This window comes from Lonchura striata, chromosome 3, assembly GCF_046129695.1.
Source record: "Lonchura striata isolate bLonStr1 chromosome 3, bLonStr1.mat, whole genome shotgun sequence".
Taxonomy (NCBI): Eukaryota; Metazoa; Chordata; class Aves; order Passeriformes; family Estrildidae; genus Lonchura; species Lonchura striata.
In genome coordinates this window covers 72,084,203-72,228,381 of record NC_134605.1, presented here as the reverse complement: position 1 = coordinate 72,228,381, position 144,179 = coordinate 72,084,203, and the positions used below count along the sequence as shown (strand labels likewise).

Below are 144,179 nucleotides of genomic sequence, written 5' to 3'. Positions count from 1 at the left end.
CAGGAGTTCATGCTTTGAATGTCAGCTTTTGTTCAGACCTCCTTTAATAGAAATGAATTGCAGTTTTCAGAGGGCTGTTGATTCTGAGGTAATATAGGTGCCTAATATCTTTGGGATATTGTTTTTTCTCTCCATTCACCATAGTAATAACATGAGGAGTAGCTAAGACTATTTCCTTAGCTTCTTTAGGAAACCTGACTCTAGCTGATATGAATCCTATATCTAATATCAGAAATTCATATTTACAATATCTGAGTGAATGCAGGTATACAATTTACTTAACCAATATCATACAGTAATCTAGTCATTACCCAGTGATCAAAATGTTTTTTCATAAGAAGAAATTCTCCATCATTCCTCTGTTGTGCCTAAATATGAAATTGCTTAAATATGTGTAGTTACAAAAGTATTAAAGCTCATGGCTTCTTTGGTTTGTGCCTATTCTGAGCACCTATAATTAACAGTGACAAGTGATCTCAACTATTGTTACATAAATCACATCTCAATTGAGTACAATGAAATATGCTACAATATACTGAGAGCAAATTGAACAACTAAAGAATCAGCAAGTAATAGCTTCACATTGTAAGATAAAAGACTGCATGCAGAAAGAAAAACGAGAAGAGTGAATTCAGCAGTGAACTGTTCACTTGAATTTTCTGCTTATTGCTCCCCACAAATCATTTCTCGACATTTTTTGGAAGCAAACTCAATCTTAAGCTTTCTGTTCATTTGCGTGTCCTCTCCTCTGTCCTCTTCAGTTCCCAAGCAGGTCTTTAATACCTTAGGGGAAATTCCATAAACAGATTCTCCATTGCCTGTATACAGCATCAGCAGCTGAATGGGCTTCCCATAACTGCATTAAATGAAACAGACTGATCAGTAATCAATGATGCTTCTCCTCTCATCTGCCTTTAGCCATGTGAAGTAAAGAGATACAACATAGCATTTGCTGAGAGCCCAGGTGCCCTACTATGCCTGTATCAAAAGCAGGAAAGACTTATAGTATGAGCCTGAAAGAAACAAGTAAGCAGTGCTATGTCTGGGATGACCCAAAATAGGTCATTTGTAAAAGAGAATACAAACACATGATGAAAGTAGTCCTGTGTTTTGTGAAAATAAAAAAAAGTAGGGGGGAAAAAGAAAAGGGCACGTGCATGGAATTCTCAAGAAAATGCTGAGGAGAAATTATTTCTACACTACAAATACAGCACTACTACCAGTCCTTCATTTACATTGGATGTGCAGCTAGAGAGTAGACATGACAAGGATGCAAATGCAAATTATTACAAATTGTCAAGACTTTTTGTTATAAGCTCAGAAAAGGAGGATACTAGAGGAATTAAAAGAAAAAGTATGAGGATGAGATGGAATACAAAAATGATCAGTCAGTGATTACATGAAAGACATAGAGAATCCATAATAATAAAGTAAGAAATGCAAAAAAGTAACAAGATACAAAATGTCTGAGGACCCTAATTATTTTTCCTCCATTCCTTAGTAGGAAGTGACCTAAAGTAACTGCTGGGAGGATCTAAGTCTGGATCACAGAAACATAATGATGTAAATGAAAATGTACACTCTATGTAAACCCTATTGATGTAAACTCTCCTGATGTATTGAAATATTTTACTAGAGAACAGCAAGATAAAACAATAATTATGATAAAAAGAAGATAAATAAACAAACTTTTTAATCTCTTCACTAAACATCGCAAGTAATTTTAGTATATTTTTTAGATGATCTGTCTTTTAGTGCCTAAGTTTTTCGCACATGCTGTCATATACACTGGTAAAGATGTCAAGAGATGAGCTCAAAGGTCAAGCTTGGTAAGGCTCACAAGAGTCTTCCCTTCCCCTCATAAATGACATAAATTATCCTTAAGGATGAAGGCTGAACATTCAAGGCAAACCCTCATTAGCTATGGGAAACTTAAGAATGCTGACTAGTGAAACTGGATTAATTTTGCCACCGTAGGACAGCAAAATTGAATTCCCTTTGCTCTAATCTGAAGTCTGTGTTACTATCCTACCGCACACAGGTTTTGGTCTTCTTATGCCTGAAGAGAATTGCAATAATTTCTAATTTCACCTCTGAAAAATAAGAACTGAACAGCCATGTATCAAAACAACCCCAGATCTTATTGTAAAATTATCTGATTTGGGCATTTTACCTCTTCCACTGTGAAAACAACTAGAACACTACATTAAAAAACCTCTCTCAGACTCTTGTACATAACAAAGTCATTTTCATGTATTAATGTAATAGTCAGTTTGTCTCGGAAGCCAGAAAGCCTGACTAAAGACCTTCTTTTTTTTTCATACTACAAAGAAAAAAAAAAAGTGTGAATCTTTATACTCATGATAGAAGAGAAAAAAGTCACTCTTGGTTTACTCATGAAGTCCTTCACTGGTGTCTTCTCTTCCATGTAAGAAAATTAATTTGACTCATGTTTCATAATATAAGGTGACTAGTTAAAGAAATGTGGTTTTTTTGAGGCATTGGAAATTCTGTGGCACGTATCGCATTAATAAAGATATGCTTTTGATAGAAATAAGTCTGTAAAACAATAACTTTAATAACAGAAATAAGTTTTCAAATGTAAGAATTTGGAAAAGAAGTATCTAAAATTATTATTTAAACGTTGAAATTGAACGCAAGAGGTCAATAATATGCTGTTGCTTTTTTTTAATACAATGATAATACAAACAAAATAATGAATTAAAAATTCACAAAACAAAGTGGAACTGGAAGGGTAAAATGTAATATAGGGAAATAAATACTTAAACTAAGATTGTACCTCCAGATGGCCTAATTTTAGTCAATTATTCCTAGCAAATAAGGATAGGAATTGTAGGATCTCTACTAACATATAGGTCATATCAATGGAACAGTAGTAATTTTGCTCAAGTAATGTGACCATCTTACTTTTTTCTTAATTTTTATTATAGCTAATCATATGATTAACTAAATACTTAATTTTTGACAGAAATTATTATTTAACTGTTTATTATCTCATTAGCTTCCTATTTTCTAAAATCTTGCTTCCCAATGTCTATCATTCCATTTTTGTTCTTATTTATCTGAGTTTAGAGAGGAAGTTTCTGGAAGATATTTAAGGCACAGAAACCTACTTTATAGTAGAAAGACACTAAAAAAATCAAAACAAAATCAAACAACTAAACAACAAAAAAATACATCCACCACCAAAATTTAAACAATAAAAGTAATCTTTAAAAGCTCTATGCCTTCACAAAAAGTAAAATACTTTAAAGATTGTATTAGTACCTTTTATATAAATGTAGCTTAATTACAGTTTTAATAAAAAGTAAGCCATAAGTCTGTCCTGCTTTATAAATCAAAAGTAGAAAATATCACTGGCAAGAAGTGGTCTCTGGAATCACAGAATATTACTGTATGTTTTGTGGGCTTGTGAAGAATATTAGACAACATTTTTAATATCTTTCTTCTATTACTTACAATTCACTATGATCACAAATACTGTCTTTCATGTTCTACTGGAAGATTTTCAGCAGGAGGCTGGAAATCCGTCTGTCATGAGCTAAAAACATTTCTCATAATACTAAACACTGGCCTTCCTTCTGTACCTTGCTATTGTCTTGCACCTCTTTTTTAAATGGAGCTTAAATGCATATTTTCTAGAATTTGTATTTGTCTACCAGCCAAAACAGATCTATTAGCTCTGGTCTCATCCTTAAAAATTTCCGTTCATTGCTGGCTTTGCACTGACTGATTCAAGCTGAACTGACAAAAAATGTGTCTCATATTACTTACAGGCTTTCATTATTTATGTTGAAGGTACATCAGTTGTTCTCTGAACGAAGTATTAATTGGTCTTTATTCTTCATATTTTTCAGATACCCTGACAGTTTTTACAGATTAGTCCTACAATTTACTCAGTTTCAAAGCTAATTAATTGTGGGCAACACAGGAGACAGCAGTAAATTCTACCCAAATCCATCAGCATTGCAATTAACCCTCATATTTTTCAACAGACTGGGGGTGGACAAGCCTTATCAAAAGGAACAAACAATCCACTTCAAAAGGCTTTCATGATTTACGTGTAGGTGAATCTACTTGTGTCTTAAGCAGCTACCCATTACCAATCCATGCAGTGCCAAGAGGTACAGTGCTGACAACCCCAAGATTGTGGGTTCCAATCACCCTATGAGCCATTCACTTCAGAGTTGGGCTTGACTGTCCTTGTGGGTCCTTTTCAACTGAGAATATTCTGTGATCCATGATGGCTGTTGGGTGTTGCCATCCCGGGCTCTTCTGAGAGCTGCTGTTACACACATATCCACACCTTGGCATCTCTCTCCGTATGTCCCAATATGCTAAGGAGAGTGTTCAGAAGCTGTGATAATAGGATGTGGATAGAAACAGATGGGACTCAGGATCTAAACAGGTACAATTCTTGATTAAAGAAACTAAATTTCTTCCCATTATCAGTCTGTTCTCACAAAGCTATGTCACAGCATGCCCATCGGCATTTATTTACTAGTCAATAAACAACTAGAAAAAAGAAAAATATTTGTATCACTGACAGGAAAATCAGATGACGTTTCAGATTTGCTCTTTTCAATAAAGAACAAAGGTGAAGTATTCTTCATAATTAAACCAACTGCAGGACTATTTAGATCAAACAAGCCCTAAGAAATACTGCAACTGTGAAGAAATGTGCTGCTGAATAGTATTTGTTTGCAAAAATGACTGGCAGCCTGTTATACTGAAAATGCACAAAATCAATACTGATATAAAACTCCAGAGCTGGCTGTCACAAAATACTTTGATTAGTCTGAAATAACGGGATTGTTTAGTATGGTTAGATGTATGCCACTATCCCCAGAATGCCCATGAACTAGAATCTGTTGATACTGAATAGTCTCAGAACAGGCAAGGAAGCTGTCAAGGAGAGAAAAATTTGCATGTCAAGTCCAAATACAACTGATGATAGAGGTGGAAAACTTCACAGCTATCTCACACCATTTTTATCACGGTAACCACCTGTAATTTAGAAAGGATATTCAAAGCATAAACCTAGTGTAAACAGGTACAAATGATGGGAAAGTTAAATCTAGAATGCTAAAATGCTTGTTTAACGCTGTGTTACTATACATTAAGAAAGCAGGAGTGGTTGTGAAGTTATTGACAAGGGGGAAAAGAAACCCATCCCAAATATCCCAAGCCTTGACACCATTAAGCCTAAATCAATTTCCAGAAAATAGTCAGAGTGGATGTTGCTTTGTAGCTGCTGAAGAGAAGGCACTGGAGTGGTGTCCTCAAATGAGTTCCTGCTAATAGTGTTCACTCTTCTGTTCAATGAGAAAACAACTAAAATATATCTTTTTATAAAATATGATCCACTGAATTTTGTTATGAAGAGATAATCTTCTACTGAATGGTACAGAAAAGAAAGCCCAGTGAAATACACTAATTTAAATAATAGTTTCTCAGATACATTAAATCTTTCTCTAAGTAAAACAAAACTCACAGAGATATAGCGCCCAACAGTTTTATTTTTTCTGTAGAGGTTTAACAGCAAGATGTTTTTGAAAACAATAAAAATAAAATTAACAAGACTATTTCTGACAACTATTTTCTGTGGAAGAAAATAATATTTTCTATTTTAATCTAAAGAGGGAAAAAAAAACTTTTGATTTTTTATCAGAGAACAATATCAAATGATCATGGCAAAAGGTTAAGAGTATTGTCCTTTACGCACATGGACATCTAAACACTTTTCAGGTAATGGTCCCCTCTAGTGAATAACTGCACAGAAAAGTGAATGCACATTTTCCACTTACTTTCCTCTTACCTAGTCTATGAGTTATTTCTCTTTTACTCTTCCTTTTCTAGAAAACACCATGATGATTTGATCGATCAGAATAGTTTACATCACAAAAGCATTTGAGAGTAAAAAATATGTAAGAAATCCCCATATAATAATAAATTAACATGTTTTATCAAAAATAAGCAACTCCCACAGAGTTCCACATTCTCACAATGCTTTCAGTTATGGTCTTTTCTCCCTTGTTGTGATGGTGATAGGCAGTAAACTTCCTCTTTAAATTTGCTGTTATATTCAGGTCCCAAATACAAGCCTATGCCTGGGATATTCATGGATCTCCTGAATATCTATAAAAATATACTAGTAGGTGCTCTAAAAATGCTGTGAAAATGCAATGATTTCACAAGCTCAGCACAGGGGGAGATATCACTACCCACAGTTCTCACTTTTGTGCGAAAGGAAAACAAAACAGGTGGTGTGTTCCTCCGAGTTATTTTGCAGCTAAGGTTCATTTCACCATTGAAATACAACAGAATAGTTCAGACCAGAGGGGACCTCCAGAGATTATCTGCTCAAGCCAGGGTCAGCTGTGAGGTTCAGGGCTGTCTCATGCCACTGTCCCACGCAAAGCCCAGTGCTTATTTTTCTCCCAGAGCAACACTCCAGCTGCACAGACTGTCAGGAGCCCATGTATTCCCAGGATTTGGCATCTATTCTGCCTGATTTTCATAAGGCTCCTTTTGGCCCATTCCCTCAGTTCATCTGTGTCCCTCCAGCTGACAATCTCCCTTTGAGCATTCCAACTATTCCCTTCACTTTGATGCTGTCGGTGTGGTTGATGAGACTGTCCCCTGTTGCCACTTCCAGGTTATTGACAAAATCATTATGTAGGACAGATCTCAGGATATGCTCCTGCAGTACTCTGCTTCCTTGTCTCCAGCCTCCAGGCAGAACACAAGCCATTAACCACAACTGACTGATCCAACCATATAAACTGGTTTTTGTTCATCCAGATCACATATAAAATATAATGTCCTTACTTGGATGCAAGACTGTTGTGATACCTAGTGTCAAAAGCCTGGAATTTGAAAGCATGTTAGCTCTGAGTTGCTAAAGTCCAGACTGTTAATTCAATTTTCATTCTTACTAAAATCTCACTCCTCCAAAGTCATACTGTGGAAAAAATAGTCCTGCTGGAGTATTTTATTTTGAAGCAAGTCTATCAGTCCAAACTGTCATCTGTCTCAATTTGATTATTTGCTGTCCAATTATTAAACTAAAATCTCTCTCTAAATATATATAAATTTATATTTTACATAAAAATTATATATGTTTGTAATTTATAACCTTGGTATTTCATTTAGCTTTTTAAGAAAGACATTAAACTAGTAGACAGTGTCCAAAGGAGGCTACAAAGGTGGTGAAGGGCCTTGAAGGGAAGCTGTATGAATAGTGGCTAAAATCCCTTGGATTGTTCAGTCTAGAGGAGACTGAGGGGAAACCTCATTGCAGTCTACAATTGCTATCTTTCATGTAGTCATTTATGGTTCTTAATTAAAATCCTATTTTTGGGGTATTTTTTTGGTTTGGTTTGGGTTTTTTTTTTCCAGAAATTACAGCTTTGCTTCTTCACTCTGACAATTAGTATACTAAATATCCAATTAATCTTCCCATGCTTTGGCCAGGTATCATGCATTTAATACTGTAGTAGACATTTAACAGAGGAAAGAATGGGAAGAATCTCAGTTGTTTGCACTATCTGTTGTAACACACTCTTTCTTGCACCAGGTAACTCAGTGACAGCTCTTTATCAGGACTGCATCGGGCTCTTATTTGTAGTTACAGCGAATGCTACTTAAAGAATTAGATCATGACCATTCATTTCCTGCCAGACTGATCTATAATAGCAAATACTGACCTTTAATCTGTCTTCTCCGAGTCATGCAGTCTACAGAAATGCAGATGACATATGTAAGACCTTTTCAAGAAAAGCTACACATTTAGCTCTTGAAAAAATGAAACTTTTTCTTAAAAAGGTTCAGTGACACAGGCAGGAAATTCTTCCTCACAAGGAAAATGGTCCTCTAAAGAGAAAAGTGCCAGGGTCTTTACATTTTGATAAAATCACACCTATTCCCTTGAAACATATTTTTCAGGGCTTTTTAGGGGGATTTTGTGGGGGTTTTAAAGAATTTTATACTAAAACTCATGACCTTTCCCTGTCTGTACCTTGCTCAGAAACTTACTTTTGTCTGTCTGATACTTTCATCTGATTAATTTTTCCCCTAAGCACAAAGGATTATAACTTCCTATTAAACTCAATACTGGACCAACTGCATTTTCTATTCTTCTTGTCTTTTGTGTTATGCTGGAGGGCATTGCAGGCTGTCTGAAAGTAACAGCATGGGTTTGTGATTGGAGTATCTGATGGCACAAAGTACAAACTATTCTTATATGTCCTCTACAACACACAAGATTTTAGATTAATGTTCCTTTCATATTTGAAATTGTTTATGTGTATTTTAAAGTGTACTGAAAACTTGTTTCAGATATAGAAGATGTTAAGGAATTCACCACAACTTTTTCCATTTTATCTGGGAGATATAAATAATGAACAAAAAAAACCCAACCAAACAGATGTTTTTTGAGTATGCCATGGATTCCAGGCTCTGGCTTATGAACACGGTTAGCTTAACCTCTATGTTCAAGTGAGAGAGGAGAGATCTTCTGAGGCTGAATCAGTGCATCCCACAGCTCAGACAAGGGTCATGGCAGCCCAGTCCTGTGGGAAGGTGAGTGGGACAAACTGTAGAGTCCATGGGCACACTCAGGGTCCTGTCAATATCAGAGGAAATGTATTAAAATATGCCTTTACCATGTACACTATCATAAGAAAATACAAAAGGCTAGGAAAAAATGAATTTCTAAATTAAATGTCAACATGCTTCTTAAGATATATTGATATTTAGGAGGACAAAAAAAATTATTCCTCATGACACTTAGAAGTGAAAAAATTAGCATGGGCTTTAACTACTGAGTTTATTTGAAATGCTTGCTTTCCAAAAAAAAAAAAAAAACAAACAAAAACCAATCAACCCAGACAAAAAAAACACCCTCAAGATTAAACAAGAGCAAAACCCAGAAAACAGGAAGAGAAAAAGCTGTGAATCTCAAAACCAAAGACAACAAAATGAAGATATATTATTAACAGATTCTTAGTAGTATGGTAAAAAATTTTAACAGGTTCTATTTACAAATTATCCTTTGTGCTGCAGCTCTGATTAGAAAGTCTTAAGACACTGAATTGCTTAATAATCTACACAGAAATTTAGCTTCATTGTATCAGAAAGCAGAAGAAAAACAAGGTAAAAGACAACACTGCACTGATATATGTGAGATGTGTGTAGAATGCGTATTATTCTTACTAGTTCAATTACTTACTAGACAAATTCAAAGTAAAAGCAGTGGTAATCAAAGTTTGTTGTACTAAGCTGCTGGTACAAACATTGTCAGAAGAAGAATGTCAATTGACATTCCATCTGATACTGTACAAAAATGAGCACATACTGCATCAAGTCAAAGATATTCATGTTATTTTTGAAACATTTTTTTTTCCTATGCTAACACATGCAAAAAGATTAAAATAAACTGGTTGGTTAAAGGTAGATAAAAATGAAAATGGTCTGCTTGTATGAGGCTGGGCAGAACACTACCAGTATAATCAATACTGGCATCAAGTTTAAATTTTAACTATTTAGCTATAGCATAATAGTTTTTTAGCTATTGTGGCTATTTACTGGATACCATTTTTTGAATGTATTAGAATATTTTCAGCTGTAGAAGTGATTATGTTGACCAGAAATTATGGCCTGGACTCTACTTCCTGCTTCCTATTTTGTAGATAGATTCCCAATATACAGTTGCTTTCTACCTATGTGGATACATGTTAGAGGTAGAATATACCTTTCAAATAAATTTAATATAGAATTGGAATTGTTGTTTTACATAAGAGGCACAAGAGGAGGTAGAAGGCAATATGGTTTATTGTCTACATGCTCTTATTTGTGGGAAAAAGCAGGAGAACATTAAAGGGCTTGAAAAAAAGTAGAATATAATCTGGATCTCTATCAATAGTAATAATAGAGCAAATTATGGGAATAGAAATTGCAGTTCCTTCAAGATATACAAGCATTTATGTATGCCAAAACAACTTAGGTAGACAATACTTGTTATTTTACTCTTTCAGATGTTGCAGTTCTCCTATTGAAATATCCTGTATAAAACATAAGATAGAATACTTTGTTTAGTTCAGAAAGACCGTAAAGAAATATTATCCAGAACAAGCAGTGGAGAACTGCAAGAGGGAAAATCAATTTCTGCAATGAGTTCCCTGATCCTAAATTATAAGTGGGAATGGTCTAAATAAAGCGCATTACAGAGAAATCATCAACTCCAGCGACATTCCCTATATTTACATAATTTACTTCATCAGGATCAAAGGATAAATTATATGTAAAAATTCCACACTTACTCTTTTTTACCACTAAGATATGTGGAAAAATATTACCATTACAAACAAACAAACAAACAAACAAAAAACTCACAAAAAAAACCCCAAACCAAAATAAAAAGCACAAAATGCCAACAAAAAAAAATCAAACCAACAAAAAAAACCACCATTCTCTAATAGTTTTTTCTTTAATTTAAAGAACTGTTAACCACCAAATACTTTTGATGCAGCATCTCACTTTCTATGCATCATCATAGCAGGTATCAAAAATATTCACATTATCCAGAGCTTCTAGCATATTTTGCACAGTATCAGATAATTCTTAAGGCAGAAAGATGTGAATTGCAAGTAATGAACTTTAAAGTTCTAATTTCTTTTTCTTCTAAGTTTCTTATGTTAGCACTTGAAGAAAAAGATAAGGCTTTCTGGTTTGAAAAAGTTGTCCACCTTATTTTGTTAATCTAGGAGGAAACAGAAAGGAAGAAAGAAATATAAATTATGTTGTGTTTCCTTTCCAGTTCTCAATATGCTTGTGAAATATCTATGTTATTTGGATTATGTGTACCTGGGGAGCTATTATAGCATACAAAATTCTCACTACTTCAACAATATATTCTTAGAGTGAACCCAAATAATTTTAAGGAAAGTTTCTTAATAGCCTTTTATGATAATACCAAGTCATGAAGGATAATTAAAAATTAAAAATGTCAGAAGTAGGTAGATTTGTGCATGAGGGAACTTTTAAGGTTTAAGGCAAGAAAAGGACATGGATGCTTCCTTGCACAAGAGCAAAGAAATATATAAATGAACCTTAGAAAGTATGTATCAAATAGCATCTTACTGTATGAAATAGCTTCCATTTTTCTGGAGACTGCACATGTTCTAGATATACACCTAACATGGATTTTCCTTGATGCAACTACTTAGGTTAGTTTGATTCAGTTAAACTATTACAGGAGACATGTGGTAGGGTATAGAAGAATAAAGAAAGAAGCATGAAGAAACATTAATGCCATTCTTTTCATGATATATCCTTTATGGCCTGGAAGGTATATTTATAACATTGCATGCAACTTAGAGCTCTAATTTTCAGCAACATTGCCATCACTAACTTCATTCCATATAAAAATAACATTTCTGTTTGTTACATTAGAATTGTATATTTAAATATCTTACTAAAAAAGTGAGGTAGAACAAGAATGCCTTGAAGACACAAGATGCGTTTACTCAAGATTTGCAGTCCCTTCTTGGAATTATTTGGTTTCAGGAGTGAAATAAATTATTTCTGTGTCTTAATGACACTGAAGTGATTAAATGTCTATTTGCTTATCATTTATGTTTATTTGTAGATAATAGCTTACATTCATTTTCAGTTTGCATCTTTTTCTCTATGTTAACAGTTCTTACCTCAAGGGAAGCAAGCTTAGAAAAGTTTATAAAAACGAATATTTTTAATATGATTCATTTATTTACCTGCTATTCTTCTCATACATTTTTTCTTGCCTACTGCAGAACACCAACATTGGTCTTCCCCAAAAGCAGACATATGAAGAACTGCAACAATTATCTTTTACAAGATTCATATACTCAGCTCAGTCTTATCCTCAGACATATTTTTCTCTAACAGGCTAATAAATATCCAAGTTAAAAATGAATGTATAAAAATATGCTTTAATCGCTTAACCAGCTGATTCTTATTGAACACAAGGAGATAATATTTCAGGAACCTGGAATCGTATCTAGTGTTCTATGTCTGTTGTTCTTACCTCTACTGAATTGTGTTCCTCAGGTGAAGTTGTGTAATTATTTTTAATACTACACATAGCTTCCTGCCCAAGAATGTTCTCATGGTATCCTGATATAGGTTTTCTAGGGACAACAGAAGACACTTTTTTTTTTTTAAAATGTGTTTTAAAAGTTGGAGACGTTTTAATTCAACTGTAAAAAATATTTCTTATGATGGTAGCTATAGACAAACATTTTGAGTCAGAGCTACAGAATAAAGTCAAGGTAGCAATCCCACATGATCCTTTCTGACATATACAGATGCTTGAGATGTCTGCAGAGAGCACATAAAGTAAAAATTCTCTAATTACTGAAACTACTCACTAGCCACAATTCCCTATGACATTTTTCAAGATAGTTATGTCACTTAAAAAAAAACCCAAAACCATCTTGGATCATTTTTTCAAGCCAGATAAAATAACCGGAGTGTAATTCTTCTTATCTGGACTCCTAACATACAGTTATCTCAGTATCATAAAATAATAGAAACAATGTTCATAGGCAAAGACATAGATATATCTAGAACATTAATCATCTCAAGATAATTTAATTGTCTAAAATAAGTCGAATACATAACAACAAAAAGGTTCCCATGGGTACCTGGTTATACTGTAACTCTTAAAGGAATTTAGACATTTAGCTCCCATCCAAATTTTTTACAATGCTGATACAATTGTCAATAAGCAAGATTAGGGGAGTTCCTTCGAGTTACCTCAGTATTTCAATAAAGAGTTAAAAACAACACTGATGTGTCCTTTTGTAATATTGTGAAAAGAAAATGAGATTGGAAAGATCAAGCAGGATTTTTCATATTGGATTTCCAATTTTAAGTTTAATGATGAGTGCTCACTTAGTGCAACACGCACGCTGTGGTCACAGGGTGGAAGTTCCCTGGCTAGCACACGCCGATGGGCACTTACGAGAGTGGCCAACCCCGGATCTCTTCTGAGATCCCCTTTGGGTGGCGGTGATTTCAGGGGTTTTCAGCTCCCTGCAGCAATCTGTGGCATGGGTGACACAACAGCAGAGCAGTACAAAGATCTGAGACAAAGAAACAGAGAGGGACCACTTGTGTGAGCCCCAATGCAGTTTAATACCCAGGAAGAATCAGTAACAAGTGGCAACCAACTCAGCATTTGCAATTATCTTTTAAAAAGGAGAGGGTATGAGGGGCGGAAACAACCTTTGTCCAATAGGGAATCATTAGGGGAGGAGAAGACAACTGAGGCTGTCCAATGAGGGCAACCCAGGGGCGGGAGCAAGTTTAACAGTCCAATTGCTTCCTAAGGAAGGGACAACAGATAGGGAACTTTCTAGAGCAAAAGAGGTGTGCTCAACTTGACAGACAGGGGTAGGAGGCAGTACAGTGGGGATTGACAAGGGCATATAAGGAGTTAAGGGAGGTGCTGGAGAAACTGACATGAGGGTGGATTTAGCGGAAAAATATTGAAGTAAATTACTCGGCTGAACCATTAGGGGGACAAAATGGGATACATGGAACAAACCATTATAAATCGATTAACAACAAACATTTGAGAAAGGCTTTAAAGGAACAATTATAAAACAGCAAACCACCACAACTTTGGACAAAGAAAAAATTCAGAATTGCAGGACTGTCGTATCTAAGATGAACACAATCACTCTAAAGAATCAGAATTTCTTTTCTGGTGCCATGCTTTTCCCAGAGCAATTTCCTGGGAAAAAGACATTATGAAGATCTTCAGACTGCAGTTTGGAGCTGAGAAGCTTAAATTTCACTAAAGTCTTCTAATTGATTTTGCCCCAAGGAAACAGTGCGCTGCTGACAAAGCAAGTAGGGTGCATTGATGGGAAAAGCAATACATATTTTCTTGTCAGTCTGGAATATTGTGGGCAGATGGGAGCTCACTCTGCATCAGCTAAAAGCCAGGCAGAAGCCAGAATTTATTAGTTTGTATGAAGTTATAAACTACTTTCAGCTGTCTCTGAATTTGTAGAAAGTCAGCTTTATATACACTCCTTGTCCTACTATAACTCTCATGCAAAACCCATGCTTGCTCAGAATGCACACTGTGCATCTGTGTTCACCCAGAAGTAAAACCAATACATATAGAAAGGGTTTAGGGTTAACTCTTCACTTCTTCGTGTCTGAGCTGATCAACAGTTACAGAAATTCAGCTTCTGGAACTGGAAAATGTACTAACAGATATTTGCTCCATGAAAAACTCTGGGCATCTTTGACAGGGGAACAAAAAAGGAAAAAAAAAAAGAAAAGCAAGGAGAAAAATAATCAAAATCAGATAAATGAAACAGTAGTTCTTCCTTTTTTGTGTGGTTTTAGTAAAGTGTCCCTGCATCAGTGATTTGCTCTTTGCAAGCACATTTTGTATCTGTTATAAACAGATCTGTTCTAACAAGAGATTGATGATCAATGATTAATTCCCAGTGTATAAACATATAATACACATATGTTGGAAACATACTGCAAGAAGTAACAACAGATTCTATTTTCCTATATTGATTTCTACAAGATAGAAGTTACTGACTAAGTTACAATTTCAAGGATGTTTCCCGATTCCAGATGTTGGTATGCAGTTGTTACTACATTTGCATTTGTAAATACAGACTCTGTGCTTACTTATCCTTTTAAAATTCTCAGAAATTAGAAACGGCAGCAGAATCATTGACACAAGAAACTAATAATTTAGTACCTGACATTTTTCTGTAATTGCAATCATAACTGAGGCCAATGGCAGTAAAGGAAACCACTTAACACTGTAATTAAAATGTTCTTGTAGACTGGACCTGGAATTTTAAGTCATACTTCTCTAGAGATAGTCCAAGATACAATTAAAGCAAGAAAAAAAAAATAAAAGGAAATTAAGTCATTATTGTTCTATTCTACTGGAAGACCATGAGAGCTTCCATACAACACTACGAACATTTAAAAATATTATTGTGGAGTAAAAATAATAGATTTTGGGGAGGGGGCAAAACAAAAAAACCAAGTGAAATAAAATCATATAACCATAGAATGATTTGGATTTGAACAGACTAAATGCTTCCTGAAAGCTGACAGGCTTCTTGAGGCCATGACCAGGGAAACTTGTTCCACTGCTTTACCAGACAAACCAACCTTCATCAATAGCAGGAAATTATTTGTCTAACTCTATGAGTTATATAATCCAGAAGAGGATAGAAAAAAAGGAAAAAGTCATAGCCATTTTGCCTTTTGGTTTCAATATTTGGAAGTTACAGTTTATAGCTGTTTTGGTGATTCCAAAAAGAAATTAAAAGAAAAAAAAAAAGTGGGAAAATATTGGAACATTCAAACCAAAGGACTAGGCTTTATTATTAAAGATCCATGACTAAAATATTATTATTATAAAAATGAACTAAGAAAGAGACATTATATTTTCTAATTAGTTATATTTGACCTATATAGCCTATTTTTTCAGTATAATTTTGTCATACTAAATAACAATTACGTGAAAGTGTTGATTGTTGTAATCCTATTTCTAATGTGTTTTATGTAACTGAAATACAATTGTTAAGTTTGAGATTTTTCAAAAATTTACTGTAGCTTAATACCTTCATTGTACTTATGCATGGTCATAGTTGTTATGTATTTATGGAGAAATAACAATAAAAGATACATTGTCTCTTTGTACTTATTTTCAATATGAATTTGTATTTGTTGGGTTTCAAATTACTAAATACTGTCTGGGAGTTCCTGTGTTCTAAGTGGCTTACAGGGATTTTTTTTTTCTTGTGGTTGAAAACTATCAAAATTATCATAAACTGGGAGGCAAGGTCTCTTTTGACTTAACCATGTGGAAAAACTGAAAGCCAACAGTTAGTGACCACATATAAAATGAAGTCACAGAAGAAAAGTCTTGTGCATCTAAATAACTTCCCTATTGCATTTGTCTTGAGCAGATATATCTCTTTTGCCTTCATGGCTCATCTTTAAGTAAGATAATTTGATTCCACCTTCTATTGGCATATCTTCATCCAGATTCTGACACAGGTTATTGCATTCAAAGGACAGCCTCAGGGTAAACTGTGACAGAATTGTGAAAGCTGAAATCTTGTCAGAAGATTTTGTTGTGAGGAACATTGAAATATCAAATATACTCTCAAGTTCCCAAAGTTTACATGTCATTAAATGCAATCAGGAAGCAGTGTCCCTGCTACTGTCATTGTTGTACATAAGTGGTAGTCCATATTTAATACTGAATCTCCTTTGTGCCTCTTCTCCTCTTTCTGATATGATTTAAGAATCTGAATTTACAGATCTTACAGATGATATTATAGAATGAGTGCCTTGTTAGTAACTCTTGTAGAAAATGTTTCAGTGTATCTAGTTTCATCCATAAATCTCTGTTCATTAAGTAGAGATCTCTCTTGAGATTCAGACTTGAGAAAACTGCACAGAGAAATCTGAAGTCACTCAGATAGATGTACCTGTGTCTGCTATGAGTAATACTGAGCATGATCTAGTAAGCTGGGTTTGTTTTGAACTGTTTCTGTGACTTAAATAACCTGTTTTGCTGAGGTCATAATCATAACTAAACTGGCAGAAATCTGCACAGAAATTGTTTATGCACATCTCCTCAGTTCTCTACCTGCAAGCTGGGTAAATTTCAATAATGGTTAAGATAAACATTAGGCCAGCTAAATTCTTGCTATGTAAATAGCAAATGGTACTTCGTACCTTAAAATATCCTTTGTCGTACCCACAGGGATTCATTATCATTCAGGTAGTGTAGAACCCAGAAAAAAAGTCTGCTCAAATAAGACTACAAAGGAAGAATTGATGAAGAAATTATTTTTTTATAAGTGTGCTGCTCATCTTGAACATAACTTATTGATAATACAAGTTACAAGATGAAAGTTTTGAAGACTATCACACTAAGAAAGAAATGCAAAATGGGGTTTTGCTATTAATGGTGGGTGTGACAAATTTTCTGACCAGATAGAAATAAGCTTTGCATACATAGCAAGACTCATGAAGAGTGACAGTTGGGAAAGAAGGGTATAAAGGAAAAAATAATGGAAAAGATCATATTTTATTGTCACTAACAAAAACCAATGATAACTAGAAACAGAATGAGAAAACAGGTTCCTCTAAAACTGCATCTGAAATCTCATCAATTTTTCTTGGCTGTAGCTTAGTTAAATGTTATGGTCACAGAAATAATTTTACTTATTTTGTGGCTATTGACAGTAAAGTTACATTTCAAATGCTGTAGCATGTCACTATATCATGGAATCACAGAATGGCTGAGGTTGGAAAAGTTCCCTTGAAGTCATCCAGTCCAAACCCCTCTCCAATCAAGCAGGGGCACCTAGAGCTGGTTGCCCAGGATCATTTGTAGATAGTGTTTGAATATCTCCAAATGTGAGAGACTGCACAATGTCTCTGGACGACTTGTGTCGAGATCAAACGCCTTCAGTGAATAGCACGCTTTAAAATGTTCAGGGACCCTCCTGTTCTTCAGTTTGTGCTTACTGACTCTTGTTCTGTCATTCTGTACCATGGAAAGGAGCCTGGCTCTGATCTGATAAGAGTCCTGTGAGCCTTCTCCTCTCGTAATGGCTAAATGGTCCTGGATCTCTCAGCCTTCCCCTGTATGAGAGGTGTTCCAATCTTAGTGTCTCTCTACTGGCTGTCTCCAGAATGTCGATATATCTCCTGTGCTGGGAGGACCAGAACTGCACCCAGTGCTCCTGGCGTGGTCTCAGCAGAAGGGAAGGATCACATCCCTTGACATAATGACAGTTAATTGTCTTGTGCAGCAGGGGCACACTGCTGACTTTTGTAGAGCCTTATATCCAGTGGCATTTCCTAGTGATCCACACAGGGTCCAGTCTTACACACTTTTATCAATGAACTGGACAAAGGGATTGAATGCACCTTTGGCAAGTTTTCTGATGATACAAAACTGGTGGGAGTGACTGATGCACCTGAAGTCTATGCTGCCATTCCATGGAGCTTTAGGCAGAAGAGTTGTGGGGGAGAAAAACTAATGAGGGTCAACAAGGATACTGCAGCTGGAAAGGGATAACCCCAAATACCAGTACAGGCTGGGGGCTGACCTGCTAGAGAGCAGCTCTGCAGAGAAGCACCTGACCTTCTTTAACACCTTTTATTAAATCCTAATAACAATTTTTAATATTAAAAAAAAAAATTATATGAAAAAAATTTCAAAAATCAATTTCATTTCTATTGGCTATTTTGTCATCACATACAGCCCAATATTACTAAAATCTGAGGTTTTGGGATTACTGAACTGTACCAGTATATACTAAAGATTTAAACTGGATCTGATTAGGAAAAAAAAAAAAAATATTATCATCAGATTTCAAGATGACTTTATTATCCAGTCAAGACATGGACACAGAAAATAAAAACCCCAAAGTTCTTTCTGTGTAAAATAGAAAATTATTTATATTGCATTCTTTTTTATATCAAAGATTGAGGGCTGTAACTTCCTAGGGCTTTAAAAATATTTTTTAAAATAATCTGAATAAAGTTGTATAAAGAAACTATGATTTTTGTAACTAAAAGAAAATTGTCTTAAAGAGTCTCCGTAGTCATGTTTGTGAAAATGAATAATTGTTTTGATTTTAGATTGCATTCTATTTGTCCTTGTATGGTGACTTTCAGCAAAGCCAGGTTGTTTAGACCCAAGACACAATGCTACCCTATGAGACAATGGGGATACACTAAGAAGAGAGACAAAGATATACTAAGGTTTTCAGAAAGAAATAGTTGCTGAAAGAAAAACATTTGTCAAATTATTTCCATTGTAAACCTGGATTATATCTGTATCTGTGTGAAACAATATGCTTCAGCTAGATCAACTTTATTGTATATTCAGCCCTATCATGTTTAACTCCTTCCTTTAAAGGTGTTTAGCCATGATTCTACTAAATTTCTGCCTCATTTACTAATATTGTATCTCATACTTATATATAGACTATTTTTATTTTTCCATCTCAGACCTTTTTTCTTTCTAGTGAATTCTTTTTATTTTTATACCTTTTGACAACCTTCATATCCAGCTCTGACTTTGACCCTCTTCACTTACCCACATTTTTCCTGCTGGTTTGATTCCCTTCCTTTTCCTCCCCTGCTGGGTCATTGCTCATTATCCAATCTTAATGCACATTTTCAAACCTCTCTAGCTCACAATCTGAATTTTTCCTCTTTTCCCTGTTCCAGATCTGCATATTTATCATTCTACTTTTGACATATAATCTCTTCATGAATTTTGTTTTATTCTGTTATAGAGTCGTAGTTTCCTGCCTTTTGCACCTTCAATCTTCCTAAAGGTACTGACATTCCACATACATAGAGTATGCACATTCTGAATTCTTCCTTGAAATGTTGCCCTTTCCTTCTCTCATTACTATCTTACTTCCTCTTTCTCCTAATTCAGATACTCTAAATTAATTCCAAAGTAATTGTGTTCTACCAAAATATTTTTATTTCAAAATGAGAAAATTAACTATTATTCAGCATAATCCTTCTTTACTTTTGCATAAGTTGAAATAAAAATATGCAGAAATCTATGCCAATAATTTATTTCTAATGGTGTCCTTTTACTGCCTACAAGCAGTTTGTATAATCCATAGAAAGTAGATTATTATCTTATTCTTCAAGATACTGTATCTGTTTTTTCTCCATTTATTTAAAATGTTCACATAAAATACAACATGAAAGCAATTTCATTTCAGCTGAAGAGGTTTCTAAGTGTCTATGTATTTTAAACTGCAGAATACATGTTTATATACTTCATCTTCAATGTGAAGAAAAGACAGAGTGTCTTTAGAAAAATATGGAGCTATGAAATAGCTGGGCAACATACCATGTAGACTTAAATTGAATGGTTATAGTTTCACATATTTTCAATAACATTTTTGTATGGGTGAGTGGTTTCTGCATCCTTTTTCTATGCAAATTACTCATTTCTTTCCAATCACTGGGCCAGCAAAAAAGTATGTAGAAAACAGAATTATTTTTTCTCTATTTGGTGCTATCTATTTTGAACATCCTATGAAAACTTGCATACCATTTGAAATTCAACTAAAAGATAATTTTAAAAAGTAAAGACTGAGTCACAGGAGACCATTTGTTACTTTCTTTTTGCATTATTTTATGAGAAAAAAAAATCATGAATACACTTTTTTGCTAGTTTATAGCATTAAAGACAACAAGAAATAATGAAGTGGCTAAGAATTAAAAAAAAAGAAAAAAGAGAACAAAAATATTTGCTGCTTTATGAAATAGGCTTTTTCTAGATTGCAGGTTTCTCAGATCAGAGTATATGTTTATTTTGTTTTATGCTTTTTTTTCAAGCTGCTTTTCAGATGCTATATACTCACATTAACGCTACATACTCACTCTGTGGCCAGTTGGATATAGATGATACCCATTGGGCTTTATCATTCCTCTTTTATCCTCCTTATTCTAGAAAAAAAACAGGTAAACACCAGATAACCACCCATTAAGAACTAATCTTTCTGCATTTGTTATTCATTGTTCAGAAGCAAACTCCTTTCTTTTATTCTTTCTTTCCTCACTAGATTGCACATTTTCAGAGTTTACAACCATTAGGTACTCCCTGAGCTCTGGGAAACTGGTGTTAACATACACATTGATTTCCTGTTATACTGGAGGAGACACATTGTTAGGTTTCTCCCTGTAACTCTGATATAAAGTAGCATTACACAACACGTAATTCATTCATGCATTGGGTTCTTAAAAATGCGAGTGCTCATGTTTTAAGTAATCATGTTGCAGCTTCTGGATTTAGCACTACATCAGCACAGATGCCAAGAAGGTAATAAAAGGCCTTTTGGCACTCATTCAAATCCCACTTTGGATTGAATTTAACTGCTTAATTTTTTCTGAGAGAATTTCTTCTGGCCTGATGACTTTTGTGTCCTAGAAGAGCTAAAAATAGAAAAATGTCTACAAAGGCAGTGCACACAGCTCACAAACTGTGTTTCTGGCAGTTTCTGAACAAAATGAGATATTTTAACCCAAAAGTCATTGCAGAAATGCTCGCAAACGTGCATCTCAAATTTGCATGTGATACTCGCAAAAAATGAGCCTATGAAAACCTTATATAATTTCCTAGAAAACAAAAGTCTGTACAATTCAGGCAATTTGAAAGAAATAGATCATGAAAAACTTTTAATAATGGTGTACAAAACATTCAGTCACTAGAAATTAAAGGTTTTATGGTAAAGTATATCTAATCCACTGACAAGATCATACCTTTTGTGGGAACCAAGGGCATACTATTTAATGCTTAATTGCATCTATTCAGGTTGTCTATCTGAAATGTCAAATCAAGTGATGTTGACAAAGGTAGTCAGGAACTCATAAGAAAAAATCCTAGCATCTACTAAATACTGTTACTTATATGTTGGGTTCTATTTTTCTTCTAATAATGCCAGCCTTCATAAAGTCTAACAAAGAATTTAAGATTAATTTAGTGTAGTCCAGGTTTAAGAGTATTCATGTGAACAATGATAACTTTGGCCCATTGTTACCACTATCATGCATTTTCCATGACCAGTATGAAAAAATCCTCTCTAATCCAAAGGAAGATGGTATTTTAGAGAGTTTTTGGTATTGACTGAGAATGCTTTTTCCACCTCAAGACGGAAAGGGGGTCTTAAGCCATGTTATTTATTTTTTTCTTGTTTCCTGAACCCAAAACAAGTTATACTGTTCAAATTTTAACCTTGAGAATTATATGCTTTTAAAATTTACCTGACCTGTAATGGCTTTCTACCAGTAAATGTAGACTTCTAGTAATATTTAATTGCACTGTCAGTAAAAACTTGAAAGACTGCCAGCACCAAAATCTTAAAATTTTCTCTATCTTGCTTTCTTTAAGTGAGTGTGATATACTGTGCAAGAGTAAAAACCTGTGTTACTCTGAATGTTATTACTTTCAGCTCAGAATTTAGCCCAGTCTTCAAAATTCAACACTTTATTCAACAGAAAAATGAACAAAAATCAGCAAAAAATCAATTTGTTAAAAAAATTGATAATGTTTCAGAAGTTATATATTAATATTAAAAAATAACTCACAGCTAGTTTTGTGTCTTAAGCAGAGACATCTAATTATTAGGCAGTTTTCTGATATGAATTAGGATCCAAAAACAGGCCACTGTACCAGAGTTTATTTCCTGTTCCCCATCTATAGGATTATATTGCAGTACAGTTAGCACCTCTACTAACCATTACTTAAAAAAACAACTGGTATGGAAAAGAAATTGCCTATATCTTAGGAACAGAGGTTTGGAAAGCACTTTCTATAGAAATACTGTTCTAGACTTATTTAGCACTCTAGTAGCCAAACAAAAACTTAGCTTAGTCACTTGGAAAACAGTGTATGAAAATCTTATTGGAAATGCTAACATAAATTCTTTTCAAGATACACATAGGTGACAACAAATTAAGTTTGTTCTTGAATAAATGCAAACTGAAAGGTCTAAGAACAAAATCTATTTATTTTATGCTTGTATTTATAGCTATTGCTATAATCCTCCATAATTTTTTTGAGTCACTCTTTCTGTGCTAGTCTACCATATTCTCTGCTCTAGTAGGGGGAGCAGAAATTTCTTTCTGTTCATATCTGCCAGATGCTAATTCAGTCTTCTCAGACCTCAAATGTTCCCATTATACTGACAATATGATAATTTGTCCTTCTAATTTACCCCTCACCTAGGACAATCCTTTAGCATCTGCTCTGAGGATTCTTCACCTCTCATTCACCATTTTATCATGAAAACTTGCTTACTGACATTGTATTCTCCTGTTATCTTTCCTTAAATGATGCTGCTCTTCGTTATGCTGTGATTTGTCTACTCCTAGCTGATCGCTACTCCTTTCTAACATCTTTGTGGACACTTTAACATCTGCTTAACTTTTGATAATCTAACTGAGATAGGACAACATTTTTTTTTTCTTCTGTTGTTCTCACTGTCATTAATCAGAAATAAGAATAGCAACCATCTGCTTGTTTAGGAAATATCTGTCAAGTGCTGCACCTGAATGGAATCACGTATCTGTCTTGCAAGCCTCACACAGTCTGGTGTCACACCAAGCACTTCAAATTGAAAATTGATCTTCTTGATCCAGACACATTTATCATGTCATTAATGAAGTCTTGAATGTTATTCTTCTCAGTCCCTTAGTCCACACATTCAACATTGATGTTGCTCATTTACAGTAACTGATCTCTACATAGGTAAAATTTATGTTTCTTATCAGATGTGCAAAGTGCTGGCATTTTTTTACTCTAACATTATTCCATCCATATCATGCAATCATGCACCAAAAATATAAACACTAATGGTGACAATATTCCCATTCTTTTTTCTGTAATATTTTGCCAATTGCTTTCCCAGGAAAATCTCCCAATCTCTGCAAAAAATATCAGCTTCTTATTCTAAATTTAAATATCTTCAGAAATCTTTCCTTTTTGTTCATCTACTGGTAGAGTTTACAAGATTATCTGTAGTTGTCATTATCTTCCTGTGATGTGGCAAGATGCATTTCCATAAAATTTCTGTGTTCACTTGTCTTCTTCATCCTCTAAAGCACTTATATACTATCCCTCAGTTCCACAACACTCATTTCTAGAAATTGTAGGGAAATATCCCTCTCCACAAGCTCCTAAGAAGTCTCTTCATTATGGCGTTAGAAAACCAACATGCCATTCTGAATAAATGAGTACTCAACAGAAAGAATTATTTATATTGAATAATCCCTGATCATGTGTAAATGTCAAATTTCATACAGACAATCCAAGTAATAACATACTTACTAATATTCCACACCTGACATCCTTTTATTATTCATTACAGATATTGACTTAAGACTTTGAACTAGATAACCTCTAAGTGTTTGGATACTATAGATCTGATTTGCAATTTCAAGGTATTACCAAAACACTGAGACTTTTTTAACTATAATTTTTTAATCCCTTTCTGATGTTTCATTGGAGTAGGAAAAAATGTGATTCTTTAAAAGACATTTAAAACAAATCACCCCTCAAAATCAATGAAAAAAAAAATATTAACACAACTATAATAGACTTCCTTCCTGTATTTCCATGAAATTTAAACTTTGAATACTGAGAAGTATACAGACTGTTTATCAATGGGCAATTCAGAGCAGAGAATTCAATCAGCTCTAGTACAGTTCTTAATTTCTGCAAATACCTCAAACAGCTGAAGTTTATACTATGAAACTAAAAGTTTAAAACTGATACTGCTTAATTTTAAGTTTTCTAGAAACAAGCTATAAATATGCAAGAACTTTAAAAAAGCAAATTATTATTAATTTTGTCCTTTATAATTTTATACTAGCATTTAACCTTTTGCATGAGATCCTATACAATTATTTTGAAATTAATTACATTATTTAAATGTTATGTGTGAATAGAAGTACACTGCTAATCAAACCTGGGGCTTTATAAACTATAAAATTATTAACAAATGACAGTAATCTTTTACAATCTGATGAGAAAATTATCTCATTTTTTAAAAGGTAAAACACATTAATTTACTATGATCTCACAGTATAACTCCATATCTTATTTTAAGTAATGGTTCTTAATAAAACACAGTGCTATTCTTTTTTATTTTACGGATTTGCATCAACTATAGCTATCTGTAGAAACAAGAATATATAAAATACAACTTCTTGCATGTATAGAGATTATTGACATTGGAATCTATACTACTAGGAAAAAAGTACTGTTTTCTTCACAGTGGATTAACAACTTTTCTTGTAAGCACTGATGTTGGAACACATCCAGTATCAATACCTGTGATAGTGACAGTGAAAATAAGTAAGAGTTAAAGCTCTTGTTGGTACTTTAAAAGTTTGAGTAGAAACACATGCATCTTCCAAATAAGGGGATGGCTTTACATATACTTACACTAGCCAAATGTTGCTTTCTCAACATTATTATTATTGAATTATGGTAACCTTCCCATTAAAAAGGTTTAAATATTTGCAGATATTGGATGATAAATTTGAACAAAGACATGAGATGTACAGGATAACAAAGTCTGACAGGTGATCAAATGTTTTGTTTTTTTTTTTAATTTTCTATTATATAGAAGAAGGAAAGTCAGCCTGCAGCAAAGAACAGAGAAGGAAACACATGCATTCACATAATATGAAATTACCATAATCCAATAAGTATTGTTCAAAATTACAGTGCAAAATAAACTGTGGTCAGTGAAGTCTTAGAACTACTATTGCCTGTGTTTGAGAGCTCACACATGGCAGATACATCAGGATTTTGGGTGACTTGAGTAGAATAAATTCAATGTTTATATTTCAATGAGAAGGAAAAAAGAGCAGAAGTAGGAATACAGTTGGAACATGTGTTTGACAATCATACATTTAATACCTTTCTATGAAAGAAGTGAAGAGCTGAAATTGGAGAAATGAATGAAAATTAGAATGAAACCCAACAGTGACATGTAACAGAATCTGTTTTTTAAATGGAGAATTAATAGAAGATGTCCCTGCCCATGGCAAGGGGGGATTGGAACTGAATGATCTTTAAAGTCTCTTCCAACCTAAATCAGTCAATAATTCTGTAATAAGCTGCATACATATGGCATACACAGTAGTAACTGAGCAGGCAGAAGATAAGCAAGAAAAGTACTCAGGGGAAGAAGCCTCAAAATACTTTTCTAAATTTGCCTTTGCTCAGCACCAGTAATGCTGAATCTGAACATCTTTTATACTCTGAACTTCACAAAAGTTGTGAACAGTGTAAAAAGTGTACAAAAAAAAAAAAAAAAAAAGAAAAGAAACATGAGAATGAATGAGAATGAGAATAAGAATGATCAGTAGCATAAAAGTATGACTTATCAAAGCCAAATAAGAAAATAGGTGTTGGTTTTCTAAAAATGAAGAAAACTTGAAACAGTATATTTCAGAAAAATAATAAGATCTGTTCTGTGCCCTAAGACTAAAAAAAGCCCCAAGTCATTTAAAAAGTTAGCAGGTTTCATCAACAGAAGATCCTTTCCTTTAGAAGCAGCTTGGTATATAGGTTAGGAAGGAAAGCAGAAATCCTACAGGAGTGTTCTGAAAGAGTTGTAAGGCAAGTGCAGTGATCCTGACTGGAAAAGGATCGTACCTCAAGGAGTTGCTGGTCTACGTGTCAGTCATGTCAGTTGACTGGGGTATGCCCAGGTCTGTGGTGTTCAGAGTGGCCTTCAGGCTGCATTGTGCTGCACATCTCCTCTGCCTGCAGCTCAGGCTCAGTGACTGCACTGTAGCAGAGGACCCTGCAAGGAATCTCCCATGCCATCTGCATGGCCTTGACTTGAACTTAAAGTGCAGCAATAAATTCTTGTACAAGCAGTATTCCTCTTTGACTGTAGAAATGCTGGATGAAGTGGTTTCGATGTCGCTGTGGGACATGTGAAAGCACAACGCGGACCACCAATGCTTGCAAGGTAAAACAGGGCCGTTTATTATCTGACTCTGTCTTTTATACCTTCCCAAGGGTGACATTGGATTGGAGAGTGAATGGGCCACCTCTCCAAAGACATTGGACAAACCACCAGTACATCAAGTGTTCTCCACCCCCATAAAAGAATGTAAACAATATGTTGTTTACAGAAATTGTGTGGGAAAGTTCTCCAAAGGAATGTAAACTCAGAAGGCTTTAGGAAGTCTTAAGAATCAGGGTGACATTTCCTTATGAGAAAATCCAATAGCCACTCAAATGACTGAAATTGGAGACTTCTATGGACTGGGTCTATACAGCATGCCGCACATGGATAAGAGCCTCATTCAAGGCTATGTCTTCCAGAGTTCCCAAATCCAAGGATTATCTGTAGCATTTTCTCTTTATAGTGTTAGCTCTAACAAATAGCATTTTAAGGGCATCTTCCAGTGTGTGTTTCTTGCTGTCTTGCTGCAGCACCTCCTGGTGTAAAACAAGTAAACAACAAAGAAAAAACCAAATAAATCAGAAGACTACTTGCCAGATCACATCTTGCATTAAGCAGATGTGATTTTGATGGTTTTATTTGTTTTCTGGTTTTTTTTTGTTACTGTCCTTTTCTCACCTGTGTCTTTTCTAACACTCTTTTTGTCATCTACTATAATTGATGACAAAAAAAATGTGTATTTGCATTTATCATAATTCGATTTAGGCTAAGGTTTTTTTCAAAATGAATTTGCTTTACCCTCAAGGTTATAGTAAATTTATGAAGTGGAGAACTAGGATCTTTTAAAGGTTCTTCAGGTCCCCAGTGCATTCCCTAGAATATCTAGCAAAATGTCATCCCACAGATAGTACAGCATACACAGGTTTGATAACCAGCAAAATCAGTTAATAGGGGAGGAAGAAATGCCAACCAGTGAATAGGAATTATCCAATGCGATCTTTAGTTGAATGCAAGGTATCAAGTTGCTCACCAGAACTGCATGCATGGCTGGAATGCTTGTCACACCCTCCTCTGTGGATATCCATACTCACAAACGTGACAAATAGTAGTCTTAAAGAGTACAGGACAGTGGAGTATGTAGTATGACCTTGAGGAGGGAGATGGATTGAAGACTTTCTAAAGCCTATTTCCAACCTCAGGATTAATTTCAGGTATTTTGCTTAAAGCTTAGGTAGGTGAGATACAACTTTTTTTTCTCTGCAGTGAATCTATAGTTACTTTTATTATATTGCCTATGACTGAATTGTCAAAAAATCCCTTCTTTAGATTTTCTCAGATGTTAAGAGTAAGTTCAGATTGACAGCTGAAAAACAAGCTGTGCTATCTTTCTGACAGTGTATATTCTGATAATTTTGGGCAAATTTAGGAATAATTAATAATCCAGAATAATTTTCCAAAGAACAGCAGGGTGTTTCTCTACTAAACTGTATAAGCAAAATGATCTTACATTTCTCACAAAGTGTCAATAAGGAAAAAAAAAATCTAATGAATAGCAATAAATACCTGATAAAACAGGAAAATAGGAAATGAAACATCAGAGAAGTTTTTCCTGTTGTGTATTCTTTTTTTTTTCTTTAATCATGTATAATAAATATTAATTTAAAAATATATTTATATGCCTGGGACAAGGCATTTTATTTTTTACCATTTCTATATATAAAGCTTCCAAACTAAAAAAAAGTCAACCTCAAAACCACAAAAACATCCTATCATTAGTGCATATGGAAAACCTGTTTTTTTCTTTCATTTCATGTATTTAGTTTATATGAAGAATTATTCTCATTTCTCTTTTACAAAACATTATTTCCCCTCCTATGGGAAATTGAATCTAGTTAATAAATTATTTTCCCTTTGGATGTTCTCAATTTGTTTTTAATGCAGCAGGAAGAGAATGGAATATTTCCCTGTTGTTATACATTAAGAATTTGCTTCCTTGTATGTGCAGACATTGTTATAACTTTCCTTTAAAGTGGCTCCTGTTGGGGAACACCTACACTCTGCAAACAAATATACAACAATTTTGGGGTTAAAAAATGCCCTTCCCTTTGTCTTTGCTAAACCTTGTGTTTCTGCAGTAGGTCCTACTGACAGTGTACCACATGGAGTTGTTTCTCAATTCTTCTCAATTCTTTAATTTCCTGAGTCTTCAAAAGATAACACATATTTATGCTATTAAATTGTGGAGAACTGGCTGTGGAAGCACTTTAAGTAATTTCTATTCTGTTTATACTGATTTCTGCTAGAGCTTCTAGGACAATATTTTTTTTTTTTTAGATTTTTTTTATCTCCAGTATCATTTCAGTATTTGAGAAGGTGTTTTTCAGATGACTTGACTGTATACTGAAATATTAGCCTTGATCTGTAGCTTCTCTCTTTTATGTCCTGTATATTTAATTTTATTTCCTTTGATCCCTCTTTCTTTATCTTTGCTGATATATTCTTTGTTCTTTTGCTCCCCCTGCAACCCTGTACTTTGCTCTTCTAAGAATCAATCACCTCCATTTTAATTTAATTCTTGACTATGCCACTACCTGTATCTTTGTTGTCATAGTTCTGATGTCTCTCTACTGATTATCTTTTCATCTGGCTGATTTTGTTTAGATTTTAGTCTTTTAAATTCTCTGCATTGCTTGAATCTCTTTTAATCTTCCCTTAGTAATGCTTCCTGATATAGCTCTTGATCTTTCAGGGAGGAGTGACAAAACTGACAGGGACCATTGCTTATTAAATCTAAATAATAAGTAGTCACTCATTGCTGCTGAGATATATAAAGTGTGTGACCAGAATTAAAGATGCACAGCACAATAAAGCCTTATTTCTGCACCTGATGCATTCAGAGATTGCAACGGAGGCTTGTGGCTACTCAGAATCAGGGGAAACTTAAAATGTGTATGACCTCACTTTTGCTTACCAATGAATCTAAGAGTCTTTATGAATGGTGGAGTGATTCATACATTTCTGATGGAGGTTTTAATTTGAGTACAGGAACACTAGCCTGGAAGATTTGGTACATCATTAATACTCCATGGAAAAGAGGCTTCTAACTGAGCTATTACTTTCCTAAATCACTTCATAAACACCCTCTTCTCTAAGTGGATGAATCAAACATAAATGGAAATGTCATATCTGAAGAAATGACAAAGAAATTAAACATGTATTAGAAGTGATATTTAACATTTTGATGTAGATGCAAGAATAAAACCTAGGTAGAAGCATGAAAACAGATTTTTGGAATATCTGAAATCCTACTTAAACTTCCTCAGTGTTTCTGTGTATGTACAAAGATTCAATTTCTTCCTGATGTAGGTATATTAAAAAATCACAACAGAAATTGTCTGCTAATGTTTTTTTTCTACATTTTTACATGTGTCTGCATGTATATGTATAATTTTTTTATTTTTATTATCTTATTAGATCTATAAATAATATTCATACACACTAAAATGCCAAGAGATATATACTCTTTTATCTGTTTAAGTTGAAATTCCTCCTTACATGTTCCTTTTAAATTCCAAAAGGATTAGACAATTTACTCAGCAGATTGATTAATGTCAAGTTACTTTTGGCATTATATGAATCATTTCTCCAAACCTACCCAAGTGATTTCTGAAATTAAAATCATGAATGTATTTTTTAGGTTTGCAAGTGCATGGAACTAATGTGCAAGTACATGAAATTACAGGTGAATGGAAAAAAGATGTGGTTTAAACTTCCATTTTGCTAAAATCAGAAAAGTTTTAAAAACTTGCTTTTAAAGTTTATTAGATGTTGTGGGAAGATGGCTGGAGGTAAAATCAGAGGAAATGGAGAACTTATATTATTTTAAGAGACATTGGAATGGCATGGAAATTACATTATGAAGTAGAACTGCTGCTCCCTGGATGGAACTCAGATGGCTTGCTCAAAACCTATTCCACAGAGTCCCCACACACACAATCTGCAGCCCTAAGCACCTGCTAAGATAAAATGGATGGAGCAGAGAGTGGAGCAGAGAGGATATTTCACAGCCAGGCTCTGGTGAAATCCTTGCAGGGAGACTGGTGGGGCTTTGCAGCTGAGAAACTGCACAGCACCTGTCAACCAGGGGAGATGGGAGAAGATGTCTTGCTGCTGAGCCAACTTCGGTGAAATCCCTCTCCTCAGATGAACTTGTTTCACTATAGCCAAATTTTAATATTAATGTACACCTGTTGGGTAAGAACCACACTGCATTCACACCAAACATTTTTACTGGGGATTAGAGCTTGACTGTGTATTGCTTTGAATAGGTTTTTGCAGTCAGATATTGTCACTGGCAATCCTTGAACCTTAACCTGTCACAATTTTATATTTATGAAGTGTGCTTTTCCACAGGTGGTTAGTATGAGTCCTTCAGAGGCACTGGCAGGCACTGGCAGTGGGTGACATACTCAAATAAAGTGGAAGGCCCACTGAGAGGTCTCCCTTATGCTGTTGATTTATTTCCCTGAATAAGTCAGTCAAACCACTCTCATGTACAGTAGGATGGATCAGTGAAGAGCTCCCATAAAAGGATGCTGACAGTCTGGTCAAGAACACTGACAGACAAATCCAATAGCAAGGTCCTAGGAAATCCCACCTTTCCATATGACAGACGTCATTGTGATAAAATTTCTGACTATAATTTTTTGCTAAAATATTTTGTGTCAGTACTGATATTTGGTGTCCTGTCTGTTCTTCACTATTCATATTCTTCAGAAAATGAAATATATAATTTACTTTCATGTTACATCATATTTTCAAACATCTCAGACACAAACTCATCCCATGGAAAACAATGCTCCACTCTTCTGTCTCTTCTAAACGGCCAAGTTAATCAAGAGTAATCTTTGAAGTCAGAAAATGCTGTAATGTTGAATAAAAAATATTCCTGCTTTTCACTACAGCTCTTAGCGACACCAATCATTTATCAAAAGTCATCATGAACCACCATTCATGGAGCATTTCAACACTTCATAGTTTGAACCATGGTAATCAAGAAAATAAAAAAAAAATAAAATCAAACATACTTTCACTCTTGCTCCCTCTTTATTTTTATCTGAGTAGTTCAAGAACTTAAAACTTTTCCTTTCAAGTGTATCATCCTTGGTTGGAAGAGAGATACTTTTTTTTGCTTAATTCTGTATGATACACTCTTGTCAAGGACTTTTTATAAATTCTGATTAAATCCAGCTATTCACAGTTATCAATGATCTGCTTTGGTTCCTGGGGTACTTCTTCCCTTGTTCTTAGCCTTTCTTCACAGGGATCCTGAGCCAATCCAGTCTGTTTAATTGCTGTTTCTCTGCACACCTAAGGATAGCACTGCAGGGAAACAGTGGGTGGACAGCTCAGCACTGACTCATAGGCTTGGTGAAGGGGATGGTGTGACGGATTAAAGCATTACTGTGCGGCACACTGACAGACAGAAAGAGAGAGTTGAGTGTGAGAAAAATCCCCATATACTTCATTGTATTCTGAAATCTGTCTTGTATGAAGAGTGGGTAGGTGTATGATCTCAACTCCCCACTTTTTCTGGCATTTATAAAGTTTGTGGAAATGAAACTTGTTCTGAAATTATAATTTATAATTCACAAACAAGAGTAGTTTTGAGAAAACTTGAATCATTAAACATTTAGGTCAAAACTCAATGTTTTTCTCATATCAATAATCTAGTAGGATATAACTTTTCATTGAACTAATAATACATTCTCCTCACCTAAATATTTCAAGATGAGGCTTACACCTAATCAAATAACAAGCTGTGGGTGTTAGACTTAAAGATAGGCTTGCATCTCTCTCTACTTATGTAAGAAATCTGTCATTGCAACTACAATGGTACAGTTGTGCTGCCAGCAACTACATTAATGAAATCTTCATAGGCACTTTGCAGAGTTCTTAAAAAGTAATTAAATTGATATCTCAAAACAAAATTTAAACACAAGTTGTATAAAACCAAGTAAAGTCAAAGGAGAAAAAAAAATAAGTACTGAGGGTACTGAAACAACCAGAGTATTCACATGGTTTTAATTTTCTATAATTGAGTTGTCCTAACGAAACCAAGATTTTTTTTTATGCTAAGCCATAGTTGTATTAAGGCTTAAAATCTTGTATCACTGTAAGTATGGAGGAAGGTATCAGGCTGTGACTTAACTTATACTTAGGAATAAAGGTAATGCAAATGTGTAAATTTAGGTTTAATAGTTCAGAAAGAGTTCAGAAAAATTTCAGATTTCAAATGCATATTACTACAGAAGTGTGTTTCTTATGAGATTTCTTAGGTGAAAAGTAAGCTTTTAATGTAGTAGGTGCTCTTCTAATATCATGTGCTGCAAACCAAAGCCCTATTCACAACACATCTTCTTTGCAGACAAATTAATTACTATCTGTTTTATCATTGGGATAATAATGATGAATGCATAGGTGATGTGCCTCTTTCCACCCATTCTTGCAAAACAGTAATTAAGGTACTTGAGAATTCAATCTAATTTTAAAAAGAATATAAAACAAATGTAATATACTTAACAGTAAAAATATCTCTACTATAAAGATAATAAATCTTGGTAACTTAATCATATTCAGAATTAAAAAACCCTTTAAAAACTAAAATACATGTGAAAGAGAAGCTAATATTCTCATTAGTGACAGCTGGAAAAAAGCAATTTATTATTTGATGGAGTTTCCTTGAGGAGATTCTTGCATGAAGAAAGCATGATTATTTGAAACTGCTAAAATCAATACAGGAAGAAAAGAAAATAGTGTTTTTTGAGTTTAAATAAATTTAGAGAAAACACTTAAAGATGCAGGTCTAAGATCTTTACAACAAATATGGTACAGCAAAACAATAATATTGTAATCCAGAAATTATAGAGGAAGCTTGCTTGAAATATGGAAACAACATATAGCAGGAAAATTTTCATTTCTTACTAGTCAGAGTAGAAGCAGACATATAAGGAAATATGTGGATTAATTATACACAAACACACACACACATATTTATACACATATATATACATATAATGTATTTACTTTTAAAAGGATGCAAAAATTATTTAATCTTTTAAGGACTAAACATAGCAATAAATTTAAGAAAAAAATACTTTAAGGACAGGGATCTAGTCCCTAAATAAACATAATTTTTTTTCAGGGCATTTGTGTTGATGTATATCACCTAGAAGCATTAAGATTAAATTGAAGTTTCATAAGTGTGGATGAAGAAAGACCTGCACTGTGTCCTCACTAAATTGTTACTCTTAATGACCTAAATTGTTTCTAAGCCCATTTTTAGAGTTGTTTAGATGTGGAGCTATAGGACCCATAACTTAAAAGTCTGTTCTTGGTAAATCTTTCCTGAGAGTATCTCTCTGCAAAACTCCTTTGTAGCACCCTAGCATCCATGTGCTGAGTAGGAAAGCTGAGCTGGGGACTTCTGAAACATCTCTTTACCATCTTAGATTATTCTGATGTGTTCCTTGTGGAAGTAGGGAGCAAGACCTTCCAGAACTGGTTTGCTTTGTAGATATGAACATTTCTCTGGCCTAGGACAAAGTAGAGTGGACTGTTATTCTGCTGATAACACTAGCTTTAAGGTTTTGCCATGTAAGTGTTTTTTGCTCTTGATTCTCAGTGCTTGAAAGCATGACAAACTCTATGTAGCAGGAAACCTTTGTCCTGAGAAATGACTTCTGAAGTCTGAGCCACAAGGCTGAAGCAACAGAGCACTGTTCAAGTTAATTTGGGAGGCCCTTTGTCACCTAGCCATCACAGATTCACACCCCTGGCTGTAAAAACCGGTTGTTTCAGCATTTCAGAGACATCTCAGGGAAATTATATCTCTACCTGTACATAACACTGAGTCCAAGTTCAGGAGAAGCAGATGGTAAAATGCTAAGACCAAATCCACTGCATCCAGTTCTTGTCCAGCTTTGCAAATGGAAGGGTGTATGTTCTTTTGTCCCTAAGCATCATGTTTGAAAGTAATATAGCTAACAAAAAGGCAGAACATGAAGCAAATTTGGAGTTAACAAATGCTCTATCTGCATCTCTCAGCACTAAGAAAATGGGAGCTCTAAGGCTGTAAAGCAGAGGAGAGTGCAGATCTTGAGAGCATTCTATTTAGTGGTAGAATCTGTGAAATTTCCAGGAATTAGTTTCTTCAGAGTGTTTCCAGATCCCAGAAAGCTCACCTCTGGGAAATCTAGTATTTTTGTTATATAGCACTTTCTCACTATGGGATCCTGTATATTTTTGTATTAAAATTTTCCAATCTACATAAAGTATTTTAAAGATAAACACCATGATCTTTTTTCAGCCCAGTCTCATTGTGAAATTAATACTTTCTTTACCATTTCTCTTTTCAGCAAAATCAAACTGATGGACAAAGAAGAGTGTAACAACAATGTGTGTGCCACTTGCTACTAGCTGATTATATGAAGCATCTAATCAAGAAAGATTAAGGTCTAAAAGTCTGACATCAAGAACAGTCAGAGAAAGGCCAGCTGTGTAAATACTCTGTATAGGTTTCCGAGTTCACTTCAAACCAGAGATTTAGATCTTGATTAATTGATATTTTAAGCAGAATACCATAAAGCCCCACAAACAAACCAAACAAACAACACACACAATTCTGTAAACTAATTCTAACTAATTTATGACATAAGTTTCTATTTGGCAATAATGGAAACTGTATTTCAAGCCCTTGGGTTTGTTATAATGATGATTACATAAAGGATAACCTGAGCTGACAATCCTCCAGGCATCTGACAAGCTGACATTGACAGCATTGTAAGCTGCAATATTGCAACTGTCTGCAGGAAGGGAGCTCAATATCTACAAAGCTGGCCCTGCTCTAGTTTTCAGTGTCAGATCTACTCATCCTCCTAAACAAATGCATTTATTAAACATATCAGAAGACAAATATTATTTATAGTTTTTCACATACAAAACCAAATCACCCTAAAGGACATGAATTTAACATCTGTGGGAAACACCATGCCCTCATTAAATCTCTCCTGTTCAGTATACTAATGTGTCTCATGAAAATGGTACTTACTTGGCTGTGCAACCTTTCAGCTTGTGCATCACCGTATTGCATTGCTATTGGTAGCTTTTTAGTTTGGAACTAATATTAAAATATTGCAATTATCCAAGAAAACCAGTTACAAAAGCAGACATTCCAGAAATCAGGTTAAGCACAATGGAAAACTCATAAATGAGATACAATAAGGAAACCTAAGACTTAAGATTTTCTTTTAATGTATAACATCCACCATATATATATATATGCTTAGTGGATATAAGTATTTACAGGTCTTAATAGGATGAAAAAAATTTTAAGAACATGTTAAAATTTTTGGCTTTGATTTTGCTGTTTCACAGAACATTCTGAGTTGGAAGTGACTCGCAAGGATCATCAAGTCCAACTCTTAAGTGAATGGCCAACAGAGGGATAAAACCCTCAATCTTAGAATTCTTAACACCATGCTCTAACCAATGGAGCTAATTTTAGTATTTTTTTTCTACTTCATTCATCTGCAGCATCTCTAAAAGAATTGAAATAATGATAAATTTAATTAATTAACTTAATGGCATGGTTCTATTTTAGGAAAACAGCCTCCTCAAAGAAAAATAGGAGTAAGTTTAGCTAGAATTTCAACCTTTCATATAAAGCGTAAAATTAATATTCTCATAAGCTATAGTAATCAAGGCTCTTGTGGCACTTCTTGTAAGTACAGAGTTGTTAATTCCAGTGTGTTGGTTAAATTATATTTAGAGTAAATCAGTTTACTCTCCACTTCCAGTTAGACAGTTGCAGTCTTCATAACTTCTGCTGTATTACCATAAATCAGCACATTCCAAGTGGTTACACTTCAGTGGAAGGGATTAAATTTTCATGTGTTTAGTTTGCAAATTGTTTTAGTGTTCTCTGAAAAAAAAAAGAGTAGTAAATATTGAAAAGTCAAGGAATAAAATTTCACCATGGGCCAACATTTGTTCATTGAACTAAATTAATTTCAGGATTGTTTTGCATTTGTTTTTTGGAGGGTTTTTTGTTTGTTTGTTTGTTTGTTTGTTTTAACACCAAGAAAGGATTTAGCCAGTGCTGAGTGGAATTTTCATGTCTAAAACATGTTTTAAATAAATGGATTTGGATTTTTAATTCCAGGAAAGATACTATTCTTTCCCATAGTATTTGCCTCCCTCCACTAAAAATCATTAAGTATGAGGCTGTCCTGTAAAAAGTATGGTTCAGATTCCTTCAGTCTCTCCCAAATTAACCTTGAGTGCTCAGTCTGAAAAATAAAAGAAGGTGAAGAGTATTTCATGACTGCATGGTCTAACATGATGCATCAAATTACAATAATAACAAAAGGGATTTGGACTTGTCAGCATCCTCTCTGTAGTTGTAAATTCAAATTATTTTTACCAGTTTGGTCCAACTCTTATTATCTTATTATCTTTATTATCATAAAGAACATTACGCCTGAATCAATATATTTTCATTAGTTGTATATAGTAGGCCATTAAAGCTAAGAAAATCAAGAAGGAATGTGTTCCTACACCACATCCAAATATGGCACATTTGGATTTTTCTTTAAGGAACTAAAATGTCTTTTTTATTTTTTCTTTCTCACAGACAGTCAGAAAATGATACTACTCTATACTCATTTGTCAAGATGGTGAGATATTTTTGTGTTTAGTAGACAGTGAAGAGGTCTAAGATCCATATTTTGATTCTAAAACTACCCGAACACTTCAATTTTGGTTTCTTTATTAGGTTTGTATTGCTTATTAATAAGTAATTTTAATGTAAGTATTTTTTAGTCACAATTTCCTCAGAGACAGAGCAAAAAATAATCCCACACTCCAACAAAGAATCAGTCAATCAATCAGACAAATAACCCAAAAGTTATATTCTGCCCATATCCCTTTAAATTATTTATCCCTTTATATTTTCTGTGATCCTCAGATTTAAAGCTGTTTGAGAGCTAAAGTTCCTAATTTGGAAAGATGTGTTGTCTTGCTCTCTCTTATGCTTTATCGGTGCCTAGAGTGAATTTCTGAACTTTTTAGACCATGAAATAACATTTCCATGTTTTACAAATGCATCCAGTGCAATGGAGCACTTAATCTCTGTCGTGGTTTGACACGGAAAGATAATTTTTTCCAGAAGGAAGAGGTCAATTTAGATATTGACCAATTGAAAGAAGACACGCCTCTGAGAACACAGAGGGGTTGAAAGCAGAATTCCCAGGGGAACTCGCTCTCTTTGGTTCCGGTCAGCGTGCAGTGCAAACCTCCCCTGCCCAGCCACGAGCTGGGTGGGGAAGGGGAAGCCCCATGGCCTGAAATGTAGGCCACAAGGGTGGTGGAAGGACTGGAACCGGGCTGGCCCCTGCAGATGGAAGGGTGGAAGAAATCTGGGATGTCTCCATTTCCCCCCCCCCAGAGTTCCTCTCCCGAGAGGGAGAGAGAAAGCCGCAAGGAAGGAGGAGCGGGGGGAGCTGCTGCAAGGTGCCCAGTTGTGTGGGAGTTGCTGGATGTCCGGGCATCGAGCCATCCCTGGGAGTTCGGACTTTTAACCCTTCCTTGAGAAATGAAAGCTTTGTGAATTTTCTTTTCCCCTCCTCAGTTTGAAAGAGAGGAAGAGGGACACCTTGGACCCTGGGATGGGATGTTGGAAGGAGGAATTCTGGATGGGAGGGGGACAAGGAGTGGCTTTTGGCTGGACTTTTCCGTGTTAGCCACAACCTGAACCAATCTTCTCCTTCAAGAGGGACTGTGTTTTGGGAGGATGCCAGTGAGTCAAGAGACCTGCTTCAGCTGAGAAAAAGACAAAAGTGGAGTGAACAGAGAAAAGGTTAGGGGGTTTGTGGTGGCGCCCCCTTGTCCTGGAAAGGAAAGAGAAGAGAAGAAGATCTCTGTTCTTGAGCCCTCGGCCCCAGGGGAAAATGGGGGGGACTGTGGTCCCAAACAATGAAAAACTGAACTGTTGTTTTCTCCCCTCTTGGCAGGGCATCCTTGAAAGGAAAAATCCTAAAGGCAGTCTGTCCATCCATGCATTTAGTGGTGAGAGCACTGTGCATGGAAAGGAGAAAGGTCACCATGGCAAACTTTTCTCCGGGCGGTGCCATGTGTGACATGGAGACACAGGATGTGGAGCTGTGTTTCTTGGGGGCTCTGTGGCACAGGAGAGACTCTGTTCCCTCGATGGACTGAGTATCGATTGTTTGGAGGGTGGAAACCTGATTGGGGTCCAGATTGTGTCTCACTGTGGTTTGTTGGAGTTGGGTGGTGGGGGGGGAGGAATGTTTTGCAAGGTTTTCATTTGGATCTTTGTGTGGTTTTTTTTTCCCTTCTTTAGTTTTCTCTTTTCTTTTGTAGTGGTAGTTTAATAAAGTTTTTTTCCTGTTATCAAGCTTGGGCCTGCTTTGCTCTATTCTAGATTCCACTTCACAGCATTCCAGGTAGGGATCACATTTTCATGGGGGCACTGGAATTGTGCCAGTGTCAAACCATGACAATCTCCCACAGATTAGAATTTTGATGTGGAGGGACTTTGATAAAAATCTCGAAAGAGCCCTCAGGTTTATTACTTTGTTTTTACAGCAAGCAACACCTACCTTGCTATTGCAAATTGATAGGCCTCTAACCATTTTCTGTTTCAGCCATAGGTTTCAAGGCATCTGACAGATGATCACAAACACAGGTATCAGTTACAATGCAATTAAAACTCATTAACCAGAATGAGTTTCATGCAAGGAGATATATATAGACATACATACATACATACATACATATATATATATATATATATATATATATATATATATATATATATATATCAGCCCACTGCTTAGCTGTGGGCTTTAACAGGTGCCTCTGAATGTTGAAATCCGTGGTTCTTCTTTTTTAATGTCTGAGGTTTTTTTTTTTCTTGATCTTCTGAAACATCCTCTGCAGACAAAATAAGTGAAGGAACCAGCCACCATATCATCTTTATGGCTGCATCTGAAGATCCTCCTAAAGTGTGAACATAAGTTTTCTGCTCTTTCCTCCCTGCTGTGTTGATTTCTATTGCTGCCTTTTTCTTCTCACCTGTCTTCAATCTTCCTCATTTTACTTGCCATCTATTAAGAGCCTGACTTAGCAAAGCAGCTGGTGTAACATAGCCAGGGCCAAATTGGCACATGAAAAGCAATACTATGTTCACTGATTTTTTTAAAGAACTTAACTGCAGAAAAGTTAAAAAGTGATATTTTTTCTTTTCCTTTTCTTTTTATTTTCTTTGTGCATTTGTTTATAGTATGCAAGTATTAATATACTTTGTCTTATCCCAAAAGAAACTGCTTAAGCCAGACCTAAGAACTTGAAGGAAATGCCTGACATTATTTTTTTTTGCTCTCTCCCAATTAAATTTTCTAGAGAATTTAAAAATAATAGTTTTTGTTTTGTTTCTCCTCATTAATAAAGCTTTATAATTAAAAAAAATTGTAAGGCAGTTCTTTAAAACAAAATATTTTTTTCGGTTGTGAGTAGTTTCGATGTGGGTATTTTCTGTTATGTCCTATTTCACTCTTTGTGTAATTGATATTAAGAGAAAATTCTTTCTTCATTGTATGCAATTATTTTAAGAATATCCTGTAGCAGAAAACCAAACTGAAATTATAGTCAACAACATGGGGAGGGAAAAGAGGTCAAATATATTTAAATCAATGTAAGTCATCAAGGCAGAACTATACACTCTAGGAGCTTTTATTCTCTAGCAGCATGGAAAATTTTCTCAATTTTTGACATCCCTAGCAACAAGTATAGCAGCCTTCAGAAAAGAGTTCTTTTCCAGCAACCTCATCCAGCATATGATATCAACAATTTTGCCAAAAGCTGGTGGCTCTGAATAGAAGAGTCAAGTGAAAACAAAGAGAAACAACTAATCTGCCATCCTAGGAAATTGAGATGAAATTAATTGATTAGACTTATAGGTCTCCTTCATTAAGATCTGTGATCTATGTGAGGTAAAAAACAAACTAAATAAAAAGGACACTCTTTTTAAAGCAACAGAATGAAATTAATTTTTATAATAATTTAGTTACTGAGTAGATCCTAAAATCCTTAAGACTACTACATTGAAGTTCTATGCTCCATTTCATTTTATGTAGCAGGTTTATCTGGAGGCTTTAAAAATTATATTTTATCAGGAACACTTATTCTCACATTTCTTTCTCCCAGAAATATTCAAATCTTGATTTCACAGAATGCTTTTAAAGACCTTAAAATTACATTCTTTCATTACTGAAGTAATAATGGTCCTTATGAACAGCTCCTAACCTAAATGAAGTCAAAGAACACAAACTGCCTGGGAAGTGTGTTTGTGTAAGTTTCCCATCTATAATGTCAGTTTGACTACCAAGGAAAGGTGGCACCTAGGCTCTGAAAGAAATGTTGTTCTGAGGAAGAGACCATGCCTTTTGTCACAACCAGAGTAAGGTCCTTCAGACTTTGAAATGCTGATTTCTGATGTTATGTGCTTAGACAAAGCAGGGTAGGTTGAAACATGCACATTTTTATGAAGAAGTTGGAGAAATAAATCGTTTTGATTATATTTTTTGGCAATGTTTGTACAACACAATTCTGACACTTGACAGTAGCCTCCAGATAAACCTGCTACATAAAATGACAGCAGTAACCATTAGGAAAAGTGGCAGCAGGCACTTCGAGGTTTTTCCACCCTATACTCAGGAAAATGCTCTCTATTCCGTCATTCATGTTATGCACAAAAACATTGGTGTTCATCAGCATTGACTCTTAGTCATAAAGCAGGTGGAGGATGGAGACATTCCTGAGATATGGAAGTTGCTACTGTCATCCTGGTTTTCTTGCCATGCCTTTTTCTTGCCAGAAAGATGTATTTTTCTTGGATTTTTTTCCCCCCTCCTGTTCAAATAGGCAGTAAAACAGCTATTTAAACCTTATGATCATGTACTCACTGCTTGGGTTATCTTATAACAACAATTTTTTTAAAGGCGTGCCTTGAGGATGACATTAACTAGACTCTCCAAAACATTAAGTTGTCTCTCTTAGTGGTTTTATTGTCAAATAAGAGAGATTAGATCCAGATGCTCTGTGTTCCTTTTCGTTCTTCATCCTGGTTGCTCTCTGTTGGAGGCAGAGATCGTAATATTTTGGTGTGGTTCAGTAAGCCTTTTATAATACTTGTAGTTTTTATGATTAAGGTAATTCTCTACTTTTACTTAAGAAAGAAATCCAACCAAACTAATCCACGCAGAAATATACTCAACCACTCCCACTCTCTCAAACCTTAGAACTAAATTTGAGTCAAGTAGTTTCAGTGAACCAGTCAATTGCAAGTTTCTGCTATTTACTACCTGGAGAGTATGTGGATGGTATGTCATGAAAATCCTGACTTATAGAGGGAGGTATAGCCAACTATCATTGTGTTTGACAACTCCTCATTGCACAGCAGGTGTGTTTCATGTGTTTTATCTGTGGATAGTGGGGCTTAATGTGAAATCAAGATATGCCAAAAAAGGGTGCCGGTGAGTAAATTAAATCAAGCTGACTAATGAAATAATACCTAGAGATCCCCTTACACTGATCAGAATTAACTACTTGTTTTATGTCAAACTTTCTTTTTACAAAGGAAGTAGAAGAAAAAATGGCTGGCACCGAGAAAAATTGAAGAGTTGAGACAGAGTTTATGACAAAAGGAAGATGTGAGTCTGTTGAGAAGGAAGCAAAAAAGCTTAACTACATGACTAGAACCCATATGGAATTAGCCCAGCTAATGGTCAAGTTCTATGTAAAAGAGAGAGTAGAAGCAAAATCAGAGAGCAAAAATATTGCTTAGATGATCAAAAGTTGTACTTTTATACAGGAAGTGATTAAAATGAAGAAAGCAGAGAGGCTTAGAATGGAGGTGATAATTACAAGAGGTTGTTCATTTTTCCCATTAACTTACATACCAGCACTGTCCTGATTTGCAAGTTTATGAATTTCTAGACTTTAAACCTGGATTCTTCATAGTCAATTTGCTCCCATTTCATCTAGAAGCCATTAGTAGACTACACAGGTAGAAGTGCTTTGTGGTTATTATATGATACTGCTTTCATATGTCTGTAAAGGATGCAGCTTTTCTTTATTTTTGGTTCCTGACATCACTGAGTTACAGTTATAATACAGAGGTGAATTTATCTAAATAATGAAAGGCTGAATTCCTGCTGACAGTGAAATTAGTATTAATTTATTTTATCTGAAGAAGCTATTATAGGTTTCCCAGGTGAAAGCAAATAAACAATTCTTTGAATTTGTTTTCACCCTGTTGTACCACAAAACAATGCGGCCCTGTATAACACTTTTATGTGAGATTCAGAGGGGGTGGTGTTGTAAAAGAGCTACTTAATCTGCACTAAAATTGTTGGAAGGAATATTATATATTCATAATGATGTATTATGTGTTCAATAGGTCAGATTAATAGTTTTGGCAGTGGGGGGAAGAGAGGAAGAAAATAAAACAAGTTTACATATTTTACTATTTATTCTATAAAAATACTGCAGTTTATTTCAGCATTCATCCTTTTCTAAAGCTGTTAAAACCTTCAAGTGGCTGCCTGGAGTTATCAGTCCTGGATCATTCACTGCACTAAAAATATTAAATTTGAGGAGAAACAAAAAAACCTAGCTAAACACATCAATAAAACCCAACCAGTATTTCTTTTGAATTTTGGTTCTGGTTACCAAACAAATCAATAGTTGATAGTCCCGATTGTGTGTACTGTTAAGGAGGTGAGGAAGGGATGTTAGGTAAATCTCTTCAGGTTCTCCTGTCTTGTCTAGAAAAAGAGTACTTTCACTAATTTAAAATGCGAGCACAAGCTTGATGAGTTGATCTACTAAAAGGAATGTACAGATGTCTGGAGAAACTTGTGTTTAAGAAAATGGAAGAAATGTCTTAACTCTTTTGACCTCAGTATTTTGCTGATGACCTGAACCCACCCAGTTCACAGAACCAGATTTTGCATGTGTGCATGTATTCATGTGTGTGTGTGTATAAAAACCTCATCCAACACATTGTTTCATCTACACTTGTAGGGCTGATTCCTAGATTTAAAATATTCAAAACCTAAACAATACTTAAAGATCTCATGAAGCTCCTTGGAGCTGCTACTGACAGGAAATACCATCTAAAAATTTCTAACTTCTAGTGGAGATCAATAGGAAAAAAGAACTGAATTTTTCTCAACAGGCAGAAAACAATTTAAATATAAAAATTTCAACATAGCTACAGGATTATGTGAAGTTCTTCTTTGTACAAATTCTGTCCAAAACTAGATCAGTTGAATCGAAATACCAAATACTTTCACAAGGATGCAGTAATGAATACTGAAGACAAATAATCAACTGGATGTTTTTGGTGTTGTGGGATTTTTTACAAAACTACCATTTTATCCTACTAAATGTTTTACTTTGTACTATGCAATGGAAGTATGAAGTATTTTGTTGTTTCTTCCTTCAATTTTCCACCTTTTCCTCTCCACTGTTTAATCTTTTTATATTTCCTTTTTTTTTTTCTTACATTTCTCTCTTTTTTATTATTTATTCATTTCTATAGTGGTATTTCCCTTATTTTTTTTCAGTTCTAGGAGGATAGATTCCTTTACTTGTTCTTAAGATACAGTAAGATTTTATAATTTTTTTTAAAGAGAGACGAGTAAACCGATTTTTCAACAAAACCACAAATTGTAAACTTATTTAATTTTCTCTATATTTCCAACATCCTATGCAAGAAGGCAATAACAACCTTTATGAAAAGTCAAAAGGTATTTACTTACTTGAGAGATTTCCGTATCTGTCTGTAAATTAAATATAAATATATGCTGCAAACAAAGAAATAAAGAATAAATGTAAGTTGTGCATAAATTGTACAGGGTCCTATGCCTATTCCATGATTTAATCTATGCACTAAATCTGTTTTGATCAAGCAGTATGGAATTAAAAAAGGGAAGGGGTAAGAAGAGATTTCAGAAACTTGTAATAAACACACAATGATCAAAATTTTCAAATTCACCCTGATATAATGTATTTCTCTTTTTATTATAATTACCCTTAACATTTTCTAGCCACCAAAGACTCACAGTGACAGAAAGAGAACCCGTACACAGTATCTCTTGCGGCTTTATAAAGTAACACTGCAACTTACTGTGAAAGAATGGTAGCTTATTACTAAAATCTAGGTTTGCTCCAGTATGCTTGTATAAGGCAATCAGTAAATTAGTGGGAAATGTTTGAAACAAAAACCAAAACCAAAACCTAACAAACAAACAAAGTAAAGAAAAGGATACTCACAATTTGAACTGAATCTGGAAAAGCCCTTTTGAGCTCTTTGGATTTAGAAAATATTTTTCTATCATAAAAGAAAAAAAGAAGAAATAAATTGTAATGATCCTCAAAATATTATTTTTTTTTTGTTGTTATATGTTTTAAGGTTAGTATGAAATCTACAGTTAGGAAATCATTAACCACAGTCTAGAAGGGAAAAATACAAATACTGCCATCTTAGTTTTTAAGAGATTTACTTTCATGTGAGTTCATTTTCTTCCCAGAAGGAAAAATATTTCACTTTCATTCTATTTTTCCAGAGTTTTACACTGTATTCAGAGTATAAATGCATCAATAAATTCAAATTTTGTAATGTGATGAAAATGTACTTACACAAGAAACCTTTTAACAGATGCTATTTTCTCAGGCACATGTGATTGACACCTACAGAGGGGCATGTGGATGCCAGTACCTTTCAGGCACTGAGTAGTAGATTTCCTGTTTGCTTGCATTGAAGGACAAAAAACTGTGTGCTCTGCTTGCTTTCTTTTACAAGAGTAGCCACAGAAAACAGCTTTTCTCTTGCTTTTATCACAGTGAGCTGCCAGACTCCAGTCACTACAGGAGCTATGCCATCCACCTGCTTAATTCAGGAATCATGCTGGTTATTGCAACCCAGGTCAGGGAACTGATAAACAGTTCAGACCATACATTATCTTCAGCTGACAAAATCTTTTACCCTTTGTGCCTATAAAGAAGAGTGCTGCAGTAAATACATTGGACACTGTGCATCAGACTTCACTTTATCTTGCTTTAACTGTCTAAAATCAGGTGACTAATCCATATCATCACCTGGTATTCCTCTAGGCACTTAAAGAAGGTGATTCACCCCATCCTACTATACATGTCCCAGATAGCAAGGATGAATTGTCAGCTGGAGTGCCTATCTTTCTCCAATGACAGTCATGGAAACCTGCCTAATTTTAGATGGCACTAATAAAGCACCTAATTTTAGATGGAAATAATATAGCAGGACAAATCCATTCCCCCAGCAGAAAATATTAGCATAGCCCTTTAAATGTAAACAGCATTTCCTAAAATTCTTGGACTCTTGATTTCAGACTAACCAATTTATTACATATGATAATATATGTTCTGTCAATTTTTAACAGATTTTCTGTACCTCTCACAAGTCACACAGTCTCATGCAGTCATTCAAAAGTAGCCAGTGTCATTGTGCTAGAAAACCTACTAATTTTAGCATAATTTAATGACCTTTGTTGAGGCCAAACAAATTTAAGCTTACAAAAATGTGAAAGGAGAAACTTAGAATAATACTATGGAACCCACCTGTCTTAGAAATATGACTTTAAAATGTGAATGACAAGAACATAATTATACTGCTGAAACTAATCTCCCGTTTGCATACTTGATTATTTCAATTAAAATAGGTACCCAGTCAATTAGTAAACAAGTTATCTTAATATGAATAATAATAAATAAGTTATCTTAATATTAAGCCATACCAACAAAACTTAAGCTGCTCAAATAGAGTTAAAAGTCTTGAAGACCTTGAAGACTTCAGCCTAAATTATTCTGTATATTCCTGAAAGACAAAAAGATGACTGTATAATATGCTAAAAAATTAAGAAACCACAGTAAAGGAGTGAGAAATACCAAAAGATGATGTGTCCATTGACAAGATGGAATCAGAATATGTCAATCAAATGTATTGCCAGAATATTAGCTAATTAATCGTGGTATAAAAAAACTTAAAACAGTGACTGAAAGAAATTGGTTATTGACAGAGTTGAAGGTTTATCTTTGTACTAAAGAGAATCTTAGGATAATTTATCATTATCAGGGCACAAAAATCACACATTCCATATAAACCCTTTCTTTTAGCAGTGTAGTTCTGCCATTCTGAGACAACATATTGACTTAATGTTTGTTCTTCAGAATGGTAAAATAATATAAGTTTAAATTTAATTTAATACGTTTTCATGCAAATGATTTTACATTACATTGAGGTTTTCCATCATACAACATTTTAGAATGCTGGTCACTCAACTTGTATTATATTAATTCCCTATCATTTCAGAGAAAAAACATGCACAATGGTATTTTGATATATTTTAGCTTTTCTGATTTTCTTTCTGTTAAGCTTTAATTTTTCATAGTTTCCCACTTTTCTTGTCCTTACTTTTCTATTTTCTATCACAAATCTAGCTGTAAGTTTATTAAAATGGATTTAAATTTATTTCTTTTCTACATAGAAAAGAAGAGAAATTGATGTGACAATTATGTTATTTTCTCAGCTAACTACTTGATGTCATACAGATATTTTAGCAATAGATCTGATTTAATAATTTAGCCAAACAAAATGTCTATCTAGACTTCTACAGGTTAAGGTCAATTAGAATGCCTAGTTAATTTATTAGGTAATAACCAACTATTCTCTTTTTTTGTTATTTTATCTTATTCATAAACACAACACCTACACTTTCTTGAAAAAAAAAAGAAAGATTACATTTCTGTAATCACATGTATGTACCGTAATGTTGCACAAACCTCTTAGAACACCAAGACTGAAAATTATCTTTTGCTACCATGTAAGAATAAGTCCTTTTGTTTCACATTTTCTGTTATAACACCATAAAATTGTTGATTATGAAGCTTGAGGAATGACAAAGCACACAATGCCAGTATTTAAAATTCTTTGACAGTAAAATATAGATACAATGTCACCTTTAGAACCATTCACAATGTGATGTTTAAAATATTTTTTTCTTAAATCCAGACTTTGAGAATGTATAAAATTATTTTTGTTAGTCTTTTGGGGAAATAATTTTCTTTTGCTATTACGCTAATGAATTATTTTATGTATGTTTGAATAGGGCTATAAAGGAATTAGTTTGGAGCTGACAAAGCTGTCTCTTCCCTGTTAACTGGGACAGATTCCAGCTCTTTAGTTACCCATTAGCCTAGACAAGTCTCTCCCCAAACATCCAGAATTAAGCTATAATCATACCTTCCTAGCCTGTGGCAACAATAAGTGTGACCTCACACGTATCCAATGTCATTATAGCTTATTCATCTTTTGTTTTAAAGAACAAGTCTGGAAAGCTCCACTGCCAGCTCTGAAGTCTGATAACATGAGAATTCCCGACCAATACTCATAGTGACATTTTATTCCAGCTCTACGTTTTGTATGGACCAGTTCCAGGCAGATACTATAAACTGGAGAATCATTCCAAGAGCCTAATGGCAAAAAGCTCACAAGTGCAAAGCTAGTTTCATTATAAAGAGTGAGACCATTCATTTAGCTGTTTCCTATCACTGATCATGTTAATTAGGAGAATTAGGCATGAAACAGCAATAAGCTAGAGATGTTGCCAATGCACTTTGTGTCTATGTAAGGGTATATATGAGTCTGAGCAGAATACTATTGAAGACGGTTATTGCAGCATTTTGCTGTACTTTCTCCTGGTTTAAAAGAGAGTCCTAGTTTGGGAAGAGACACACACACTTTTTCTACTGTTCTCTGTCACTCTCATCTCAGGTCCTAAAGAGTATCTTTTGTGGAATTTTACTTGATTAAATATGAAACCTTGAACACATTTTCTCTCTAAGAACTGTCTTAGCACCGGACTTAAGAGTGAATTTGGTTGTGGTCTTTGTACAGTCGATTATACACCACATAGACAGCAGTAATATAACACTGAACAAAGGGGAAGACATGGAGAATTCTGGACCATTGTTCTTGTGTACATGTAGATTGTAAGAGAAATGTAGGCTCTAATTACAACTCTTTGTTGCTGGTAAGTCAAGTGTTGGTAAGACTCTAGTGTACACCCCATGGACCCTATAGAGCCCTGGTCATTCAGTTTCGAAATTTCACTTCTGGGAGAAAAGTGTTGCCTAACAATTGAACTTTGCATTACTGCCTTTCAACAGTCTGAGTTCATAATGAGTCTGACCCTAAGCACAGGAAATGACAGCAACCTGGTTGTCATGTGTGCTGCTGAGCTGTAATGTAAATAAACACAGAAAGGCACAGGGTTACCCCTCAAATATGCTATTGTTTTTCTTTTCTCTACTCAGAACAAACCAGGAAGGAAGCTATTTCTTTGATGTTTAGGTGTCAGGTAATAACAACTTTTTGTTATATTTTGGTGTACTCTCTTGTCTGCTATAGTCAATGAAAAGCAGCAGCAAAGGAAACAGGATCTAACTAGCACCACATAGCTGTCTGTCCAGTCTGGAGTAAGTTCCGGTCTTTTAGATCAGAAGATTTCAAGCAGAAAGCCTTTTCTTGCTGCAAAGGCAAATTAGCAGAAAAGCAGGCCACCAGAGTGACCCTTTAGTACATCTATTAGCACCGTTCCTCACTACAATGGAGAATTTAGGTATCAAAAAGAAGCTTGAAATTAAAATGCACTGATATATTTTTGAAAATTTTAAATGCTCACAATTAGTCACCCTTTCTAAGAGAGTGAAGTCTGTCAGAACTCTATGCTTTCAAAACATTGTTTGGGATTTTGAGTTTAATTCCATGGCTTTAGTGACGAATGTGAGCAAAAGTGTATTTAAAGACAACCCTCTAGGTTCACAAAAAAAACAACAACCAACCAACCAAAAATAAACAAAAAAAACCCCACTGATGAATACTTCCACATGGTTGCCAGTCCATAGCACTGACATTTTTAAAAGCTAGGGAATTCTGGCCCTTGCTCTCAGTACTGTGATGTAGCAGCTGCTTTCTTTTGATGAGACTGACTCATGGGCATTAGGACCTATTTTTGACTACTATTGTAGACTATCTCACTAAAAACACAACAAATTGTTAATTTCTTGAATCTGGTATCAAGTATTCACAAAAGCTTCTTGGCTACTTTAATTTTCTCTGTGCTTCAGGGTAAAATGAGAAAACTGATGGTGATATTTATAAAGTTTTTTGAGTCAAAAGGTTCAAAAGTGCTATGTATTAGTTCATTTTACTATTAAAATTTAAAAATAATGGTATTCAGGATTAGTATTTTTGAGGTAGGAATAAAAGACATGACCTGTCTTTGGAACCAGAAAATCATTTTAGGTATATAAGAAAACAGTTTAGAAGGAAATTTGAAGAAAATTGAGACTATTTCATACATAAATAATATGTGCCAATGTGCTCCCAGATAATCCTGCTGCAAATATTATCCAAGTCAGCAATAGCCAAACTTTTCAAAATTATAATTTTTTTTATGTGGGCAGTAGCATATTCCTTTACCACCTGATTTTTAACTGAAGTCATGCCAGGAACAATGTGATTTCCTAGTCTTGGCTGCTCACCACATCTTTATTTGGTGGCCTTTTCTAGATCACCCTTATGCCAATCTGATGTCTGAAATAGTAGAGCCATGACAGTCAGGAATTCAGAGAGACTTACTAAAAAAATATATGTTCACAGAAGTCACAGGGCCTGATTCAGAGTTGGAGTGTCTGGGAAAATTCATATCCAAAGTATATCTGTTTCAGCATTATCTTTTTAGAAAACCACATGATAGTGCTTCAAAATACATTATATTGGAAAATTATATATGTTCGTGTTATTAATATTCAAGTGATAGGAGAGAAAAAAACTGAAAACATACAGAGCAGATTATAAACACATAAAAATATATTTGTAAACTCTTGAATAGAGAAATAGCATAGAAATTGTAACCACAAAATGTGGCTAAAAACGATGCTTAAACTATCCACATACATAATAATTATTTTGGTGGCCGTGGTGGTGGGCGGAATTTATTTGGTTTTAGGGGGATTTTTGATTAAATGAAAGCAGAAGTTCATTTTGGTAATAAATTCATAGATTTAAATTGGAGTATCCCTTAACACATCTCAAGGGAATTTTACAATTTACTGTATGTCGTGGTTTGACACAGAAGTGAATTTTCTCAGGAAGAAGCCGGTCAAACCAGTCAGTGGTCAGGTTTGGATATTGGCACCTGGACTGACCACTGAAGGCTGGACACACTCCTGACAACACAGGGGGTTAAAAGCAAGAACTCCCAGGAGAATTCACTCTCTTTGGTTCTGGTCATAGGAGAGTGCAGACCTCCCCTGCCCAGCCGCGAGCTGGGCTGGGGAGGGGACCCATGCGGCCTGCAGAGGAAGGCCAGGGGGTGAAGGGTCTGGAACCGAGCTGGGCCAGCTCCAGCGGGAAGGGTGGAGAAAACCTGAAATATCTTTGTTCTCCCCAACAAGCTAGTGGGAAAGGCACCGTTTCCTGACAGAGTCCTGGGCTGAGATTTCAGCCCTCCATGGAGTCTGGGACTTTTAACTCTTTCCTGGGAAATGAAGGCTTTGTGAAAAATTACTTGATTTGAAAGAGAAGAGAGACAGACTGGGACTTGAGATATTAGGAGAAGAAGGTTGAGGGGGAGATGATGGAGTGGCTTTTGGCTGAACTTTTCTTGTTAGCCATAGACTGAATCAATTTCTCCTGCAACATAGACTGCATTTTTAGGGGGATGCATGGTGAGCCAAGAGACTCCTTCAGCAACTACCAGTGCAAGAATGGAGTGAGCAGAGAAAAGCTGAGGAGGGTGTGATGATGCCCTCTGTCTTCAGGAAGATGAAAATCTCTGTTTTCATCCTTGGCACCAGGGGAGGAGGAAAATGGGGGGGACTGTGATCCCAAAATGAGAAACTGGACTGTTGTTTCTTTTGGTCTTTAGCAAAGCATCCTTAAAGGAGCCCTAAGAACAGTCGCACAGTGATGAGAGCACTGAGACATGGAAAGGCAGATTTTGTCCGGGCAGTGCCATGTGTGACATGGAAATACAAGAAATGGCAACTGTGTTTCCTGCAGATCTGTGGTGCAAGGGAAACTCTCTCCCTTGATGGACTGAGTATTGATTATCTGAAGGGTGATGATTGAAGGTCCAAGTTGTGTCTCATTGTGATTGGAGTTGGGGTTGGGGGAGGAGGAATGTTTTGGAAGGTTTTAATTCTGGATTTAGTGTGTGTCTTTTATCATAGTAGTAGTTTAATAAAGTTATTTTTCCTTTATTTCTAAGCTCTGCTCTGTTTCTGATCGCATCTTACAGCACTTATTCAGGAAGGTGTATTTTCATGGGGACACTGGCATTGCGCCAGCGTCAAACCATGACACTGTAGTAGTATTAAAATTAAATATATTCAAAAGTTGTTTTCAATCACACTGTTAAAAAAAAAGTAAATTTAAAGTTTTTATTTTTAATATTTTCCATTTATATTTTTATAATGTAAATTTTAAAATACAACTTTAATTTTTATGACTATTTTTTAAATATTCAAACTTTACTAGTCCCTTTCATGTTAATAGGTAAAATCATGGGCATTTCAGAACATGCAGACTGAAAATTCATTCTCAGAACTTGCTCCCTTAACCTCACAGTTAAGTAAAATATTGCTCTCACCTAATCTTTCTTAATCAAAAAGCACATTTTGGACAGTTTTTGAATACTGCAGAATATTTCCTGTAAATACTCAAGAAGGTATTGCATTTAATATTTCTGTTTTCATTGAGTTATTAGGACAATCTGACTTTGGCATCTGTCAGATACTTAGAGGAATAAAATAACGGTTCAAATATGTGAAATTTCTCATTCAAGCTACTACCAAAGTCAAAAAAGTTGATACATTCTGAAGTCACTTAAATATCTACTGTTGGGAATCCACCTTTTCAATCTGCCTACAGTCAATTGGTCCATGAAACTGCACTGACACTTTTAAAGATATCCAAGATTGTAAGGTTAAAGATAGATCTGGAAATACAATTCAGTCTGATAAAGTAGTTGAGAGGAAATGTATTCTGAAAAAAAGCTATAGCTAGCTCCTATGCACTATGCCATTCCTTTTATATCTTAAGGCTTCTGTTCTCTCCTGTGGTCTTAATAGAAAATCTCAGTGTCTAACTTAGACCTAAAGCAGAGCATTAAGGAGTCCCACTACAAAATAAATCATGTGTGAGTATATATGAGATGATGAATCTGGAACCGATCCTCAGCACCAAAACCCAGCTATGCAGGTCAATCAAATATGCCCCAGCATCTTTTCTCCAGTCTGCTCTCCTTTCTCCTGCCTTCTGGGCACATGGACCAGAAATAAGCTGGGGATATTCTCCCACCAATTACCCAGTTTGGCTGTGCTGTGAAGTTATCCTATGACTTGATGTGGCCTGGATCCCTTAAAGCATGGTCCTCTACCTCTGAAGCCAGTAGATAAAATTAATGACTTTCAATAGTGCACAATGAGAAAACCAGCAAGCTCCATACAGTAGCTATGGATGTCTCCCCCTCTGCAACTGGAAGTGCTGTCAAATTTTCTTCTTAGTGTATGAATAATGCACAAAATTATTTTAAAGACGTATCTATAACTGAAGTTAACAAGTTAGGAATTAATAAAGATCATGAAGTGCGTTCTTTGAAACTATTCACAGGCCATTGTCTGCCAGAACACCAACATATTTTTTGTAATTTATTGCAATGCCTATATGACAGAGGACATTCAGACAAGCCTAGGTTACTAAGTTTACATAAGAACTTGTGTTGCTGTTTCAAACCCAAAGGAAATAATCTTCCTACTACTGTTAATCAAAAAAAAACCCACAAAAAATCTTGATCATATGCAATTATAACATCCTGACCTTTTAAAACGCTATATTAAGTATCTGATAGCATGTGATACTAATGTGTGTTGTGGGGTATTTTTACCATTAGTCTCATGCACTCTCATGAATACAAATTCACTATCAGAAGCAACTCCAGGAAAATGAATACTTTTCTCCTCAATCTCTGGGCAAAGTAATGTCTTCTTTCATTAGTTTTAGGAATTAGTGTTTTGTGACCTACACTGCTATTTAGAGTTCATATGTATATGTTTTTAATACACATATACATATTTTCATATATACATATATATATACATACACAGATATTTATATATCATACTTACCATTGAATATGGATATATACATACACATACATGCACAGGCACACATAGTCCATATGTTCAAGAAAGACATCTTCATCACAAAAATCTTTATGCTGCATGTGAATTTCAGTGGCTTCAGCAAACACTCATTAACAGCACTGTGAGTGGTCACTGCAGTGCAACAGAAACACTCACACCTCATACAGAAAGGAAATTAGATGGGCTTTTCAAAAATACATATTGCAAAGTAGTGCCCAGATTTAGAGTTTATGATGTCTGTTTGTAAACATTTGCATTGAGATGTTTGAAAAACAAATGACGGTCTTTTCCAGTATACATAGGCACACAAAGGTGACAGGAGATAGTTCAACCTCTATGTCTTTGTCAGTGTATTTTTCAGGCTAGTGTAGTAATCCACAGTTATCAGCAATTTAAAGGAATTTATTTACCCGCCAGACGGAAATTCTGCTGTTTACTACTACTTGCAGCTGAGGTACACACTGGTTATTTGGATTGATGGTATCATTTCTACCCCAGAAGGACTAAAGCTGCTACATTAGTCTCTAGAATTGAGCTTAGTTCAGATTCCTAAAATAGCACAACATAACTGGAACAAATGCTTTGTCCTCTACATCTTTCTTGGTGGCAGTTGCAAATGCACCTATGATATATAGCTCAAGGCAGTTTAAAAGAATAAAAAATTTCTAAATCACCACAGCTGTTTAGAAAATTACTTTTGACTATGGATTTTTTTGGTGCCTGAACACTTTTTAAAAATCTGACTTCAGGTGGCTTCTCAAAAACACAGAGGTGAGAAATCAGTAGTTCTTGTGTTTCAATACCGTGCTTGTAACATTTTTATCCTTTCAGTCTTGTATTTATTTAAGATGGAGACATTTATGATAAAATAAAGTCAATAGAAAAAACCCATCTGAATTCTAATTATATTTGTAATGGGGTGGTCATGGAAAGGTGTCCTTCTAAATAAATATGAATGTTAATTTAGAATCCATTTTTTAAAATTCAGTATTGAAACAGATCAAATAATCTAAGTTTAAACCATGCTAGCTTTCCAAATTTCATGTTTTTATTGATTAAATAAAGGTCAAAAAAAATTGAAGTCATTTTTACAGATGGGAAGTTTCCTGTGCTTGGCATAAGCAGTATAAAAAGGTCAATTTTAAAAATATGACTTATGTAGAGTATATGATTCAGGACTTTTGATTGTTCTCACATGCAGGTAACAGATCAGTTCAGCATGTGAGCTAAATCACATTACTCCAGCATTTTTTATAATTTTCATTCTGAGCCTCACACAAGTCAGTTTTGTCAGTATGCTGACAAGAATTTTTGGCCAGTTTCCAATTTGTGAAAATTATCTAGTTGATATAGTATCTCAAGATGTTATATAAAAACTATTTGTGCTTTTGAGATAGCAAGTGTCAAAAAATGACACTTAAGTAGTATATTTACATTCTGAGAGAGATGCAGAAGAATAGCTATGGAAAAATAGTACTGTGTAAAAGCCAGAAAAATGGGATGCTATGCTTTTATTAATATACTTTGTGACCTGGGACTATATTTTTTCATTGTCATAATATGTCTTCTACTAATAGAGAAAACAAATATTAACTAGGTTTAGTAGATATCTCTCTCAAGATTCTCTCTTTTACCTTGTAGCTCTGTTTTCCTGTGTGTCTGGGAAGGCAGGATACCTTTTCTTGGAGCTCTTCTTTTTAAATTTACACCCTAGTTTAAAGTATAGTAGGAAAAAAGACTCATAATGGCTTGGTCATAATTTTTAAAACTTCTCCCTTTCTGTTTAAGGTAGTGAGCACACACACTTGCCCTCAATAAAACAAAAAAGAAAAAACCAAAAAAGCCACAAAAACAGCCACACCAGTCTGAACCAAAGGAACAAAAAGGCGTATGTTTTATTGTAATGAGTGCTCATTAGCAGTTATAGTGCTTTAGATGTGATCCTGGAGTGCATCTTCCAGCTTAATTTAATCAGAAAGAAATTGCTTAGCACTCTCCAAGACAGCTTGGCAGCATGAACCAAATTGTAGTACACAGGGACAATTAGAAAGTTCACTTCAGAAGTGTGCATCTGATCCAAACATAATCTCCAATAAAGATATAACTGTTGAGACAACCAAAGCGCTATAAAAATATGTTGATTTCTGTTTCTTTCTCGCACACCATTCAAGCTCAGTTATGTCTTCCAAAGCTAATATTAGCATTAAGAAATTTCAGAGGATTCATCATTTTACCATAAAAAATCTCAATATTTCCAATCAGTTTTCTGCATAAACTTTAAAGGGCAGTGTTTTTAATTTGTCTGAATGTTATTTCTTTTTTTTTTTCCTTTACATTTTGTCCTGCTGTTAGGCCTTCTGCTATAAACATGAACAAAGTTAGCTTTACTTCGTCATCTTATTTATTCTGCTAAAATAGTTGTCACCCAAGTCAAAAAGTTCTACTCTTGTTTTTCATCAGGCACAGTCTTTACCATGTGCCTGATGGCTTACAGCGAAGAGAAACTTAGTAGACTTAATGCAAATGGATTTGCTATAGAAACACAGATTCACTCAACTTAGGTATATTTTTTATACCTAAAAAAACAGTGGTGATGCATTTCTCATTTCCAAACCCACTGATTTTTGCTGCTTTAGAAAGCACATGTTAATCACTTTGTCAAAAGCTTGCACAGAATGTAGCAAGACACAAAAAAAGAATTAGCCAAAAAGAATAGAGTTGCACTTGCCCTCATTTGGATATTTGGCCATCTAGTGAAAGATATGCAAGTTGGGAGTCAGAAGGTGTCAGAAAATAAGGTTGTAGTATAAAGAAAAACCTGAATATGATAATATTAAGAGAGAAAACTGGAGGTATTCTTAAGGTAATGACAGTAGATTAGTGCTTGGTGCTAAGACAGGAAGGACTAAGTACCATTGTAATAATTCTTGGCATGTAAGAACCTCATGAATTGCCTAGGAATCATAGACACCACAAAATTATGTCACACAATGCTAGAAAATAGGTGCAACACTACTAGGAATGTTCAGTCATTACAGCTAAAATCCCGGGTTTTTTATATAAAGTATTCTGGGTGTTCATGAGGCTGGAACTCCTAGTGTGATGTATTATAATATGACTATACATTACTGGAAATTACTGGAAATTGTGTCACTGCTGGTTTGTTGAATTTATTGGATTATTTCCTGCATGGCTTTATTGTTTAATCTGTGTGTTTTCTTTTACTTCCAAAGAAATGAAATATGCTCATAGGTAATATAGATAATTGAATTTTTGTTCTGGATTCAATATAAGCTTTAAATGTTCAAGCACAATCCCCAAATAGCAGAGATTGTTTAGCTGTCTCCTGAATTAGACATCTTGGTAGAACTGCTCATTTGGTTCTAGTGGGCAAAGCAAGTAAATGAATATATGTACCTATGTTCCAAAAGCACAGAAGATAATGAAATTGCATAAATTCCTTTTAAACAACAGGAAAAAAACCCAAACTCAACCGTAATCTCTATTAATATTAACCAAAAAAATTGTTCCACTGAATTTAATTAGCTTTACTGAAATATAGTGACAAGTGTTGCTTAGTCAGCTAATCAGTCAATAAGAAACTATTTACAATACCATGAGACAATTGTATTTTATGTCATTCACAATTTCCATAGTTGTCCCTGTGTAAAGCTTTTCTCAGGGAATAGGTGAAAGAAATTCATTACCATGGATCAGCGTGACAGTGTCTGAGAAAGGTAACTGTTGAATGTGGAAGCTAATAAGAAGACAGCCAAGGCAAATACCAAAGTAACAGCCCAGAGTGAATGACACTCAAAAAAGAATAAATCTAGAAATCTTGCAGAGAAAACAATTATAGAAATAGATTAAAATCATAGATCAAATAAGCGTACTTCTTATCCTTTCTACACACATAGGCAGCATGTTTTTTTGCACCGCCTTACTATTAGTGTGTATGTTTCTTCAGCTGCTGCTTATAAATGCATATAAAGGGTACGTCATGGAGACCAAAAGGCTTTATATTTCTGTCCATGTTTCTTGATGCCAGCATTACATTCATCCTGGTTTAGTTATATGTCAAAATTCCAGTAAATTAAAAATATTTCTCTAAAATCTATGAACTTTTCAAAGTGTTTCTCAAATTTCATATACTAGGGTATATGGTAAGTATTCCAGGCTTGACGGTATTTGAGAACGGATTTTTCAGTGCACTATGTTCTGAAAGAAATACAACAACAACAACAACAAAAACCTGCACCACCAATCCCCCCCGCAAAGGTTCATCTGAGATCACCACATTGTTTTCATTCTTCAGCATGTATTCAGGCTTTTAAATATATCCAGCCACCCCTCACACTGTCTCAAATGGTTTGACATGAGCTAAACAAGACTGTACTAACAAAAAACCAAACTGTTGAAGGAGCTTGCACCTCAACAAATACCTATAAAATAGTGCAAAGCACTGTCCAGCTACCCTAAATTCTAAGACAGAAGTTTCAAAAGTTTCTCTTAGTCTATTGTGTACCACATAAAAAACTAGTACTTCATTTTAAGAAATAAAGATATCCGTCAGTTCAAAATGCCTACATTTTCCTTTCTGAAAATCTTCCATTTAAACATAGGAGCAGCTAAAATCAAATTATCTCTAGACAGATAGAAGTGGTGAAAAAAATATATGGCAGTAGATATTATGCAAAACCCTATGCAGATAAAAACTTGAACTGTTACCTGTCAAATTATATTCACAGATACTTTATTTTCCATTGGTCTATTGGCATCAAATGTCACTGTGAGAAGGTTTTTTTTAAAAAGTCAGGCCATTTACATGATGTAATAGTCATCTGAGAGACTTGTGAGAATATTCTTAAAACCACAGCAAGGCCTTACTCAAGGCAGCTTTCAAGGAAACTGTGAAAGTATATGACAAATCAAACCCCAGTCAAATAAAACACATGGTTTGAAATATGGAGAAGAATCTTACTAGGTTTAGGGGAAAGAAGACATATAACAGTTTGACTGAATCCTTTTTAAACATTGAAAAAGTTTCTCTGTTTTCAGAATATTATAAATGTGGGAAAACAGTAAAAATTTAGCCTTTTTTACAATCATGTCACAAAATTAGTACATGATTTAATGCCCCTAATTCATACTCCTAATTTACACTATTACTATGTGTAGGATACGCTAGTGTATTTTTTAAAGATGAACTTACTAATGTTTTCTTTTCTTTATCACTTCTCTTTGCCATAAAATTTTCTACACTTTTTAATTTTCATAAGCCAGCAATAATTCTTCATAGACAGAGAGCAGGCTGCTGAAATTTTAAGTGTGTAGAAATGTAAGATGTACATTAAGCAAAAAATTGTAATTTTTTTTAGTTCTATCTTTGCCCCCTAAAATATTGGTCTCTCTTATTTTTTTTTTTCATATAAATAATTAAATAAGTTAATAAAACACAATTGTCTTGTGGTGTTCTAGATATAAATGGTGGTATCTCCCAAGATAAGCAATTAGAAATAATTATTTTTAATAAAATTTTAAATTGTTTTACTCTCTTAAGTTATTAATACATTTGCTTTCATTTTAGAACCATAGAATCATACAGCTGGGAAAAAAATAATGCATATAATAATCAGCAGTGAGCTAATGACTATCCATAGTAGTTTCTCCTATCCTCCTTTGAACTTTTATTAAAGAATAGAATATATCAATTAACAAACAGCTGTGAAGGTCATTTCTCCATGTGATGGTAGTCTGCTTGGATGAATTTCATCTTGCAAAATGCAGATGTGTATTTCCCAGAGCTAGTCACTTTAAAAGATGCCCTTGTGTGAAAGTAAGGAAAACTTCCAGGTTTTAGGTCTTCTTATTCTAAAAGAGACATCTGAAACTGAACATCTGTCTTTTTAATGGGTCTATTTTCTCCATTACTTCTAAAGAAAGCTTTTCTGGGGTCTCACTCTTGAAACTTGAAAAAACAAATGACAATTATGATCCATCAAAAACTCAACACACAGCAAGAGTGCACAGAAAGCTTTTATCCCTTTAGCTAAGCTGCCTGCCAGAGAATTCAATTTTATTTTTCTTACGGAAATCTGTAACTTAATCTGATATTAATCATCTATTTTTCTAGGTGGTGGCTTGGGTGGTGATTTTAGAGAAAAAAGAGAAGCAACTGCTTCAACTTTCTGTGGCTCAATAAATCACCAACTACAAAATTCCCAAAAGTGGGAACCTGGTTTTCACTATTGGAGGAAAACAACATGTTCCTTTGGAAATTATATTTTGAACTGTTCTTTGGGTTTCCAGAACTGCAAGCACTGGTACTGAGCAGGACAAAAGATGATGGCATTTTGGGATTTTTTCATTGTGAAAAAATCTGTTCATACCTTAAATTCAGTGTGTTCATTCTGTTTCTATCTCATAGAAAATTATGTCTCTGAGAACACAATTAAAATAAATTCATTAAAATGCAAAGAAAGAATCTAGCTTTTTCAGGTGTTTTGCTGAATTATAATATTAATCTACTCAAGAGACTAAGAGGAAGAACCATAATTTGGATTCTGAGTTGGTGCTAATGCTAACAGAACTTCTTTTTAGTCCAAACTTTTTTTGCTTTGGGTGTCACAAATACAAACCATCTGGTACGCCAGCTGCCCATGTTTCTTTCTACATATACAGCAAGAGAGAGTGGAAACACTCCAAAATTGCAGACATTATCCTTTTTCTTCTTGTCATCATCATCCTCATCATTATAATCTTTTTATCATTTTAGTATATGACTTTGCTGCTTCTTGCCTCTTAGATGTCTTGATGTTCTGTAGGGTAGAGTTTTGTTTTGTTTCCAGAGAGTTCTCTGTCTAATTTAAGGGAGTCAGAAATCTGGAATAGATCTTAATACAGTTTTACGGTTCACTAGTTGCAATTTTGTTTCACAAGTTAACATAAATTTTATTATTAAATTTATATACCTGTCTGGTTTCAGAAAAGGTTATTTTTTCAATGCAAAACAATTTTAAATACAGTTGAAGTGTATATTAAGTTTAACCTGAAGTTGTGTTTTCTTTTCTGCATTTCATTTCACTTACAAATTTTTACTACTTAAAGTTGTGTATTCTGCTTAAGTTCTTAGATCTAGCACCCTAATTTAATTACACCCTATGTCCAGTTTATCACTTTTCTCCCTGAGAAAAGAAAAAAGTTTAAGAGTCAAGAATTTGGTCATACCAGCAAGCTGTTCCAGGCACAATTTCACTCAGTTTAAAGAGAATCCTAGGATGCGGGTCCTAGGATTCTCAATAATTCTAATGCTATTCTCAATAATTGTCCTGAATGTTATTCCAAGCATTTTTCAGGCAATTCCCAAGAAATCAACTTTTCTATAGGTAACATAAATGTAATATTTTCAACATAAATTCTTGTTTACACATCAGGAAAAAAAATATATCCAGAGACAGATTTGTTTTTCTGTTAGAATCATCCCTATGGGTAGAGATGGTCCTTGTCTTAAATGGGGTCTGTGAATTTGGAGGAGCATCAAGGGCTAAAAATTTGAAGATAGATTTCACAAGTAGTTACTCCATATTTGGGAGCACAGTGTGAAAAAAAACTAAATAAGCAGTACACTAGTCCTTCCTTTGGGAAATCCACACCTTCAGCAGAGGTAATCAAGGGAATATTATACATCAAAAGTAAGCTACAAAATAATCTTCCTTATCAGTAAAAATCAGAGGAATTGTACTCACAAACCATAACCTGCTAGGATTTTGCTCTGTGCTTGCATACTCCCAATGTTAACCTTCTCTGCTTAGCAGAACAAGATTTAAATTCTGAAGGATCTTGGGAAAAAAGCACTTTAGCAGTGCTCATTGTAGATGCTATCAAGCAGTAAGAAAACTGTTTTGAATTTATTTCCGAAAAGGCTCTATAGATGCAGAAATATACAGTGTGAAAGGGATATACATATTGAATCACATAAATCAGAATTTAAATAAATAAATAAATCCACTATTTATTGTGGGGATAAGTTTTTAAAAATAATAATTATTCTTGTTCTTTTAAATAAGGACAAGAATTGGTAAAAAGTCATATGGCTTTCTGTGTACGGTCTGGGAAAGAATCTACATAAAACTTCAGAACACAAGTTAGCACTTAACCAGCTATCTATCAGTGGTTGAAAAATACTATTTTATTCCATTCCTATGGTACAATCAGGGAGTCCATCTCTGCTGGTTATCTACTTTAAATTACATCAAAATTATGTCTGTTGCTATAATATTATCATGAATTAACCCTGCAAGTGCGTTATTCAAATGTCCAGTATGAAAGCTCTTCTGTTCTATTTACTCTTTTATTCTGTCAATCTTTTTAATCTACTTGAATAAATATGAGGAAAATTTTTTTCTCTAATGGGACATAAGGAAGGTAATGTAAATATTGCCTACACATAATCAAGCCCCTTACACCAAATATACTAAGAATCAAAGTCTTTAGTATTATATCCAATGGCCTGAATTTATTTTACCTTTATTTCTTCATAAACATTTAATATAATCATAATTCAGGAACGTACTAAGCTCATTGAAGAAAAAATGCTAGAAAAAATGATATTTTTCACTCATAACACAATAATAACTTTATTCTTTGAAACACCATTAGACATTATATTTTTTGATCAAATTTATTTAGTTTGTACATCATTTTAGTTTAGGTTTAGGTTTTCATGCAGAGGGTACTTGAACACTGGAACAGGATCCCCTGGAAAGTGGTTACAGCACCAACCTGACAGATTTCAAGAAGCATCTGGACAACACTCTCAAGCACATGGTGTGATTCTTGGTGGGTCCTGTGGAGGGCCAGGAGTTGGATTTGATGATCCTGATGGTGACCTTCCTAAATTAGTATATTCTATTCTACTATCTTGTCTGATGGCTTTCTAGGAAATACCAGAAATTGCACTGAATGATTCTACACTAGTCAGGATTAAAACCACAACTTCCAAGAAAGGAAAACACAGTTACCTACTCTGTTCAACAAAAGAGCTACCTCCAGTTGCCTCTTGAAGCTGAATGGTAACAGCTTGACCAATTAGGCTTCTAAATCTATCAGTTCTGGGAGACAGGGCCACTGCTGACATAGGAGCAGTCACATAATAACTTGTCCTTCTACAAGATAGTGACTCTGTTGATCACAAAAAATAAATTTCTGTGAATTATAAAGATGCAAGATATACTGATAATGTGTTCCCTAGATTCTCTCTGAGAAAGAAATTTTATCTATCGGTATAGGGTACGAAGAGATGGTTGACAAAAAGACTTTGATTTTGCTTCCTCATCATTACTCTTTAATTCTTCTACAAGTGTCTTACCACCAGCACCAATGTATATTATGCCTCCCTTAAGGAACTGGGAATTTGGGAAAGTGATAATTGACAGATGAATCTCACAGAAAGTGATAGATAAAACATTCTGAAATGTTAACATGAAGAATAAATGTGTTATGCTAAAGAAGAAAAAAGTATCCTTTACAATGTGTAGCAAATAAAACTTTATAGATATGATGACATATCATTTTGCAGTGACCAGCTGTGATCTTTCAGTTCAATTGTGGTATAAAAAATGAAGAAGGGAGAGCTTGTTATAGCTACCTGCTCAAAGACTTTAGTAACCTTGTTAGTGATGGAATGAAAATGACTAGAAGTTTGCAAGAAAATAATTGTTTAATAAATATTATGTGTTTTTGCATAAAGTCCACCATGCAATTGTGTACCTTTAATTACAGCAACCAGAGCTTACCTTTTGGAGTTTAAACCCATGAAAATATTTTTTCTGTCCAATTAAATAAAGGAGTCTGGTTAGATAAACTAGGCTCTTGCAAGAGATGGGTGAAAGGATGGATGCAGATGATGACGATGTTGGCAGGTTTCTAGCTTGCTTTGTGACTCATTATGGAATATTGCTCACATGCTGTTATTAACATAGGCATTTGGGACCAGCTCTATGAAGCTGATAGCTTGCTGTACCAAGAAGTGTACTAGGGAGATAATTAGCAGTGATAAAATGCCAGCGCTCCTGACTGTGTGAGAAAAGGTATGTAGTCAGCTCAAGGATAATTTGTCATTTTATACTATATCTATAAGGCAACCTGCCTTGGGAGATCCCAAATGTTTATTTTTTAAATGAGAGTGGGTTTTTTCTTTAAAAATTAATGGCAGCAGTTTTCACAATGGCTGCAGAATCCCTGAAGATAACGGTGAAAGTGCAGCTATGAGTGGGGAAAAAAAATTGAAAGCTTTGCTAAAATAAGAATTTCTCCTCATTTATACTGACAGAGATTGCTAGAATTTAGTTTTCTAGCACTTAAAAAAAAAAAGTTGATTTTCATGAAAGAGCAGGCCTATGACATAAAAGATTTCTATTTTCTTTAGAAGTATGTCCAAAAGCTTTTAGATTCTCAAATAATTTACTGCTAAAATGGGAAATTGTTCTATATCACCTGTGCTAAAAAAGAGGTAGAAAAAGAAGTAGAGAGAGCTTTTGTTCTGAGTTGGATAGAAGATCAGCCTTAGAGAATAACTTAATGCAAAACTTGACAAATATGCCAGACTTAAAAATACTAAAACACTTAATAATTCTGAAGCAGCCACCACTGTTGTGATGTCATGTTTTTTCCTGTAGCCATTTATCACAGGCAAGGGTGAGAGTAGCATCTTTCCAGTTGTTTAACACCTGATCTTCCTAGTCTAAAGTACTTCTTCCCATTACCTACTGTTAGCAAAGATTCTAGTATTTTTCTTTATTAAGCTGGAGAAAAAAAAATTGATTTAATTAAGCTAGTGATTCTGACAGACTACTTCTCAGATCAATGAAAATACTTCAGTTAATTTAATTAGTTATCTCTATTTATAAAATAAAAAATACTGTCTCCATGTCACTAGCTGTAAAATGCTAAAGTGCTTCATTGTATGTTCCACAGAAAATGATGTGAGGGTACAGTTGTCCTGTGTAGAAGATATTTCTTTATATTTTATTTTTTTGTCCATATTGGCTACTGGAAAAAAGCAAAGTTTACAAAAATTCGCATAGAATTGCATAATTGCACAATGTTGTACTTAAACTAATTCCAGTATTTCTTATCTTCCAGGAGTATGGCCTTGCAATGTCAAAAATACTATATTCACTTTTTAGCATATATTTAATTCTATATATATTTTATTTTTCATAGATAGATTGTTCTTTGAATTTAATGTAATTTTTCTTAGTATTTTTTTTGAGTTTGTTTTTTTCTTATATAAATTGAAATTGAGACCTTCTTAGATGTTTAACAACTAAACTTGTAAATATTCTGATTTAATTGGTGAATTATTGTCTGTGTAGTGGAAGGATGAAAAGAACATATTAGAGAATATGAAGATTATCATCTCATTTAATCTTTGCTGGTGACTGGTTCTTGTGCAAGCAGCGCCCAGTTATTTCAACATTATTCCATTGTCAAGCACTACTGTAGTAAAGATTTAAATCTCAAAGTGCTTGACAAGTCTTTGAATTGCTGATTGTATATGTTTTGCCTTGTTTATATTTGTGCTTCATCTCCCTTTGCAGTCACACACAGTCAAACATATTGATGTAAGGCACAGCATCATAGCAGTCTTGATGACATATTTAATGGTATGTTTAATAGGTATATATTACTGGGGTCTGCCGTCTGCCTTCATTAGAAAAGTGCTGTTTTAAAAACCTGTAAAGTTGTATAGTTTATATAATCACAGTGGGAAAAATCAAGGGGTTTTTTCTCTATACTCCTCTCTCTACAGATCTTTTTGGTCAAAAATTGAAAAGGTAGTCATTAAAACATAATGCAGAAAACTGTTTGTGCTTGACTTTAACACAAAGAAAATGAGTAAATAAAATGAAATAAAAGTCAGACTTCTTTGTGTAGACATAATGAATATGACTTCTCATATTATGTCATGTCTTAGGCCTTAAGTCAATTTGCTATTCATAAATAGTGAGATATTAAGGAGAGAAATTGAGTTCACAGCTAAAAAATAACCAGCAGAAAATCTTTTTGGTCATTGACACATTCCCTCATAACTGCAGAAATCTACTTTATGATAGAGCAAGTCTCCCAGGTAGGGGGTAAAGCATTTACTTATTCTGGCATCCTCACTTCATCATTTGTTAGATCACTCATTTGACGCAATTGTCTCTCTGGAATAAAGATAGGTTCTTTATTAGTTTCACTAATAACAAAATCTAATTATTCTCAGAAATAAGGAGAATAGAAGGAAAAAATTATTGCATAAAAGGAAAACAATTTAAACTATGTATTGAGGCAGATTGGCAAATGACTCACTAAATGACTCAGCAAGTCATCTTTACAAAAAATAATAATTTTTTAATAGTTCAGTCCTTTGAATTAAATCACTAAAGAAAAAAAAAGTGGGGAGTGGGCTCCAATAAATGCATTCTTGTAACAGCTTTTGCTGTCATTCCTGTTAGCTAAGCTAGTTAAAGTGGGTTTTTGGTTTAAGGAATAGGAACCAATAGAAACATATTTAGAATATAAGTGAACAGGACAAGGCCAGCAATGGAAGCTGAAGCAAACAGGACTATGATTTTTTGAAGCTGTGTAAATCTGACACTGGGAGAGGGGACAGCCTACCTTTGAACAACTAGGCTTTGGATGTGAATCCAGGAACTCATCTTCATATACCAGTGTGAATGAAAGAGATATTCTAATTCCTCTGCTGGAAGACCATGGTGTGACACAGCCCTGTGCTGATCCAGCATCAATCTTCTTTGCTTCACTCCTCTGCTCCCCCAGCTTCCCTCATGTGCATTGACATCTCTCCCTGCTGCTCAGTGAGCTGGGTCAGAGCAGAATGAGTTGTTCTACACCAGTTTAGCTCCTCAACAAGATCACTGATGAGGGTCAGACAAATGTCAGTGCTGACACAGGGAAAGACAAGGAAGAGGGCAAAAACACTCCTTTGGGCAGATTTGATGAGGTTAGCTACATCCTCTAGATTCACCAATAAATTCTGTCTCTGCATCAATCTTTAATGGAGCTTTTTGCTCTCTTTTCTTGTTTAGAATTCTTTATTCTAGCTAAACCATAAGGACACTATGGAAACTAACATGTTAGTTTAAGTATCCTACTTTAGGCCTAAAATTAGACAGTTTTGTGGCTTTAGAGGTTTAGCATTTAATACACAGCTTGCACATGATAAATTTGCCATCTTGTACTTAGCTGCAATGGTCCCATGTCACCCTGTTCTAATTCACCTGCTAAGTTAAGTCAGCCATTAAGCAATAAATCTTTAAAGCCATGTAAGGGACATGTGTTCACAAATCAAATTATTTATTAACAATATACCTCAGCAAAATGTCAGTAAGTACTGAGGACCTCCTGCACACCACTTTAAAAATAAGCTCCCCGGTGCACAACTCAAAGAAAGTGATGGAGGGCACTCATGTATTCTCATGTATTTCTCTCGATGCTGAATTTATCTCATGCATGAGACATTTTTCAGGGCAGTACACAAGTTCTTTATTCTTTGTTTTTGAAGGTGTTAAGAGTTTCCAAGTATACCTAAGCATGTACAAAAAACAGCTCTTTGCAAATAGGTCAGAAAAAATGCCTGTGTAAGGAGTGAACTTTTGCCATTGTTCTATTATTTGCTTGAAAGACTGAGAACTATTGAGTTTATTAGCAAAAGAGCATATTGCACCATGACACACAAGTATACCCGAGTTGAAGTCAAAGGTACATGGCTAACAAAAAGATAGTTTTTCCATTTCACTTTTATACATCTAGTTTGCTATTTTGATCTCATTTTTATTCAAAGTGAGTTCCCTGGATTTCCTCCACTTATTTCTGAATCCCTTATCTTGTTATTTTCTCCATTTAACCACTTCTATTTTCTGCAGTCCTCATTTTCTATACTGTCTTCCCCCTTGTGCTTTATGACAGATGTATAGACTGGTTTCTAGTTAAGAAAAAATATTCAAAATTAAATTTGAATAATCATTTAACAACTGGGGAGCTTTATTAAGTAAAAACCAAGCTTTTAAGAGTGATATATCTTTAGAGTATGTGCTTCTATAATGTGTGTTTATATAAGTCTTAATACAGCTTGGTAGCACACTACAGAAATGAGTAGGTATAGAGAATATATGTTAAAATTTCTCCAAACAATGCCTGCAAACAGGCACTGAGGCAAGTATTAATTATGCAGCTCCTGAACTGTTCAGCTTTGCCAAATACTGTGACTGAATTTCACAAGGCAAGACATATGGTAAATGACATTGTGTCTGTCCTAATATAACAAATGTGATTTAATTTTCATGTAAAGCTATTCTGACAATTTCCTTATGTGATTTACATATGCATTTTATATTAAACTCTTCCCCCTGAGGCAAATTTTGTGGATTGTATACTATAATTCTATTAGCAAGGGAACACAAATATCATCAAACTTATCCGTCTCATGCTTATATTAGAATGTTCCTTTAAGCATAACTTTAGAGACTAGTTAATACTTTGCTTATATTGTAAACTTTAAGATGGTGTATTTTTTAACTTTGCTACAATATAATTTCTTCTTTTTTTCTACCACTTTTTTTTCCAGGCAAATATACTGTTGGACTTTTTTTGCCTTCATGAAATTGAAAAAAAAAACAAAAACTAAAAAATAATTGTGGCTTTTTCATAAATAATTATCCATTTCAGGGTGGTAGGGTTCTCCTCAAGAGACAGAATACTCCAGTTTCCCACTTTCCATCACCCTGAATTATTTTTTCTTTTCTCATTCTAATTTAGCAAAATTTCTTCTCAAAATGTCAGTCAAACAACCAGTGAAAACCCCAAAGCTTAGATGGTTCTTCTGTGTTCCTGTAGTACTGAGAAGCCTTTTTTAAAGGAAACTAGAAACAGAAAACTGTAATTGTTATGGATCTGCTGCACACAGCTTCCTCCTGCAGAAACCTGGGATGTATTTGCATAATCCTTCAAAGGAAGCAGAGGCCTGGGGTGAGGCAGCTTCCTCCCTCTGCAAGGGCTCCGGATCAGCAGTGAATGTCTTGTGGTGTCCAAGTTTCGCTCAGGCATATGGATTTCCTCATAATGCTTAATGGCATTCCAACTCCTTTCACATTTAAGAGGTGCTTTTTCAATGCTTTTTGATTCTTAGTAAATTAAAACCTGAGCCATTAATGCATTTCTATGACTCAAGTTCACATTCCTTTCAATGTTTTCAGAACTTTACAACAGCATCTGTAACAATATTTCTAAAACCCAGTATGCACATCTGGAGAAAGACAGATCATAAATGCTTCATAAAATAAAAAAGAAAAGCAATAAACCAATATTTTAATAACTAATTAGTTGTAAAAAAGTGCACTAAAAAACTCTGTACTTTTTCCAGATGAAATTCAGCAAGGACTCTTCATATTTTTCAAAGACTTTATTAAAAGGCTATTGAAGACTGAAAAAAAAATTAGCATGTCTTGGATCCTTGGATGTTTTGAAAATAGAAGTCAATACATTTTAAATAGGGAGAGTAGTTTTGGTTATTTTTTTTTTTTTTTATTTTTAAATACCTAGTAGTGTTGGTATTAGTATTTCTCCTAAAAAAATATTTAGAAACATTTCTATCCAGTCCTTCTCTTCTCATTATAACCTTATTGTCATCAACATAAATAGGAGCAAAGTGAACATTAAGAATCAAGCTATCAGTCTTCGTAATAGCTGCTACAGAACAAAAAGCCTGTCCAAAAAGATCCTATTATCATCAATCTAAGACATGAGTATAACCTGAAAGTCACCTGAAACTGTGGCTCTAAAAATAATCAAACTTTGAATAATTTAATTTCCTAGAATTAATTAGGAAAATCACATCTATTAAATGGATGAAATAAAGTTAGTGCAGGTAGCTCAAGAAAGATGAGGTTCAGACAATAGGTTTTTTTCCTGTATCTTTACTGGGATCTACTATGCACAAAACTAGGTTCAAAGATCATCCTATATATGTTAGCATTAAGCCAGAATATGAAGTAGTGATCAGAATGATTTTCTCAATTGTTTGAGCACTTTATGTCTTTAATGTGAGTCCTGTTTAATGATAAAAGTAAAGAAATCAGAAACTTAATAAAAACTAGAAAATACAGAGGGATTATACATACGATTGCCTGATTTGGCCTTTGGAATTTAAAAAATAACACTATAGAACCTTGAGTAATGATTGTACATAAACAATTTTGAAAGCTTCCCTATGTAACTCTTCTATGAGAGTATCAGTGGTGGTTTGGACCTTAATTGTAATTTATTTCTTGACATTAAATTTATCTTAGTATGTCTTACTGTGTCTTAATGATTCCAACTGCAAGTACAAGCCTGTCATAAGAACATAAAACACTGTATTCTTAAAGTCTTTTTTTTTTTTTTTCCTTTTAAATAACTTTCACTAATAATTAATCCTTCTAGTTTTGAAACACATTCATTTTATTACTATGAATAATATACAACAAATCAGAAATTTATATAATTTACATAGAGAAAAAGAGCTAAAGCTTACTGGACCATGACCACACTGGGAGCAACTATGCTGTCCACCTTGCACAGGGAATTTCATATCAAACAATTTGAAAATTTACTTCTACCTATATATGGAGTGCAAATCATTACAGTTATGTCTACATAAACAGTTATATTTACTTAATTACACATTATAGTAAAACTTAGGAAAAGTAATCTGAATACCTAAAGTCAAGCCAGCACATATGTATTTGTAAAATATCCCAAACTACCCCTAAGATAGGCAATTTGAAGCACCCAGTGGCTGAAAATACTCAAAGAGAAGGATATTGCACTTGCAGCACTTATCTACAACCATGATCTTCTAAAGAGGAGTGGGTGTGAAGCTGTGAAGAAAAGTAATTCCATTCTCAGTAGGCTACCACAGTACATTTTCAAAAGTTTCTAATTGAAGATATGCTTCATTTGCCTTAGCTATAAAAGAAGTCACATTTACTCATGATTATGTCTGCAAATGACCTCATAAAAAGTAGTCTTGAAAAAAAAAAAACTAACCACAAAATCCATCCAAACAACAGTAACATTTAGAATGCATTTTTAATTATGAAAAATTGTGCATTTCTTTGATCTTATTATCTACCCAATATCAAAAGAGTTAAACTCCATTAAACTCAATAATTCAAAACTATTTTGATTGCAAAACTATTCAAAACTATTTCGATTCTTTATTAGGAATATGCTGCATCCTAAAATGAAAAGGACTTCTATTAAGGGTCTCAAAAACAATACATGAAAACAATGACAATATTGTGACTAATGTATTATTCATAGCCAGTATATATAGTGGAGCCTTCAAAAAGTTATGACAAAAGTGTTTAATAAACTAGAAAAAATTTACCATGAAACATGCAAGAAAAACCAAGAATTGTGATACACAGTTTTTATTGATTTCACTGACAATTAATTCTACTTGAATATTAGGACTAGAGGACTTTTAATGACATAACTTAAATATGCCTAGTCTCATATTTAAGACACTGAGCAATAGTTAAGCACACAGACATTTATGGTTCATTGTGTTAAAGGTGCTTTAATTTGCAGAATTTTAGATTAGTTTGGGTTTGTTGGAAATTATTTTGTTGGGTTGATTTTTACTTTTCTGGGGGTGAACTTTTTAAAATAGGTGGTAGAAAATAGGAGTCAATACATTTTAAATAGAAACATTATGTCCCAGGGAAAAGAAAAAAAAAAAACAAAACAAGAAAGAAGATGTATTAAAACCTTACAAATAATTAGCACAATTTAGATTCTAGGTAAGTATGGGAAAGGGGAACTGGTAATTTATACAAGTTTGCTTTCATTTTGTGCACAAATAGAACATGTCTGGGAGATCCTTCCAGTCACCCCTCTTGTATAGTTGCCCTGACAGCGAGACTAATTTTGCCTAAATTTATATTTCTATCAGCCTTAACTAATCAGGCAAACTTCAGTTGTCAATGGTAAGCAATACATTTTTCTGAGGTGTTTTTGTTTACTTAAGATAGATAAACAGAAATATATAGATGCTTTTTTTTATAAAATATGCATTTCTTTCTATTATTTAAGAAGTCTGCATTGAGGCCAAGTAGATATGTGATATGAGCAAGAAGAACACTGCTATTTGCCCACTCAAGAGATGTCCATACCTGCCAAGCACTGCTGGATAAAGTCTTTGGCAGGAGAATTAGCTCACCTTTAAGGCCACAGCTTTGCCTTCTACATAGAATTTTCAGTCAATCCAGAAAGAATAAAGTACTGCAAAACCTACACAGAGGATTGGCTTGCTTCAAATTAAGGAACCAGAGCAACAGTGAATTTCATGACATTTCACTGATAATTTTTTTCAGATTTCATGTTGGGAAAAATAACTTTTATTCCTGACTTGAAACAGGAATAAATAACAAAATGTTGGTAATTTGAATACCAATTCCAATCACATTCAGTTATAATATCTTTCAAGCTTCTAATTTCCAATTTTTCTCTGGAAAGTCTCCAGGAATGCTGCTGTAGTGCTGTAAAAAAGTTCTCAGAGCTCAAATTTTGCTTACCATAAAGAAGCATGGTTCAGTGCTGATGGCTCTGTCTTTCATGCCACTTTCCCTCATCTGTCCTAGGACTCCAAATGGATCACTGTTACCTAATGAACTTTACCTCAGCAAATATATACATATGAGCCAAATAAGTACCTCTCTACAACTGTATTTTAAGGTCAATTTTCTCTGTCCTTAGAAAAAGAAAGAAAATATGCACAAGTTCCAGGATTTCCTCTGCTCCTGTTCAAATAAAAGCAAATATTAGTGTATATGATTTTGTATCAGGGAATTGTTCAACATACAATGTTTTTTCCTACAGAGTTTAAATTTTTGTTGTTTCTTTATGAGTTTTGAGCAATTTAGATATAATTTTAAATAAACTTGAAAGGAGATACATAAGCAAATCCATAATTATCATAATTTAATCCCAACTGACAGCAAACCATCACTCATTCACTCATTCACTCATCCACTCACTCCCCTGCCCTTTCACAGGGATGAGGAAAATCAGAAAAAGGTAAAACACATTGCTTGAGAGAAAAATAATTTAATAATCTGGGAAAAATTAAATTATGACAACAATAATAAAATAACAACATTAACATCATTGTAATGAAAAGGACAAGGAGATTGAGGACCAACAAGTGATGCTCAACACAGTTGTTCACCACACACTGGCTGATGCCCACTCTGTCTCCAAGCAGTGACTGGACCATCATGGACTGTCCCCAGTTTATTCACTGAGCAGGTTGCTCTATGGAATGAAATATCCCTTTGTCCAGTTCAGGTCAACTGTCCCAAACATGCTCCCTCCTGGCTTCTTCTGCAGCTGTTTTCTGGAAGAACATAGGAAACTTAAAACCCTTTGATTTAGAGTAAGCACTACTTAGGATCAATTAAACATCAGTGTGATGTTTTATTCTCTTACATTATTCTCTTACAAAATTCAAAATACAGTATCTCTATCAAGAAGAAAATGAACTCTATGCTGGCTGAAACAAGGACAATAATGTACTAATTTTGCCCATTTGATTATTTGTCCTATTTTTTCTTCTCCTGAGGAAATTTCTTTCTTCAACAATTATTTGAAATTACTGTGCTAGTTTTGAACTCACGTTTGAAGAAGAAGGAATTTGTGTGTTTGTTATATGCAGTGTAGCCTTGTATCACTAAATATAACTGGCATGATAAACTGTGCTTCTGCATAGCATTTGAACAGAGAAAAAAAAAGTTGGGAAGCTTGTTTTCTTCACTGGATGTTTTAGTAAGATAGTTCATGAAGATTTTGTGTGGTTTTTCCTTATTTATTTAATTAGGGGCACCCAACAGGCCAACATATGCAATTTAATGGTGCAATTTGCAGAAGTTACAAAAAGAAGAAACCCTGCTGAAAATTTAAAGAGGGTGTGTACTTATTTTCTGCTTCTATTACTTAATATAATGGCTTCCCAGATGATACAGAATGGCAAGCCAGCAAAATGCTGATGATGCATGACTCACACCAACTGCTTGTGAATTGAAAGCAGATGTGGACAGTGGGAGGCTGACCATTTCTAATACAAGTTACAATATAAGTAGCAGGGAAAAAAAAAACATAAGTCTACCAGTGGTATTCAAGAATATATGTCATAGTGGAAATGTCTCCTTTTAAGAGGGCAGAAAAAATGACAGCTACCACAATAGCAAAAATGAAGCTGTATCAAACATAGACTCCAATGAAATATACAATGTAAATATAATGGAAATAGATAAAGCACAATGTCATTGTTGTGATCATGTATGTTGCTATGTATATATCAAATTTATTTCGATTTTCAGCTTTACCAAATAAAACACCAATAAAAACACCAATAGTATCCAAACCTAAATACCTTACAATGTTAAGTATCGTTGCCATTGCACTGGTATAAATCTACTATTTTGTACAGAAAAAAAATCTTTGTTAACAAAGCACATGCTGCACACACATATTGCTTTTAACTAGATTCTTGATTCTGGAAAAGGGAAAAAACCCAGATTTGACTCTACTAGCACAAATTCCCTAATCAGTTGAATTACCTATATTTTCATTACAAGTTTCTTCATTTTCAACTACTTCTTATCGTAGTACTCTCAGTATTTGCAATTCCTTACCTTCTCAGGCATACTGCATACTCTCTTACCAACTCTTTCACAAATCAATATTATTTATGTGCCTTTGGGGTTTTATCATACCAAAACTTTCTCTAAAAGGAAGATACTCTAAGGGATATTAATAGCTTTTATCTTCCCAGTTCTTTTTGGTATCTAAACAAAATAACCTCTTCTCCATCCTCATTTTAATAAACTTCCTTATTAAAGATTAACGCTAAATACCCTTAATTAATGTCAAAGCTCTCTTGGTGTTTTCAGGCTGTACCAGATCCAAGTTTCTATCAGTGTACTGCAGTGAAGGTTATTAGTCATCTGAGACTATTTTACTAGAGCCATGTTAAATCACTTTATACAAATTGTGATGGCACCTATTTTCTCTGCTCACATTATTTTTCCAACTCTCAACAAGTTTTTGGATATACTTCTAAGAGTTGCCTATTTTTTCCTTCTCATTTCAGATTAAAGTTCCATTTGACTTGGGTATTTTGGCAGCTTTCAAAGAGTGAGACTGTTCATCCTGGCTTGATTCTCATTCCAGATCCATGTTTTTTTCTTTTTTCCTGTGATGTTTATGCCTTTTTCTGGAATATGGAACTTTTCTTCCTTTCCTAATACTGCAGTTAAAAATTTATATGACATTTTTGCATCAGCAGATTCACGTTTCAATAAATTACTTCTTACAAACTCTTGAAATCAATCTTGCCCTATCACTGTTATTCATTGGGATCTTTGCCAGGGGTTTCAGTGAAGAAATGGTATCAATATCACTCACGAATTTTCAGTATCACTTTAAAGCAACAACCCTTTTGTACAGGGGAGGAAAAATCTATTTTCAAAGTTAAGAAAAAGACTTGAGAGAAAATGAGAGAAAATAAAAGTTCTTGAAATATGCAAAAATATATTTGAGGAGAAGATTATTATCTTTTGGGATTAAATAACTTGGTAGAAATGCAGCTGTTTTCAGTTTTTCTGATTGTATGTTTATATTATTAATGGAGGATCAGATAACAGTTCTGGTTACTTTATCCTAAGATTTTAGAACCAGTATGTATAATTTTTTGCTCTCTTGGTCTGCATGAATAGCCTACAAATTGCTTTACTTCCTCTTCTCTCTGATTTTATTCCTCAAGCCTGAGAGAACTAGTCAATGAATTGATCTACTTAGAAAACAGAAAAAATAAAATGTTCTCTCTGCACCCAGAGAAGGAGCAGATGCTGTTAGGAGTGCTTTATTTGCTCACCAGACTCTTTCTGTCTGCCTACCCAGTGATTTTTGTTAGTTCACTAGTCTGACTTCTTCAAAAGTATTGGCAGCAAATATGTTCTACTTCATACTTTTATCTTTTAAATTAAATTGAATACACTCTAATGAGTTTAGACCTGTCATAGTAGTATTATCTCAAACTAAAGACTTTAATGTGTGAAAGAATTACAACCAGTAACTTAAATAAACAGCTCTGCATCTGCTTTGTTACATCATTGCATTAAAAAATATATTTGGTCATTTTTTCAGTTTCCTTAAGAAGCTTTTCTTTTTTCAGATAATGAATTATGCATGACACGGTGTTTCTTTCTCTGTTGATCAAGGTTCTAATTTGTCTTCCACATAAAGTATTTCTTCTCAGCAATGGAAGGGTCAGCTACCCTCACCTTCTAGAACACAGGAGGGATGAATGAAAGGATGAGCAGTCAGCTCCCACTTCTTCCCCAGAAGAGGTAGGGCTATTTAGTCTCACAGAATACATTGCTTCACTTTTTTTTTTTTTTTTTTTTTTTTTTTTTTTTTTTTTTTTTAAGTTTGCCTTTCTTTATTCTACAGAGTGCAGGATGAACTTTCTAATTTTTATTCACTACCATAATAGTTCAGATAGATGAGCCAACACACCTGCCTAGTGCTCCGTATTGTAACTCAAAGCTTTGTACCATACTCCTTTTCTCTGAGTGGACATGATCTGAATCCATACAAAACCTCACAGAAGATACTTAGATATCTAATCCTCATTCATTCTACAAAGATTTATGGTTTATGGCCTCAACTGAATGCAAACATTTCCAATCCCTGATCCTGAAGCAACAAGGTTTAGGAGTTCGTCCTAACTGAGGGTAGAACTTGATGCAAATTGTGACCATAATTAATTATTAGGAAACATTATTATAGGTTTATCATAACATAATTATGCAAGGTGTCAGAAAATGGAAAATTTGCACCTTGTCTTCTTAATTCCAAAATTTGAGGTAAAAAATTTTCAGCAATTTTCCCTGAGTTATTTTATATTATGGATACATAAATTGCCTTTGTTAATTCAGAGTAATTAGCAATCCTAATTTTTGCTCATGTTATGAAAACAAGTAAATTAAAAAGTTTTCTAAATAAAGGGAAGTATTATTTAGTACAAAAGTGCTCATCTCTTGTGAAATAAGGTCTTCTGTTTGAAAAGTTCTTCAGAATTCAGTTAAGCTATAAATTGCATCAAGCTTGGGGTTATTTTTCTGCTTTTTTATCTAATTATTCTTTATCTTTCAACAAACTGCTTCTAAATACCTTTTTTTTGTACTGAAAAAAGCCTTCCAGAAATCAAAGCTGCTTATCTTCATCACTGTGGCTTATTTACTTATCTTTATCTAGCAGAAATTTGTAATGGGCTTCCTGTCCCATTGGTGCCTCTGTGAATGACAACTGGATGTTTATATTTCCAGTCCATAACTGATAGATTACATGCATCTAAAACTTCTTCTGTGTCTGGTATTTGAGGTGTGTCCATTAATACATGTGGCCATATATATAATTAATATAAAAATATTAATTACTGACGTGTTCATACACTATCCATTTGTATTCATAACTACTGATCACTCTTATTGGCTTGGTTTCCTACAATCTTTCTAATCTTTCAGTTAGAACGCTTTAAAATGTCCTAAATATGCATTTTTATATTTACAGTCCATGTAATGAATTCAATCTATTTCATGAAAAGTTACTCCTTTATAGATTCTACTTGACATAATGTTTCAAGAACAAAGTTATAATCTTGAATATCCATACTGCTGATTTAAAACTAGATTATTCATGTGGTCATCTGGACTTTGCTCTGTAACCTGGTATGTAAGGCCCAGCTTTGAAATAGCCGTCTTGAAAAAAATTTCTTTTCTGTATTGCAGTGAGGTTTTGTAGGTTCAGGTTCTCATCCTGCCTGGCATTGAATTGTCATGGTTGCTACTACTTTTATAGGAAGATTTCCCATCCCAAATATGAGAAGATAGTAAAAAAAGGAAAAGTTCAAAAACGCAAATAGTTATTACTGCATTTTTTATGCCAGGTGTAATCATGTTAGTTGAACAACATTGCATACTACAATTCAGATAGACCCTTTTTAATAAACTCCATAAATCATGTAAGAATTAATACTGTAGTTGTAAAGGAGAGAGGATTTCTGTCTAGTGTAAGTTCTGCAGGTGGTATGTGGGAGTATACAGTCCATTAAAAAGTGTTTGAAAAGTACATTAATTAGTAAGAAATGTCTACAGTAAGACTTGTATATTTTATGGGTTTTTTTCTGAATTTTACTGCTAAGATGGTTGAACTGAGGTGACTTGAAAATTTTTCAAGCCACGTACATTAATTTGATCCAAAATAAAATTATATATATAAAGCTTTGCACTTAGTATACTAATAATTGTCTCAGAGAACTGAATAAAATAACATTCTGAGGAACAGCTTTTAAAAAAAATGATCTTTCTTTTTATTTTCCTCCTCTGCCCAACCACACCCCATATATTATTGCCTACAAAAAAAAATTGAAAATGCATGTGTATGAAGGAACTATTTGATCTATCATTGGATAAAGACGTATCATGAAAAATTTAAATTGTATGAGAAAACCTTTTTGGTTTCTATTTTCTGCTTGTAAAGAGCTGCAGTTCCACTGCCATGAGTCCATAGGTAATTCCCAATTAATCATTTCACAGTCTTAAATTAATTTTAAATGAGAGCAGATGGTATGTGTTAGATTCCTTGGGAAGTCATGAAATATGCTGGTTTTTTCAGTTTTTGTGGTGCTTGAGAGGTTTGGCTGTGTCTGGTTTTTGTGTCATTATGGCAGATTGTTTTTTTTGAGGGGGTGGGTTGTTTGGGTTTAGCTGCTGTTGACGTGTATAACACGACTAATAATGCCATAATTTACATGACAGATCCTAGACTAGCAATATTTTGAAAAAATAACTTCTCTGATTTATTTTGCCTGAATCTTTATGGAAACAATTCAAGGATATCTGGTAATATTCTAGAAGACTCAATGTAAACATAGGGAGGCTGCTGCACAAGTTCCTGCAATTCATTTGCACTAATAATGGACAGAAAATATTTTATATTCTTTCCTTTAAAATTTTGAGGTTGCCTTTAAACGTTTGAGGAATCTTTTGTGAGTTAAAAACAATTAAAGAAGATTTGCTGCTTTCTTTACCTTTTAAAAATCCTCATGAATATGAATAATGATTTTAAACATATATTCCTAGATTAAGAGAGACTCATTATGTGAATTTATATAAATCTGAATATATAATTACTTTAAGAGGAAAAAATTGTACTTCACTTCAAGATATCAATTTGAATTATTAAAAGCAACAAGGTGTGTGATAGCATTCATATTATTTTATTTATAACTTATTTTGTCTTTTAATGTTGAGTGTTTTGTATAATTTCATGTGTTGGAATGGGTGGACCAAGTAGACCAGTAACTCTAGTATCCCTTAGTTTCATATATCTTAATTAAAAATTCCATTGCTATTCTTTTTAAGGTCTCCCATCAAGCTAGGAATATATAAACATAACATCAAACATCAGAAATATTCTGACTCTCATACACAGTTTGTAGGAGATTACTGATTAACAGGAACAAATTGATATGAAGTAGTTGCTGATTTAGGAAGAAAAAAAAAAAAGCCCTCTTACTGCATATTGAAAATGAACCAAACCACAAAACAAACAAACTAACAAACAAACCCAAAAAACATTTTGAATCGTGTTATAGATAGAGGAAATTCAAACTCTTGTTATCTAACTCACTTGGTCCTGATGAGATATAAAGTCTATTCATCATTATTTTTAATGTTGTAGTGGCTAGGATTTTTACTTCACTAAAAGAAAAGGTGATGTATCATTTTAATAATAGCAAAGAATTTTTATTTACCTTTTAATTTAAGTAGGAAATACTTGTGAAATTAAGTCACTTTAAAACAGAAAGAGAAAAAAAAACCTTTTGTGCATTTCTGTCAGAAATAATGGAAGAAAAAAAAAAGTTCAAAATTACAAGTATTGGGTAGGTACTGGAATGTGAGGTACAGATTGTAAGGGTTTGTAAATTGGAAGAAAGTGGAGCTGGAAGTTTCCTCCTGAGTTTGTTTATTTTCTTTCCTCTAAACAATGTTCTACTATACCTTTCTTATGGGGAAATGGCCTACATTTTGTCCAGCTTGTTGATAAAATAATGACTCTTCTGTAGGCTCATTACAGTGTTCAAATAGTTCCCATATTAGCTTTCTTTACTTCTTTTCCCACAAATGGATCATAAATGATTTTTTCTACAGATTATATTTCTTGTTCTATGGATGTGAAATTATTTCCATGTCCATTGCATCAGTTTATTATATATTTGGTTATTATGTTTTCCCTTGAATTTTGTAATAACTTGCACTGTGTTCTTGTAAAAAAAGTAAATTCATTGTTTATTCAAACATATTCATTTTAATGAATTATTCCAATATTTTAAGTAGTCCAGACAAAATTTGAAAACAATTCTGTTAATGATACTTAAGAATCTTAAAAAAAAAATTGAGATTTGCTCACAGTGTTATCATAAACGCAGGTTTAAAATTGTGGTTATCTTTAGGAAAATAACCTGACTCCTGACACTACACATATGTATTTGCTTAATCTGATAATCTGATGTAAAAGAATTAAACTTTTTGATCCATCAGAGAAAATATAATTTCAGCTAACTAGGAACTGGCCTGATAAAAATCCTTTTGTCTGAATTTTTTTATTATTCAATAAGCATACAAAGCTATCAAAATCAATAAACATCATCATTAAGAAACTATATTATTCATCCCTCAAAATATAATCTCCTTTAGTAGAACACAGCATGTTGAGGCTTGCTTTATTCCCAGTCTGCCCTCTGTATTTTCCTTTTTCCTATCCCTAACTCATTTATTCCACACCACTTACCAGACTCTCATGCTTCTCAAGTGTTTTGTCTGTTTTCACTTTGATTCTGCTTTAGTTTAAGTGTGAAGGTCAGGAGTTGGGGAACTGATGGGCATACCCAGCAGATTTTAGGAGTGGTAGGTCCTTTAGACTCTGGTCTGGTCATGTGGACTGACTGCCCACCTTTTGTTGGAATATTTTACCTGTGTTCCTGGAGCACATCTTGCTCAGCTTCACAAACAAAGACACATATGCAAACACATATATATTTAGACAGATGGATAGATAGATATAATCTAGAGGTACTGTTAAATAGCTTTTATACTCATGTCTTTTCTTTACAAAGATTTATACTCATCTCTTTTCTTTACAAAGATGGCTGCCTTTATCCATTTTTGATTCCTATGAGTTTTTTGTACTTTACTTTTTATGCCTTTAGCAACTCTTAAATATCCTTTTTCTATCTATATGTTTATATAACCTAAAATAGATAAATCTTCTGGGTATACAAGAGTTTAAAAAGTGACAAGAAAATGTCAATCTCCTTGTTATTTATAATGGCTAGGGTAGAAAAACGTGAGGCTTTTCCCCCTGAAATAAAAATTGAATGTTTCTGAAAAGTCTTCCATCAAACACTTTCCATTCCATTAAAAATAGTGAAAATTCAAAAGTAGGAAATCGAGGTAATTAGGCCTTGGAGTAAAGAAGAAATACAGAAACTATAAAGTTCTTACTGCATTTCGTAACTCTGTCAGCATTGGAAGGCTATTATAATAGCCTTGCTTATAGCAGTCCTGGTATCAGCAATACAGGCCCTTCTAAAAAGGGTAAATTTGACCTCAGGAGGAATATGTTGTTGCACAACTAACAATTGAACGTGAACTCACAAGAAGTCCAGGGAGGAAAAACCCTCAAAAATATTTGCATTCAAGAAGACTTCAAAGGGTTCACTGAATCCTGAAAATGTATAAGCAGAAAATTCCAGCTTACAAAAGGGTTTCCTCAGGAAAACTTTGAAGAAAAAAGTTCCATCTGCCAAGCTTTCTTGTCCTTGTGAATGTGTTAATATCAAGTATATAATAATTATGACTGGTTGAATTTTCTCTTGATATAGAAATATAAAGGCTTCACTGAAACCACTTTCTTCTCTATTCTGCTATGAGGAAAACAATTGTTTTATTTTTATTTTTTTATAAAAAAGAACTGATTTGAGCCTTAATTTCAATATTCCAGTCTTAAAAAGAAACTTAATTTTTTGTGGCATTCATAGCCATGTCTTGTTCTATGGAATTTTTAGTTATTGCCTTTGCAGGTTGACCGCTTTTATGAGAATTTCTTTGCAGCAGTAGCATGCTGTCAAGTGCTTAAAATCTGTCACTGTGTTCTTGATTCAGCTGTTTAATCTGTCAGAGCTAAATTCTGCTTCAAAATTTGCAAGTGTGAAAGCATTCAAAAAAATGTCTGCACAAGTCTACATGAGTGAAAAATGTAACCTCATCTATCTTAGATGTGCAATGCTGTGATCAAAACTTTAATCAAGACTGACTCCCAGTCAAAGCAGACAGAACATGACTGGTTGTATCTTTGTTGTATTTGAGACCTATTTCTTCATTTTAGCTAGAGCAGACAATGAAACTCTTCTTAGAAAGCAATTTGGCTTCTAGATTCCCCTGAATTTATTAATTATATATTTATTTATTATATATCTATTTGTCTATCTACATTATATATATATATATATATATATATATATATGATCACTTGTTGGAATAAATATTCACAGAATTTGCAAAAAATTACACCAATTTGAAGGAGTCCAAAAAGTAAATTTCCAGAATCATAAAGGGTTTATTCATGTCTTAATAATCTATACATACCATTTTATTAATTCAGTAAAACATTGTAAAATACCTAGAAAAATCAGTACTTTTTCACACTAGTATTGATTATCCTTTTAGCTACTTTTACCACAATAATTCCTTAAGGATATAATCACCAGTTATTTAGATACCAATATTCTAGTTAATATTTTTACAATTTCAGATTCCTAGGGAATTTATTTCATACTTTTCAATTCATATTATAAAATTCATACTTTTTTGCTACTGATTTCTGTATGTCATGTCAAGTATGCTATTATATGCTTTTCATTTTTTGACATAAAGAACTTAACTTCTACAATTTCAGAAAGAAAATAATTATTCAATAATTATTAAAAAAAATAAGAGTCTGGTTTGGGCATTACTCTTTGTGTGATTCCTGAATACCTTTTTTCATAAAGTTCTTACTTTTCATTGTGTTAGACTGACTTCTTCAACAGACCTGAATTTTATGCACCTATTTAATTTCAATTCTGTTTACTAGATGTTAATTTTCAGGTTTGAGTGCAGCTGCCATGTTTATAATTCTAATCTCTGTTAAATACTTTATACTCTTGCTTTTGCAATTTTTTTCTTTTGAGCAGTCATGTACTTAATCAATGGCTCTATTCATATTTCTTAAAAGTTTTCTGGAAAAATTTTCAGTAGCAAACTGTTTTTTCCATTGTTGTCCACCTCCAAAGTCAGAATACTGGTCTGATACCCTCAAGAAAGGTCTTACTTGCCAATAGCACCAAGCTGTGTGGTGGTCAACGCACTGGACTGAAGTTACGCCATCCGTAGGGATCTCGACAGGCATAAAAGGTGGGCGGGTGTGAAGCTCAGAATGTTTAACAAAGCAAAGTGCAATGTCCTACACCTGAGTCATGGCAATCCCAGACACACCTACAGGCTGGGCAGAGAAGTGACTGAGAGCCTGCCCGCAGAGTGGGGACTTGGGGTTGATGGCTAAAGAAAAACTCAACATGTGCAGGCAGTGGGCACTCACAGCCCAGAAAGTCAGTGGTGTCCTGGGCTGCATCAAAAGGAGGTGGCCAGTGGGCCAAGGCAGGTGGTTTTCCCCCTCTATTCTGCTCTCCTGAGATCCCAGATAGACTATTGTGTACAATTCTGGTGTTCCCAGCCTCAGGACAGCCAACTGTTCTGGAACAAGTCCAGGAGGCCACAAAGTTGACAAGAGGATTGGAGCACCTCCCCTACGAAGACAGTCTGAAAAACTTGGGGCTGTTCAGTATGGAGAAGTTTTGTCTAGATCTCATGGCAACCTTCCAGTATCTGAAGGGGGCCTACTGGTGAGATAGAGGGGGGCTTAGTTCAGGAACTATACAGATAGTAGAATGGGTTGAAAAAGGAAATTTATGTTAGATAGTAGGAAGAAATTTTTCACTGTGAGGATGGTAAGGCATTGGAATAGGTTGCCTGGCAAGTTGTGGATACCCCAACCCTGGCAATGTTCAAAGCTGAGTTAAACAAAAAAGCCTCAAGCAACCTGGTTAGTGGGAGGTGTCCCTGCCCATGTCAGGCATGGTTGAGACTAGATGTTTTCTAGCTTACATTCCAATCCCTAAACATTTTATGACTCTATTCTTCTTTTACTTACCAAAATCTGTCTCTTTATATCAATAAATTTTGTTTTCTTGTCATAACTTCCCATTCATTTTATGATAGAAGCAATGATGAATTTAGGTAAGTGTAAGTGTAAAATTTTTTCTATTGTCTGTGAAGAGTTTCCACTACAGTCAAGTCTTCAGTGTATTGTTGTTCTTGAGATTCTGAAGTGTTTTTTTTTGTTTGGTTTGGTCTTGAAACTTCAGGAGTTAAACATTTAGGCTATGAAAGAAATCTCAGTGAGACATTACAAATCAGTAGTGTTATGACAAAGGACTACTTCAGGTTAATTTTTATTTTGTTCACTAAAAGGAGGATGTCAATAACATCTATTCTTATATGGACGAAGTCTTATTCATGCACAATCCCCTGAAAATTATTTATAATAAGGATTATTATTCCACATAAACCTCCTCTTACATGCTCCAAACCTGTTTCTATTCATCTGGCTGGTCAATATGTTCTGCTATACCATCTGGGAACTTGTCATTTCAGATCATGACTTGTTTTCTAACTGTTGCATACAGAAATTGCAAATAGCATTCTATAATACCTTTAATTATTGGTAACATATTCTAGTCCTCTAAAATAGATATTAAGTTAGTGATTAACAGTTCATAGTGTTGGGTTGTTGTTTTTTCTAATTATTTCTCTCTCTATTTTATTATTATGTGTGTTACAGAAATGAGTTTGTGAGAATTCAGTCATTACTGACGCATTCTGCATAGCTATATCAAGCTCTTTTTTAAAACATAACTGTGCATTTTTATACTTCAGAAATAGTGTTATTTTTTTAATATTGTGTCTTAAACATGAAAGACTGAACCTAGCCTTAAAATACTATTTTTTTACATTCCATGAAAGCCTTTTTGGAATAAATTTGCAACTAACATTACTTATAATTGGTGAGAAAACAGAAATTATTTTTAAGATTTAGATAGATATATTATCAGCAGTAAAAACTGCAAGTCTTAGGCTTCATTTTTTTTAATGTTTATTTGGTGTGTGACAAGATTGATAACAAAATGTCACCAAGAAATATGTTTCCCTGATTTACGCAATTATAAGATTTAAGGTATATAAAGCCATTATCAATTAATGGTGGTAATAATGGTATCAATGGTACAATCAATGTATTAATGGTATCAATATTGTACCACTTAGAATTCTATTCTTTGTGCATTTTTGTCCTGTCTTTTTAACAGTTTTGGAAGATTGGAGAGTTATGAGCCAACAATGATGTGAAAGTGGAACTTTCCTCTTTATCTTGCTAATGTAAAATATATCAACATGTATTTAAAAATGTGTATGGAGGACTGAAAATTTTGATGAAAATAAGCAATGTAGAGTGCATATCACGTAATACTTAGTTTTTTGACAGATCACATTGCTTTTTTTGATGGCCAAAAAGAATGCTGATCAGTAAGGTTTGCAGTAAATAGTTTTTTCAGAAGCTGTGAAAAATGGAAACACAAAGGCGAGTTCTCATAAGATATATCAGCTGCCAAAATTAAAGTGGATACATTATTCAGTACTGAAAATGTGATTCTGTTTTGCTTTGCTTTGGTTTTTCAGTTTAGCTACTTGTGGAAAGTTTAACATGTTGACTGACTTAGGATGGAAAAGGAACTGTGTATCTAAGATTGACAAAACTAAAATGGTGTTTCAGTAGCATATATTAGTGATGAACTCTGAGAAAAGAAATCTGCTTTGCTGGTAGTGAAATTAAAATCACCTAGTTGTCTTGTTTAGATTCCCCAAATGACTTTGAATCTGGGCTTGGGGCTGGACACACTCCTAACATTTATGATACAACAAGTGATTAGGTTTTCCCTGTGGGTTTGATGCCTGTAATGATACCCTACCCTGCAGGGTTCCTGGTCTTCATTGTGGTTTGACATAATGCTTAGCCTTTATTTCCACAAATATAATAAAAAAGGTCACTCTTCTTTACTTACTCTTTTGTGAGATCATAAAATATAACATGTTTTCAATTTCCTATATTTCTGTAATATTTGATCAAACTTCACCATGTTAAAAATTTCTTAGAATAAATAAAGTATAAGCTTGATTTCTTCTAAAAACACCTGAAAGTAAATGCAGCAACAAATGAAAAGGAACAAAGTGCAGGAGAAAAGGGAAAATTTTATTGCAAGTACATAGTATAATAAGGAAACATGGATGAATTAGTTAAGTAAAATGCTAAAATGTAAAGAAAAGTTTTCTATAATTTCATTATCCTCTCTTAGTTACTCTTTTCTGGACATCTTTTGTTCTTCAACTCACAAAAATGAAAATATCTAGTAATAAATTACCACCTTGTATTTTGATGCAATACATTATAATAAATGCAGCCTTATTTTGTAATAGTAAAGAAAAAATTATCTCCTGATGTTCAAGAAAAGGCTTCTTCTTTATTCATGGAGTAGCTGGTCAATATACAATGATTAGCCCATAAAATATTTTTATTATTTTTAAAACACTGCCTGGCAGAGAAAAACAAGCAAATAAAAAAAAAACCAAACAATTAAGCAGACAATACAAAAACCAGGAAAAAGTTTAAAAACCTCACAAATAACAGAGGTGTACAACTGTTCCCAGGAAAGTGTATGTGCCAAGCATACACTATTCTTTATTGTAGCTCACAATTAGTTCTATTTTACTATAATTTAAAACATAGAAATTATGCCTTATCATTAAACAGAACATTTTTTTTTTCTTTCTACTGAACACAGTAAGTTTAAGGAATTTATATTTAAAGTGTCAACTACTGTCAAATCTAAATGATGTTTGAGAAATAAAACAATCTCTAAGAGAAAAAAAATTCAATTTACAAGATGTAGTTTCAGGATTCATTTATTGCCATAAGTGTTTTTATACCAGTGTATAGGAACTTGTTGCACAACTCCTATTTACAATTATAATCAGAATATAGCAAAATATAGCAAAATAATCCTGCGAGATTTAGGTTTTCTCTCTTGCTACTATCATTTTAAACTGTGAGATTTTTTTTTAATTAAAGCTCCAAGTTTAGGTATTTCTTTGTCACACTTAGCTATTTCTTATCTTTGTTTGAAATGCTGAGGTTTTCAGAGAATCTCACAGAATCACAGCGTGGAAGAGACCTCTGGTGGTCATCTGGGCTATGCCCTCATCATGCAGGTCTGCCTGGAGCCAGTTGGTACCCAGCAGCCCATGCAAATAAATTCTGAATAACTCCAGTTAGTGATGAAGACTCCATAAGCCCCCTGGGCAAGATGTGCTGTCACTCATAGTAAATGTCTACTGATATTTATAGGGGCCATTGGTGCCTGTTGCCTCCTGTGCTGTCACCAAGCAGCACTGAAATGAGCTTGGCCTTCCTCTTTCACCTTCTCTTCAGATATTTATATACATTGATGAGCTCCCTCCTAAGCCTCCTCTAGGCTAAACTATCTCAGATCAAAGTATGTCTGCCTTTCACACTGGGCTACATGGACACTTGTGACAAGAGATGTTCAAGACCTAAACCTGCCTGCACTCAGCTGGCTGTAGTGATCCCATCCATAATATTATCAGCATTATTACATTTTCACAAGTAATACAAACAAACTTAATACCATATGGAAGTGTCACTATACATAATTTTTATCCAATACAAAAAGAATTTTTCATCACCTTTTATCAAAAGTAACCAATGCCTTTGCAATGTCATGAACCAAGCAGTACTTGCATATAAAAGTTGTTAAAATCAATAAGTGCAATGTAACATAATCCTACATCTGTTAGAAACAAATTGAGATCTGATAAGAGCTTCAAACTTAAGACTAGGGATATAAAAGATAGCTGCTTTCTTCAGCTGAGATTGTTGGTTTTTCTTTCTTATAATCGTTATAGGTAGAAAAAAAAATCATTCCAAAAAAAGAAGGTAAACATTAACTGCAAAACATAAATATTGAATTACTGCTTTGACAAAGCAACTAAAGGATGCAATACTTCTGTTTTACTCCTCTTAGGAGATGTAAGGAATGCATTGAGTAAGAAAATTAGTCTTTGTGATGAAATCTGAACACATATTTCACCTTCTCACAATAGTATATTTGTAGGAAAAGAAAATGCAATTTCATCAGATATATTGGTATGTTTGGATAGTGACTTCAGGTATGATCCATCTATGGTATGATCCACCATCATCCTCAAATCCTTCTCTGCAGGGATGCTTCTCAATCTGTTCATCCCCAGCCTCTACTAATACTGCCCTGATCCAGGTCAGGCACCTTGCACTTAGTCTTGAACCACATGAGATTCCCTTGGGCCTACTTCTTGAACTTGTCTCTCTGGATGGTATTCCATCCTTAGGTGTGTCAGCTGAATCACTCAGCTTGATGTCATCTGTGAATTTGCTGAGGATGAACTCAATCCTTTTGCTTATGTCATTAATTAAGATATTAGGTAACACCGTCTCGGTCTGGACTGATGAGTGAGAACAATGTTGTTGGGACTGTTTCAAAGGCTTTACAGAAGTTCAGATAAATTATATCTGTGCCTTTTCCTTGTTCACTGACATTGTCACTCCATTATCAAGGTTGTTTCTAAAAAAAGGGAGTGAGAGTTGAGGGGAAGTAGATATGTTATGTAAGGCTTTGTACGGGGTATTTCTGGGATAGAGGACCCTGTGTGGAACTGAGCTGCCTACCATAGTTAAACAAGTGCAAGCTATTAAAAACACAGGGACAGCAAGAAAGAATTTAGTAGGTAGCTTAAAATCTCAAGGCTAATTTGTACTTTTGGAGCTTCAAGTGAGTAGTGAAGTCAAAACACCTGTTTCATCCATGTTGGACACAGCTCAAATTCCAACATTTTTTTTCACTTTAAGTACTCTGGGAAGATTTTGACCTTTAGTATTGTATGATAATGCACACTTACCCACTGCAATTCCAAGTTTAAAATTGCCTTTAATATTTACCATCTTCAAAGCATAAGAATTAAGGGGGTTTATTGGATATTATATAAGTGATTACATTTCTATTGTACACATCTTTGGGAAATGGTGTTTATACAAAGATATTGGATAGATAAATAAACTCTCACATGTTTAAATTAAAAATGTCTGGGTTGTTAGCCAATACAGCAGAGTTTATAAAACAGCTGAAATAATTTACAAAAAAGACCTATATATCATCTAGCATAGTCTGTTCTCTGAAATGCATTCTGTGCAGCATTATTACAATGAGGATCAAATGATAGCCATGGGTGGCTATTTCCCTAGGGTGACTTTTCCACAATCTAACCAATTGAATTGTTCAGAATTTGTGAGTGAAATCTTTTTCAAACGAAAAATTTCTCCCAGTATGAGATAATTTTGATTAGTTAAGAAAAATACATCTCAGTAATGTTCATGTAGTAGTTTGGCTTCATCAAGAACTGAGGCACTTAAGAGCTGATTTATAAAGTGTTTTCCATGCTTTGCAGACAAACTAAACTCCTCACAGTTTTAATTGTTTTTTCCTCTTAAATTTCTACAGATATCTTTTCCTTAATCTATTAACAGCTGGATGTGTCTCATTACCTTTGAAAAGTACTTGAAAAAATTAATATTGAAAGTAGCTTTGGTGAACTTATCACGAGTAATCAATTTGTCAAGACCATTCTCTTTATTGACATTTTAAAGCAACATTATTCAAATTAATTTTAAAGAGAAAGGCATAAAGATTTTCAAAATCTTTAAATAATATGCATTAAAATAATTTCAAAACTTTAAAATATATATTTTATATTGACTCTTATATGAGTTCGAAGTGTTATGTTCCCTATGAGAGATGAGTTAGTGAAATTAGATTGTTTGATTTCTTTAGCCAAAATGCAAGGAAAATAACAAATCAACAGAACTTATAGATGGAAAATAAGTGACATTATATAATTAAACCCATGAATTTTTCTGCTTCTAAAATTGGACTTGGCCAAAGGTAATATCTTGTCCTGTGCATTTTGGTTTATTTTTTACTGTTTTCAATCTGATAGTGTTTATGTTAGAAAGCTTTATTGACCTTTGGTTTTAATTTCATAGTATTTTGATATTATTATCAATATTATAATTGTTTTGTATTTTTTTACTTTATCTCTCACTGGGGAAGAAAAGACAGAAAGATAGTTTGATGTTTCTCAAATCTCATAATGCCATATGAGCTAGGACTTTATTCATAATCCCCAGTCTGTGTTACCCACCCTCTCTATAAGTGAACTGTGCAGAGGAACAGACTTGGAAATTCAAGAGTTTATCTATTTGACCTGATGCATTATAACTTTTGAAGTTTTGATCTTGGAGTTTGATAATTTTTTTTTTTGGCAAAGGATGACTGAAGTTTTTAAGAAGCAAATTCCATTTTGTTGGAACTAGTTCAAAACTTTAAAAAAGCTAGGAAATACTGTATTTCCCTGAAACATAATACTTATTCTAATTTTTCTAATGTTATGGATTTAAAGCTTCTTTTTTTTTCTTTTACTTAATGATCTTCCATTATGCCATGAAACAAAAACTGAGAAAAAGATGAGAAATTTCTGAAATAAATAATTCCATCTTAAAAACTGAGAAAAATATGAGAAATTTCTGAAATAAATAATTCCATCTTATCTGGCATATAAAAGTATAATAACATCAGTTACATTCAATACTATTTTAGATATCCTGAAACTTCCTTCTTAGTGTCTATTCATTGTCTGTGAAGATTGGCAAGCACTGCTAGTCTACATCTAGATGGCTAAGTTAAATTAGGCAAATAAAAATCTTTAAATGTGTGTTTCTATACCCAACCTTCTTCCATGATCCCAGACAGAACTGTCAGTTTCCCAAAATTTATGCTTGTGAACCAGAACTCCCTTTCTCATACTGTTTACTCATGTAGAAAGTGACATTTCACCACTCATAACCAGTTCTGTACTGGTGATTGAGAAAAGAAGTCAACTAGCAGCATATGCATGGAAACAGGGGGTTATTTTTTAATTAAATGTATATACAATTAATATACAGAAGTATAATAATATAAGTACTCTTTACTAAGTATTACTAAATTAAAGCAGTAATTTTTTACAATTGCTTAGGGAAATTCGATTGGTTTATGTTTTATGCAGGTAGAAAGAAAATATTTACCATGGATTACAATATGCACACAAATAATGCTTCTAAAATGATTTATCTTAAAAAGTGTATATTTTTAAAACAAGTATATGTTTTCCCATTGCAATTCAGTACACTACATAAGAACTTTCTATTTTCAGCCTGCAAATATGTAGTACATGCACAACTGAAAACTAATAACTGGAGTGCTCTGTATGGCTTTTTCTCCTTACTAAGAATCCACATTTTGTACATAATTGTGCTGTATAGCAGACAGCAACAGCTTGAACGCCTGCAAAGAAATGAACTCCACTTCTATGGACTTGGAGAATATTGCTTCAAAGCAGCTTCTAGCAGAGAGCATCATGCTGCCATTCATTAAAAATTAACTTCAAGGGACTCATAGGTGCTATGTATAAATAAATTTTATTCTATAGAATTAAATTTATCCATATTCCACAGAGGACAAGTATAGAATATAAATAAGTTATTCCCAGTCCTAACATTTTACTACACTGCATTCATAGCTGTGATCCACCTTCTTTTCTCTACTTATGCATCATTTATGTGTTATTTATTTCAATCAGTTGGGGAGTTATAGCTTTAATACTGCATTCCAATTTGACATCTGAGAAATACGACGTGCCTTAATTTGAGGAAAAGCCCATTAGTACATAGGTTTTTTTTATTTTGTGTTCCATACCTTTGTTATTCACAGTAAGGAATTATGCACTGAAGCAGACAAGTAAAGCAATCTAGATTTGTTTTATAATAAATTGCATCATATTATGCCCAGAGGCCAGAGTAGAAAGAGTTTGTTCAATAATAAGGTTGGTTCATTAAACATTAGAGTATTGTGTTTTCTCCCAGAGTTACATGCTGATTTCATGCAGAGTAATAGTGTTTGCCTCTGTAAATACATGTTCCTACAGGCATGGATTTAGCATTTTATATACCACCATCAATACTAAAATTGGGGGGAAAACACTTCTCTTAAAAAAAAAAAAAAATCTGTGTAACTGTACCTGTGGATTACTTAATTACTTATTCTGATTTTCAGAGGAGGAAGGGAGAGGGAAAAAGATTGGTGTTGTTTATATCTGCTCTGTGATAGACTATCAGCACAATGTTAAGAACACTGCCATTTTTACTCTCAAATTGCATAGCTTAAAAGTGCAATGACAAAACAATTCACTGATTTTAAAACCCAGCTTCAGTTGGGCTTTTCTATACCTTTCTGTTATTTACAATTCATTTTTTTTCATTCTCTTTGAAACAATTATGGTTATTGCATATACATTGGTAACTAGCAGCATTTCAGCCCTCAGAATTAATCTGAGGTAATGAAGTTATTTTCCCCTGTATCAGAGCTATTGAAACCCAGTGTTCTGTTCCTAGCTCACTGCTGAATACGTCTAAAAATCAAATGCTCTTCTCAACTCATATTGAATGGCATATTACACAACTTTCAGCTTCTTCTGCTGGTCTGACACATACTAGTCTGACAACTTTTTCCTGTGAAAAACTCTTTGCAAAGTGCTTTTGAAAAAAAATGCAGTATATTTTAATTGTTAAATTTGCTGAATAGCAGTTGCCAGATACGTCACAACAGCCTTTTAGAATGACTGTACTAAATGAATGAGGCTCATAAAAGCCAGCTATGCTAATTACACTGTTTAGGAAAAGGAAAATACTAACACATATTTACTTGGTGATGACTAAAGACATTCAAAATTGTAAAGCAAGGGAGCTGTTATCTTCCAATTTTGTTAGAATTCAAGAACTCTTTAAAAAGTCTGTGAAATTATGCTTCAGAAATGCTAGTCCATATGCTGTTTTAAAACCAAATATATAACCCATGTCAGGCAGCCTGGAGCATTTTCTGTATTCTTCCTCTGCAGAAACAAGCCAAAAGACCTCATCTCATGGATTGAGTTCAGATTCTGAAGTATTCTAGGCTAAGGGCAGCAGATAAAAAACAAACTTTCATGTACAGTTAGTCTTACTATTCTGAATGTCATATAATCATTACTTATTCCAAGTTTTACAGACTGTGACTAAATATGGACAGAGACAGTCAGAGCCTGCATGAGCCTGCTTTTCTAGAAGAACATCTAGAATATAAAAAAAAATTCAAGTGTAAATCACTTACACTGACACAGAGAGAAATGAGATGGGTTACATTAGTGTCTGATAGGAAGAGTTTATACTTTACAAGTTTGCATTGCCCTGTAGCCTACTTCAACTTAGAAAAAATATTCTAAGGATATTCTATGGTTCTAGAATGAATTATCTGGGGATGCAATTGTCTTTCTTAGCTACAAAAACCTTTTCACCCACATCTCAAGAAAGAAGAAATAACACCATGACAGGGCAAATGATGCAGTTCAATGAATTAATTGCAAAGAAAGAATGATCAGAAAAGGTTGTGAATTGCCCTGTCTTGGAGAAGTAAATTGACCTTGACTGTGGGAATGTAAAAGTACTTCCTCTGCAACCAGCTGGAGGTGTCATAAAGTAATTGGTAGATTACATAAATTAATCTATGTTTCATTTGATGATAAAAGCAACAGTGTTGTATTTTTTCTTTTTTATTACCATGAAGGAAATATGCAAAGAGAAGATGAAGGTGACAGGGGGAGGAAGGTGAAACTGAGATGTCTCAAAGATAAAGGCATATTCATGACAACTATGTCACTTCATCCATGGGATGAATGTGTCTTTTTGGAGCGGCACTGTGAAGAAATGGAGATACTCTACAACTACTGAAATAACGCTAGAAATTAATATGGGGAAATGACTCAAATTTGATTAATATAATCATAAAAAATGTGCAACAGCTATAGAGTATCAAGCAGAATCTATGTCTGAATTAACATTTTCAGTGTCTAACCAATCACATATAGACCTCCAAGATTTTTTTTAACTCTGTAATTTATGACATAGTTGCCAAAAATCAACCTAAAGAGAAGGAACACAAATAATGGAAGATTTGAATGGAACTGTTCCCAACCTCATGTAATCTATCTTACATTATATTTGAAAAACCAGCTTAAAAATATCCATAAATCTTATGAGGACAATTTTGTTGCCTATGAATTTCAGCTGCAGACAAAATCAGAACTCACCTTTTAAACAAGATATTTTGACAGAGATACCACTGAGAAATATTATTCACATGATGAAGAAGAATAATAGGGGTTTTTTAACTACACTTTGAGGAAAAAAGAAGAGCTGTTAGGGAGCATCAGAAGAGAAAAGAAGGCACCAGCCTATTAGATGCTTCTTTAAATGCAAGAAATTTCCGGTAATCTTAAACTGAAAAATAACAATAACGCAAAATTACTGGCAAATAATTCTTTCTCTCAGCACTAACTTGCAAACAAGGTAATACCAGAATGTTTGGGTAATGTGCTTTTGATTCCCATTGTAAATGAATTTACAAAACGTGATTAAACTTTATCTGCAACTTTTAGTTAGAGGGACAATTAAACCCAAATTATGCACAGAGATCTCAAATGAGGTTGAACAGAATCTCGCAGTAGGACCTGTGAGAGTGTCAGCATAATTTAAAAAAATATACATTCAGATGAGGAAAAAAATTATCAAGGTCCATAACACTAGAGTATAGGCAAGGAAAAGCTGTAAATACTAGGAATAGAAAGCTAAAAACCTTAAGATTAGAATAATCCAGGTGGAAAATATAATATTTTTGAAAGTATATATTAACTAAAACAAGTTTTCCAGAATGCAGCCTAAGGTATTGTGCTAAGTAGGAGTGGAATCATTGAATCTAAGTATCATTTATTGCAGAAAAGACCCTTAAGATCACCAAGTCCAGACATAAACCTATCACTTCCAAGGCCCCCACTAAACCATGTACCTAAAGGGCCTCATCCACGCATTTTTTTTAAATCCTCCAGGGATAGTAGACTCCACCATTTCTGTGGGCAGCCTCCTCATGACTTCAGCACCACCAGTTTTGGTGACCTTCTTTGGATATACTCCAACACCTCAGTGTCTTTCTTCTAGTGAGGGATCCAAATCTGAACATAAGATTCAAGATCTGACCTCAACAGTGCCAAGTACAAAGGAAAATTAGAAAGAATATTGTACTGCAATTTATCATCATATTAATATATTCATTTAGAGGATATTATACTGCCTATTGAATACTATAATATATTTTTACATTTAAAATTTAACATTATTAATTTGTTTGGAACCTTAACAGTATTCATTAAATGAATAATTTGTGCATCAGTGAGTTTCTAAATCATGCTGCTTATTTACACTTGTGACTTGTCTTATTCAAGTGCAAATAATGAGCTTAATCCAATCAGAATGTTAGATTTCTATAACATCATAAAGTCATTGAATAGGAAATTTTGGTGAAAGCTGAACTTTTCGTAACTGAAAAGTTCTAACAAGATAGTGAAACCAAGGAGATAGTTTTGCAACTCATAAAAGTCTTTGCAAATATATCAAGCACAAAATATTACTCCTACACATTTACAGGTTTTTTTTGGGGAAAATACTTTTATTCTAATCAGAAAGAAATGGAACTGCAATAATTGTGTATTGTGCATCTAACTAGATGATAGCCCAGAATACCTCAAATAAAGTTTTTGTGCTGCAGCTTTTAAACAAATTCTTAAACTGTGCCCACAGGTACACTTGAAAATAAATACATGTGCACAGTGTCTAAGAAAACCCAAAAGATGTCCTTATAAGTAAAGGATTCAATATGTTAAAGCAGAACATCAATGCTAAGAAATGAATATAAGTGTAAAAAACAGTATTAGTGGATTGTGGTGTTAGTAGTTGCTGCCTTTAACCCTGTTTTGATAGCTCAAACTTACACAAAAATTTTACAAAATTTATTACAAAAATATACAAAATATACACAGAGATATTTTTAAACTGAAAAAATATGAATTTTATTTTACAAATAAGGAATTTACATTTCTAGTAAATATCTGGCCAAAATTTTTTTGCCTGTTTCATGGAATGAGTTTTCTTGACCTGTTAAGAGATTAATTTATATTCCAGGCATTCAAGATTTTATATCAGAATAATGACCCTGTTCTCTCTCCCTTCAAACCCTAGACTGAGGAATAAATTTATTGTGATTGAATATGCTTTTTTCTGAAAAACATGTGCTAACTCTGCAGAACCTAGACTGCTGCATTAAAATAAAATTAAATGAAGCCACAGTGGTTGCATTATTACAACCAACTGCTAGAAAAACAGAGACAGCTTTTTTTTTTTTTTTTTAATACTGCCAATAGTATTTCTCTCTTAGCATTTCCAGAATGGAGGAAAACACAGAATTTGTGATACATCTCTGGTGTGAATTTGTTTAAAAATACAGACTAGAATAACAAAAACCTGCTGCTGCTTTGTCAAGAATTATTTTTTCTGTTCTTTATCTATCTTTTTTTGAGGAGACCTTTTTTTTCTGTTATGGTATACTGTTGTGTATTTTTGTGATATCTTTCTTAATGAGAATTTATTCTCATTCAGTGGACACACCTTTACAGTGATCAGAACTACTTAATGATGATGGCATCAAAAATGAACATTCCAGCAAATGCCCTTATCACTTAAGTCAATTCAAGTGTTTTTTTCATCCCTTATCTCAGCCTGTCATGACTTAAACTGTCCTTGCCAATAGCAGCAATAAGGTTGTCAAACTAAATTTTCAAATTTATCAGTTTAAAGTCTGTTTTTAGGGCACTCAAAGTTATCTGTGTTGAATTAATTACACGAATGCAGAGATCTCTGCTTTATCTATGTGCTTGGCTGTAAAATCATCATCTGCGTTTCAACTCACTCAATAGACTGTTAAGTCTGACAAAGGAAAAAAAGGATTAAAAAATATTTCAAAAAAGTTTAAAATGCAGAGTGGTGAGTTGACCTTGGCTAGAACCTAGGTGCTCACCAAGCTGCTCTGTCACTCTCCTGCCCCACAAGAAACTCATGGGTCAAGATAAAGATAAGTTTAAAAGAACAAAACCAAAGGCCACTTGCAGAAGCAAATGAAAACAAGATTTATTCTCTAATTCCCATCAGCAGGTGATGTGCAGTTACTTCCCAGAAAGCAGGACTTCAGTATGCATAGCAGGTACCTGTCAGACAGACATCACCATAATGAATGCCCCTCTTCCTCCTCCTTTCTCTGAGCTCTCACTGTGGAGCAGCCATGACATGATACAGAAACCCCTTTGGTCAGTTTGGGTCAGATGTCCTGGTTGTGTCCCATCCCAAGATTTTTCCCAACCTCAGACCACTGGTGAGGGGCAATGTCAAAGAGCTGTGCAAGCACTGCCCACTAGACAAAACACTGCTGTGTTAACAAAACCGTTCTAGCTATCTGTATAAAGCTTTAATTCCATCTCAGCTAGACCCAATACATGCAGTTTTACTAGGAGAAGGTATTCTTTGATAGGAAAAGAAGAACAAATATCACTTCAGATTCACTGGACTTGAGTAACAAAACAAACCAAATTCTGAAATATTTTCAATTAATTTTTATGTAATTAAGGGTTATTTGAGAACAAGATCATTTTATATTCCAGCACTACTATAAGAGATCCCTGGAGGTTAGAGATGGTTAACTCCCACCTTGTATTTCAGTCCATCAAAAAGTCAATCATTTACACTCCATGGGGATAAGTTCCCTTAAAAAACAATCTCTCTTCAGCCAGCTGTTGAAAGGTAGCCTTAAAATGAACATTATGGAATTTCACACTTCAGCAGTTAAGTGTAGTGAGACTACTGATAACATGACAAAGGATTTTCCTTGTAGATATATCAATTTTTTGTTAGACTTCTTGTTCATTATTGTTGATCACCACCCTCGCCCCCAGTAACAACAATAAGTATCAAATAAAATGTTTAAAAAATATTCACATTACTTTGTTTTAGTAGATTGAATACAGCCACCACAAGTAACAAAGTTGTTTGTGCTCTGCTTGTTTTTTGATGAATGGCATCAGAAATTAGCAATAAGATAACAGCATGAGAAACGGGAGAAAGGATTAACTTCATATCCATTTCCTCTTTTCAGTCCTGTTCTTGTCTTGGGATTGCATGCATTTTGTTCCTAGTTCTGCTCTTATTATAAGCATGGCCTTTCAATTATCATGAGACTATATAAACTCTTCACCATGTTTCTTTTCATTTTAAAGAGGGATCATTTATTAAGCAAATGAAGCAAAACACTGTGGAAATAAATTATGTATTACAATTGCAGTCAAAAAAGATTTTAACACTTACAAAAAAACAGGAAAGATTGATTGGTTTTAAGACCGTAAAACTCTTAGTTGTCATGATCCATTAAGCATGAAGGAAATTTAGCAGGAGTGAAACGGTGGTGTGGTGGCACCTTTGCCAATAAGCAGATGCTTACCCAGTGTTTCACATTCCCCATCCTCAGCAGGACAGAGGAACAAAATAGGATGAAAAAGCTTGTTGCCTGGAACACCTGCTACCAAAAATTTTGCCATCTACACCAATGCAGATGTGAATAATGTTCATTTGTTTGATCTTTACTATAATGTGTCTGGATGCTGCTCTCAGAACTCATACTGACATCTTGGGTTTTGCACCATTCCCAGGGGTACCCATGGATTCATGTTTGTGCACCATGAGTTACAATGAGAAAAAGGAACCATATGCTTTGCCCTAGTTAGGGCAATGTTGAACATAATTCATAACATTTACTACTACTCCTTTTTTCTGTTGGTTAGTTTTGGGGGTTTTTTTTGGGTTTTTTTTTTTTTAAGTCTGGTCTTATTAGTAACATTGAATATGACTTTGGAAAACATAAACTCATTAGGCTAAAAGTGACCACACTATCTCATCATAAGTGAGGGAGGTAGACAGTGCTTACATATTAGCAGTCTCAGAAGAACATGGATTGCATTTTGGATGACTACATGTTTTCATTAATGAAACTACTTCTCTGTGTGCTATTGAATGTACACCTACAGCTAAGGGCTTACCTGAGCTGCAAGGACAACTCAGTTTTCCAAACCTCAAAAACTACCTCTGGATTAATTTGTTGTACAAATGCAGCTAGGCTGAGTGGACAGCTTATTTGGTTTGTTTTCTGGGAGTGAGAAATATTTGCTGTTCTGTTTTATCAAACATTGCAGTGACTACAGGATCATCTCAAAATAAGGCAGGTGCCATAACCAGGAGTCATTAGTCACTGGTTAATGCTAGACTTTGGACTCTCCCAAATAAAAAGCTTAATGAAAAATGGAGTAGCACACTTAATTTGGGGCTATGTTCTGAAGTAAGCAAAAAATAACAGTTAGCTGCTTTATTTTTATATTTTATAAATTTAAGAATAATTTGTGGAATAGGCATAAAAATAATTGAATAATGGAAAGTTTTAGCATTCTAATCTAAGACAAACTAGCTTGGTTTTTTGATATCTTTTCAATGTAATAGTAGTTTTGAACTTTTATGTGTGTTTTTACATGTAGAAAAGCTTCTTGTATTAAAAGCTCTTAATATTGAATGACAGTGACTGACATAAAATGACCAGTGTTCTGCTCTGGAATTCATGAGTATTTTCTAAAGTTTTTCAGAGGTTCGTACTCATGCAGTACCTCAGATGAGCATTTGTGGTATCTGATTATTTTTCTAAATGTTTTCTTGACATTAGGATTTATGCCTTCAGGACAATAAAGTAAAAGATTATTTGACACTTGAATTATGTATAAACATTCTTAATGATAATAGAAATCAATACAAAAGTAAAAATGTCTTATATACACTTTATATACATGTGACTACACTTTTTCTTTTAAACTTAATATTGATAGCAAAAAATGTATATTTTTTCCAAAATCTAAACAAAATGCCTCTTTTCTCTCTAGATATTGGGAAGAATTAATAGACTTCCTTTTTAAATTCTCTTGCAAATGTTAAGTCTGTGACCATGTTTGATCCAGAAGAGACAAGGCATTGTTAGTTCCTTCAGTATTTCTGCCTGAACAATGTTTTCTCATCAGTACTTCTGCATGGGTAATGTTTTCTAATCATCTACTAATTTTAAGTCCTCTTTTCCAAACTCTGAAAGTGGATTGAATTCTCAGAATATGGTGCCCAAAACTCAGTGAAGACTATCTGTGCAGGATATACCAGTACCTAATATAACAGGAGGATTTAAAACATTACAAACCCACTTTTACTTCCTAGCTTGGTATTTCCTTTTCTTATAACTTTATAACAGTGTTCATCTATGTTTTTCTTTTTGTTGATTTTAATCACATCTGTTTCTGCAGGATTGCACCTGACCAGCCATTACTCATCTTGGTTTTATGTAGCTGATTTTTTTTCACCTAAATACAGAATTTTTAATTTCACCTTCTTGGACTGTGGCCTACTTTTCAACCATGTCTCCTAATTTTCTAGATAATTTTACACTTTAATTTCAGTATCCAGCATGGAGGAAGACCATCACAGGTGGGATTGCCTGAAAATTAACAAGAATACTTCCTATGCCTTTAATGAAAACATCAGACCTAGAAAAAAACCTCTGGATCCTGCTAAGTACATCTTTTTCTTTGACAATTGACAACAACAGCCTAACAACAAATTTTCTAGTTTTCTTCTCCCATTTGAAATAATTTGATTTTCTTATGTCTCTTTCTGAAACATCTCCTACTTCACAGGTAAAAAAGTTTTACAAGGATGGATACTCTTTAGCTTAAATTGAAAATTATAACAAAAAATATTTTGATCATATATATTTCTGAAAAGAAACTAAACTGGCTATTATTTCTTTCTTAACATCTAACTGCTCGAAAATTATTTCATCGAATGATAACAGCTGCCTGCATTCCTTATGTACTTGCCTGTAGAACAGGCACAAAGCTTCTTTTTTTCTAGTCTTCTAAAACAGTTTCCTATCTTCCATAGTTTTTAAAAGAAAATATATGTATTTTTTCGGAACTCCATTGTGAATTTCACCAGCCAGAACTGATTTGAAAATATTTAAATTATGTAAGCACTCTCAAAATGACTTTTTTCCTGTTTTACCACTGTGTCCTTGATAGTGCTAGTCAGCTAATCAAAACTGACTTATTTTGTGAAGAATGAATTTAAAAGACATTCAACATGCTGTCGTCTCAGCCCTAGATTTTCATTCCTGCTTTTTAGCAAATCAACATGTCTGCCTTTTCCAGAAATATTTGTAAAGAAACCATTTCTATATTTCCGAGCCATGGGACTTTTTAAATAAATTTTCATCATCATGTATTACATTTCTCAAAAAGTTTATTTTATAATAGTCATCCCTATAGCTCAAATTTTTCAGTACTTTTACATTAGGCAGGATTTCTCAATACAGCCCAGCTGATCTCTCATGACCATCCTAGCGCTATGTTGGTTGAAATAGAGTTTGCTATTATGCCTTTGATTTTGTTTAAAGAACCACAAAGTGCCCTAAATTTCTTTTCCCCTTATGTATTCAACAGAAATGTCTTCACAAGTTCACTTATTTCACTATTTTTACTCTTGTGAAGACTTTTTTTTTATTTTCCCCCTTTCTGTCTCTAAATGATTCCTGCCATCTCAGCTGAGTTCTGCTTTCACACTCTCAACAATAGCAAAATGCCAGAAAAGAAACATTTCTGTGACTGGGTCCACATATTACCTGAAATGAGCTATCCTCAGTAAGCAGCTCTTTCAGGGCCAGGATCCAAGGTCTCTTTCTACAGCTGGAATACCAGCCTGAAATGATCCTTCTGGCATCTGTATCTAGGTGTTAGTCATAGAAGCATCCTCTATGCAGCTCAGTTTAAGACCATGAATTTAAGTTGGTTTCTCAAGATTACCTACATCTCCAGGTTTTTCTCCATATTCTATACAGATCAAACTTTGTTTTGCAATTTTACAAGAAACTTTTTCTAGCAAAATAAAAATACATTCTTCAAAGTGTGACCTTATCTTTTTCCCTAGAATTTGGACCACTATGAATATAAACATTTTTTAATCGTGAAAAGGTAGGGCTTTTGTATTTGAAACTATCTCACAAGCAGAAATTATATTATCAACACCCTTTCAGTTTTTTAAATGGAAACAGAATAATAAAAAAGGGTTGCATATTGTTGAAAGTTGAGTTTCTGCTAAAATTACTTGAGAGTTTTCTCCACGGTTTTACAATTCCCAATTGTATTGTAAAAGTATTCACTAGAGACAAAATGTAAATGGTAAAGAACATCCCTTTTTCTGAGGAGAAAAATAAAGTCTTATACACATCCTTTCACTCTAACGGAAGAGACTTTTCCACTTCCTTCTCTAAAAATAATGAAAAAGCAATAGTTTCTTTTTTTTTTTTTTCACAGCTCAATCACACAAAGCACCTTTTCAGAAACAAGATGAATTTGTTTCTAAGTCAGTGAAAAACTCATCCTAGTCAAGATATTAGAATTGTCTATCAACTATGTCTAAATTTAGGAGATGTGCACAAGGTAGACAAAGACAGCAAAGATCACCCTTGAGGATATTTAGAAGAAAATCTGTCATCCGTAAAACTGAAATTATAACAACCATTAACTACTAGGGATGTGTTTCTTGTCAATTTTCTGAAAAAGGAAGTGCATTTACTAAAAAGATAAAATGTGACTGTCAGGCTGAAAAAACAAAGAACCCAGAAAAACCCAAGAACAGCATGATGAAAACAACCAACAAACCAACCAACCAGCCAAAACCCCACAGAGAAAAAAGAGAAAGAAACCTACCCCCTCACACACACACACACAAAAGATGTTTTTATCTATACTGTGAAGTCCCATTTAATGCTAATATGAGCTTTGTTTTTTCTTATATTTAGTATAGTATTCAGAGACAACATTAAACATTGAAGGAAATAATGGCCACCTCTATTTAAAAACAATTACCTTAAAACATATAATTAAGCAAGTACATGATATATGTGTGTATGTTTATATATTTATATAATTTGTATTATAGAAATAATGCTCACTGCAGCATTCCTTATTCGTGACTGAACTTTTATTTAAATTACATAATGCAGACATTCCAGCCCTCTTCATGAGATATTGCACATGTGATAAAGGAACATTGTACCTTTCCCAAATTTCTTAATGTCCACAAGTATTAACAGGCAGGTCTTCAAACATCTTAAAGTATAAGACAAATAGGAGGTATTTACAGATATTTTGATAAGTAGAAGTCACAGAGCATCAGCAGGATTGTTTAAAACATGGATTGATTGACAAAGAAAACTCCAGGGACTGTGAGAATTCTAAAGAATAACAACATAGTGACAGTTCTTTTGAGCAAAAATACTAGAAATGGGAATGGAAATTAGTTTTGCTCATAAGGGAGAATCCTTTAGGGAGGCAGGGGAGGGAAGTCCTGCGTTAGTGCCTGCATTAAATGTCTTTTCACATGTAATTTTCTTTCTCTGAAAAGTAACTGAAGGAAAACATGTTTCAAAGACCCTTTTTGGCTAGAAAAGGATAAAGTGAACATCTCAATAAACTTTCAGTGAGGCTGATATGAAAGCCACAGACACCTGAGTATGGGAAGGCTTATTTCTTCAAAAGGTTTTCACAAGTTGTAGGGGAGACTAGAATGTCCCAGGTGTATGTACGGTTAAGCAAGTTTTTAAAAATTGCATGAGAATATACTACCAAACAAAAAGCAAGTAGCTATCATGATCAGTGACTTCTCCTTGATCTATTTTAGCTGATAGGAATCACACCAGAAGATAGTTCAGCAAATGAGCACCTACCTGAGTATGCAGGCGTGTGTGTGCACACTTTAATAACACAGGAGACTTTACCATAAAAATATCATGTAAGAGAAAAAAAGTGTTGCTCATTATAAAAATAACAATGGTAAGAATAAGGACATTTAGTAGCCATGTATTGTAAAAATGAAATCTTTAAAAATTACATAAACTTGCAAGGAGTATTGTTAAGTATTTCATATGTGCTCATGCCTAGGTTGCTACATAGACATTTTTACAAACTTAGGAAAATCCAACAAAATCCCCTATAATAACTAACACACAGGTGCACAAATACAAACAAATTCTGCATTTGAACATTAATTCAAGAAAGGAATCTTGGTGCACGTAATTAAATGATCTGTATTCTTTTACATCTGTACTATATGTAGAACAATAATGACTTGCTTTAATGAGGCTTATAATTTTTTTGTATAGCTGGATTCTGCTATGCACAAGGTATGAACCATTTCTGAATATGAGAACTGAAAAAGAACAGTTCAGTTTTTCATGCCTGCAAAAAGAACCATCCACTGAGCCAAATTTTCTGAGCCCCCAGGAGAAAAATCAGCAGGGGTAAGGAATGTGTTGGCTGAAAATGCTTTTAACAGTTAGTCTGGCAATTGGCTATGTTAATGTTTGGCTGGACCAAGCTGGCCTAACCTATTGCCAGCATAGCTCAGCATGAGAATTACATCAGCAATGTAGTTTGCAAATAAGTTTCACAGGAGAAAAACAAATGCACATTAAAGAGGAAACTTAAACATCTGGGCATATGTACTTCAAAAAATATGATGCATTTAACTCCGCAGCAAAAATTTGTGTCAGAAAATACAGTCCAATGGATATGTTTATATGAACATTCAGAGATGCTTAAAATATCAGAAAATCTTAAGGGTTGACCAATATTTTGATGACTGACTTAGATAGACTACTGTAGATATATGTTTTCTAAAGAACACCTATTGGCTCTTAATAACCTGAATTACTTGGAGGGACTTTTGCATGCATTGACAGTCAGCTTGTAAAGAATCCAAAATAGAATTTATGTTTATATACTTTGCTGATATCAAGGAATTTCCAAGTCCCAGTGTTCTTCTGGAGTTTATCTTCTTAGCTAAAACACCTAAGAGTTGTGGAACTTATAGACACCTTTTAATTGATACTCAATTCCAATATTTATTCTGGACTATGCTTTACTGAATTGTATATTTTATAAATGTACATTCCATTCAGTTCCAAGTGAAGAGTTCAGGAAGAAACTCAGTGTTTGGGAAGTTCTAAGTTTTCTTTTTTGGGTTATTTGTTTGGTTTTTGGTTTAATTTCTCAATCACTGCCTGCAGACATCTTGATGTATGCTGAAAATTAGAGTTCTTCAAAGCAACACTATTATCAGTGAGAGAATCCTTGAATGGTTATCATCATCCTTTCCAGCTGGATTTGACAACTAGTTAACCTCAAAAAAGGCAAGCTTGACTGTAACTGTTGTATGTCGTATTGGTTCTGCCAGTCTAAAGAGCACAATATAAAATTAAATCCATTCACTTGAATATTGAACTGAGGGGAGACTGAGGGGAGACCTCATTGCAGTCTACAGCTTCCTCATGAAGGCAAGAGGACGGACAGGCACTGATCTCTCTGGTGGCCAGAGACAGGACATGATGGAATGGCCAGAAGCTGTGCCAGGGAAGATTTAGATTGGACACTAGATAAAGATTCTTCACCCAGAGTGGGGCTGGGCACTGGAACAGACTCCCCAGGGAAGTGGTCATAGCATCAAGCTTGACTGAGTTCAAGAAGTGTTTGGGCAGTGCTCTCAGGCACAGGGTGTGACTCTTGGGGATGTTCCTGTGCAGGGTTGGGAGCTGAACTTAATGATCCTTGTGGTCCCTTCCAATACAACTTATTCTGGGATTCATCATTTACAATGATGAAATCTTATCAGGTTCACCCTGAGTTTTCTCTGTGCTTAGGGGAAAACTGTCTTGCAGAGTACCGTGCATGTAATGTATAATTCATGCAGATTGCATGTTTCCATAAGAAAAAATCTAACTAGGGCTGTATTCCTGATTTCAACATCTCTTCTCCAAAAATAAAATCTTAATTTAGCTACAAGGAGAGCATTGAGAAGCAGCAAAACATTAAAGTGACGCAGAGATACCATCTCTTTTTTTACTTTGAAAATCAAAAGAGGCTGAACCCCCAAGTACACAAAGTGGAGATTTTCAGCATTTCCATACTAATATGCATTATTCCAAATACTGTGAAAATTGACAACTATTCACTAAAGGTATCTATAAGGTCAAGCTTTTGGCAATTTGATAAACCACTGATCATGGTAAAAACATAGTTGCCATGATATAGTAGGTGCCCAGATACAGTACCTAAAATCAGAGTTCTAACCTACCCATATTTTTAAGAGTTTTATAATAAGTGGGATGCTACATCTTCTTTAGAGCTGTTAAACGTAAGACTCTAAAATATATTCTTAATTTTTCCTGGTTGGCACGAGAAGACATAGCAAACTGCTTACAACTTCTGCAGAGCAATTCTTACAGGAGAGTCCTTATTCTAAGAATTAAGAGCACCTTTCACACTCAGTATTAATCCAGGATGAAGGCCTCTTAAAGCTATAGAAAATACTATATCATGAACATCCAGTGAAAATTAGTTTTAACTTACACTTGCACCACCTTTTACTTAGTTTTTAAATAGAACAGTAAGTTTTCATACAAATTTTCCTCATTATATTTCCTATTTTAATTTTGTCTTTACATATTTTGAGTGTATACTTATATATACACATATATATACTCTCTAATACAAATTAAGAAAAAAGACTGTTGCAGAAAAATAGGAACATATTTTTTCACTGCAATGCTATATTTAAGGTGTTGACATAAAACTTCATGTTACTCATAAATGCCATTACTATTTTACAGCAAGATGTATAAAGAATGTATGTCATAAAGAGATTTGACTCAAAGAATGTTAACTGCCTCTTGACTTTGCTAAGTTTAGAGGAAAAAATACAATAAAGCTCTGCTGAGATAACACATATTATTCAAAGACATGTAATAGGTTCTAAAGAGAAAAAAAATCTTTTTATTTTGGAAGTTAACAAGGAAGGTAGTTTTATTTGTACTCCTGCTGATTTTGTTGCAACATAAAAAATCTGATCTACTGAGAATTTTTTATCCAAATAAGGGACTTCAATTATCGCTGTGGAAGAGGTGACATTCAAAGTTGATATATGGAAAACTCACATCTGTCAGTTTATATTTGAATGTCAATAATACATGTTATTCCAGTGAGAGGAGACCTTGCCTGAGGAAGAAAAATTTTAAGCCTGTCAGAAGACAATTTCTTTTATAGCAAATGGAGAATCACTTACCCATATTTAAGATTTTCTAGTTGTGATATTTCAATTAAAACAGCTGGGTTTAGCAGAATGTGTTTTTAATATAGTTTTGCTAATGGAGTATAGAAGTGGTAAGGACAAATCATGCAAAAGGAAAGACGACAAAGAAATAAGGAATTATCACTTCATTTGTAACAGAAACTGATTTACAAACCTCCAAATAAGGAAGAGAAAGAACCCTCAAGAAATCTTTTAAGTGTACAGAACTTAACTACTGGATTTAGAGTAAATGCTGAGTTAACACAGTCCTAAATGTTAAGCAATCTGCATGTAGGGTTTGTGATTTTGTATTTTTATCAAATAGACTAAATAATATCCCCCTCCTAGATCTCAATATTTCTGAAATAGTTTATGATCATAACTAAGGGGTGGGTTCTCAAGTTAGTAATAATTTTTCCCTGCCATCTTTTACAAAGAAAAACTATTTCTGACACTCAGTGATATAAGCAGACCCAAGAAAGACAAAGGTCAGAGCTAAGTTATTCAGAGTCCCACTGCTCAGGCAGGATGATGTGAAAAAAAATCAACCTCTCATTCCTATATAAGAAGATATGCCTTTCTTCTATTTAACAATATAAGCATTTGTTCTTGCAAGTGTAGTCAGCAAGTATATTTTAAAAATACTACAGCTCTCATCAGAATCATATAATTATGGAATCATTAACTTTGGAAAAGACCTCTGAGATCATCAAGTCCAGCCTTTCATTGAACAATACCATGTCAACTAAATCACAGCACTGTGTCACATCCAGCTTCTTGAACTTTCCAGGAATGCTGAATCCACCACCTCCCTGGGCAGCCCAATCCAACACCTAGCCAGCCTTTAGTGAATAAATTCTTCCTGATGTCCCTCCTGAAGCTTCCCTGGTGCAGCGTAGCACTGCAGGCTGGCTGCCTGGCAGAAGAGACTGCCCCTTAACTGGCTACAGCCTCCTTTCAGGTGGTTGTAGAGACAAGGTCAGCACTGAGCCTTCTTTTCTCCAGGTTAAACCAACTCAGTTCCTTCAGCAGCTCCTCATAGGGACTTTTGCTGCAGACCCTTTTCCATCCTCACTGTCTTTCTCTGGATTTACTCCAGCACCCCAATGTCTTTCCTGTAGTAAGGGGCCCAGAACTGTAAACAGGACTTGAGATGTGGCCTCATCAGTGCTGAGTACAGGATTCCTTGTCTGTTGTATCAGGAAAGGCATTGTATGGGTGAAATGGCAGACATTGAGCAAGACTTTCACCTTACTCAAAGAAATAGAGTCAGTTTGAATAAATTTCATACTTTTAGACAAATATATGCAGGGAAAACAACCATAATTCCAACCGTTCAAAACTGGAGGGATTCTGCAGGTGATTTTTATGTTGCTCCAGTTATTATTACTACTATTTATAATCATTATTATTTACATCTTTCACTGTGCTTTATAAGAATCGGGCATTTAATTTCTCATGTTCAGTTTCTAGCTTTTCTACTTGGTCATAAGTTTGAATATAGGGTTGCGTTAAATACATATTTTTGAATGCATCTTTTTCCATTCAAAAATTCTGGATGACAAAGCTTAGTTTGAAATTTCTGTTACCAGCTTTTGTACTCCCTTCTCCCAGATATGGTAAATTTATTCTATTAAGTTGCTCCATGACTAAATACAGTCAAAGAGCTGTGAAACAAAACCCATGAAATGCATCTCTAATGCCAGTTTTAGAACAACCTTGTCCAAAGTAATTATATTTTGTTGTTTGGGGTTTTTTTTGTTTTGTTTAGGTTTGGTTTTTAGTGATTTTTTGTTTGATTGGGGTTTTTTTGGGGTTTTTTTGTTGGTTTTTGCTTTGGTTCTTTAGTTTTGGGATTTTTGGGTTTTGTTTTTGGGTTTTTTTTGTTTACTTTTTGGGTTTCTTTCCCCCAATTTTACCCTCTCTTTTTAGAAGGAAAGAAAACAATCTTCCATTTAAAAATACTATCTTACTCAGTTATTTCTAATTCCTCATGGAACTTTCATATCAAAGACACCATGAAATATCTGGCTGAGCAGCAGAAAAGCAATTTTTAAAATATACAAACATGAATGACTAAATATGGAAGCAAAGTACCTTCAATGGAGACTGGAGAAGCACCATGTGAACAAAGTTTTCCAAATATGGCAAAAGTCAACAGAATATTGGTATTTACTAAATGATTCTTGTAGAAAGCCCAATAGATAGATGGCTGCAAGTGATGGGGAGGCACTGCTCCATTAGATGAAGTGTATAGAAAGGAACTGGGGCATGTGGAAAAATGTTGCCTTACATATGGTTTGAATAAATTAAGTTTTAAGAATTTTGTAATTTTGTATCTCAAGTGCTGAACTTTTCAGTACTTTGGGATCTCATTAGAAAGAAAGCATGACATCCCCGATGGGGTAGTAATTAGCATTGACTCCATGATTCTAGGAGGCTGATCAATTGCTTTATTATACTATACTATATTTATTAAGAAACCCATCGCCCTTACAGGCAGTGCGATGCAGACAGACCAGATAGGTCCTTGAATCCAAAACACCATCACCATTGGCCAGTTAAGAAATCACTCTTTGGTAAATAAATCTCCATAACACATTCCAGGTAATCACAACAACAGATGCAGCAAGTGAAGATAAGAATTTTTTCTCATTCTTTTCTCTGGTCTTCTCACAGCGTCTCCAGGACAATGCCTGGGAAAGATGTGTGCCACTCTCTGTAGCCAGAGAGCTGCTGCCACCAAAGCTCTCTCAAAAAAAATTGTTTTGTTTTTTTTTTTACTGAAGCCATCCAAGTAATCAAAGGTAATAAACAATTTTGATTACAAGTTAGCTGTCTTCTAGGTTTCAGGCTCATTTTTCAGAGATGGTGGATTAGTATTAAGTAGAATATAGGAATCTTCTTTCCAAAGTCCTTTAAACAAAAACTTTGCTAGATAAGAGACATTACAACAGTTCTGGATATCACTAGAATAGAACCTGAGTTGATTCTCAGGTATCATTCCCCAAGGATTCTCTGCGTACAGTTATTAGTAATGCTATTTTTCTTCACACTGGACATTACTTGCCAGGATTTAGTTAGGAGGTGTTTGAGGACTCTATAGGATATATATCTGTGATGGTTTTACTAACTATAGAAAAGCATTTTAATCTGGAAATTGTTAAGGACTCCATTAATTTCAACGGGGCAAATTGATTCTGTGTATGCAAAATATATACTGTGTTTTAAAAATGTTAAAACCTTGAATGAAATGCATATTGATTGTTTTAGGTATGAAAAAGTTTATGCTGACAGGTTTATGATTCAATATGCAATATACACACGTATAACAAATGTATTTGTGCCTAAACTGTGTTGAAAAAATAGGAGTTGCAGTAATTAATTATCTGTTTCGGTTCAATTTGCTTTCTATTGAGTACATCTCATGCTGTTTTATAGTACTTAATAAAATCTAATCCATTAGACAATGTGATAGAATCTTGTAATATATACTGACTGCAGGCCCCCTTTGGTTCTAAAACCAATTTATATGCAGATGATACCCATTTCAAATCTCCTCCAAAATAATTCAGTTTACAGTTTCAAATAGTGCAAACTAAATACTTCTTGAAGGCCAACATTAAGTTTACAAAATCTTTTCATTGGGCTGGTCATGTAAGAAAAATATAATGAAACTGAAAAGTAAAAGGATTCATTTTTCCAAGGTATGAGCTAAAACAGCACAATATACATTCATTTAAAAGGAAAACAAGAAATTAGACAACTAGGATGCAAGCTTGGGAGTTGTTCTGAAAATATATTGCTAGCATATGGGGAAAAACAAATTCATAAATAAAGCAATTGGGAAATTTTCCGCAAAATAAAAGAAAAAAATCAAAATACCTTTGTTTACCTCACCAAGGATGTATCTGTCTAAACCAGAATTTATTATAAAAAGAATATTTGCTTTAAAAGAAATTTGATATCATTAAAACAATGCTTCGTTGACTTTTTTACCTGTTTTAATGGGTTTTCTATGCGTTTTCTAGACCTTTTTTCTTTGCAAGTGTAAAATTAGAAAATAAAATTAAAGATATTTAAAGTAAAAGAAAATATCTACATATAAATAGTATTTATTATGCATCTGAAAGAAATCATCAGCAAACCCACAACTGAATCTTATAACTCCAGGACAGAAAATCTGTTTCACACACAACCATGTGAGAAGACCACACTCCATTAATTTGATTAATATGAATTTTACTTACGACAAGCAGAAAAAATGAAAAATAATGAATCCTGTATCTAAGTTAAATTTTATTTTTATGTTTACAATTAACTTGATGTCTTTTAACTCATAATAATAAATAGTGTTCTAGGGTCCTATATGAACAACCACTATATATGAGAATATTGACCACTGATAGTTTTTGCAGTTGAATTCATTAGCAGTGAAAAGATCATATATTACAATCCCCTAACACAAAGTAGTCCTTTAAAATATACTATATTCTTCTACATTTGCAGAAGTGGTCTCTGCATGCTATACTTTGCACATGGCCCTCAAAATTCCTTTTTTGTGACCTGCCCAAAAGAGAGAAAAGCAGGTATTTGGTCCTCCAAACTGCGAGATGAAACTTGGGAACTATTCCTCTACGCTTGTAAATACTGAGAAGACAGTAGTGGAAAGGAAAACATTTTGACTTCAGTTTCCAGTTTTACACAAAAAATGCTTGCAGAAACTGTAATTTTAGATAAATTACTTACATAATTGAAACTGGAAATTTATTTTGTGCAATTATTTTTTATTTATGTCTAAGCTATAATTATCATGCATTCAGAACTTTTCTGAATCAAAGAACACAATTTCCAGAATGAAATTTTTTGTTTGAGACATGTTTAACATTATGCTTCACCCTTGGGGATGTTGACTTATAAATATGTATATAGGAATCAACTTGGCAATGTTTTAAGAAATACATTTAAAACTAAAAATTCCTATACTGGTGTCCAAGTGTCAGAAGGCACTCATGGTATTACCTCAGTTCTTTCTGAGGGATTCATCTCATGTTTCAGCATTTCAAAATTTGACAACTGGGCTTATCTTAGTTATCCTAAGCTCCTTTGTAGCCAAGAGGGAGAGAGAACGGCCTGCATTTAGAGTAAGACTTTTTCCATAAAGATGGAGTTTCTAGGATAAAAATATAGCAAGTCTGCCAGCTACCAAGTAAAACTTCCCTTGACTGGAAAGCAAAGCACAAATTTATCTAATATTTGAAAATGGCAATATAAGTAATAGCAGGCAAATTTAACAGCACCTGTGAGAGAGGAGCTAGATTTGTTTCTAGATACTGATGGTACAATCTATTTCTCTCTCTTCATTTCCCCTGATTCATTTAAAAATTCTTAAATGGTTTTTTAATTATCTTTTTTATTTGTAGTTATTCACTTCTAAAATTATCCCAAAGACTTCTAAAGCATGTGCCTGTGAAGAGAAAGATGGGTCAAAAAACTTTTCTCAGAGCTTATTTATAACAGGCATAGCCAGATTAATTGCATTACTGCTTAATGGTACACATATTCAATTAGTTTTGCAATGGCCTTTCAATTAAATAAACTTTCTGCAGCCAATTTAAATGTCAGAAGAATGGGATTGAAACCAGACATTTTAAACTACAAATTAAAGTCCATAGATTTTTTTTTTTTCTCCAATCCTATTTAAAAAGTAGAACACTGAATTTTCATTTTTGTGAAAGCGTTATAAAGTAGGTCATCTACAATCTTATTTTATGAATTGTGGTATAATTCAAGGGCTTCTCTCCACAGATAAATAGTTACAGTAATACCTACAGACCACTACACATCACCTTTTTCATGTTAGTAAGTCTTTTAGAACACGGATAAATTCCTACATATATTCTGTGACTTCTAAATAGCAAAATTGAATGAAATAATTAAAGTGGAAATATATTATGAATGTCTAGATATATTGTGAATAGAAAAATAACTCCCTGTAAAAAATGCCTCTTGTTAAAAACAAAATCATTGTAGTTTCTTTCTGTGTTTTCATCTATTGCCTAAATTTTCCAGGACATTTAACTATTTAAAGTTTCTCACAAGATTATGAAATTAATGCAAAAAAAGCCCAATTTAAATTCATTAAGCTGATTCAGCTTCAAGCCAGAACAAAGTGGCAGTAGTTTATAAGGCCAGATTGTTTACTTCCATTAGAATAGTTCAGATGATGACAGACAATATGTGCTTTGAGTTCCAAACCTAGGATTTTAGGTCTCATTAGCTCTTAAAAAAATACCTCCACCATTGAGCTAACTTTCTCTTCTTTGTTAAAACAAAGATTAAACCTCTTTGGTGTAATTCTACCAGGGCATTTCTTTTGACTTCTTTTGTGGGCTTGAGTGATTTCATTTCTATTGAGTGTAACAGTTACTTGCATAAATACAAAGACTTTGTAATATTTCCAAGAAATAAGCATGCTAATTTATTACTAAAAAGTTAGAACAGCATCTCAGACTTTTTATACAGCTGCGTAAAAATGATTTTAAAAAGAGGTTCAGATTAGATATGTCTGTACACACACATATAAGTTTAACATAATATATGCGTTTTAGCTGGAATGAGTAATTCAGAGTTACTGTAGCTTCATCATTGTAACTACATTGGGGTTTTTTCACACATTACAAAACCATTAGGTTTAATAGTTCAGGCTAAGGGACCAGATCTTGGTGTAAGCCAAACAGTCTCAAATATCAGCCCAAGGTTTATTTTGAAAGAGTAAGGACATGGCACTGAATAATGAGCCTAGTGGTTATGCTCCCCTTTCCTGGCTATTTCTTGCTCTTAGCATTTTCTAAGCTATCACAGTTTGCTGAATTGCTAATCCTCAGCAGGATTCTCTTTCTTTCTCTTCCAAGCTTCCCTTGCACTGTTTACACTTAAAAGGTAAAATAAAAATAAAATTCCTTTAGCTCTACAATTCTACCACTATCATGCATGAATCCATCTTGTTTTGTTTCTTTTTAACCTGACAGCTGTAAAATATTGTTAATGTTACCTAGTGCTTACGTTGCAAAACAGTGAACAGTTACTGCTATTAACACATAATATGCTACATCACACATAATTTTGTAGTCTCTTGTTCACCTTCTTCCCCAAAAGTTGTCTCTTCACCATGAAGTTTGTATTTTGATATATAAATGGGTTTTCTACCTTCAGTCAATCCTTTTTTTGTGCATCAGTTAAATTCAAAGAGAGGTTCTCACATAAGTGATACTCGTTTCACACACTACACAATATTACTATTGCATTAAAAAAGTTAATCTTTATTTTTTCTTTCAAATTTTATTCAATTTCCAGTTTCTTGTAAATGCAGTAGTGAAGTTACTATTTACACCACTGATTGCTTACGTCAAGGAGCAACATGAATTTTAGTTCTACTTATGGATTAAGCACTCAGCTAAGAGGAGCAAAACTGAAAGGAAACAATATATTTTTCTCCTATTAAGAGGAGAAAAACATGAACTTGTTTTATTTACAACAAAATCTAGGACAAATCATGAGAGATTAAATTCAAAAAGGAGGGAAAAATCTCCACAGATACTGAACACTATTAGAACTTTTGCTGACAGGTGACACAAAAATGGTCCTTCAACAATGTTATATACTTTTTTCAATATGCAGCAAAAACATGAGAAACTCATACATTTTAGAGGCAGCATAAATATTTGTATACCCAAGGCATTATTTGAATAGTGTAAGGAAAGCTTTTGCTAGCATGTTTCCCATGGAATTATTAGTGACTCAAATTTAAGGTCTGGTTCACCTCAACCTGTTTCTGACACTCTTTCCCCTGTTCTGAAGAAAGATTCTCATATTTGGTAAATAATTTTTCTTTCTTCTTTTATATTACCTTCAATTTTACTGTCCTGGTTCCAGTTCTTGCTAATATTTACCTTTATTACCTATCATTTTTATAGGTGCTTTTAATATGGCAATTTTTTTTGTAGATTTTTCACATCATACCCCAGACAATATTTATTTTTAACTTAATAGAAATTATGCATCCCATATGTGTCATTTTACAGTCTTTTTCTATGGTCAGAGGACAAAGACATTAAGAAAATATATTTTGACTTCTCTGGGCAAACATTTTTAGATTTTTTGTCTCTGTTCAGTGAAGATAAGATCCTATCTTAGAGTAGATTAAATGCCTGAAGCTAAGGGTGGTTGGATCCTACTTCATATGCTTTGTTCAATCAAAACAATGAACATCGTGTTTCTAGCAGACATCATCATTATATGCTGACTGTATAAATATCACTACAAACATAGAATTCAAAATATAAAGAAAGTTAAATTTTCTGACACAGGATACTGCACCCTGCTCCTCTTATGGGTGATTCCACAGATCTGTCATAGCATGGAGAGAGATAAACCCTGAAATATTACCAGTGAGCAGTTTCTTTACAGATGCAACACATAATTCTTTACAGTGCCATAGCTGTGGTGTAACCAAATCATAAGATTCAGTAGAGTACATTTTCACCTCTACATTCTTACAAAAAGGTAAGTTCAATAGTCCATTGTATAAAGAAAAGGAGAGAAAACTGCCAAACTGGCCCTCCCCCACCAAAAAAAAAAAAAAAAAAAAAAAAATAAGGACTGACATTGTCTGCCCTCATTTTACACAAAAATCTACACTCAACATGGGTGAAAAAGGTGAGGTCTTATTATCCCATTAATAGTTCTCATTAATGGTCTCCTTCTCCAGTTAGTGGCACTGATCATGGCTTTTTCTCATGGATGGCTAGCATCCTAGACAACTCAGCTCCAGGCTGGCTAGCAAAATTTGCACATAAGCAAATGAACATACAGATGCAGGAAAATTTAGGAACACAGCTCTTATAAAGGTCTCACTATATAATTATGTTAATGAGCAAGCTGCTTATACCTGATCAGACCCTTTGTTCTCTGTGCCACAGTTCTCCATTTCCCCTCACTTATTTTCCTCATGTTTTTCCATGATCCCTCAGTTTTCTTAACTGTTCTGTAGTAAGTTTCACTGGTGTGCTCAACATCCTTAAATCATAACACAGAAAGCTTTTAAAATTCACATGAAGCCCCCCAGTGTCCCATAAATTTGCTATTTCTCAAAGGCCCCACAATTATCATGACCAGCCAGCAGTTAGTTATCTTCTCAGTTACACAAGGTTTTTCAAGGTGACCCTTTCTATGTCCCATAAATCAGGGACCTCAGCACTCTACTCTCTGTTAGGGTCACTGATATCTATGGGTCCATGGGATTTGTAGATGTTGACTTTCACATTAAATTACTATTAACCAGGTTCCTATTAACCAGGTGTCAAAAACCGCTCCCTTCACACAAGCCATCAGATTTGTGGAGCAGAATCAACATAACCACAGTACATATTCACTCTAGTGATACATACATACTTTAGGTTGAGAAAGTCTAACTCACGATCCAAAACTTATTGAGAAGCCTAAGCAAGTAGAAAGAGCAGCTGTTTGGTACCTGCCCTGTTCACACAAAGCTGTTGTAAAGCACTCAGTTGCTGGGGGATGTTGGAGCTCTCACAACTTCACCATAGCAACAGACCCTCACTGCCAGAGAACTTCTTCATTGCCAAATGCAACATATGAAATTAAATCTAGCACAGTTCTTTCCACTTTCTAAACCTAAACCCCATCCATGAAAAATCCGCTGTGGTGATGTTCCTTAATAAAGTCCTCCAAATCTTTGGCCTTTCTCCATTTTTCAGGATAGGATTTCTTATTGCAGGGCATTGAGCTTCTGTAATTTATTAAAACTGTATTTTCTGAAGGTTGATTTGTTTGGGTTTGATTCAATATGATTTATTTGGTAAAGGCTGACATTTTGTGAATGTCATGACCACCTTAGAGAATACCGCTCATATAGATCTATTGAGTTAGCATTAGATCAAGTAGCATTGGTCTTGCAAACATGGAAACATGGTTTCTATGGAAGAAAGGAATTTCCTGTGTCCACTAAAATTGCATTGATGGCTGGTCTGCCCAGAGCTTCTGTGAGCAGCTCCTGAAATCTTCCTGATCATCTTAGGGTTTGTTGAATGTAGCACAGATCATGACTGAGTTACCTGAGACGTTTTCCATTTATAAAATGGAAAACCTCTCCAGTAAAATATATATTTAAGATCTACTTATATATATACATAAGATCTTACTAAAATATAATAAGATCTACCCTTATAGCACGTTGCAATGAAAATGCAGCTCATAGAAACATGAATTGTAAGAGAAACTATGTTTAATAAAGATGAATATTTAAAAGAAAAACATTCCTAAAACTTTTTTAGATGTGTATTATGCAGTCTACAGTTTTATTTATGATCTACACCACTTCTTTTATTTACTTACAAAATACAAGTGTATAAAAACGTACAGAACTTTAAATACTCATAAAAAATAGTACCAGAATACTTCAAAAAAGGTTATTTGTAATGGGTAGGTTTTATACCAATGGGTCCTATTTTACATGCAGAGTTTGATCTCAGAAGCAGTTGAAGGCAATTTCTGCTTTCAAAGAGTGTTGTGAGTGGCTTTGATTTCTGAAACAGGTAGATACATAAACAATTAAATGTGATATAAACTCTTTATTTAAAAAAAGCAATTTTTATGTGGGGGAAAAAAAGTTTCATCTTCAAATCCCTCTGGTTAGAGCTGAACTTTTTATTTAGAGTCTAGATAATGAAGTCTTTAAGCTATGAAACCACAAATGCAAACTTTGAGGTGATTAAAGCCTTAGGCTATTACTGTAGAAAATTACCTTATTTAGGAAACAAGAACAATTTGATGCTAACAGACTTAGAAAAGAAATAGACAAAAGAGCCTTTTGAAACAAGATTTTGTTTACAAGTATTGTTCTCATTACATAGTCTAAATAGTAATGGGTGCATTTGATTTAATTACATTTAATTAAATTGCATTTAATTTCATTTAATTGCAGTTAATTAGCATAGTAGTTTGCTATGTATTCCTACCTAGTTCTAGTTTGATGCTTAGGTCCAGACCCACAAGCCAACAAAAATTCACACATTCTTATCTAGACCAATTTTAGGGTAGCCTTCTGGAGTATTTTTATTGAAAGAAAGCTCAGTGTGAATGTTGGGCAGAAGCCTCAGTGTTTGTTTTGAAGTTCCATAACCCACAAAAATACCTGCTTTTCTTAAGGCTTGGAGCTACTGCCATTTTTGCAATGCAAATATCTTTAGCGTTTTTTATGACTCAGCCTGGCTAGAAAGTAAATTATATTCCAGTTAAGGTCCAGTGATCCTTAGAAGTCCTGTCATAGTGTGTCCAGCACTTGCTAATAAAAACCAATGCTACACAGAAGAGAGAAGCTATAGACGTTTCTATTAAAAAATAGAGGATAAGTGTATTTTATGCCTTTCTTAGTGAAAACTGAAGGTATAATTCACAGACATGGTTTTGAAGAGTTTAATTCTATACACTCCTCAAGTGTGTAGAATTAAACACTTAAAAATTACTTGCCTTTTCAAAGTCATACAGGAATTAGGCTTTTGTGAGGAAATTGTAATTTCTCACTTTTTTACTTTGAGCAAAATAAAAATAATTAGCAATCAGTAGTGATTAGCTATCACTATTGTCCATGCAAGAATGTACCACTTTGCCTCAAATTTTTCCCTTTCTCCTTTTCATCTCACAATCCAAAAATAACTTTAGTCTAGTACTAAGGTGTCTCTGACAGATTACTATTTGAAGTCATTATACAAAAAATAGAGCTGTCAATATTAAGATGTTTCTATTGCTATATAAAAGCAATGGGATTTTTTTTTCCTAATGATTCCTTACCACACAATGTATACACACTAACATTTGAATGATATTCAAGCATAGGGGATAAATATGAGCATCATAACATCAAGATTGTGTTATAAAAATTGTGGAACCAAGAGTAACAAAGAAGGCATAAGAATCAAATTACAGCAAAACAGCTTCATAGATTGACTGTGGAATTAAAAAAAAAAATTGAGACCATTTAGATTTACATTTTCCTTTAAAAATAGAAAATTAAACCATTTAAAATTTAACTTTATTATATTTGTGAATGTAGCAGTGACAGCACAATACTAAATAGAGTGAGTTTGAAAAGGATCTTTTCTTGGGGGAGTGTATCCTGCATTATTTTGGTTTGGTAGATAATCACCCTGAAGTCGGCTATATTAAATTAATTTAACATGACTCAAACATGTGACAGGAGATTTTTACTTAGAAGCAGAGAGAGCATTGAAAACAGGAGTTTTGAATTTACACTCTTTTTGAACATTTGTACTAAATGCCTTTGCATGCTCCAACGGCCTTTTTCAGAGCACTTTTATTTTAAAGGGATTGAAAACCTCAGTAGCATTTGGATGGACTTCTCTTTTAGAATCTCTTCAAAATGCAAATTAATGTTATGCTGCAGCAAATATTCCACTTTTTTATATTCCAAAGAAGCACAGCAGCTAACAAAACTATGTTGGAGTGTAGAACCCCATATATAAGCAGCTTTCTTATTGCAGTATTTTATTCAGTACAATATCCCACAAATCTTTTTCACCTCACAAGGATATCCATTATTAATTAGCTTATAGCAATTTTCATTGATGGAAGAATGGATTGTGGAGCAACTTGTTTTTAATTTAAGTTATGTCTCCTCTAACAACTTTTAGTATAGCCTAAAAAAACCCTATTTTATAGGAAGTGAATGTGCAAAAAATGGGAATGAAAATGAATCAGAATTTATTTTGCCTCTTTTTATATGATGCATGTAAAGAGCTTCCAAAATGTTTGTGAACAATCTGAATGCTACTGCTAGAGAATGCACAAAGACAACTATGAAACTGTCTTATCCATAAATATTGCAGCTTGTTCCTATCAGATGAGCATGAATCTATAACTTTCTAGTTAAAAATTCTACATTTCAAAATTTTCTCTTTACTGGTCTGATTTTTTAATTTTTTTTAAAAAAATATTTATTTTGGACAGCTTCTAAAAATAAAATCACAATTTTTAAGCAGATTTTATATTTCAAGACAATTTACTCAAGATGTATGTATTAGTTTTAATTCACTCATTTTTTCCTCTTCCTTTGAAGGTTTACCAAAATATCCAAAAATGTGGATATGTTTATACTGTAATTGTTGTCTTGTATCATTTAAAAACAGAAACACAGAAAATTTTTAGCCAATTAATTAGAATTTCAAGAAAACCCCAGGTACAATATTGCAGCCATCTGAACACAACTGGTGCAACACAGCTGTGCCATGTTAATTTAGTTTTCTTGAGAAAATAAATCATTGTGAAGGTGTGAAAAATTATATGAGCTAAAAGAGTTAGAAATCATAAATTTAAAAGCACAGGAGTAGATTTATCATAAAATACTAGTTATTAGGTGTTCAAAGACACAGAAAGAATACTATCTGAAAGCCACAAAACAAATGAGAAACAAACAAACAATTAGAAGTTGAAAACATTAAACATCAACCTTCTTCAAGAAATACTTGACCATTCCCCATTGATGAAGGTTAACCACCCAGCAGAAACTTACAGTGTGTCCTCTTTGGGCAGGGAAGATTAAATCATGCTAAGGTGTAGCCTAGTTGCTCATTAGTGACTTGATATCGATTATGTACAGTAGAAAAAAAAAAATGCACTGTACACTACAGAACTGCAGAAATATTACCTGAAGCCTCTTTGTGTGCCATAAAACTTACCAAGTGCAAGTGATCCAGAGAATATTTGTAAAACTGCTGCTGAAACTGTGCTGAAACAATATGACTTCTCAAACAGGAGAGCATCATCACCTTTGCTTCCTAGCAGTCATATTTTGACAAAAGACTAAGGAACATGGACATCAGTAAAGCAAGGTCTGACATTTAGGGCTTATACACTCAGAAAAAGTGTCACTCTTTCTTTCAAGCAAGCCAAGTGATAGAAAGGATATGCAAAATATTCAGACAAGTACTAAACCCACAGAGTTTATGGATAAAAAATAAGACTCCAGAAACCTTTGGTAAAGGCAGACAAAGTAAACAAAACATTGACTCATCCACTAGACCTGGCATGTTATACAGTATAACAAAAAAAATCAAGCTATATATATTTCTAATATATATGTTTACTCTTTTTAATTTTGCAAGAATGTTAGGTTTTTTTTCTTGTGATCCCTTCATATTCTGCTTAAAATAATCTCCCAAGCAGAGAGCTGAATAGGATCCCCCTCTTCAAAGTCCCAGTATAAGAAAACCCACTGCCAGAGGAAATTAAGAGACAGATTCTGATCCACACTACATTTCACCTCTGTTACATAAGCTTTAGTAGCAGAATGCAGACTCTACCAACTCAGAATTCTTCTGATTTGAGAGAAATTCCTTTAAAGGAATTTAAGTTTCCCAGCTCGCTTTGCTCAAGTATTTAAGTTACATTTGTCAGCACAATGGAGTGCCAGTGCTCCAACTGTTCTGAAACATGCAAAAGTCACTTGGGAGTTGTTACAAGGTCTGAAGAAGCCTTTTTTTTCAACACAAGTTATAAAACCAAGTTTCACCAGCTCCATGAGAACTGGATGAGCCCAATATGCAGCATGAAGACACTTTCCCTGTTTTACTTTGAATTCTGAAATTAATGTAGACAAGTGAGGGCTGGTAATCAGAGTGCATATGTGCTCTTGAGACAGAAAAGAGAACAGAGCAGCAGGCAATCACTTGATATGAATTTAGCAAGTAAAATAAGTCTGGGTGATTCTTTCCTACCAAACTCTCTTGAAACAAAACCAGAATTTCAGTAAAATGATCCATCTCACCAATATCCTCCATATAAATTTAAACAACTTTTCAGAAAAACAAGACAAATTTCCAGAATGCCAGGGGGTAGGGATGAGGGGAAAGAGGTATGAAAGTTGAAAAGTAATTTTTTTTGATTTAGCAAAAATAATTTGATGGAAATGTTTTGATATCCCTACCCTCTAAAAATTTGGGATTTATCTTTCTTTTTTATATTAAATAGTTCAGAAAATATTGCACAATATTTAAAGATTAGCTAAATATTTCCTATCTCCTGTTGCTTGTTGATTTAGAACTCTTGAGTTGTCAAGTTGTTCTTCACAACATCAAAGGACTGTGGACAAATAATGCCGTGCTATTTTGTGATTCTTAGCACACAACTGGTATCAGCTTCAAATAGCAATATCTGCTTTGTTAAATTGACAATATATTAACACTGGAAAAAATAAATAAAATTACAGAAATACCAATGTTCAGAAGATGTATATTCCCAAGATGTCCAACTGAATATAATGGAAGTTTGCAAAAAGAAAGAATGAAAAATTAGTAAATAGGGTACTTATGGATAGGAAGTCACTTAAGCAATTAAGCTTTTTAAAATCCAAGGCAAATAAGTGAAAGGATGGCATTCAAGTCACATCTTTTTCACTCCCAACGGTCACATTTTAAAGACTGAAGTATTAGTGCTGACATATCTGCTATAGACACCAAACTCTACCCACAGAAAAAGCTGTAACATATATCAGCCACTACACCAGAAAAGTGCAATTAGCTGACCTTATCAGTAATATTCATCAGAATTTGTAAACATGTGAGCATTTTGTGGTTAACAGAACAAAAGAGCAGCTAGTGCCATAGCGCTGTCTTAACTGTGAGACCCAGCTGTCATTGAAAAAAAGAGAACAAATCACCGGATGGTAGTGAATTATCTTTACATTGAAAACAAGCCATTCAGCAAGCTTGTCAGAAGTCACATTTTCACTGAGGCAACTGGAAGTATTGCCTGAAAAAGGATTATTGCAACAAGTCTCCAAAACACATTGTTGTGCATATGGAGAAACAAAATAGCATGTTTCAAGTAATGTTTTCTTTAAACTCTGCTATTTAAGAATTGTCCAATTCACAGCTGCAGATTTAAAACACATGACACGGTTTTCTCAGGAATTGTTGAGAACTTCAATTCAGTCCCTTTATGAAATGCTTTTTTCTTTAATTATGTTCACTACCAAAAATACTTAGTTTTTTTTTTTTTCTTGATTAGCTAATTACTTCTTTCCATTGCCTGGTTACTATTTTGGAATGTGCTGTTATCTGTTTGTTTTCATATGCTTAGGTTTTACTTTTCAGTAATCTTTTTTGACATTTAGTTCTTTATCTTCCTCTTTCTTGCATGGAATCCTTTGGAACATTTTCCGTCAGCTTACCAAAGCATTTGCTTACGGAGATTTACTCTTTGTGTCTGCTTTTCTGTGTTGCCTTAATAATTCATGCTCAAAATGTTATTTAAGGAGCCTTGCAATTCTTCATTCTCAGTTTCTGAAGTGCTTCATAATAACTTTGTGAATCAAAGCTGCAAAGTGCAGTCTGTTTAACTACAGTCTACTCATTGTTCTTGAGGTTCTGAAGAGCTGGGTATTATATCTTCAAGTGAAAAATATGTTTTCATGTACTGAATATTCAGTTCTTTGCTGTTTGATATAAATTTTTCAGTGTTAAACTTCTGCAACACAGCTTTGTCTTGTGTAATAGTTTCCATGCACACCCTACACAAAATGTAGAACAGAACCATAGGAACACAAAATTATACAAAGAAGACAGCAGATAATCAGAAGGACTTTAAATAAAGTCCTTCACTTTTAAAGTGAGGTGAGAGTGAGAAATAGCAGACAAAGGTAAACATAAAAAAATTATTACTAAAAGGGGGAAGTGAAGTATAAAGGAATGTGTGAAGAGTACTACAGAGAATAAAGTATTAACTCCAGAAGTATCATGATAGAAAAAGAAAAGTACAAAAATAGTAATAGAATTTAGTGCTACATTTAGAAATATTCAGCACGTAAATAAGCTTCAATAAATGTGTATTGCATTTGATGTTCACAAAAAGTTGTGAAGTGTGTGGGATTGACTTAATCATGATTTTTGATGATTCAAGAAGAAGACGGAGGATTTGAATCATAAAAACTAGAATTTTGAGATGTACCTGAAAGGATGTGGCCATGGTGGAAAACAAAGTGTAAATTAGCATTTCAAACAAACTGCACAAATTTGTGACCAAGTCTACTGCTCATCAGCATGCCATGTGAACATTTTCCAATATGTTTCAAAATCCTAATAATAAATTATTTCATTCATGTACTTTTCAGTGTATATGATGCGGAATAACAAAAAAGGTTTATTACAAATGGGCCAACTATGGAGCACCAGTAGATTACACCTATAAAAATTAGCTTAAGAATGAGAATTCTACCAATCTTAAATAAGATATAATTCAAGTGCTAGATAGCCTTTTTGAAGATCAAAAAAATTAAATTTTTTGTTTCTGTCTTTCTTGGGGATGAGAAATACCAGCTTTTATATTTATTTGAAGTGAAATGCATTAAATCTATGCTTGAATTTTTGATAGTTTTGATAGTTTATTTTATCCATCCAATTAGCATTAGCTTAAAGATGCCACAGTCAAGAGAGACAGACTATGGACAGAATGAGGAAAAGAAAATACTTTTAGAAGTATGGCATGACAATTATGGTCAAGTGGATAAAATGAGTGGAAGGATTAAGAGAGATAAGCATGAAAAGAAACCTGAAAGATGTTTTTCTTATACACATTTTTAAAAGTATTTTTAAAGGAACTACAATTAGAGCTAATGTTCTCATAGCTGTGAATTTGCATGCTTTTTCATTCTGGAAGTGGCATTTTCTGAATACACAAATCAAAGAGTATTGTAAGAGAACACCTTTGGCTACTGTGTATTTGAAAAACAGTTATGACAGTTGTTAAATAACATATACCTATCAGGAATAATATTCATTTACGTTGATGTTTGTATTAGTGAGTACAATAGCCATCTAACTTTACCAAATTGACTGAGTTCCCATTACCTGTGAGAATAACCACAAAATGGAGAGGTGCCCAAGTAGATTAAAGCATTGTTTGTAGATACAAGTTCTGTCACTTGGATGAAGTCTTTGAATGCTAATATATTCTCTTTTTTGTGAGAAGTTGGAATGTGCTGTTATTTTGACCCATTCCAATATGTGCATTAAAAACTGGCACAGTTTCAATTTTCCCCATGTACTGATTCTCTATCCTACAAGGAACAGACAAAACATCATGTACTAAAAAAATGAGTCTTCATTGTGTTCTGTCTTTACATGAAACATTCTGTTCTCTCCCATTTTGTTACATTTAACATTCAGATATAAATTATTTATTTCCTGATATAATTTTATTTTCATTGTTCATTCTTTTTCATTCCCCACAGTAATATATTACAATAAAAGAATATTAAAATATAAGAATTTTCCAGTGACATTAATAAGTCATGAAAGGGCAAGTCCACAGGCAATATAATAGTGGCTAATATCTTTCAAGGCATAGTAGAATTCTTCAATTTAATTGGTTAAAATATTACTGTCAAGCTTTTGATTATATTAGCATAGATATTGTGAGATACTAAGGACACCTAATTGCAACTAAGAAATTAAGACTGTGGTAGGACTTTTTTTTTTTTTTATGAGTGCAAAATATGCCCTGTGCATTTCAGTGCATCAAATAACATCTGCATCCATATTCTCTTTTACATTAAAACATCTGGATGAGAATTTAACCCTACAGTCAATGAAGAAACCATGGAAGAAGATGGAAAGCAAATAGTAGGGAGGCACAAACAAGATAGAAGTCAGGGATATCTAAACAAAAGAGAAGTCAGAATGATCAGAGAAGTTGAAAGGAAACCTACCTCAAACATCTGTATGCAGCCTGGGAAACATGCAGTAAGAACTAGAAGTCCTCAGGTTACAGAACTGTGAAATTGCTAGTGGGATAGTTCACAAGACCAGGGTGCAATGGGAGACTAGAACAAAGAATGATGAGCAAGGAAAATGATGAATGAGTGTTCCTTTCATGTGAAGGAGTAGCTTGGGTGTACAAAGATTTCTTGTGGGATGGATGAGAGTGTGAGTCTGGCTCAGAGGAGAGGCTAATAAATATTGGCATTGTGGTGAAATCCTTATTTTGATACTGCAATCCATCTGAGGGTACCAAGTAGAAGAAAAACACTCCTATCCCCAAGATATATGCCTATTTATAGTCAGGAGCTGGAGCATTTAACTCTTGAATACATGCTGAGGGAGCTTGTGAAGTTCAGCCTGGAGATGGGTCTGAGCGTACCTAAAGATACAACCTAAAGACCTGCAGAGAGTCAACCATGAAGATTGATATGGTTCTTTAATGGTGCACAGATAACATTGAATGAGAGATACCAGACATAAACTGAAACAGCAACTGCTAAAAATGGGTAAAAGAACTTTTTTGCTATGAGGAAGCCAAGCAGTGAAGTAGACTATCCAGCAAGGCTGTGTAGTCTCTGTCCTTGGAGGTAGTCCAGACTTACTGCATAAAGCCTGAACAGCCTGAGAGCTGACCTCAGAGACCACCTTACTTTGGTCAGGAAGTCAGAATAAGGATTTCCTGAGGTCCCTTCTGCCCTGAATTACTCAGTGATTCTATGCTTTTACCAAGAGGTTGTTGTCTGAATAGCTATGGCATTCAAGAATTTGAGATCTGAAGCCACCATCTTTATTATAATCAAAGGTTTACTTAGCAAAGTCCTAAAGCTTCACTAAATGTCCATTGAGAAGAATAAATTACTATGTGTCACAAAATCAAGATAGGTGTTTCAAATAGCCAGAATATAAGTCCTTCTGTCAACAACAAACAGTTACCACTTATTTGCACACCTATGAGATCATATTGAATAGCTACTTATGGAAAAAGGGAAAATATGTGGCCTCACCATCATTACCTTCCCCAGGTTGAGTAGCAGGCTCCCCTTACAACAGCACAGCAAAAGGAATTCTTTGTACATATATGAATTACCTTTGCTCTCCTAGAAACTGCTAATGGACAGGTGTGTTGATAAGAACAGATTTACATAGCAAGTAATACAGATCATCTTAATACCTGATATTTTCTGCTATATGAAAACACTCTCAGGAGATAGCATGAGAGTAAGATACTGCAAGTGCAATGCTTCTTAGACCCATTTTGTGACAAAATGTGAGTTTTAGATGAGACACACTGCTGCATACTATGTTTGCAAAATCATTTTTCCTGAAGAGCCCACATCTTCACAGAGAAAAAAATAATGGATTAGAGTTGACCTTAACTTATTTAAACACACTACTGCTTTTACTGGTAAAACATAACATCAGCTAAATGTAGAACAAAATTATGATATCTGAACTACAGAGATTTAAAGTTATTCTAAGACTGTACGTCAATTTTCCACAATGCTTTGCTAGCCCTTATCTTGATGTTTTGAAGATTTATGCCAAACAATGGTTTAGAACAGCCATTTTCAGATACAAGTCACAGTGCTATTTCTCAAGGACATTTTCTCCCTATCTTTTTCTTAAAAAGTGCAGGTTAAGCTGAATCTCTCTCATCATGTCAACTTGAAAATCTTAAGTGTGTATTGAGAAATTCAATCACATTTCAGCTAAGGTGTGATTAAGCAACTACAAAAGAAACAACTACATAAGTCACTGAAATCAGTAGAACTAGTCATATAATACAGTGAGAAACCTTTTTTTATTATAGTAAAGTTATCTCTAATTCAGTCTGGCTAGTTAAAATGCTTGACAGGTCAAAGAAATGTGGCTATGTGTGAAGTGTATTTTCCAGTGTATTTTCCTTTTTAAAAATTATGAATAGAGTTCAAGAAAGGGGGCACAATGGGTACAACATAAAAACTCAAAAGAATTTCCCAAGAGAATCATTGAAGATATTTCTTTATTTTCCCTAGGTTATATTTTATGGAATATCAGTACTTTTGGTTGTTCTGAAAAGGGTTTGTTTAATCAAGTTCTGAAATAATATTATGGTAGAATATTTTAGGACAGTAAATATAAATGTAAACATAAACCACAAATATCTACTGCTTGTTTCCATTTAAATCAGATCTTGAGGAACTCTATAGCAAAGCTGAAGACCAGATCCAATCTCCCTCTTTGAAATTCTCATGGACACACAGTGAAACCCAGACTCCCCCCACTTTAGATAAGAGGAATATTTTTAAGGAGTCTTAATTTTATAATCACACAGTAACCTTGAAATCTTTTTTCCCTCTAGGGTCCCTGACTAAAACAGAGATTTCTCTGAAAGTCATGCATTGGTTAATTAAAACATTTACCTGCAATAGTTTTAAAAGGAGATGCTCAGATTTCTAAGACAACCTAGTTTCATTTTTATTTCTCTGAAAGCTAGACTAGATGACAGTTTGATTACTGTTTTGTCCTTATTTCAAATGTAACAAAGAAGGCCATAAAATATTTTTAAAATCTCTTCCAGTTTAAGAAAGTCCTTTCATGCAATTAATTATTATTATTATTGTTTTATGCAATTATCGCAAAGAGAGGAGAGGAGACTGGAATTTGGGTTTTGTCACATTTCACTCTTCTATAAAAACAGAAAAGACAGACTCACAACAGGAAAGAAACAAATCCATTTTTCTACTAATCCAGTCTGATTCTATGCTTTGTGATCAGTAGTAGGCTGAAAAATACTCCCTTATAATCATTTGCACATTTTTTATGCTATTCACTCCACAGGACCAAGGCCTCTTTCAGCAGCCTGTGTAAATAGTGTGCAATTAAGTGGCAGCTCTTCAGATTTCACATTGTCCTTTTATTAAGTGTACAGATTCACATTCAATGTAGCAAAAATATTCTCTTCTGCAGTCACAGTCTCTCTTATATTATTCTATCTGTGATATTGTTTTCCAGTACTACATTTGAGAATTTCACAATAATAGCAAGTGTGTGAGGTGTTTTTTATTATTTTCATATTCTGTTTAGAGAATTAATCTGCTCTATATAATCATTTATATTCAGACCACAGTCTTCATTTATTTCAGCTTTATATTTGAATACTGAATATTTATGTTAGGGTATAGGCAGACACTTTAGTCACCCTTTAAGGTATTTCCCCTTTGATCTGGGTTCAGTCCCTGAGCAACTCTTGCTTGCCTCTGCCTGCCTGTCTTGTATAACTGTGAAAGAACAAGGGAAGGAGCACTCGTGTGTGAATGTGCATGCATTTGTGTGTGTGTGTGTGTGTGTGGAGAGGAAGGAGGGAAAGGAGAAATCTGGCTTGAGAGTCCTGCCCAAAATTTCATAGGAAATGAATATCCTGTTCTCAAGGATAATAGTATAGAATCACAGAATCACCGAATCATAGAATCAGAATCATCCAGGTTGGAAAAGGCCTTTAAGATCACCAAGTTCAACCATTGTCCCAGCACTGGCAAGTCCACCACTAAACCATGTCCCTAAGTGCCACATCTATATATCTTTCAAATACCTTCAGGAATGGTGAGTCAACCACTTGCTGACAAACATTTTGTATTGGTTTAAGACAATTATATGTGGTGGAGACTCCAAAATTCATTATGTCCCCTTTTAGTTTTTAACTACGTCTCTTTGCCAATAAGGAGATGAATGCAAGATATAAGTGGAAAAAAAATACAGTTTACTGAAAAAACAAAGCAGCCACAACCAAGATAACAGTAATAACCACTGGAAAGAGAAGTGCTGAATCCCAGGGACTCCCTGGTCACAAAGAAAACAAGCTGGCAGAGGAGGCCCTCCTCATATATGGTAGTTTCCATAGGCAACTCTGTGGACCAGAAGGCAAAAATAATATGGCAGAGAAGCCCAGACCACATGGTGAAGAGAGATAACAAAGGCAAAACAACACAAGCCTCCATGATTACAAAACTCCTTTCTTCCCCAGACAATACCCAAAAGAGACCAGGGACAAAACAAAACTTGGAGATCATTTTTTTTTCCAAAAACAAAAGTCAGTGCTGCCTGCTGTCTCACCTGACAGAGGCCCTCCTGGTGTTGGTCATTCTGGCAGGAGCTGGGGTTATGAAATGCTGTTTCACAGGGGTGTGGTAGTCAGCAGAAGTGGCTGGAACTGGGGCCATGGCTGAAGAACTCACAGAGTTTGATGTCCTTGTGTAGCTGTTCCAAGTAGCAGCAAAAAAAAAAAAAAAAAAAAAAAAAAAAAAAAAAAAAAAAAAAAAAAAAAAAAACCAAAAAACCCTCCTCCCTGGTTCCAGAAATGGGATTGCCATGGCAAGAGTGACCACAAAGGTATTGCAGAATTAGCTTGTAGGCAGCTGGGGCATGGCATTGCTGCCTCTCCTGGCAAGTCATAGTATACATAGTATACTTTTTCTCACTTATATCTTCTCACATTTGTCTCCTTATTGGTTAAGGGGAAGAAGCAAAAAACTAAAAGGGGAGGTAATTCACTTTGAAGTTTACACTCCATATCATTGTCTTAAACTAAGACACCTTTCTACAAAGAAAAATTCCCTAATATTGAATCTAAACTGTGTCTGAAACATGGCCATTTGCTCTTGTCCTATCATTTGCTACTTGGTAGAAGAGGCTGACCCCCACCTGTCTACAAAATCTTTTCAGGTAGCTGTAGACAGGAATAAGGTCCTCCTAAGCCTCCTTTTCTCCAGGCACTACCCAGTTCCTTCAGCTGCTCCTCTTAAGATTTGTGCTCCAGACTGTTCACCAGCTTCATGATCCTTCTGTGGATTTTCTCCAGCACCTCAATGAATTTTTTGTAGTGAGGGGCCTATAACTGAGCACAGGATTTTAGGTGTGGCCTGATCAGTGCCAATTACAAGACAATAATTTCCCAAGTCCTGCTGGCCATGGTTTCTGGTACAAGCCAGGATGTCTTTGACTCTTTTGGCCATCTGGGCACACAGCTGGCTCAGGTTCAGCTGTTGTTGATCAAGACCTCCAGGTCTTTTTCTGCTGAGCAGATTTCCAGCCACTTTTCCTCACACCTGTGGCATTCTGTGGGGTTATTGTGACCCAAGTGCAATTGCCCATGTTTAATCTCCTACAGTTGGACTCTCCATTGATTCAGCCTGTCCAGATCTCTCAGCAGAATCTTCCTACCCCCCAGTAGATTGATATTCATGAACAATTTGGTGTTGTCTGCAAACTTGATGAAAGTAGACTCAATTCCTTTGTCCAGATCATCCAGCTTGTGCAGTAGAGGTAATAGAGATAATAACTTCTTTTTGTTTGCTTCATTGCTGTTGAAGGAGCATGCTGTGTATCAAATAACAGTGAGAACTGTTGCATAAAAGAAGGAAAATATCATCAGGGTAGATGTATTATGTATCATGACACATGAACAAGGGAATTAAATAAGGATCCAATAATGCTGATGTGTAATGAAATATTATGGGCATTTAATATGTGAACAATAATAACACAGATTATTTGTGTTATTATAAAGAATAAACTGTAAAAGGCAGGAGTTTAGATGTATGGTACAGAGTGCAGCTAACTTTTGCACAAATCATATAAAAGACTGAAGTCTATAGCCCCATAATACATACATGTGACATTTCTCTGCTAATTGATATCACTAATGGATTTTAATTCTCTGCATAGACAAATTAGAATGGATACACATATAAACAGACAAACTGTACAGAAACACTGAACCTCACTAGACCAGAGCTGTATTTTATGTCCTGGGGAACAGGCTATACTATTTTTCATCTCTTTCACCTGACCCTGAAATAATGCTTTTTCTAATGTCAATCTTTCTTTCAGGCCTAGCTTTCTTATTGAAGTTTCATATTAGATCTAAAATCCTTTTTGTCACTTCAAGTTCTGGCTCACACCTTATCTCCAGCTTCCACTGAATCTCGTCCTACCTCTCTCTGAGGCCTCTGGTTCTGTGTATTTTTTTTCTCCATATACCGAATCTTTGTTTTGTTGCCTCTGCCTCACAATCTTAGTGTGGATGGGCCACAGGGGAATGTTAAAACTGCAGATTCAGAGTTTAATTTTCCTTTCTGTTACCCTATAGATCAGAGTAACAAAAATAACAGTTTTGAGAAAACTCATATCCAACTACTACATCTGTCATATGGAGTATGTAACATGTGAAAAAATATTCCTGTATTTTCCTCTGAAAATAAGTTTTTACTGAAGAAATGCAATCTGTAGTTTTCTTGAACAGAATTATATATTGTATAAATTATATAAACCAGGTAGATTATTCAGATTAAGAGAAAAGAGGATTACTAAGAATTTTTCAATTATTTTTTTCAAAGTATGTGGAGTTTTCTCCCTTTTCAAACTGGTTATGTTTTTTTCTTTTACTTTAATCTAGTTCACAAGTATAAACCTTATTTTTCTGAAATTTTAAGGGATGAAGCATCTGTGAGTAGTATGAAAATATTTCAGTTTTCCAGGACTGAATATCTTAACAGAGGCACAGTGAAAGAAATAAAAAAGTTAGAGGCTGCCAAAGACATCTTGGAGTGGGGGCTTCTACAACATAAGCCCACAGTATAATTATTAATAAGCAAAGTATCTCTACACATAAATTGAGGTTCATTATAAATGTAATGATTTTAATGGAAAACCTGAAGAGCAAATTAAAAAGCTGTTGGTTTTTTGGTTTTTTTTATAATGAGAATTACACACATCACAAAAAGCATACCATCCATTGTATCTCATGTCAATGAAAGTAATAGAAGTTATGTCTCATCACAATTTTTTTCTTGGTTCCTTCTTCAGGCCACCTACCCACTCCTTCCTTTTCCAGTTCTGCTGAATTCTCCAAAGCTACTCTGATTCAGGGGGATGTTTCCATCCCAGTGGTGCTTCTGCAAATTTTTCACCAAAGGTAATCCTTAGGAAGTATTCCCACACCCCACCTTTGCCTTTCCATATCTGCTGTATATGGGATGGTTTGCAGCAGGCTGAAATTGGAAATGATTTTGTCACAAAAGGAACCTGGATCATTGAGATCGGTGAGCCACAGCTGAGCCCTTTAGGTCAGCATTAAACTGTTCTGATGTTAAATACAGCTCATTCAGAGCCAATTCATATTCAGCTGAAGTCAGCAGGAGTCTTGCATGGATTTCAGAGATCTTCATGTAAAGGCAAGAGAAAGTGAGACCTTTTTCCCTTGTGTGAGCAAGATAACAAAAATGGAAATGGTAATGATTGATCATGTAGGTCATAGTCCGTTCTGTGAGCTATGTATAATGTATTAGGTTAACCCTAAGGAAAAGTAGTTTGTGATGGGGAGTAGAGAGGACTAAATTCTAGGTCCTGGAGTATTTCTTTTGTTCATCTTGATATGACTAGATCTTGTGTTTTACAGGGTCTTGGTAGGATAGAGATAAATTTAGAAGCAAATTTTGCCTTAGATCTTCACTCACAGTGTCTATTGATTTAAATGAAAACTGATTTGACTTAGCTAGGGCATAATTTTGTATGCACACTTGTGAATTTTAGTATAATATATATCTATGTCCTAAGGTACTATGTTCACTTTTCTGATGTTGTTTTTGTTGCCATTTGTTAGCTTTAATTTTTTTAAATAAAAATGCACTCCCAGAAGCAAAATAAAGTTAAAAATTCTTATTTTCAGTGTTTTTCATTTTTTTTGTTAAGTGTGCCCTGCATACTCTATAGTGCATGATTAGATAAACAAGTCTTGATTATTAGAACTTGTTGCTCTTGGAGTCACTAACAATAAGGTCCACAAGAACAACTTGTGCACCTGAAATTACTATCAGAGCATTAGGCATAAATCACACAAAATATCTCTGTTGCATTCCTGAAAAATACAGTACTCAAACAACTGAGTAGAAACTGTAAAAAGCCTGGAGTTACAGTAGAGTTTAATTATTTACTTGTGGGTTTTTTGTTTGTTTTGGTTGTTGGGTTGTTGGATTTTTTTTTAAATCTGTTTCTGGCAGTGGGAAGAAGTAAAGCACAGAATGAGGAAAATAGTCTTCCAAGCATTTAGGAGAACTTATATCCTCTCCAGAAATGTTTGATCTATTTGTGGTAGTACAATGAGCTGTTCCTTTGGCAAGAGGAGGTCACTAGGTAGTTCACACCATGCAATTTATTTACAAGCTGTAACAGCTGCAACTCCATTTTTTTTTCCCCTGAAAGATAGAGGGAATACAGCCAAGTGTAACACAAATATGCAAGTTAGATGTGTCTGTGTCAGATACCATCCTCAAAGACATTTCACTTAGAAAGAGTGAATTGAAATCTCCAGATATTACTTCATACTGACAAAAATATAATAATGAAAACAGTGCATTTAAATAATAGAGGGTCTGATTATTTATTAGTTTATTTATTTATTGTGGTATGTAGCAATGTAATATACTAAATAATCTTTTGATGGACATAAAATATTTTGAACTTTTATTCCTTTATCAAAAAATGCAATCTTTCTGTTTTGCATTGTACCAGTTATCCAGTCAATATCCTATTTTTAATGAGAGGCAAATTTTATATGACTGGAGTTATTGAATATTTGTTTCGTTTTAATGGTACTTAATTATCAAATATGTGTTCCTGCATGAATAGGCTGATTCCAAAGGCATCACTAGGAATTCTTACATGTTAAGCTGTTTTGGCCAGTCATGTTGTGTTGAAACATGGCAATTATATATCTTTCACAAGAGTTATGCAAAAGGAGCACACAGTTTCTTTATAACACTTTAGTAAATCCCATCTTAGAGCTAGAAATGGGAAATTGCTTCGGTTCCATTCAGTGCCCCATTCCTCAAATTAAGATTCTTCAAGATAAAGGATTTGGCAAGATTATCACCCATTAAGCAAGTGCCAACATAACCAGAGCCATGAAATGTTATTTCTGAAAAAAGTAATAGGATGGACTCAGCTGTGCAGCCTCAGATTTCCCCATTGACTTTTCCCTTGGCTAGAGAACTCTGGAGTAGGGATGTTTCCAGCATTCCTTTTTCCCTATAAATAGTATCTAGTTAAGGAATCATCCTTAAAGCAAAATTTAAACAGTGCTAATCAATGGGTGGATAAGAGCTTTGGATACAAATGTGGTAAGTAATTAATTAAATTTAACTTTTTGCTCTTTTGAATTGCTCAGTTAATGGAAAGAAGGTGACAGTGGGATTGTGAGGAGTGTTGAGAAGCATTTCAAGGTTCCATCTCTTGTTGTATAAATAAGACAAAAGCAGATGTGTCATGTAAACATTCATGTTAATAAATGAAATGTTGTTCTATAGAAATATTTAATAAAACTCCTTCAAATTTTTACTACCTGGAAGAATATTCCTCTTCCAACATTATCAAATATTAATGTAATTAATAATCCCAGTTTACAGTAAAAAACAGAATTAAAATTTGAAACAAATATTTGAAGAAAAACTCTGACAGCATTTCTGCAGGTCAAGTTATGTGTGATGATAGTTGAATAGAGCAAGAGTGAGCTGATAAATGGAATACCCACAAGAGAGTGGGAAAGATGCAGCAGAAGAAAAGCAAGAAAATACATCTAACTTGTACACTCTACTAGCTTGAAAGTTCTGCTTACAAATTGCATGTTATCAAATTTAAAAAATAATTAATAATCAAGAGGTTCTGTTGATATTTATAAATGTCTCACGTAAATTGAGTGTGGATGTAGCCATTTAAATTTAGTATTTTTTTTCCATTCTTTCCACTTCATTGTTTGGAGCCTATGCAATTCAGAATTAGTTTTATATGAATCTATCTTTCTCTATGCATATCTGTGCAACTAAAGAATTTATAGTATTCATGATCCCGCACCAGAGAAAAAGTAAATACGTCCCCCTAAACAAAAACAAAAACAAACAAAAACAAAACAAAACAAAAAAAAAACAACAACACAAAAAAATCCCACCAAACCAACCAACCAAACAAAAAAAACCTAAACAAAAATCCCATGAATCAGAAAACAGAGAAGATGGGTATTGTTGCAACATTCAAAGAAATAATATCATAGCACCATTTATGTGCCATATTTAATTTTTTTTTTCCACAGGTGTGAAGAGATTTAGGTCATGTAACTACTGAAATATCAGTTAAAAAAAGAAAAAAATTACTTTCATAGAAATTTAGAAAACTATAAATATGGCTACAAACTATGGTGGGAATCTATGCTGGCAGAGACAGGCTCTTCATGTAATCTCCCCATGGTCCTGATCCCTCACGTGGCACTGCTGGAGCAGGGAGTTTGGGGAGGCTCACTACCCATCACAGTTCTGCCTGCCATGAAACACAAAGCCCCAGTGCTGGGGCAGAGGCTGAAAGTGAAAGAGGACATTGTGAGGCAGAGAGGGACTGACTGTGAAAGACAAGCCCCAAGGCATTTGGGGCTTGGTTATGTTACTCTGACCACCACTACCCAACAGTGGCCTTTCCCAGCCACTTTTTCCTCCTACTCACCACACATGTCCATGCCAGGTACAACACATGTTCCTACAATGTCCTTTTCCTCTCTAAAGTGACAAATGTCCCTTCCAGCATCATCATCCCTGCCTGTCATCCAACCTGCCACCCAGAGTGGGTCCTCTTGGGGAATTCCTCAAGGACGCATGCTCAGGCCCCAGAAAGGTGCTTGGCAGGTGGCACATATCTTCTCCCCTCCAACATATATTCTGTGTCAATGGGTAGGCATCGACCTAGATATTTATGGAAGAAGAAGCCAAAAGAATGATCTTCTGACCCACAAGGGGGGTGGTCACTCTAGCTGGGCAAGGGGGCCATGGCCCAGATGGCAGCTAGCCCTCTGTGTGCTGGTTCCACTCCAATTTTAGGAATCCTCAGAGGGTCAGCCACGTGGGGAGATGTTCCACCAAAGGGCCACTACTTTCTTGAATTATTACTTCCTAACTAAGCTTGTTGGCATAATCTACAGATGGCCACATTTATCACGTAAACTCAGGCTGATATCTCTGGTTTTCTCCCTACCAAAAGTCACTTACCTACTGTTACCTGGTCATTACTAGGCTAGATGGATGCTGATTTTATGCCCATATATTAAATTAGATTTTCTCTTTGAAAAGCAGATGATCTTTGCTTATTTATATATCTATATTTTATCTGTCATGTATACACTTTCAAGGTATACAAATTTAAGTTAGACAAAATACAAATAGTTAAATACAACTTAACACTTTTCTCTTTTTAAAATCATCTGTCAAAGTCACAATACCAGCTATTCTCAGTGAAATAAGGCAATGATTTTAAAAGGACATTAGCCTTAATTCATATGCCACATCTGGCTTTCAAAATCACCAAGACATTGCTTTACATTAAGTTATTTTGTAAAACTAGAAAAAAAATGCCATCATGAACATGTCCTTGTGCTGACACTTTATGTGCAGTGTAACCAAAATAAATTTCTCCCTTTTGGTGAATTTTATACCTACTTTGGAAAGAAAACCCCCCAGCCAATTATAGAAGTTAACATTTATAGAAGTTATAACATTTATAGAATTATAGAAGTTAACAATTAAGTCCTTCCTTGATGTAAAACATGTTAGTTAACTGAAAATTGAAAAAGTATTAAATAACTGTAACCATTTTTGTTTCTGTCTGTTTCTATTTCTAGGTCAAGCATTTCTATTTCAAGAATTGGATTCTGTACCAAAAAAACACAAAAAAAAAAAAAAAAAAAAACCAAAAAAAAAACCACCACCCAAACAGCAACAGAACACTGTTTAATGCATACTCTGGTCTTCTAACAGCATGCAGAAAACTTATGGCCTCAGAAAACGATGTTCTAAGGCAGTAGTGCTCAAATTATAGCTCTTAAGGGACATGAATATGGCTCTCATGAAACTAATGTGTCTCATTTGTGTTCCTTTTGCTGTATTTTAGAGCTGGAGACAGAAGAACAATAATAATAGAAGAAAAACCCTGCACAAAAACACACCTGCAAGGGAATACTGGAACAGTAGAGAACCAGCTTACAACCCTTTTAAATAATTGAAAGATGCAGGGGGAAAAAAGAGGCATGAGGTAGTGACTTCACTGAATGGAATTGCATATGAGAGAACAGAAATAAAAAATACTCCTTTTCAGGTAATAAAGCTCTCCTGCCTCCTGACTAGGATATTCTAAATTTTTGAAATAGAAAGTCCAACTGAGCCAAGCCAGCAGTTTCAAAAAACCAAAAAACTGAGGTTCTACTTGTACATAACTGTTTGTACAGTTGTTGTTGAAAGCCAACCTGAGTTTCAATTTCTACCCTAGCATTTTTTTTCATTTATTTACACTTCTTCCAAATATTACTTCAAAGGCTGACAAAAAAGTAGAAAAACAGAAATGTCCTCCCCCAAAAAAATAGTATGAAAGAAATGCCCTCTCTCATTTTCAGTCCTACAGACTGAAGTGTTACTGAATTTCTATGAGTCTATTTCATAGAAATTTCAAGTCTATTTAAAAAACTTGAATTTCTATGACTCTATGAACCTTCAGCACAGATTACATAGAACAATATTTGAATACTTTATCAAATCATATTTTTTACGGAAGCTGAAAGATACTTCAGTAAGGTTCATATAACTTTGTTCTGAAGCCAGGGCTATATCCCGTCTCCTGTGTCATTGTTGACACTTCTAGATCCTTATTCACACAAACTTTATCATGATTTAATTTTAAAACATATTTCTATATAAAACTGGAAAAAAAATATAATACTTCCTATGTGTTCTCAATATGGATATATATGAATTCAGAAAACACTAGGGGTTTTTTGTGAACTTTCCATATATTTTTATCCTTTGTATTTGCTTTTCCCAAACATCCTGGTACAGTTTTTTGACTGTCTGTTTTATCTGTGGAAACAGAGGTTCTGTCACTCAGTGTTATATCAGGGAGAATATTATTTATAAAATACTGTATAATCACATATCAAATGCAGGATCATACCTATGGATAATGAAAAGTACTTTCAATGAATTGTTCTTGCTTATTTGCTCTGACAGTTTGAGGGGGGTGGTCCAGTCCCACAGAATGCAGTGTGCCTCAGTGCTGTGTTGCATATAAAGGATGTCAGCAGTTGCTCAGAGCTAAGCTCCTTGGTTCTGATGCAGTCAGACAGATATGCATGTGCTTAGCTTAATGTACAAGAGCAGCTAACCAGGGCCACATGGTGAGGTCTGAGCGTTTGGCTCATTTCCTGGAGCAGAGCATGAGAGAGGAAAGATATTTAACGATCTTAAGGTCAGTAAACCTTGTTCTGCAAATATACTGGCTTCAGAAAAACAAAAATCATAGAGTTAATTTTTATCTTTTATTGCTAAACAAAGGAAATATGAATCTTCTAAGCAAACATATGAACCAACAAACAAAGACATGAAAAATAGAATGACCCTTAGAAAAATGTAGTCTTTTAACTTTGTATGCTGGCAACATTGAGTATGACTAATCATATCAGACTGATTACACTTTATGAACTGTTTGTAGGCAATTTCTAAACCAAAAGTTATTTGAAAACCTTCACATAACAAATAAGGTCTTTAAGAGGCCACCTTTTTCTACCACTGTTCTACTACTACATAGCACTGGAAATAGAGTACTGAAATAAATTTGGTTTAGGATAACTGTTTTTGTGTTTGAATATTGTTTTTTATTCATAAAACATATGAATGTAAAATTGTTCAGAAGGGTAAGTCAGATAATTTGTGAAGAAATCAGTTAAAATATGCAAAATACAGAGCATGAGAAAATGAAACTGTAAAGATGCTGCATTTCTTGAGAAATCTTACTCAATGCCTTTGGTGCATATAGAGTATCTAGATTCCTAATAGTCTTGTAGCTACATGTGAGTGATGTAAAAAGATGAAACAATGTGATACATGTTATTATGTACAATTTACAGTTTTCATATGTAAGGGCTACAAAGATCCTTGCCTTCACATGAGGTCATTCCTCAAAAGTTGTGGTTTAGCTTACCAAAATCACACAGACAGACCAGAGCTCCTGATGTCCATGTGGGCCCCATAATCATGTGTGGTTGTACAAGGGATGGGGAAGTCATCTGTCCTTTCATTCCTGTCAAAAGAAGTAAGTTAAAAGGAATAGTGAGATTGGACTAGGAAATTTTGATGATTACCCCAGTGCTATCCCACAGTGGAACAAAAAAACCCTTTGACAGACCCAAATTGTCTCATGTGACCAGTTTGTAAGTTCCTTCTTGCCCATGGCTTTCTGAGATAGGTAGAGGGAGCCTTGCTGCTATCAGCCATATATAAGTTTTAGTATGTGATTATTAGAAGGTGAGAAAATATGTGAGTGGAAGACTATTTACTGTGTATTTTTCACATTAGATTATGAGCATGCACTCTCTGAAGATGAAAGACTAAGGTGTGCACAGTTGTGTGCACAGCAGAAAATGTTGGCCTTTTCAAAGTCTCTGAACTGCAAAACTTGTATTTTTTTAGATCAGATCTTTACAAGATTTACATACCAGAAAAAAGAAATAAAATTTTCAAGTCTAAAAGAAAAACAGCCAACAGTAGCAATGCTACCCAGTCTTAAACTTTTCTAAAATAGAGCATCATTCAGTAATTTCAAAGATATACTGGGGGGAAAATATACAAAATAAATAATTTTAGAAATTAAAAAAGTCCCATTTGTACTATATGCATATTTATCTTGATTTTAAATTCTGAACAGAAACACGCTCCACATTAAAAAACACATTTTTTTCCGCCTTATAAACATGTCTAGGTACCTAATGTAGTAATTTAAATAAAATTATGATTTTTCTGTACTGGAATGCTTGGCAGCACTTAAAAATTCTAATTTTCTTTAAGACACAGATTTGTCCTTGTAAAATGTGCTTTTATAAATTGATAAACAGTTCGGAGAATGCCACATTTTGGGAATAAGAACAAGAACTTGTATCTCTTCTCAATGCATTATCACTGGCTCAAGGGACTCAGTTGTCCACTCTGTTCACACCAAACACACACTGAAGATACACCCGAGCCTACACTTACTTTATCTCCCCGATCTTATGTGAGATATGGAGGGAGAAAAATGTTATCTTTACATTGGTTAAATTGCTTCATTCTATTCCTTCATTTCAAAGTTCATTTCTGGATGGATAATTACCTCTTCTGTGAAGGAAACTAAAATCTGCTGTGATGGTTATGATAACAAAGTCTAAAAATGCTCTGAAATTTGTTGTCACTGCCTTGTCCTATAAAATGTCTGCAGTGCAAGTCAGCTTAGTGTTTTCTTTCAAACCTCAGCAGTGTGAGAAAAGAGAAAGCTTTGGGGCTTCAACAAAATAATTTTATGTTACAGTAAGTGGTAGAAGGCAGTTTAGCAGTCAGGTATTTAAACTGAGATATAAGCATTTATAGCTGCCTCCTGCTGCACACTCAGCATTGTTTGCTGTTTTAGAGGTAGATCACTGCTTAGCGTGTTTGATTTAGTTTACAGTTAAGTGTGATGATTGTGCTATGTTGCAGTGCTGAAATCCCCCTTATAACACATCAATTCATAGGCATTAAAACATGTCAGTAAACTATCATGAAGCTCTACTGGCATTTTGCTGTGTAAAAGTTCATTTTTGCTGCCATTTGTTGTCTTAAAATTGTGTTATTTTCCATCATTAACTTACTGAAATTTTCAGAAGCCTCTCATCAAGTTCAGTAATGGAGAAATAAACCCATAAAACTCAGATTAAAATCTAACACCATTATTTTGCAGAAAACCCCACTGTTAAGTGGTGTATTAAGACTAAACCAGAAGAATTTGAACTGCGGCTTCTTCTTACACCTAATTATTTTCAGTTACACAGTCAAAACATTTTTTCAAAGACCCAATGCTGTAGAAATGAAAGATATGTTATTCTATAGTTTTCAAGTCACATGATTAAACAGAATTGAAGATAGCTTATTGAAACAAAAATGATAGCATTTACTCAGAGTCTCATCATTTAAAGTATGATCAGAATGGATTCTCCCCACTGAATAGACAGCATATAATTTACACTCATTCCTTTCTTAATTTCTTTCTACCAAAACAATACTCCGTTGGGTGGAAGAGAGTATGACAGGTCCTTGTATTGTAGTTTTAGTTCCACTATATTAATGACAGAAAAGGTAGAATTTATCTGTATTATTGGTTAATTAAAAAATAAATTTCTTTGACTCGTAATCTAGCTTGCCACTTGAATATTAATTATGGACAATAACAAATAGCAAAATATTCCTTTTCCAGACTAAGTTCCTCATTGGGATGCAATGCAAATGTTAATAATTAATCAAATAGTCAAACTTGGTATTATTTTTTGCTACCTCACTCACATACAAAACCCCACTGATGTTAGTTGACTTTTTTATTTCATAAATATTTATATATAATTCCATTTTCCTTGTAAATTGCATTTTTTCACCCCAAAGGGAGGAAAAAACAATTTGTGTGTTAATTTTATCTCACTGGTTTTGTTCAGCTTCAGTAGTTCTGTATATAAAATAAGAGATTAGATAAAAAGAAAAAAAGAATGCATGCAACCTGTGTTTTATAATTTAAAGAATAATAATTAGGCAATGTTGCTAATTTTGCAGCAATTCAGGTACATTTCTACCTCCCAGCAAAAAGTGAAAAGCAAGCAATTCAGTGTTCCTGTTCCCCCTACTGCCCAACTTTAATACTAATTTTGTTTAGAGTCTGCTGCCCCCTACAGAATAATTAAATATTTATCATTTTACAAACCCAAGGATTGGCATCCATTATTTTTAAATATTACCTGGACAAGTTAATGCCCATGTTCCATGGAAGGAAGCATAGCTTTATTTTCTGTCATTATGTCATTACAATTATTTAATATGTTCTGCATGACCTGTACTAAAAAAAAAAAAAAAAAAAAAAAAAAAAAAAAAACCAAACAAACAAGCTCACCACTTTGTGTAATAATGATAATTTTTTTTTTTTTTAAAAAGTGATGTGGACCATTATTGAACCACTGAAATAAGGTGAAATATTTTTTACATCCTCCAAGAAAGCAGAAAGCAAGTTTACTAACCTTTGAATCTCAGGAAGTAAGTTAATTTTGTACTTTATCAGCTGCTACCTATATACTATTCTTTCCAGACTCCACTATCTGTAACAAACAGCAGCAGTTAAATGCAGTGATGCACTTCAGATTCTAATAGAAAGCAGACTGTGAATAGGATAGGGAGGAATACATAATACTCTAAATGTAAACTTTCTATTTCTAATTATATTTCACAAATATAACATGCTCTTTGAAAAGTAATATTTGCAATAGTTGATATTCCTACAAAGTAACTTTTTTAAATAAAAAGAAGACCTAGATATGTTTCCTGTAGCAAACCTCAACTTGAATAGGTAAGTTTGTTCTCTATAGTTATGTCCTAGCTGTCTCATATTGCACTGTATATGTCCATCATTTATGAGATTATACATGAAGGAGAGGAAGCCAAAAAATCTTCCATCATATTCAGTCCTTGCAATTGTGTGGAGAAAGAAAATAAGCAGGAGATTTCATATGGCCTGGATTAGTTCCCTTTGGTGTTCCCTAGAAACAGGCATTAGAGGAAAGAGAAGTGTCATGAATGTG

At 34.2% G+C, this 144,179-nt stretch overlaps 1 long non-coding RNA gene across 1 annotated transcript; it reads right to left on the bottom strand.

Moving 5' to 3' along the window:
- Nucleotides 1-44,487: 44,487 nt before the first annotated feature.
- LOC110472292 (uncharacterized) lies at nt 44,488-140,634 on the bottom strand. Its single transcript, XR_002465706.2, has 3 exons — nt 140,537-140,634; nt 44,967-45,024; nt 44,488-44,497 (listed from the first exon to the last, which is right to left on the bottom strand). It is a non-coding gene; the product is annotated as an uncharacterized LOC110472292 (long non-coding RNA).
- Between the last annotated feature and the right edge of the window lie 3,545 nt (nt 140,635-144,179).